Source organism: Aquarana catesbeiana, linkage group LG03 (assembly GCF_042186555.1).
Source record: "Aquarana catesbeiana isolate 2022-GZ linkage group LG03, ASM4218655v1, whole genome shotgun sequence".
Taxonomy (NCBI): Eukaryota; Metazoa; Chordata; class Amphibia; order Anura; family Ranidae; genus Aquarana; species Aquarana catesbeiana.
This window is the reverse complement of record NC_133326.1, coordinates 118,189,970-118,334,148: the sequence shown is the minus strand read 5'-3', so window position 1 is coordinate 118,334,148 and position 144,179 is coordinate 118,189,970. Positions and strand designations below refer to the sequence as shown.

Below are 144,179 nucleotides of genomic sequence, written 5' to 3'. Positions count from 1 at the left end.
ACCATTGAATTGATAGTCTCGGACCAGTTCTTCACAGTTGGGGGGGGGTGTGCCTGCCATTTCTGTGCTATTAGTCTCCTCGCTTGGTACAGACATCTTAGCACCGCTACAACAGTACCAGACGGGACTCCAAGATCCCTAATAGGCATGTCTTGGCCTCGGGTTCCAGTGTAGTCCTGAAGGTTTTATTTATCCTATCAACTATCTCCACCCAGTATCTAAATAGCTTTGGGCACTTCCTCACCATGTGGATAAGATCTCCTGTCGCCTTACACCTGGGGCACTCATCATTTGGTTTCCATCCAAGTTTAAACATTTTTTTCGGGGTATAATAGACTCTATAGATTAGGAACAGGTGAGAGACTTTCTGCGAGGGGGAAATCGAGACCAGGGATCCTTGTTCTAAAATCTTGTCCCATTCTTTCATAGTTATTGTCCCTACGTCTAGCTCCCACCCCGCGCTGCTCTTAAGAGGGCCCGCTCCATTCAAAATTCTATCCCCCAGGCCATCATATAATTTGGAAATTAAGCCTTTAGTTTGATTAGTTTTAGGAGTCGCGTAATCTGGATCCATTCAATAGTTTGGGAGCTGAAATGGGCTTGTATGGCATGCCTAATCTGAAGTAATTTATAAAACGCTTTATTTGAGATGTTAAATTCCCGTCTTAAATCTAAAAATGTCTTCATGAGGTTGCCTTCATACAATTGGATTAAACGGCTAATGCCCTGCCTTTCCCATTCCCGAGGACTCTCTATACCCCTTATTTCGGCCAGGTTTTTATTGTGCCATAAAGGGGTATATTCAGTTACCCCATTATACCCCATTAGAGACTTTGTTACCTGCCACACTTTATTAACTAGTGCTATCGTCGGGCATCTATGGATAAAAGAGTCTGCTTCTAGTACCTCCACTAGTGTATTGTGTGGGGCCCCTATTATCATCATTTTATTACTGGAATTCACACCCTCTAGGGCTCCACAACCTGCTAAATGTTGGAGATGGGATGACAAAAAATATAGTCTCATATGCGGAATCGCCATACCTCCTTCTTTAATGGGTAGTTGCATAGTTTGCAGGCCAATCCTAGATTGGCCCTTCTTCCAAATTAATTCCCCGAACAGGGATTCAATTCTTTTAAACCACTTCTGGCCGATCCAGGTCGGAGAGTTATGGAGTATATACAATATCTGCGGGAGCCATATTATCTTAATTAGATTACAACGTCCCGCAACAGACAGAGGGAAGCGGCACCAAATGTCTCCCTTTTGCTTTAATTTCAATAGCAATGAGGCTAGATTATCGTTGACATATTGGTTTATATCACTAGTAATCCAAACACCCAAGTATTTCAGCTTGGCCACCACTTTCAGGAGCGGAGTTCTCAGCAGTAACTGGATGCCGAGTGGGTCGACTGGTAACAGAGTCGACTTATCCCAATTAATGACCAGACCAGAAAGTCGCCCAAACTCGACAACCATTTGTATTACTGTATTTAGCGAAGATTCAACATCTCCAAGAAAGAACAGGACATCATCTGCGAACAGAGCAATCCTGTCTTCTTCTAGCTGACGCCTGAACCCCTGCATGTCTAATCTTGATCTAGTCATAATTGCAAGGGGTTCCATTGCCAAAGCAAACAATAGGTCTCATCCCTCTCTCCAGCTGGAGCATTTCTGAAAGTCCGTTATTAATTTTAATTCTTGCTCTAGGTTCATTATAGAGTAGTTTCACCCATCTAATAAAAGAGGCTAGCACCTTCCATAGATAGTCCCATTCTAGACTATCAAAGGCCTTGGCGACATCTAAGGCCAGAATGGCCTTGGGGCCTAAGTTGTCAGTTGAAATCTGCGTATTTAAGAAGACTCTTCTAATGTTGGTGCTAGTTGATCTGCTGGGAATAAAACCCAACTGGTCAGGATGTATCAGCTTGAATATATTTATTTAGGCGATTTGCTAGAGCTTTGGCCAAGATTTTTACATCAGTGCATAATAATAATAATTATTATTATTATTATTATACAGGATTTATATAGCGCCAACAGTTTACGCAGCGCTTTACAACATTAGGGAGGACAGTACAAGTACAATACAATTCAATACAGGAGGAATCAGAGGGCCCTGCTTGTTAGAGCTTACAATCTAGGAGGGAGGGTCAAGTTATACAAAAGGGTAATAGCTGTGGGGGATGAGCTAATGGAGAGGAAAGTTTTCAGGGATCGCCTAAAACTGGATAAATTTGGAGACAGTCTGACAGATTGGGTTAGGGAATTTCAGAGGATGGGCAAGGCTCGGGAGAAGTCCTGGAGGCGGATATGGGAGGAGTTGATGAGGGAGCTAGAGAGCAGGAGGTCCTGGGAGGCACAGAGAGGGCGATTAGGTTGGTATTTTGAGACTAGGCTAGTGATGTAGCTGGGGGCAGAGTTGTGGATGGCTGTGTAACTTATTGTTAGTATTTTGAATTTAATTAATTGGGCGAGTGGCAGCCAATGGAGGGATTGGCAGAGAGGGGTAGCAGACACTGAGCGGTTTGTAAAGTGGATGAGTCTGGCAGCAGCATTCATGATGGACTGAAGGGGGATAGTCTATTTAAAGGTAAGCCAATGAGGAGGGAGTTGCAGTAGTCGAGGCGAGAGATAACCAGGGAGTGAATCAGGAGTTTTGTGGTTTCATTGGTTAGAAAGGGACGTAGTTTAGAGATGTTGTGGAGGTTGAGGCGGCAAGCTTTGGAAAGTCATTGGATGTGGGGCCGAAAGGAGAGTTCAGAATCCAGGATAACACCTAGTACCCTGACATGTGGGGACGGGTGGATGGTTGTGCCATTGCTCTTGACAGACAAGTCAGGGGAAGAGGCACGTGGGGGAGGAAATATTATAAGCTCGGTTATGCTAGAGCTTTGGCCAAGATTTTTACATCAGTGCATAATAATGAAATTGGGCGGTAAGAAGAGACGTCCTGTTGATCTTTCCCCTCCTTATGTATTACAATAATAGTGACTTCTGACATTGAGGTAGGGAGTCCACCATTGTCTAACGCTCATCCCAATGTTTTCAACAGTTCAGGGAGTACTACCTCACTGTAGCGTTTATATATTTCTACCGGAAGCCCATCTGGGCCTGGTGATTTTTGATTAGGCATCCCTGCCACTGCCCGTTTTAACTCCTCTAGAGTCACTGGCGCATCTATAGCTATTTATTCTATTCTTCTCTGACAAAGTCAGGATTGATATTCGCTGAAGGAAGTCGTCTGTTATTACACCCCCTACTTCCCTGTTGGATTTATACAGAGACTTATAATAGTCACTAAATACATGCATTATCTTTAACGCATCAGTAGTGATGTCTCCACTTGCGGTCCTAATCGCTGAAACAGTAGAAGGGGAGGTATTAGATTTAATCAAGAGAGACAGGGTGCGACCGACCCTCTTCCCCTCGCCAAAATGGCACTGCCGCTGAAATTTTCGTCTATTCTCCGCCCTCCTTGTAATTGCTATTTTATAGACTTGTTGCTTATCTAGCCATTGCCTCTGTCTGTCAGGGGTTGGATCTTCCACATATCGCCTCTCCACCTGGATCACCTCGTTCCTAATTTCCCCTTCTCACTTTCTCGAGTTCCCCTTAGTTCTTGCCACTTGTTGAATTAAGAGGCCTCTGAGGTAGGCCTTCAAGGAGTCCCAAACCACTCCAGGCAATGCCATGTCTGTATTGATTAGTACAAATTAATTTAGTCTAGACATCACTTCGCCAGAATTGCCAATCAATTCCAGCCAACAAGGGCTGATTTTCCATTCTCTAGAATGAGCTTTGCCCCCAATATTTATTGTCAGCACCAACGGGGAGTGGTCCGAGACTCCTCTTGGACCATACTTTCTATTACTTACTGACAATATTGCCTCCCTATTACCCAGGGCCATGTCAATTCTAGAGAGAGTGAGGTAAGAGCTTGAGAAGCAAGAATACTGCCTTTCTTGTGGATAACGCATTCGCCAAATGTCACTCAAACCCATTTCCACCAAGAATCGAGATAGCTGACCCTCGCCTGCTATATTGGGTCTATCTCCCGGCGGGAATCTATCTAGACTCTTATCCATTACTTCATTAAAATCACCCACCGCTAATATCGGTGTTCCTGCTTTATCCAGTACAAACTCCAATAGCTTGTGTAAAACCACCAGCTGTCAGGAAAGACTTGCTGGGAGCAACAGTTCCACACAGGCGTGTGCCTCCTAAGTTCTACTAACCAAAGCCCTGCTGCGATTAATGTCTCTTCTCACCTCTCTGTTCCTGTTTTGTTGCAGCTGTCCGGAAGGAGCCTTCAAGTAACCGCTATTATTGATTCTGGGGCATGCAGTTGCTTCATGGACTCCACTTTTGCAGCCAGACACTCTATTCCTCTGTTACCCAAGACTCAAGGACTTCTTATTCACCTTGCTGATGGATCACCTATCAAATCAGGACCTGTCACACAGGAAACAACCCCTCTGTCGGCCACCGTTGCCAGTTGCCATCAGGAGCTATTACATCTTGACATCATCACTTCACCTCTGTTCTCCATCATCTTGAGTATGCCTTGGTTGCAGGCACACAACCCCCACATCAACTGGGCCACCAGAGAAGTTACCTTTTCATCTCCTTACTGCCCCCAATACTGCCTTCCGGAAGTTCCCACCAACTCCTCTTCCTTACTATGCCTGGACTCTGAAATCCGCCAGTCAGTCCCTGAGGAGTTTCACAACTTCTTGGATGTGTTTAGTAAGAAGGGTGCAGAGACATTACAACCACACCAAGTGTACGATTGTCCTATTGAACTCCTCCCTGGGGCGCGAGATCCCCTTTGGGAGAATCTTCCCTCTCACTGAACAAGAGCTAGTTACTCTCAAGGAGTACATCGACATTAACCTGAGGAAGGGATTCATCCGTCCGTCCACCTCCCTGGCAGAAAAAAGATCATTTGCTTCGACCCTGCATAGATTACCACAAACTTAACAAGATTACCATCAAAGATCGCTATGCTCTGCCCTTGGTACCCAAACTCTTCCAGAGGTTAGGGACTGCAACCATTTTTACCAAACTTGACCTTCGAGGAGCCTATAACTTGGTCTGCATCAGAAATGGTGACGAGTGGAAAACGGCCTTCCGCACTCGATTCGGACATTTTGAGTATTTGGTGATGCCGTTCGGCTTGTGCAATGCTCCTGCCACCTTTCAGCACTTTGTTAACGATATTTTCCGGGACTATTTAGATCTGTTCGTTATCAATTATCTGGACGACATTCTAATTTTCTCCTCCTCCATTGACCGTCATCATAAGCATGTTAAATGCGTTCTGAGTCGCCTTCGCCAACACGGCCTATATGCCAAGGCTGAAAAATGCTAATTCAAAAAACAGAGTATACAGTTCCTAGGATCGATTATCTCCATCGAGGGCATCAAGATGGACCCTCAAAAGATCTCAGCTATTTTGGAATGGCCGCCCCACATAAACAAGAAAGAGATCCAGCGGTTCGTTGGATTTGCGAACTTTTACCTTAAATTCATTAAAGGGTTTTCTGCCATTATTGCACCTATCACTCACCAAACAAGGAGCCCGTTTCCACTGGACCCCTGAAGCCCAAGCGGCCTTCGATTCTCTCAAATGTCTGTTCACCTCGGCCTCAGTGTTGAAACATCCTGTTCCCGCTCTGCCATTTGTCTTGGAGGTGGACGCTTCTGAAATTGCCGCCGGTGCCGTGCTCTCACAATGCCAGGGTCATAAGTTCCTTTTGTTTCCCATTGCCTTTTTTTCCCGTAAGTTATCTGCTCCGGAAAGGAACTATGACGCCCGTGGACCGAGAACTTTTGGCAATCAAAGCTGCTCTAGAAGAGTGGTGCTATCTGCTGGAAGGGGCAGCTCACCTGATTCTAGTGTACACAGATCACAAGAATCTAGAGTATCTGAAGACTGCAAAACGTTTGAAACCTCGTCAAGCCAGGTGGGCACTATTCTTCTCTAGATTCTCCTTTCACGTTACATACCGGCCCGGCTCAAAAAACATAAAACCAGATGCCTTGTCCCGCATGTTCAGCGACTCTGGAACAACTGCCTCCCAGGACACCATTCTACCCATGGAAAATTTTCTTCTGGTGCAGGAAGATTTACTTGCCTGGGTCAAACAGGCTTCCGTTAATGTCCCCCTCTCTCTTGAAACAAAGTTGCTTGCAAAGGATGGCTTGTTATGGTTTAACAATAAAATTTTCATACCTTAGATTCTCCAGGTCACCATACTCGTACTTTGCCATGACTATGCCCTAGGTGGGCACTTCGGCACTTCCAAGACTGTTGATTTGGTGCAGCGCACCTTCTGGTGGCCCCAGGTAGCTAAAGACTGTAAAGACTCTGTGGAATCCTGCCCTCTCTGTGCCCACAACAAGTGCAACCGAACCAAGGCTTGGGGTCTGTTCAAACCCTTATCCGTTCCAGACAGGCCCTGGAGATCTATTTCTATGGATTTCATTGTAGAGCTCCCGCCCGCAGAAGGCCACTCCGCTATATTTGTAGTTGTTGACCGGTTATCCAAGATGGCACATTTTATCCCGTTGAAAGGAACACCATCTGCCCCTGAAACGGCACAGGTTTTCATCAGAGAGATTGTCCGGCTTCACGGAGTTCCTGTCAACATTACCTTGGATAGGGGAGTACAGTCTACCTCCAGGTTCTGGAAAGTTTTATGCAAATCCCTTGGCATCGAATTGTCCTTCTCCTCTGCCTACCACCCACAGAGAAATGGGCAGACGGAGAGGACCAACCAGACTCTTGAGCAGTACCTGCGATGCTTCTCTTCGTTCTCCCAGGACAACTGGATGTCCCTATTACCCCTGGCTGAGTTTGCTTACAATAACTCATTCTTGCATAAAACAAACTCCCTTTTCCACCAATTACGGATATCACCCATAATTCTTTCTCAGCCAGCCGCTTCTGAAACTATAAATTTTTTCAAATCAAGTAACAAATTGCTACAGGAAACCATGGCCAAGGTGCAAGAAAGAAATAAGGAAATCTTCGATAGAAAGAGACGGGGAGAACTAGTCCTGAAACCCAGAGATCAGGTTTGGCTATCCACTGTGAACCTAAGGCTTGCCTGCCCCTCTAAGAAACTGGGTCCTAGGTTCGCAGGCCCCTTTTCAGTGAAGAGAAGGATCAATGAGGTGGCCTACGAGCTGGAACTGCCAGAATCCTTTCGGGTACACCCTGTTTTCCATGTCTCCCTACTTAAGCCCGCTGTTGCTAATCCTTTTCCTGGATGAAGTTCTGATCTCCCTGAACCTGTGGTTGTTAATGGGGAAGAAGAGTATGAGGTGGAAGCAATTATGGACTGCTGGAAAAGGAATAACCAGATCCAATTCTTGGTGAAGTGGAAGGGTTACGGCCTGGAAGAAAATTCTTGGGAACCAGAAAATAACATCCAGGTGTCGCCAGGGGGTGGCTATCGAGGTTGGAGCCCCGAATGTGGAGCTCATAGCCCCGAGTCTTAGCGGGTGTGGAGGAGAGACGAGCGGGCGGGTTGCGGCTGTGGCGGGCGGCATTGGAGGTGGAGGAGAGACGAGCAGGCATGCATAGTTGCCATTGTAAAAAAAATTTTAGGGACACTTTTTTGGTTGTAGGCGGAGTTTTTTAATAATTAGGGGTGGGGCATGCGTTTGTGGGCGTGGCACAGGGGAAAAGAAAAAATTGGTGCGCGGGGCGCACCACGGCGAAAGATGGGCGTGGTTTACGCAAAATAGTGGGCGTGTCTTAAATGGGCGTGGCTCAAAAGGGGTGTGGTTAGAGTCTGAGATGAATGAGGGATGGAGAGGGAAAGGGGGGGGAGAGGGATGGAGGGACAGCAGCCCCAGATCCTACACAACAATAGAAATATGTGTATTCTAGAAAGTTTAACAATCAGCAGATAAAGATACTCCAAAGACCTGGTGTTAGCACTTCAATCATCCCGGCACCATGGTTGTTTTGGTGTCAGGATAATTGAAGTGCATTATTTCTATTATTACATTGTAATATAAAATGAAATCATTCAACTCACCATAATGCTGAATCAGTGGGATCCCTGAGCGTGTCACCTGCCACGTCGCCTGCCACCAGCCGTCCGTCCTTGCATCAGGTGCCCCCAGCAGAGTCCGTTCTTGCATCAGGTGTCCCAGCAGAGTCCATCCTTGCATCAGGTGCCCCCAGTAGAGTCCGTCCTTGCATCAGATGTCCCCAGCAGAGCCCCCCCTTGCATCAGGTGCCCCCAGCGATGCCCCCCTTACATCAGATGTCCACAGCAGAGCCCCCCCTCACATCAGATGCCCCCAGCGGAGCCCCTCTTACATCAGATGTCCCCAGCAGAGCCCCCCTCACATCAGATGTCCCCAGCGGAGCCCCCCTCACATGAGGAGTCCCCAGCAGAGCCCCCCTCACACCAGGAGTCCCCAGAGGAGCCCCCCTCACACCAGGAGTCCCCAGCGGAGCCCCCCTCACATCAGGAGTCCCCAGCGGAGCCCCCCTCACATCAGGTGTCCCCAGCGGAGCCCCCCTCACATCAGGAGTCCCCAGCGGAGCCCACTCTCACATCAGGAGTCCACAGTGGAGCCCCCCTCACATCAGGAGTCCCCAGCGGAGCCCCCTCTCACATCAGGAGTCCCCAGCGGAGCCCCCTCTCACATCAGGAGTCCCCAGCGGAGCCCCCCTCACATCAGGAGTCCCCAGCAGAGCCCCCTCTTACATCAGGAGTCCCCAGCGGAGCCCCCCTCACATCAGGAGTCCCCAGGGGAGCCCCCCTCACATCAGGAGTTCTCAGCGGAGCCCCCCTCACATCAAGAGTCCTCAGCGGAGCACCCCCTCACATCAGGAGTCCCCAGCGGAGCCCCCTCTCACATCAGGAGTCCCCAGCAGAGCCCCCCCTCACATCAGGAGTCCCCAGGGGAGCCCCCTCACATCAGGAGTCGTCAGCGGAGCCCCCCTCACATCAGGAGTCCTCAGCGGAGCCCCCCCTCACATCAGGAGTCCCCAGCGGAGCCCCCTCTCACATCAGGGGTCCCCAGCGGAGCCCCCCTCACATCAGGAGTCCCCAGGGGAGCCCCCCTCACATCAGGAGTCCTCAGCGGAGCCCCCCCTCACATTAGGAGTCCTCAGCGGAGCCCCCCTCACATCAGGAGTCCTCAGCGGAGCCCCCTCTCACATCAGGAGTCCTCAGCGGAGCCCCCCCTCACATCAGGAGTCCTCCCTCAGCGGAGCCCCCTCCTACATTAGGAGTCTCCAGGGGAGCCCACCTCACATCAGAAGTCCCCAGCAGAGCCCCCTCTCACATCAGGAGTCCCCAGGGGAGCACCCCCTCACATCAGGAGTCTCCATCGGAGCCCCCTCTCACATCAGGACTCCCCATGGGAGCCCCTCCTCACATCAGGAGTCCCCAGCGGTGAATCCGCCGCCATTACAGAAGGCCAAGGGAGCCGGCCGCGTGGTTACAATAGAACCACCGCCCACCCCCGTCCCTTTCCATAACAGACTGGCAGCAAGGAGGAGTGGGGCGGAGCGGGGATGGGCAGAGCGGGGCGGAGGGTGGGCGGAGCGGGGCGGAGGGTGGGCAGAGTGGGGGTGGCCAGAGCGGGGCGGAGCGCGGGGGGTGGGCGGCGCCACAGCAACTCGGCTTCTATTGAAGCCACCCAGCTCCGCTCCACTTTTGGTCTTCGCAAAAATGGCGGCCAGTGGAGACATTGTCTCCGCCGCCCGCGGACCTCTAGCGGCGGCGAAAAATCGAGAAAAAGTAAATTTCTCGGGACATTAATAAATTAATAAATTAATTTCTCGGGAATTAATCAAATCGGGAAAAGAGTCTAAAACCGGGGAATGTCCTGGGAAATTCGGGACTGTTGGTAAGTATGGGCATGTACTGGCACTGAACTATCGGACCGCCACCCCGCTCCACTCCTCTGACTCCCCGCCCCCCCAGCTCACCTCTTCTCCCTGCTTAGTTATGCAGCATGGCTGCATACAGACATGATCCTTAGGAGTGGACACTGAGAATCTCATCGTACGATCCAGAAGACATGCAGCCGCACACAGCTGTGATATGAATTTCCTCGGCACTCGTTCTCTTGTTCTTTCCTTCCCCCGCTCTCATCTAGATTCTCCGCAGCAGCAGACAGGATGGATAGCGGGGGGAAGGAGAGAACAAGAGAACGAGTGCCGAGGAAGTTCATATCACAGCTGTGTGCGGCTGCATGTCTTCTGGATCGTTTGATGAGTTTCTCAGTGTCCACTCCTAAGGATCATGTCTGTATGCCTGTCTGTGTACTGTCATGTCTGTATGCCGCGCTGCATATTTAAGCAGAGAGAGGAGGTGAGCGCTGGGGGGGGGGGGGTTAGAGCAGCATGGGGGGGATAGAGGAGCACGGGGACCAGCAGAGCACACGTGGGACCAAAACAGCATACGGGGGATCAGCGGAGCATGCAGGGGACCAGCGCAGCACACAGCACATGGGGGACCAGCGCAGCACATGGGGGACCGGAGCAGCACATGGGGGACCAGCGCAGCACATGGGGGACCAGCGCAGCACATGGGGGACTAGCGCAGCACGCGGGGGACCAGAGTAGCACGCGGGGGACCAGAGCAGCACATGGGGGACCAGCGCAGCACATGGGGGACCAGAGCAGCACTTGGGGAACAAGAGCAGCATGCAGGGGACCAGCGCAGCACGCGGGGGACCAGAGCAGCACGCGGGGGACCAGAGGAGTACAGAGGGAGCACAGGGGGACCACAGGAGCAAGGGGGACCAGAAGATCAGGAGAGGAATGCAGAAGCATGTGGTGGAACAGAGAAGCAGGGGGGACCAGAGCAGCAGGCGGGGGGACCAGAGGCGCACAGGGGGTCCAGAGGAGCACAGGGGGACCAGTGCAGCACATGGGGGACCAGCACAGCACACGGGGGACCAGAGCAGCACAGGGGGACCAGAGGAGCACAGGGGGACCAGAGGAGCACAGGGGGACCAGAGGAGCAAGGGGGACCAGAAGATCAGGAGAGGAATGCAGAAGCAGGTGGGGGAACAGAGAAGCAGGGGGCAGAGAAACACGAGGGTACAGAGGAGCATGGGGGGATCAGACGAGCATGGGGGGGAACAGAGGAGCAGGAGAGGAACGCATAAGCATGTGGGGGAACAGAAAAACAGGGGGGAGGACCAGAGGAGCATGGGGGGGGGACAGAGGAGCATGGAAGGGACCAGAAGGAGCACGGGGGAGGGGACAGACAGTTGACTCAACAGCTATGGCCTGGGAGTTCTCACTTCTGCCTAGACTTCTTGTCCCATTATGGGGAGGGCACCGAACTGATTCTTTGCCCCGGGTGAAATAATGTCTAGCTTCCCCACTGGTACTGCCTATAAGAGCACCAGTACTAGCCGTTCTAAGCTAATAAAGTAGAACGGCTAATGGCTAGTGAAGGGGGGGGGCTTGGGTGGCCATCGGGGTTGGCCGGCCGGGGCTGGGGGGCGGTTTCGGCCGGCATGGGTGAGGCCTGTCAAAGTTAGCTGGTCTGGATGAAGTCCAGGGCCAAATTTTTGTCCCAGTCCAGCCCTGGAGACGAGCGGGCGGACGAGCAGAGATGACATCATCTCCCTCCGCCCACCCGTCACCACTCTTCGGCCCTCACAGCCGGGACTTCAACATGGGAGCGATGTGCGGCGGGGAGCAGAGAGATGACGTCATCTCTCACTGCCTGCCACACATCAGCGCTCTTCTGCCCTCACAGCACAGGCCTTTTAAATGTCGGAGGTGCGGCGGGGAGCAGAGAGATTACATCATCTCTCACTGCCCGCCCCGAATCTCCGCTCTCCTGCCCTCACTAAATGGGCCAGTGTTGCCAGCCTGCCACCAATGCAGCGAGAATGCACATTTGGTGGCACTGGCTGGCATGGCAAGTGACAATCTGCAAATGGTGGCAGATGACGTGGCAAGGGACAATCTGCAAATGGTGGCAGGTAACGTGGCAAGTGACAATCTGCAAATCGTGGCAAGTGACAATCTGCAAATGGTGGCAGGTGATGTGGCAAGTGACAAACTGCAAATGGTGGCAAGTGACGTGGCAAGTGACAATCTGCAAATGGTGGCAAGTGACGTGGCAAGTGACAATCTGCTAATGGTGGCAGGTGACGTGGCAAGTGACAATCTGCAAATGGTGGCATGTGACGTGGCAAGTGACAATCTGCAAATGGTGGCAAGTGATGTGGCTAGTGACAATCTGCTAATGGGGGCAGGTGACGTGGCAAGTGAGAATCTGCAAATGGTGGCAGGTGACGTGGCAAGTGACAATCTGCAAATGGTGGCAAGTGATGTGGCAAGTGACAATCTGCTAATGGTGGTAGGTGACATGGCAAATGACAATCTGCAAATGGTGGCAGGTGACGTGGCAAGTGACAATCTGCAAATGGTGGCAAGTGACGTGGCAAGAGACAATCTGCAAATAGTGGCAAGAGACAATCTGCAAATGGTGGCAAGTGACAATCTGCAAATGGTGGCAGGTGACATGGCAAGTGACACGCCCAGGGCTCCCACTGATTCTGCATTATGGTGAATTGAACCACTTCATTATATATTACAATATAACAATAGAAACATTGCGCTTCGATCACCCTGACACCATATCGACCATGGTGCCAGGATGATTGAAATGCCAACACCAGCCTTCCTTGCCCCCCCCCCCCCCAGGCTGGTGACCGCTGCTATGGGCTCTAGCCCCAGATCTTTTGCAGACCTAGCAACGCCCCTGGCTGCATCCCACCTGCTGTTCCAGTGTCTCAGCTGCATCCGGAGCATCAGTCCTGCCTATCAGCTGTTGATCCTGCCAGGCACTCGTGCTGTCCTGTACTCCTGTGCCTCCTGTCAGCTCTACCAGGGGCCGCAAGTCAGGATCATAAGGGAGGCCTCCCTCTGCATATCGGACTCAATAACCAGGTACGTGACACCAGCTTAAAGGGAGGGGGGATATAGATATTTGCCAACACAAAAAGTTTGTTTTCAATTAAGCAAAGCAAGAAAATATACCGGCCTTGCTAATTGTTACAACTCTCTCTCTGCAGGTAAACGTCACTCCTCTCCCAACTAGAATACTCACCCCTCCTTGAATAGGAGGAGTGAATTGAATGGTATTGAGCTTGGAACTTCCGATTAGGGAACTGTGCCACAGTATTATTAGTTAAATGCGTTTCCTGCAGACAGAGTAGTCCGGGCCCACTCCCCTCAAATGTCGATAGAACCATAGCTCTCTTAATTGGGTCCCCCAGGCCCCGAACATTCCATGAGGTTATATTAAAATTCCTTTCTTGCATGGTAAAGTAACAGAAGATAAATCAACACTGAAAACCTGTAAAAAATTAAATAAAAAAAGGGTCAACCTGATAAACTCACAAACCCCTCTCCATCTCAAGTGATTTCTCTAAACTAAATATGCCTCCTTCTCTCCATATCTTCCCCCTCTCACTATTTGTGCATTCCAACATGTTAGTATTTGTGAGGTGTGGTTCTTAGCTCTCAACCTGGACCAACCCTCACCACCCACAACCTCCCTCCCACCCAACCCTCCCTTAACCCCCCCCCCCCCCCATGCCCATCAGGGCCCACCCTAAGGGCTTCACCTGCGACCTTACCATACACTTTCTCACCCCTACTTTTATACATACATACCAAAAGACTGCCCCCCCTCCACCCTCTCCATATTGGACAAACAATCTTATAGCCGTGATATTTCAGTGAAGTTACAGTGATATTACAATAATGGTGATATTCAAGCCAAAAGCAAGACAAAGCGGATTAAAAGAAAAAAAAAGGGGGGGAGGGGGAGGAAAGCAGGGCCAACAAGCCCAAAAAGGTACAGTACACCTCAATTAAGCCACCCCCCCACATATTCAAAATGGTTCCATGCTCAAAGTTTTCTACAAATCCTCCTTATTTTCCTCCAGCCATTTCCTGTTGGAACCTTAGTGTGAATCCATCTCCAGCTGGCCGGCCGCTCACTTCTTGTTTTACTTCCGGTTTCCACAATTTTCACTTCCTGTTTGTCATGAATGGACGTGGGCAACCAGATGGTAGATCGCCTGGGCATGGTTGGATAGACGGGAGTGCGTGGGGCGCTTACACCCTCTGCTGGTCCTGAATCCTTATTTGTCCTTATTGGTGAACTCCATCCTTGCGTTGGATGAGTCAAAACTCCTACTATTGACCTGAGCAGTTGACACTCTGGCCAAAGGTCCATGCCCTTTCTCTTATCCCCTTCCCTTTTTGATTCTCCAACTGAATATTGACCCTTACCGACTAAGACTGAGATGCCATTAAAGTTCATGTGCGTGTAAAGGCAGGCGTACCAATACTTTTGACAATATAGTGTACTTACAACGCTTGCATGAAAAAATATAAGTTTAATGATGTATTGATGAATAAGAGAATTGCATTAATTTGTGCAATGGAGTTCAGCTTTAAGCTTCACAATATACCCCACAACCATTTCACATTAAAAATACATACATGCTGCTTCTTTCTGGACATAGTCATTTCAAATGATTTAGAGCAAAGTAAAAGGCAGTATGATCATATGGAAAAACTGATGCTGGGTTCATGATGTTCAGGTAGTAGAACGCATTCTTCATCAGTCCTGGCTATTCCTTGAACTGGCACCAGGCAAAACAACATCCTCTTGTTGTGGCTCTGGTTTATCAATGGAGGTAAGTGATTTTATATATTTCAGTTGTTATATAGTATACCAGTGTCAACAGGTATATGATCAGCAAAGCCTTGATGATATAGCCATGAGACTGCCACGAGGATTGGTAATACATGGTATCAGTTACTTACGCAGAGAAAAATATACCCTGACACCTCTGAATATTGGACTACAATTATTTATCTAATCTAAGCTGAACAACATTTGACAAAACAGATTCCAACAACATACTACTTATGATGTCCTGGTACATTGAACCGTCTGGTCTGCACTGATAAATGTGATGTTTTGCATTGGTTTATGGCCACTACTGTTTTAACAGCATATCGCAACCAATTGGGTCTGCATTAGAAAAAAAAAAGTCTCAGGTCCCATAATGTACTGAACATTTGGTGCATTGGGGTTTACTAAAGGCAAATAGACTGGAGGGAGGTTTAGCACTACCCAACTTCAAGAAATATTACTGGGCGGCGGTCTTGGTCTCAGTGAGGTGGTGGTTCACACAAGATTGGTCCAACCCCACGGTAAACCTCGAGGCGGCAATATTAGGATCATATACAGAACTCAGCAACTTATTGTACCGAGGGCCCCGGTCCAACATACACATTACCACCCCTATGAGAACCACTGTAGGAGTGTGAAGGCGAGTTTCGGGGTCTCTGGCGGGGCCCCAGACCTATTCTCCCTATACTCCCCTATGGGGTAACCCAGAGCTGCCCCATTTGAGGACTGTGCCTGACCCGCAAATATGGGCCAGACATGGAGTAAAAACTCTCCGGGACATAATGCCTGGAGGTCGTCTTCTCCCCTTTAGCGAACTAAAGAGTAGATTCTCACTTCCTCCATGGATGTATTTCAGGTTTATGCAGCTTCGACAGGGCACAGTTTCCAGATCCGGTCACCTTAGCCCTACACTCGGTTGAACAACTTCTCACAGCATGCAATATAGACAGAACGCTATCCTCCATATACTTTAGACTCCCATGTTCCGGTAGTAATGGGGCTGGCAGAGCATTCACTGCTTGGCAGAGAGATATACCGAGCCTGACAGAGGAAGATTGGTCCAAGAGCCTCCAACAATATATCCCTCTTATGATAGCAGCCAAAGATCACTTCATACAGATAAAATTTCTCCATAGAGTATACTAAACGCCACAAAGTCTATCAGTTATCTATCGCACTGCTGATGACCGATGTCCACTCTGCGGAGGGGGAATAGGCAACTACATACACATGGTCTGGGAGTGCCCCCTAATACAGACATTCTGGCAGGCGGTGGTTGCTGACATCAGCTCGATTATTGGGATACCCCTCAAACTTGATCCTCTGATCCTTCTTTTAGCAGTGACCGATAATATACCTACCAACACGCACACCAAAATGTTTATCTTTTATTGCGCATACTATGCCAGGAAAACTATTTTTATTTTGATCTAAACTACAATAAACTCCCCCCTCAGGTGGGTGGGCGTATGGGTAATTTTGGTATTGCTATTTACACATACTCATTGCGTGGGTTAAATGGTCATATCCTATGACTGATAATAAGTGATGCTATACCTCTTGTATGCAAGATAACCTAGCCAATACCAGTTAGATGAAACACCACATTCTCCTGTAATGTCTACAGCTATTCACATGTAAACTGATGTTTTTTTTTAATAAAGATTCCTTCTGTTAAATAAAAAGGCAAATAGACTGTGCACTTTGCTCCAGAGCTTAGTAAAAGAGCAGAAGCTCTGCTGACTCCAATAATGTGAAAGCAAAAATGCTGCTTTTTTTTAATTTTCCTTGCATGTGATTGGCTATTCTTTGCAAAGTGAAGCTTTACCTAATTTACTAAGCTCTGGAGCAACTGCACTTGCAGTGCACAGTATATTTGCCTTAGTAAATCAGCCCTATTGTTTTATTTGATACTACTATAAGTTGACCAGATTTTTAAAATGAAATCCGGGGACACATTTTTTTTTTTTTTATTGGCAAATGGTAAACTTTTTTATAAGCATATTTTCCTCAAATTATATATGCAGTGTATGTGGTATGTGTTTATGGAATGATTGTATGATATATGGATTACCGTATTTCTCACATTTCGTCCATAAATAAAGATTAAAAAAAAGATACTTCTTAGAATTTTTTGAGATATGACTACCAAATGTTATGAAGATAGAGAAAAAACAAAGTGCAGAGTTCAAGAGTGTGTTACATAAAAAATTCAGGGCTAAGTATCATTCAAGGGTATGTTACATAAAGAATGCAGGGCTCAGGAGTGCGCTACATAAAGAATGCAGGGCTCAGGAGTGCGCTACATAAAGAATACAGGGCTCAGGAGTGCGCTACATAAAGAATGCAGGGCTCAGGAGTGCGCTACATAGAGAATGCAGGGCTCAGGAGTGCACTACATAAAGAATGCAGGGCTCAGGAGTGCGCTACACAAAGAATGCAGGGCTCAGGAGTGCGCTACATAAAGAATGCAGGGCTCAGGAGTGTGCTACATAAAGAATGCAGGGCTCAGCTGTGCCAATCTATGCAGCCTCACCAGTGGCCATCAATGCAGCCTCACCAGTGCCCATCTATGCTGCCTGACAAATGCCCATCTATGCTGCCTGACAAATGCCCAGCAATGCAGCCTCCCCAGTGCCCATCTATGGAGCCTTACCAGTGCCCAGCAATGCAGCCTCACCAGTGCCCAGCAATGCAGCCTCACCAGTGCCCAGCAATGCAGCCTCAAAGGTGCCCATGTATGCAGCCTCACCTGTGCTCAGCAATTCAGCCTCACCTGTGCAGGCAATGCAGCCTCACCTGCGCCCAGGAATGCAGCCTCACCAGTTCCCAGGAATGCAGTCTCATCTGTGCCCAGCATTGCAGCCTCACCAGTGCCTATCAATGCAACCTCACCAGTGCCCAGGAATGCAGCCTCACCAGTGCCCATAAATGCAGCCTCGCCAGTGCCCAGGAATACAGCTTTTCCAGTGCCCAGCAATGCAGCCTCACCTGTGCCCATGAATGCAGCCTCACCAGTGCAGGGGATTAGAGAGGAGAGCCGGGTGGATCATCACACAGGCCGGCGTCTCCAGCTGTGTCAGTTTTAATTTAAATTGCCAGGAGCCTGCCATCACACAAGTCCCGCCTCCTGGATCGGCTCCCACCTATGATAGACAGCACATGTCCTGGCATTGGACAAGTGTGCTGTCAAAAGAGCCTTACCAGGAGGCAGGAATTTGTGTGATGGCAGGCACCCGCCGATTCAAATTAAATCTAACACAGTGGGAGACGACAGCCTGCACCCCCCCCCCCCCCCAGTGTGTGGCACCCGGAGCGGACCGCCCCCTTCTGCCTCAGCACCCGTTTTGCAATCTGGGGACAAATCCGGGGACAGACAGGCTCCAGGGATAGTGTCCTCAATCCGTGGACATCTGGTCACCCTATACTACAAGCACAAAGTATTAGGTTCACATCTGTGCATCTATGCGTTCTTTATGTGTTTTGCCTTTTTTTGGGAAGTGTTGATGTTGCTAGAAGGCGGTGGCTATTGTCATGCAGGTAAACGCACAAAAAATGCATGTACATGCATTTTTGATGCACTTCCATTGAAGTCTATTGGGCAAAAAAACGCACTATGCTGCATGTAAAAAAGTCCCTGCATCTTTTAAAAAAACACATTGCAGGAAACTGCATAGATGTAAACAGGAACCATAGGAAACAAGGTAAAATGGATTGTAGTCTGTTTCTATGGATCTGCAAACGCACTAAAAATGCATAGATGTGAACCTAGACTTAGAGGGTGTTGGGTCCTAGACTGCAAGGGTGCTGTTCGTCCAATGTAAGCAGAGAAGGTTAACATGTTAACTGCTGATATTTGGTCATTTCAGTTACTCCTCACTTTATTACAATATTCTTATTATCAAAAAGACTAAGAATTCTTATTTAGAAGAAAACCAAAGACAATAATGTATGATAAGCATAATACTACAAAAGCAGCTTTTATACACATTATCATGGGCTCCTTGCTAATGTTCAGTAACTTAAAGTCACGGACTGTATTGTGTTGCATGGCTGGTTGGATCCACATGTCACAAAGGGGGACATTTATTAAACAAAGGGACTTGGTTAGAAGTAAATCTGGCAGCCTCTTATTTAGGGCTCATTCACACTATCAGTGGTGACCAGGGGCGTAACTACCACCATAGCGACCCATGCGGGCGCTATGGGGCCCGCAGCCGAGTGGGGCCCAGTGAGGATAAGAGCACCGCCGGCACAGTCTCCCAGCCAGGGGAAGAGAGAGGAAAGGAAGAGGCGAGCTGTCCGTATCAGCAGAGAGCTGAATTGCCCGATGGAAGAGCTTTCATTAGAGCTTCCAGTGTTCCCGGGGCTCACGTCACATAGCTCCACCTTTTGGCCCGGTGCCTTTGATAGACAGAACGCTGATCCAATACGGGACGTGTGACGTCATCAAAGGCGTCGGGCCAAGAGGTGGGGCTATGTGATGATGAGCCCCGGGAAGACAGGAAATTCAAATGAAAGCTATTACAGCGGGCAATCCCGCTCTCTGCTGATCCGGGTGGCTTGCCTCTTCCTCTGCATAGGTGGGGCTGTATGGGGCACAGGCAGACCAGGCTGTATTGGGCACAGGTCACGCTGTATTGGGCACAGGTCACGCTGTATGGGGCACAGGTCACGCTGTATTGGGCACAGGTCACGCTGTATTGGGCACAGGTCACGCTGCATTGGGCACAGGTCACGCTGTATGTGGCACAGGTCATGCTGCATTGACACTAGGGCAGCTGTGGGGGGGGGCTGTTTGCAGGGGGGCCCCATACAACATTTTGCTATTTCTAGTTACGCCCCTGGTGGTGACCTGCATTTTTCTGCACTGGATAAACACAGGTCACTACTAGGGTGCATAAGAAACAATTGTTTTCTATGTGCCCCGTCCACAATGCAACGCTGGTGTGATGTGCGATGTACTGGATAGCACAAATTACCACTACACATTTGAGCAACACACCACACTGCGGTGTAGTGACATGAAGGAAGCATCACTATGTGACACTTCAAATTAAATAGAATTTAAAAAAAGATATGCAGTGCAGTGAAATGCTCATCACCCTGCTCCTCTGCAGCGGGCACAGCACTAGCCTGCATGATAAAATCTTGTGTTTAAGGGATTAAGACAGAGGGGTGAGAGAGAAGGGGATGAGAGAGGGGGGCTATCACCCCCATACTACACCAGGAGGTTCCCCCCCCCCCAAAAAAAACTAGACTGGACTCTCACCTTCCCGCAGCCCGCCGGCTCCTTTTCACCAGCTTTGCGTAGCAAGGCTAGCGAGGCCAGATCACAGCTTGGGACTTCAACCTCCTGCTTCCGCTTTGCTCCCTTGTCACTGAACGGTCAGTCCACGGCCACCCCTGGTGTCACCTGGGTCTGGACCGCACCCCTGCAACCCCATAGCAACACCACTGCTTGTAGTGACCCTTCTGCCTGGGGGTGGTGCTGCCACCCTGAAAAATGCTACCCAAGGCAAACGCCTTGTTTGCCTCACGGTAGATATGCCCCTGCACGTAGCTGCCAAACTGGGAGCAGCGGCTGTTTCTGGCAGCCCCAGCCACCTTCTGCCATCTCATCCCAAGCCCCCTCCTCTCTCAAAATTGCAGACTGCTTTTTAATTTTTAGTTCTTTAATCTTTTTTGGAGAATCCTTCTTGCACTCCCTACAGCCATTCAAAGTGCAGAATTTACACAGGATTTCTCAACTCAGAAAATCAGGGGGTAGAGAGCTGAAGTTACATCAGTGAGGAGAGCTCTGAGAGCTGATTGGAGGAGAGGGACACTCCCCTCCCCCTTCCCACAACACACAGGAACAGAGCTGAGGCTGTCAATCAGCTGGAGCTCCCTCCCCGGTCACCATTTTTCTCTTGGTGTCAGGAAAACTTGTCAGAAGTGACTCTTAGTGCACACCAGGATATGCTTAGTTCATATTTCATGTCTGAGGTTTACAACCACTTTGAGTAAACTGATCTCACAATCTATCTCACTGTAAAATAATGCATTTGGGTGGCAAAAATATGAATGCAATCATATACAATATATATGCAATATACACTGGGGGGAGAACCTCTGGGGGAATCTAGGCTGTAAAAGGACCTGGGTGTCCTAGTAGATGATAGACTCAGCAATGGCATGCAAAGCAAACAGAATATTGGCATGCATTAAAAAGGGGATTAACTCCAGAGATAAAACAATAATTCTCCCGCTCTACAAGACTCTGGTCTAGCCGCACCTGGAGTATGCTGTCCAATTCTAGGCACCAGTCCTCAGGAAGGATGTACTGGAAATGGAGAGAGTACAAAGAAGGGAAACTAAGCTAATAAAGGGTCTGGAGGATATTAGTTATGAGGAAAGGTTGTGAGCACTGAAGTTAGATCCCTTTCACACTCGGGCTCTTTGCAGGCCCTACAGCGCTAAAAATAGCGCCTGCAAAGCGCCCTGAAAGAGCCGCTCCTGTCTCTTCCTTTCACACTGGAGTGGTGTGCTGGCAGGACAGTAAAAAAAGTCCTGCTAGCAGCATCTTTGGATCGGTGTGTATACCGCTCCTCCACCACTCCTGCCCATTGAAATCAATGTGGCAGCGCGGCTATACCGCTGGCATAGCGCTGCTGCAGCAGTGCTTTGCGGTGGTTTTAACCCTTTCTCGGCCGCTAGCGGGGGGGGGGTTAAAAGCACCCCGCTAGCAGCCGAATACCTCTGCAAATACGACAGTAAAGCGCCGCTAAAAATTGTGGTGCTTTACCGCCGACGCCGCCCCCGCCCCAGTGTGAAAGGGGCCTTATTCTCTCTGGAGAAGAGACGCTTGAGAGTGGATATGATTTCAATTTATAAATACCATACTGGTGACCCCACAATAGGGATAAAACTTTTTCGCAGAAGGGAGTTTAACAAGACATGTGGCCACTCATTAAGATTAGAAGAAAAGAGGTTTAACCTTAAACTACGTAGAGTGTTCTTTACTGTAAGAGCGGCAAGGATGTGGAATTCCCTTCCACAGGCGGTGGTCTCAGCGGGGAGCATCGATAGTTTCAAAAAACTATTAGATAATCACCTGAATGACCACAACATACAGGGATATTCATGGTAATACTGACATATAATCACACACATAGGTTGGACTTGATGGACTTTTTTCAACCTCACCTATTATGTAACAATGTAACTATGCTTAGCATTGACTTTCTATTTGACATCATTGATAAATGTCCTGCATTGGGTGAATGGTGACACATACAGACTAAGCTTTCTGTCTGGGCCAAAGCCACAAAGAACACACGGTTGAACGGCTATTACAATAGAAGAATGGCCATCAATTCACGCACTTTTTCACAGTTATTCTTTAAGATATAGGCAGGGAAATCAGTGGTCCTATACAAATGTATAAGTCCAGTTTTTTTCAGCTATGTCTGGACTTGGGTATGAATTGCTTTTATTTATTGAATATTCCAACCTGTAATGAATGGTGAGTAGAACATAAGTACATCATAGTTCACATTCCTTAGATTGATACAGTGCTGGATCTTATATCGCCAGCTGCAATATTCAGTGCACTGACAGCTGTCTGTGGAGTTTATAGAGGAAACACTGAGCTGTTAATCCCGGGACAGAATAGGAAAAGACGAAAAACGTTTCTGCACGGAGAACTGTGTTTTACACAAGAATTATAAGAGATGATGCTAAAATACAAAATAACTTGAGACCAAAATTTAGACCAAACAGAATTTTGACATGTGGCTTTATTTACTAAACTTATATACGCTAATCTAAGGACAGCAATTAGAAATCGACGTCCATCATCCTTATTACACAAGCCCCCAAGAATGATAATGAACTTACCTTGGGCCTTTCTCTCTTTGTTGGTGCTTCTGGACCCATGCCACCACGTTCTTCATCTTCATTCTGCTTGCGTTCTACATTAGACATAAACAGGGAGGTTTTATTATCCCGTCCCCTAATTTTGCCATTGAACGGCGAAAAAACAGGGGGTGGGGTAACGATCCCCCCTCTTCTACAATCAGCCAGGCAGGCCAACTAGAGGTTAAGGAAGCGTGGGACTGGCATCTGCAAGGGAATATAAGCGTAGGGTGTTAGTTAGAGGTCTTCTTTAAACAATTGAAACCTGATCTGAGATTGATTGCGATGGGGCGCTTCGCTGCTTTTTGAGTTGTTCGTAAAGCTCAATGATTTTCTCCTAACTGAACCATAACTGAGTTATATACACTTCTTCATATCCTTCGATCATAAGAGTAGTTATATACACTTCTTCATATCCTTCGATCATTAAAGTAGTTATATACACCTCTTTATAGCCTTCTATCATTAGAGTAGTTATATACACTTCTTCATATCCTTCGATCATTAAAGTAGTTATATACACCTCTTTATAGCCTTCGATCATTAGAGTAGTTATATACAATTCTTTATATCCTTCGATCATTAGAGCAGTTATATACAATTCTTTATATCCTTCGATCATTAGAGTAGTTATACACACTTCTTCATATCTTTCGATCATTAAAGTAGTTATATACAATTCTTTATATCCTTCGATCATTAGAGTAGTTATATACAATTCTTTATATCCTTCAATCATTAGAGTAGTTATACACACTTCTTCATATCCTTCGATCATAAGAGAACTTATATACAATTCTTCATATCCTTCGATCATTAGAGTAATTATATACACCTCTTTCTATCCTTCGATCATTAGAGTGACATCCACATTCAGGTGTACTCTACAATGGTTGAGGGATCTAAAAAGAAGCAGATGAGACTGGAGGTATGTCAGGAAGTTGGTAATGCTGCTGATGTAGTGTTCTTAGTCCTACCACCACCCACACCCCCCTTTCCTTGGATAATATCCACTACCTCCTTGCTGCGCGGGGTGTAAAGTTCTACCCCCTCCCACTGAACTTTGCCTGCTCTGTCTGGGCACTCTCCCCCACCTCCTCATCTCAGATAAAGCACCCCCCTCCATAACTTCCAGTCTAGAGGAGTGAATAGAGCCTGCTCACATTTTCACGATTCAGATCACAGGTGTTTCTGCTGCTCTGCATTGTCCGGGAGGGCCACAGCTTCCAGCAGTCAAGGTTGGTCTTTGCATGGGGGGGACTGACAGGTGGATTTCTATTCTAGGCAGGCTGGGTTCATCCTGTGCTGCAGTGTACAGTGGGGTAAGGGGGATGTCTGTAGTATAGGGATCAGCGGTGACAGGCTGTCAGGATCAGTGCATTCTAGAATCAGGCACAGGTGACAACGTCTAAACGCACACAAAAGTTGTGTTGTTTTGTGTCACTTAGGAAAAATATAATGTAAGATAGTATAGCACTATGTTATGATTCAGAACTATAGACAGGCACATTGGGGGCCATACAATTAGGCACTTGCGACACACTTTTGTGATGTGTATGTAGGCGAACACCCCATGGCATGTACATACAATTTAATTAGTTCTTATTTGCAACACTTTTAGGGCTCATTTAGGCTTGTAGTTCAGATGTGTTTCTGCATATGTGTTTTTATGCGTCTCATGTGATTTTGATGCATTTTCAATGTGTTCCAGTGCGTTTTTCACCTCTTGTTTCCTTTTTGTTTGTCTTTTGTTTTTTGCTATAATGCGTTTTGGTGCGTTTTTGATGCGGTGTCAATGTGTTCTGCATGTAATGTGAACTAGTGCGTTTTTCCCCCCTTGTTCTAAAGTTTCCTCTTTTTTTTTTGCTGTAAGGGCCAGTTCACACCAGATGCAGTTCAGTGCGCTTTTTTCCTGCACTAAAAATGCATGCACAGTGTTTTCCATGTACTCCATGCAGGTGTGAACAAGAGCCATTGGAATACATAGAAAACCCTGTGCATGCATTTTTAGTGCAGAAGAAAAGCGCACGGAATTGCACAAAACTGCATCTGTTGTGAACTGGCCCTTTTTGCATTTTTTATGTGTTCCGGTGCATTTTTGATGCATTTTGCCACATTCCAGTGTAGTTCCTTGCAACAAAAAAAGTTCTACTTTTGTTGATTGTACTGGAATGCACTGCAGTAGTGTGAACATTACTATTGAACTCCATGTAACCTACTGTCCAATCCATGATGCAGCAATGGAATGCACGTGATGTGAACCAGTGCGTTTTTCCCCTCTTGTTTTTTTGTTTTTTTTTAAAAGCTTCCTTTTTTGACTGTAATGCATTCTGGTGCTTTTTTTTAAATGTGCATTCATCGTGCAATACTGCTGGCAAGCGTGATCCATTCAAGCGAAAAAGGAAACTCCGCAACCGCGTGCAATGTATGTGGTTGCGGAGCATTGGTGCAGCATTTACTGGGTTAAGCAGGTAGTGTGGAGGCATCATTATGCCTCCTAACTGCCTGTTAAACGCCTCTGAAAAGCAATCTAAAGGTGTACATTTAAACGCACCCTTACTGTATAACGCTATCGTTGCGCCGCATTCATAAAGAACTACAGACATATCAGTGATGAGCAAAGTGGAGGTAAATACGAGCTTTTCTATGTTGGAGCAAATCTATGATTGTGTCAGATGTGTCACTATTGGGGTTGATTTACTAAAGGCAAATAGACTGTGCACTTTGCAAAGTGCAATTGGTCCAGAGCTTAGTAAATGAGCAGAAGCTCCGCTGACTTCCATCATCCAATCACATGCAAGCAAAAATGTATTTTCTTAGCATGTGATTGGGTATTCTTTGCAAAGGGAAACTTTAACTCATTTACTAAACTCTGGAGCAACTGTTCTTTCAGTGTGCAACAGCACTTTGCAAAGTGCACAGTCTATTTGCCTTTAGTAAATCAACCTCAATATGTTGAATATTTGCAGCAAAAATTGTTATGTTCCTCTGAAACTGATATTTGATGTTTCTATCACTCTCCCAATTTCTCAAAAATAGCTTCTCTGCCTGTAAAGCTCGGCCACTTCGCAGGAGAAATGCACAGGACAGTTCTAGAGATTTGTGACAGATTTCTATACACCTTAGCGACATGTACATGAATAATCTGTCACAAGTTCTGTCATTTGTTGCACTACCGCAAGGCAGACCTCTAAGGAGTATCTACTTGATATCTACTTTATCTAATTGATAAATTCCAGGGATTGTTGGGAATAAATATATTTCCCATGTACTTTTGATTCCACCTGTAGCAGACAAGCCATATGCAATGAAGGTGTCATGTGACCTATAAAGTCTGCTGAGAAATAATGGAGAAACAAAGTCTTTAAAGGGAATCTGTAAACAAACAGGAACGCGGCTGGAGTCGTAGCAATTCATTAATTAGCTAAAGTACATGTTTGTGCTGAGTCTGGAAGAACATGGATTAATAGTTACAATAAACAGGATTCTCCCTGGGTACGGCCATATTGAATAATGAGCTCCTTACTCTTTGAAAATGCCTGGTATTGTGTAGGAGATTTAAAGAAAAAGAGCAAACTGTGATTTTCCACTGCTGGCTACTCGGCAATAGCAGGCACGCTGCAACCGGTTTATTTTATCATTGTTTTTATTGAACAATCAGAAATCTCTGCAGCTTGGTGCAGTGATAACCGAGATGATAGGATTCAAAAGGGATGTCCCCAGACATTGTCGCTATATCCTCATGGAATTCTGGGATCTGGCTTGCCATGGTTTTTAAATGGATGCAAAAAATGTGCTATTTTTTATTGAAGAAGATAGTCTTTTCTCTCTTTTTTTATTTTGCAGGTTCACTTTTTATGAAGTCTAGAGACATCCTCTGGGAAAAGGGGGTCATTTCTGCAGCTAAATTCCAGTATCATATAACACAATGGGGTTATTTACTAAAGGCAAATCCACTTTGCACTACAAGTGCACTTGGAAGTGGAGTCGCTTTAGATCTGAGGGGAAGATCTGAAATAAGGGGAAGCTCTGCTGATTTTATCATCCAATCAGGTACAAGCAAAAATGCTGTTTTTTTTATTTTCCTTGCATGTCCCCCTCAGATCTACAGCGACATTACTTCCAAGTGCACTTGTAGTGCAAAGTGGATATGCCTTTAGTAAATAACCCCCAGAGTTATCCCCATATATTAGAGACTGGCCATAGTCAGGTGATTAGTCAGCCCGGGCTGCTGTGACCGGCCAGATGTGGCAGTGCACCCAAAGAGCCATAGTCACCCCATCCTTTCCTATTCTCCATAGAAGAGGCAAGATTTGGTGCTGTCTCTGAGGGCTCATTCACACTGGGAGGTGCGTTCAATGTTCCTGCGTGTTCCAGGGCATCACAATTTAGGGCAGCCCATTTGTTTAAAAAAAGTGCACACACAATTTTTTCAATCGCGCCGTACCCAAAAGCGTGGTGCGGCAGTACCATGCGTTTTGGCAGGCGCAAACGCATATTTGTTTTCTAGATGCACGGGGATGCCATTAAGATTGAATTACTCCTGCATATGTTTGCAAATAGGGCATGTGTTTTTGTGTGGTGTGGGAAAACACACAATTTTGCACGCATTCCCGCACCGCTCCAGGTGTGAACAAGCCCCATAGAGATTTTTCACGTTGGAAAATATCTGCTTGTGTTAACAAGTACTCCTAATATTTACAGACAGCAAGTTAGAGAAACCCTATATAGCCCGATCTTCATGCATTTCTGATCCCGTTCAATAGATATGAGAACGTGATTAGAACCAGGTCGTGTGCGGCCACGATAATACGCTTGTGTGGTACATTCTGTGATAACAAGGAAACAAAGTGCATTGTAACTTTATTCTGCCGATAACTTTTACAGGTCTTTGCTATTATATTTTTAGCCAGCTGTGTTATTTATTAACCGCTCCAAATTGTCTTGTCTATTAACATGTTATGATGCGTTATCTCTAGTGGTGATGATATCTGCTATTCACAGATAAGTAGAGCATTGGTAGAAACCATGTTGTGTGAGTGGATTACACAACCTCCTACTACCATACAATGAATAGAGGATCCAACTGTTTCCCAAAGATCATACTCCGAAGGGCTTATTCATGCGGAAATATCCAAAATGCGTCCACATAATTGGTATGATCCTATTGGCGGTTTTGGCAGAAAGATCATACTGTTTTTTTGTATGCATGTAACATTTGTGCAATGTTTACATGAGAACAGTGTCCAGTGTACAGGGATTCTATTGGCCGACATATCGATATCAACAATCTGTAAATATAGGGTGGCACTGACTGATCTGAATGAGTCATTGATGCACCAGCACCACTGATTACACATTGTTCATATTGATGTCGGCCTGGAGCAGTAATGGCGGCCAATAGGGTCCATGTACGCTGTAGGCATATAAATGTTAGAATAAATGTTTGTAAGCGTACAGCGTATATTACGGCCAAAATTACGGCTCTGTGCCATGTGTCTTATTTTTTTTTTTAAGCTGCTAAATGCAACTTTGTGAATGGGCCTTAGACTAGTAAACAGATGCAAACACATGCACAAAACTACATACTATGCACAGTGTATATTAGGGATCAACCGATATAGTTTTTTCGGTGCCGATACGATACCGATATTTCGGTCACCTCTCAGGCCGATAGCCAATATTGTGTGCCAATTTGTACGCCTTTTTTTTTTTTGTTTTTTGTTATCACTGTTATTGCTGTCATAAGGAATATAGACATAAATCTCTTTTTTTAACATAATCACATTTTTTAACATAGTCGCATTGTTTGATACATTTATCGCACCATTTTGAATATGCTTTATTTGTTCATGATATGTCCCTCATATGCCTGCTGTGCTTTTCTCTTCCTTTTCTCCATGTGTTTTTAATTGTTTTGATTGCTCTCATTAGGATGCACCCGCCCCATTTGGAGTGCTTACTCTGTTATAAATATCAGTTTTTAAATCAAACATGTATGCTTTGATGAAGGCTTGTTAGCCGAAACGCGTCAGCATAGCCTGTACCCATGTAACCAAATAAAGGACTTTTATTCAAGAGCATCCGAGTCGCCAGCCATTTTCTGAATCAAGTACTGCATTTTGGGGCCTGAACGTCCTGGCTAGATCACCGGTTCGCAGTTCATAGATCACCATATTGACAGTGGAGCTGGGGTATCATTTTACTTCTCCCTTGTGACAGTAACAGGCAGTGACAGGTACTCTTTATGGAGGGGTCGGGGGTCTATAAGACCCCAAACCCCTTCTCTGCACTTGAAAGTATTCAAAACGTCAAGATCGCCATTTTTGAATACTTTATGTTTTTTAAAACTGGCGCCTTTAAGATGCCAGTAATCCAGGAAGTGATGTCATGACGTCGCTTCCGGGTTACTGGATCCGAAACCCGAACGAAGCATCAGCTTTGTTCGGGTCTTCAGCCAGCTGGCGTATGTGCTCAAGGCTTATCTCAAGGCACCCCATTCTAAAATGTAAAAATGTAAAAAATGAAATGAATAGTTTTACATACTGCAAGAACATCCATGCACATAGAACACTCAACGTTTAGGGGGTTTATTTTTCCGAAGCATTTACACCTTTGCAAACTGGTCCTGACTAGGATTGCAATGTTTCTCCCTCAGTTTCTCTCCCTCGTTTAGCTAATGTGACCCCAAGTGCTGATGGAGAAGGGCATGGTAGGGGGCAAACAAGGATGCTGTACAGGTGCCCAACCTCTTCCTTATAAACTGATGAAGTCGTTGGTTGTTAGGGCATTGGCAGCTAGAAAGCTGTAATGGTCCACAATGAAAACTTGTGGCTTTGTGTAACTAAAAGGCATGTTTGATCCAGCCGCTGGCTTGTATGCAACTTTTTTGGGCAATGCTTGCCCTGAAGAAACCTGAAGGCACACCAAAATGCCTGGGCACCCTGGTTGAAAAAGGCTGCTTTAAGCAGTGCTGTTGATTGTGTTATCAGGAGACAAAGTAGACTTGTTGTCTATTGTTATATGCTTAGTCTATATTAGAGGCTAAGATGGTTATTTAATGTGTATTTAAAGCCAAAAAAAAAAAAAAATCAGTTAAAAGAAATCTGTGGTCACAGCATACACTTTCATTTGATAACATTAGCATTGTAACAATACAAACACTAGTGTAGCAATAACTCTCGGTGGAGCTGCTGGTTTAAACGGGCTTGTTACCTTCACTCTCGACACCTCTGTTTCACCGGCACCGGGTCTAGGGTTCCGTTGAGTTTACCTCTGGACGATATAAGCACCAAACACTTGAGTAGATTTTTCAATGCTTTAATAGAAAGATTAAGGGAAGTAGCAGGAAAGAGGCAGTAGGAAAGCTGCAGGGAAGCTCAAATACCTTTCTGTTGTATTTCTTCAAAACATTCTTTGTAATTGAACACTTGTAATTGAATAGTCCCCCTTTCGTAGGATTCAATCTTTGCCCGCCTGGATAGACATCTCTCACTTGCCTAGCAGCCAGCACGTAGCACGATCAAAAGTCTCTGCCACAGACTTATCTGGAATAATACCCGTACGATCCTCTGCCACAGGATGTATTGGTTTGTGGTGAAAGACAGATACAGTACTTGAACCTTTAAGCCAACCCGGCAGTACTATGCAGTAAGATTACTTCGGAATGCGTCCTCCGACCGAGTCACCAGGCCCCTCTCCAGACCAGCACTCTGAATGATCCTTCCTTACTCAGGAAAGACAGCTCAGAACCATTCCTCCGCTGCTGTGGTAGGCCCCAGATAGGCTTCTGGGCCCACCCACACGCCGCAGCGACGCGGGCCTCCGGAACGGAGGACCACAAGGTGGTATTCCTAATGCATCCCTGTCGGCCAGGAGGGCCAGCAGATGGCTGAAAAACGAACCCTAAAACATGGCGTCTGTCCCATAAATACCCTCTCCCAGAATGCAACTCGGAGGACCACCTCCACCGAGTTATCTCCGGGAAAGAGGAACACTCATTCGCTTTAACACGTTGCTTTTCCAACACCTGCCGACAGTGACAACGACACCCACCGGCTCAATGCGGAACTGCATGCAACGTCAGCCAAGCTGGAACAGAGGCAAATCTAACTTCCTATAACAAGCTACCCACTAAATTTACCTATCAGCGGTAGATAAAATCTACCATCGCTACATACTCCCCCCAGTACAATAGACGTTGTCCTCAAGGTCTGTCACAAAACAATAACTCCCAAGCCTGAGAGTAGGTATTTGAGCTTAAAACTTGGATTTAGATAAAGAAGAAAGAAAGACAGTAGAAAGACATTTTAAGATTAACATTTGTAATACATTATGTTCACATCCGCAAACAAAACCATCCTATGACTGTACACAACCTCACTAGCTTGATAGGGGATCAAACAGCTTGATAGGGGATCAAAAGGTTCCTGAAAAAAAACAACCTATTAAACATACACACAACCTATACTGTTTCAGGAGCAAAGTCTCATTTGGAAAAATGAAACTCTCTTCCCATTATCTATATCAGATTAATCTTTAGGAGTCCATCCATATATACACGTAAAAGCCAGTAAATTAGAATATTTTGAAAAACTTGATTTATTTCAGTAATTGCATTCAAAAGGTGTAACTTGTACATTATATTTATTCATTGCACACAGACTGATGCATTCAAATGTTTATTTCATTTAATTTTGATGATTTGAAGTGGCAACAAATGAAAATCCAAAATTCCGTGTGTCACAAAATTAGAATATTGTGTAAGGGTTAAATTTTGAAGACACCTGGTGCCACAAACTAATCAGCTGATTAACTCAAAACACCTGCAAAGGGCTTTAAATGGTCTCTCAGTCCAGTTCTGAAGCCTACACAAACATGGGGAAGACTTCAGATTTGACAGCTGTCCAAAAGGCGACCATCGACACATTGCACAAGGAGGGAAAGACACAAAAGGTTATTGCTGAAGAGGCTGGCTGTTCTCAGAGCTCTGTGTCCAAACACATTAATAGAGAGGCAAAGGGAAGGAAAAACTGTGGTCAGAAAAAGTGTACAAGCGATAGGGATCACCGCGCCCTAGTCAAGATTGTGAAAAAAAACCCATTCAAAAATGTGGGGGAGATTCACAAGGAGTGGACAGCTGCTGGAGTCAGTGCTTCAAGATCCACCACCAAGAGACGCTTGAAAGACATGGGTTTCAACTGCCGCATACCTCGTGTCAAGCCACTGTTGACCAAGAAACAGCGCAAAAACCGTCTCACCTGGGCTAAGGAAAAAAAGAGCTGGACTGCTGCTGAGTGGTCCAAAGTCATGTTTTCTGACGAAAGCAAATTTTGCATTTCCTTTGGTAATCGAGGTCCCAGAGTCTGGAGGAAGACAGGAGAGGCACAGGATCCACGTTGCCTGAAGTCTAGTGTAAAGTTTCCACCATCAGTGATGGTTTGGGGTGCCATGTCATCTGCTGGTGTCGGTCCACTCTGTTTCCTGAGATCCAGGGTCAACGCAGCCGTCTACCAGCAAGTTTTAGAGCACTTCATGCTTCCTGCTGCTGACCTGCTCTATGGAGATTTCAGGTTCCAACAGGACTTGGCGCCTGCACACAGCGCAAAATCTACCCGTGCCTGGTTTACGGACCATGGTATTTCTGTTCTAAATTGGCCAGCCAACTCCCCTGACCTTAGCCCCATAGAAAATCTGTGGGGTATTGTGAAAAGGAAGATGCAGAATGCCAGACCCAACAACGCAGAAGAGTTGAAGGCCACTATCAGAGCAACCTGGGCTCTCATAACACCTGAGCAGTGCCAGAAACTCATCGACTCCATGCCACGCCGCATTAATGCAGTAATTGAGGCAAAAGGAGCTCCAACCAAGTATTGAGTATTGTACATGCTCATATTTTTCATTTTCATACTTTTCAGTTGGCCAACATTTCTAAAAAATCCCTTTTTTGTATTAGCCTTAAGTAATATTCTAATTTTGTGACACACGGAATTTTGGATTTTCATTTGTTGCCACTTCAAATCATCAAAATTAAATGAAATAAACATTTGAATGCATCAGTCTGTGTGCAATGAATAAATATAATGTACAAGTTACACCTTTTGAATGCAATTACTGAAATAAATCAAGTTTTTCAAAATATTCTAATTTACTGGCTTTTACCTGTATATACACAATTTTTTTCTTAAATGAAGAAAATCCGGCTAGCAAAAAGAAGTTCTTGGATTTAAAATACTGAGATAAGTATTCAGATCTTGACCACGTAGATCTCTATGCACTAACACTAACTAACTGACTCAAAGTTCTTTTGTCCATAATTACCAATAAAACCGGGAATCTGGCAATGTCAGTGTCTTTCCCAGTTTATCCACTGTAGTGATGAAATACACAACGTCATCTTTTCCGGGTCTGCAAATGACCACTTTGTCAGCATGAATGTGCCGACCATAATTCCAGTGCATAAAACATCCACTGTAACGTTCATCCATAGCAACAGAACAACCAGTTTTCCGGAAAGGCTTAGGCACAGACAAATAGTTCCAAACAGCTTCACTGTACCAAAGCTCCCGGTTAGCTTCAATCACTTGCATTATGTCCTGAGGGACATATGGGAACTCCAAACCATACTCTGTAGCGACACGCTTGTTTAACATTCTCTGCAAACGTGCAAGTTTCGGTAAGGATCTATTTTTCTCCATACCAGGAGGCACACACGAATCCAATGATTTGCTCACCATAGACCCAGCCGGTGTCTGAAGTGAACTAGTAACTTTTGACAATGTCTCATTTGCAGTGCTGTATGGCTCCACACAGGGTGGCGTTTTCCCAGAACTCAGGGCTGTCCATTCAGGGAAAGTCATGGCAGAGGCGACATCCTCACCTTGGGCCCATAATACCAATTGTGACATAGTCTCAAACAGGTCATCATCACCAGAGAGATCCGACATGGATTCTATCTCCGAATCTCCCAGTTCTTCTGCTGGCAGATATTTATTTACAGTCCCAAATACATTCCCCAACAATTGCTCACCCGTTCCTGACGTGGATTTTTTTGGATCCGGTTCCAGTAGTCTCTGGGATAGGCCTCAACCACGGCCGCGGGAAGCCTTCACATATCCCGACTTCTTCTGGACAGGTACAACAGGGATCGGTGTAGTGGACGCGGAAATCAAAGTAATGTCCACTGATGAATCGGTAACAGCAGTGTCTCTCTCCGCAACACTCTCGGTAGCAACAGGCAAAGTCACGGCCTGCCGTTCTCTCTCAGCAGGAGTAGCAGCTTCTACCATGGCGACACCTGTAGCCCAGTCCATACGATAAGCACGGGGCGACATGGTAGGTTGCTCCACCACAAACAAATATTCTCCACATTGCGGGCAGCGACCAAATGGACGGAGATGCACGGCCAGTCCCTCACATTTGTGGCAAATCATGCCCAGCCCTTCAATATCTCCAATGGTGTAGAGAACAAACCTCCCCTGCGGCTTCAGACGAATACCGGTATCTGTAAGCAGGGTTCCGGTCAACACAGCACTCGACACGGTGCTCGCTGGGAACATTATTGGTCCCACAATTGACTGTATCGCCGAAAAAGACATGGCCGCACTCTGATCTTCTCAGCACGATCACGAGGCCTCTCTTCTTCTCTGCCGCCAAACACACACACGCATCCCACGCGGTATCAAGTAGGGTAGGCTCCTCCCACTTGTTCTTCTGATCATGTAGCTCCCGGGCTTTTACTGGCGCCCGCCGCCTACGCACTCAGAAATAAAGTCCTGCAACTTTTAACCTCTTCCTCTCCTGAGAAAAATGACAAAGTCCAGCTCTCACCGTAAACTCCCGGTAAAACACCTCTCTAGGTTGTGAGAATTGATGGCTAACAAATCCTGGACAATTAAGGGAAGTAGCAGGAAAGAGGCAGTAGGAAAGCTGCAGTGAAGCTCAAATACCTTTCTGTTTTATTTCTTCAGAACATTCTTTGTAATCGAACACTTGTAATTGAATAGTCCCCCTTTCGTAGGATTCAATCTTTGCCCGCCTGGATAGACATCTCTCACTTGCCTAGCAGCCAGCACGTAGCATGAACAAAAGTCTCTGCCACAGAATTATCTGGAATAAAACCCGTACGATCCTCTGCCACAGGATGTATTGGTTTGTGATGAAAGACAGATACAGTACTTAAACCTTTAAGCCAACCCGGCAGTACTATACTGTAAGATTACTTCGGAATGCGTCCTCCGACCGAGTCACCAGGCCCCTCTCCAGACCAGCACTCTGCGTGATCCTTCCATGACGGGTCCTCCCCTGAGATCTTCCCGGTTGTCCAGCTTCTTTACTCAGGAAAGACAGCTCAGAACCATTCCTCCGCTGCTGTGGTAGGCCCCAGACAGGCTTCTGGGCCCACCCACACGCCGCAGCGACGCGGGCCTCCGGAACGGAGGACCACGAGGTGGTATTCCTAATGCATCCCTGTCGGCCAGGAGGGCCAGCAGGTGGCTGAAAAACGAACCCTAAAACATGGCGTCTTTCCCATAAATACCCTCTCCCAGAATGCTACTCGGAGGACAACCTCCACCGAGTTATTTCTGGGAAAGAGGAGCACTCATTCGCTTTAACACGTTGCTTTTCCAACACCTGCCGACAGTGACAACGACACCCACCGGCACAATGCGGAACTGCATGCAACGTCAGCCAAGCTGGAACAGAGGCAAATCTAACTTCCTATAACAAGCGATCCACTAAATTTACCTATCAGCGGTAGATAAAATCTACCAGCGCTACACTAGTTATATCTCATAATTCTATATAAGCTTACTTGAAAAATCTCCTTTCATGTTGTCGTTGCTGCCTGTCTTCTGTCCATTTCTTCTTCCTGGAATCCCTACATGCTTTGCAGCTTCTCCTCTGCTGTTTACGTTCAATTTCTAAGGACTACATATCCCATGGTACCTTGCTGTCTACAAGAAGAGCTTCCTGTACTGACTCCGCCTCCTGAAGCTCCTCCTCTCAGCAACTAGATCAGAAGACAGGCTCTGTGAAACGTGTGACATAGCAATGCCTATTCAAATGCCATAGTGACTACGTGTCACAGCAGTCAAGGAAGTAAATGTATGGGGATCTTCAGAAAGTAAGATTCCTCACTCCCACAGCTGCCTGTTACAAACGGGCAGGGATGCTCATGCCATCATTGACGCCTCCCTCCCAACTTTCTGAGATGGGAATGAGGGACACCTATTAGCAAAAATGTGTAGGCATAGGTCAGATCCTCTGCTACGCCCCCTTAAAGGAGAATTGTCCAAGAAAATTGATTGGTTAAACCCAAAAGTGCTTTTTTTACCACTACTATTACTTTATATTGGCTTTTAGAATTTACAAATGCAGCAATTTACAAATTGGACAAAAGGTTTATCACTGTAAAACACTTTTTAAAAGATAAGTAAAGCATTTTATATGCAACTATATACAGTAGATCAGACCAAAATGAAGGACAAATGAGGAAGGACAGAGGGACTTTGTTGCAAATCAGGGACAGTCCCTCGAAATCAGAGACAGTGGGGAGCTGTGAGTGACCTAATATGGCCACATGTTACGTGCAGCTGCAGGGGGGAATCTCCCGCTCACAGCTCATTGGCCCAGCAATAAAGTTAACTTTGGCTGGGACCCTGTTAAGGAACAGGAATTGAGAGGAAATCTTCCAATGGGTACATTTATTGCAGTAAAAGCAGCCTAATAGGGGATTTCTCTTGCTTCTGTCTTTGAAACAGAAAGGGAAATGAAAACTTTCAAATGAGACAACAGAAAGAAACAAAACTTGCAAGAGGTTTAACCACTTAAGGACCGAGCCTCGTTTTGAGATTTGGTGTTTACAAGTTAAAATCATTTTTTGTTGCTAGAAAAAAACCCCCATACATTATATATATATTTTTTCAGGTACCTTAGAGAATAAAATGGCAGTCGTTGCAATACTTTGTCACACCGTATTTGTTCAGCGGTCTCACAAGCGCAATTGTTTCAGAAAATAAACACTTTTTTTAATTAAAAAATAAGACAGCAGTAAAGGTGGCCCAATTTTTTTTATGTTATGAAAGATAATGTTATACTGAGTAAATTGATACCCAACATGTCATGCTTCAAAATTGCGCCCGCTCGTGGAATGACAAGAAACTTTGACCCTTAAAAATCTCCATAGAGACGTTTTAAAATGTCTACAGGTTACCAGTTTTGAGTTACAGAGGAAGTCTAGGGCTAGAATTATTGCTCTCGCTCTAACGATCGCAGTGATACCCCACATGTGTGGTTTAAACACCATTTTCATATGCCGGCGCAACTTAAGTATGCCGTTCGCTTCTGCACGCGAGCTCGGTGGGACGGGGCACTTTAACATTTTTTTTTTCTTATTTATTTTACTTTTCATTTTTTATTTTTACACTGACTTTTTAAAAAAAAAAATTAGGTCATGTTTATTCCTATTACAAGGAATGTAAAAGGGAAGAAGAGAAGGGGGGGAGAGAAGGAAGGAGGGAGAGGAGGAAGGAGAAAAGGAAAGAAAGAAAAAAAGAAAGAGAAGGAAGGAGAGAAAGAAAGAAGGAGGGGAGAGAAGGAGAGAGAGAAGGAAAGAGAGTAGGAGGGAGGCCAAATCGTGACTGCTGGCAACTATGCAATGTACGGAGGTCAGCAGGTTGTAGGGCAGTGTACGGAGGTCAGCAGGTTGTAGGGCAGTGTACGGAGGTCAGCAGGTTGTAGGGCAGTGTACGGAGGTCAGCAGGTTGTAGGGCAGTGTACGGAGGTCAGCAGGTTGTAGGGCAGTGTACGGAGGTCAGCAGGTTGTAGGGCAGTGTATGGAGGTCAGCAGGTGGTAGGGCAGTGTACGGAGGTCAGCAGGTGGTAGGGCAGTGTATGGAGGTCAGCAGGTTGTAGGGCAGTGTACGGAGGTCAGCAGGTTGTAGGGCAGTGTACGGAGGTCACCAGGTTGTAGGGCAGTGTACGGAGGCCCATGCATCTAAAAACACAGCGCATTTTGCGGATACTGCAGGGAAATCACATGGTGCAAAAGCACCATGCGATTTCAAGGACACTGCGTTTTTAAAATGCTGCATGCACTTTTTTCTGGTTGTAGGGCAGTGTACGGAGGCCAGCAGGTTGCGGGGCAGTGTACGGAGGTCGGCAAATTGGAGGGCAGTGTTTGAAGGACAGCAGGTTGTAGGGCAGTGTACGGAGGCCAGCAGGTTGCGGGGCAGTGTACGAAGGCCAGCAGGTTGCAGGGTAGTGTACGGAGGTCAGCAGGTGGTAGGGCAGTGTACGGAGGTCAGCAGGTTGTAGGGCAGTGTACGGAGGTCAGCAGGTGGTAGGGTAGTGTACGGAGGTCAGCAGGTGGTAGGGCAGTGTACGGAGGTCAGCAGGTTGTAGGGCAGTCTACGGAGGTCAGCAGGTTGTAGGGCAGTGTACAGAGGTCAGCAGGTTGTAGGGCAGTGTACGGAGGTCAGCAGGTTGTAGGGCAGTGTACGGAGGTCAGCAGGTTGTAGGGCAGTGTACGGAGGTCAGCAGGTTGTAGGGCAGTGTACGGAGGTCAGCAGGTTGTAGGGCAGTGTACGGAGGTCAGCAGGTGGTAGGGCAGTGTACGGAGGTCAGCAGGTTGTAGGGCAGTGTACGGAGGTCAGCAGGTTGTAGGGCAGTGTACGGAGGTCAGCAGGTTGTAGGGCAGTGTACGGAGGTCAGCAGGTTGTAGGGCAGTGTACGGAGGTCAGCAGGTGGTAGGGCAGTGTACGGAGGTCAGCAGGTTGTAGGGCAGTGTACGGAGGTCAGCAGGTTGTAGGGCAGTGTACGGAGGTCAGCAGGTTGTAGGGCAGTGTACGGAGGTCAGCAGGTTGTAGGGCAGTGTACGGAGGTCAGCAGGTTGTAGGGCAGTGTACGGAGGTCAGCAGGTGGTAGGGCAGTGTACGGAGGTCAGCAGGTTGTAGGGCAGTGTACGGAGGTCAGCAGGTGGTAGGGCAGTATACGGAGGTCAGCAGGTTGTAGGGCAGTGTACGGAGGTCAGCAGGTTGCAGGGCAGTGTACGGAGGCCCATGCATCTAAAAACACAGCGTATTTTGCGGATACCGCAGGGAAATCACATGGTGCAAAAGCACCATGCGATTTCAAGGACACTGCGTTTTTAAAATGCTGCATGCACTTTTTTCTGCGGGAAACACAGTCATGGCAGCCCATTGGAATGAGCCCTCTCACCACTGACCAATCTTGGAGGAGGTAGGGGGGATGACAGAGTGGCCCGGGACAGAGGCCAATTTTCAGGATTCTTGCCTGGACAATAAGAAAGCGGGACCTGGTTCAGATTTTCGGGACTGTCCCAGCAAATTTGGGACTGTTGGCATGTATGCAGGGCTTAGAGCTCTTGAAATGAGTGATGAGGCAGGCTGCTGTGACATTTTAAGGGAGCTATGTATAGCATCCTGCTGGTCCCTGAACTGCCTGCATTGCATAGGGAAGCGCATAGACCTCTTTTTCGAAACTAAGGTATGTAGTTAAAGGTGTAAATTAAGGTTTTATTTATATTCCATAAGCATGTTGATTGGGAAAGGGGGGGTGGGGATGGAAAGAACCAGGGAAGGCAGAACATAAGCAGATTAAACTTCAGCTTTAACCATTCCAGCACCGTATCCAACACTAAAAAAAAGGTTTATAACTTTAGATACTCTTTAAATGGCTTTGAATAATTCAGCATGTTGAGTTCTTCATAAATAATCATCATGATGTTGGCTTATCTGTATGTAACCAGCAGAGAATTATAGAAATAGGTATAGGAATACAACAAAATATTCCAAAAGTATGAGCTGAAAATATCCTCATTCATTATACATACACACTCAGCTCTGTGCACTGGTGCTCAGACACAGCATACAATCTGACTTACTAAAGTGTCATGTGATGTGAGGTGAACCGTATTAAAGGGCATCCGTGTGCACATCAAACATCCAAACGTGTGCTGGGAAATGCATTAAAACAATCAAGCTGCTTGATATGATTGAAGACTGAAGTGAACACTTTAGTACATCAGGCCTACTGCATGTGAAATCTCTAGTCATGTATGGTCAGTGTCATTTTCATGGAGTTTGCTAGATCTGTGATTGTGGCCATCTGTGCTCTTAATAATAGTGATAAAACATGAACAGCAACAGCAAAAGCAACTTTAATTGTCTTTAAAGTGATTATAAACCCTTAAACCCCGTACACACAGGCCGAATGTCAGGAGACCATGGCCGGTTAAAAAAAAAAAATGGGCGCATGTGTATGTCGGTCTGTCCTACAGAAGCCAGCCGTACAGCCGGCTTCTGTTGGACTTTAATGCTTGAATACCAGCAACCGATCGACCAACTCCCGATCAGCGCTGTCAGCCAATGGCAGAGAGCGCTGATTAGAGTGTTCTGGTGGGGGGGGGGGCATCCCCCTTTCAGAACACAACAGCTCAGCAGGGGACATAACTGAACTAACCTCGCATGGTTAGTACAGCAGCTCCAAACGGAAATGTCAGGTTTTTTTTCGTGCAACCCATTGGATTGAACAAAAAAAATACTGTTGTGTGTACCCGGCTTAACATATACAAACTGAAGTGATTGGCCTCAGATGACACACAAAGATGAAACAAATCCTCCTATTTAAGTTGAACCTGTTTATCTGCAGTGCTCTTCTCTACTCCCCACAGATGGGGCGGTACAGTGGTGTAGTGGGTAGCGCGCTCGCCTAGCAGTAAAAAATGTCGCTGGTGTGAATCCCAACCATGACACTACCAGCCTGGAGTTTGCATGTTCTCCCTGTGCCTGCGTGGGTTTCCTCTGGGTACTCTGGTTTCCTCCCACACTCCAAAGACATGCTGGTAGGTTGTCCAAAATTGGCCCTAGTATATGAATGTGTGTTGGGGACCATGGATTGTGGGCTCCTTGAGGGTAGGGACCGATGTGAGTGTGCGAAGTATGTGTGGGGCGCTGCGTAAATTGACGGCGCTATATGGGTACCTTAAATAAAATAATATATAATAGAGGAGCATCTTAATGAGACACAATGTACAGGGATAGGGACGATTGTAGATGCTCACTCAGGATGGACTGGTGTCTTTATTCAGCCTTACTAACTATGTAGATCAAAACCTTTTTATAAAGCATAGTGAGGAGAGCTGAGTGTAATCTGAGACCTGAGAACTCCTCTACACAATCTCATGGGGGAAAAAAACACAGCAAAGTCTGTCAATGACCTTCTGTGTGCTGGAGGGGACGCAGGGCCATCTCCTAGGATACTGTGGTCGAGGGATATGCTTTGTTCATTTTTCATTTTTGAGGTTTACAAGCACTTCAAAGGTTTACATAGTAATCATTTACTGTCATTTATGTTATGATGAGTCAACAGGTACAAAAACAGTCATCTATTCACCATATAAAAAAAAAATACTTTGGTTTGAATACATAGGAATAAAGTTCTTCAGTGGTTTCGGACTTACAGTCTCTAAATTTAAAACTCTCATTGCATGGTGATGCACAATATGTTTTTGCAAAAGCAGAAAATGACACTGTACACTGCCCCCCTCTGGAGCTGCTGGATTGTTGGGTTTTCCAGCCCTTCCCCATGGTGACCCGTCCTTAACTGGAACCAACACACCATTAACAATACAAATGGTTTCATAAGGCCAAGACAAGCCTTGAAAATAGAACAATGGTAACACAGATCTGATCACAGCAGAATTGACTTGTTATAAGATACCCAAGTAATAAACAGCACAGTAACAAATGTGACCTTTGTTACTTCAAATAGCCTCTGGAGGGCAAACACATTAGGTGAAATAAAGGGAACAACTAGATCACGACAAAATCCTCACATTAATAAAGAACGCCAATCGCAAGGTGGCCTGTTAGCCCCTACTTACACCACTGGCCAGTGTGAGAACAGTCTGCCAGTGAGAGGGCCTCTAGCTGGAGCGCCTACTTTTAACATAATGGATTGGGCATAGCAATATACTAAAAGTGACCCTGGTTGTTCAGAGGCAGGGCCGGTGCAAACATAGGGGCAGCTTGGAGGGGGGGGGGTAAAATCTGAAGCAATGTGCCCCCCATGTGACCCCCTGGTGTTTTATGGGCAGTTTTCAAGCTCCTCAGTGTGAAAGGGCTCTAAGGCCATGTTCACATATGTGCGGCCGCGGTTCCCAGCATGGGGTCCGGAGCGTTCCTGTTCACTGGTTTAGGTGCAAATCAGGTCCGAATTTGCACCTGAACTGGACCCAAGCACGCATAGAACCCTTTTGAAGTGTGGACCGCTGCCATCTCGGACATGTGTGAACCGGCTCCATTGAGACCCGGTCACACTCACATGTCATGCAAATTGAATGTGGGGAGACCCGCATCCAATTTGCACATATGTAAACCCAGCCTAAAACATTTTTCGCACTAATGACATCAGTATTAGCATTAGGACAAACAATAGTTAAATAAATCTGCTTTCCCTGCCAGAGTACTTCTTTTTCTATCCATCCAGTCCTTTAACTTACACAGTTTGGCCAAACAAACAGGCAGATAACACAATTTTCTGTGTTACGGTTTTAGACTGTAAGAAATTAAGGGGTTGATTTACTAAAGCTGGAGAGTGCAAATTCTGCTATATAAATCCTATCTAACCTATTCTAATATATATTTTTATTATGTATGTATGTTAAAAAAAGTATGACGGACAGTACTCAATTGTTTCTGAGGATTCCTTGGAAGTATTCATTATACTTCCTGAAAAGCAGCAATGTCATGATCATAATGTTTTTAAAAACGCATGGAGAAAACATTCTGAACAAAAAGCAAAGCATGGGACACTGATGCCTGCTAAAATACGTGGCTAGGCATAATCCACAAAGATGTTTACGGAAGAACCATCATGGTCAACTGGACTGTTGGTGGTCCCACAGCATTATCACAAGTCTATTAACCTTGCATTGTGCGTGGAGGAAGCAGGAGTGCAACTGTGGCCAGGAGCGCCTTAGAGAGGTGGCTTAATGGGACCAGCTGCACCTCTGGTGAGACCCTACTAGATTAAGCAATAAGGTAAGCATTACTCCTTGTTCCCCTACCCCAGACTGATCAACAAGCTGGAGGGGTCGATGGGTCCCACCACTGCAAGGGTAGATCTAATCTAATTCCTGAAGTTGGGCTTTAATGGCTAGACATAGCAATTAATCGATACACACATGGAACAGATGTCTCCCATTGGAATAAACGACACAAGTAGCATGCAAAAGCATATAGTAGTGATCTATATCACATGATTGAATTATTGTTTAATCACCACCACATGCTACTTGTGTAGTTTACACAGTGGGGAGACACTGCTGCCTCCATCCACTACTAGCAGTTTTAATAGCACGGTTAAGCTACTAAACATCTCCCATGTAGCTCCAGCTTAGTGATTCATATTTTACAAATGATCTTTTGGCTGGCATTTTGTCTGGCACTTCCCACGGACATGAGGTTTTTGAAGACAATCAGATCCGTCTGTTATCTCATGTCTGCCGACACCTTTTGTTTGATTTTCAGTGATTCTATTCTCTGACATACCTGTAAAGAAGAGTTTTATAACTTTTATTAAACTACCTGCTTTTATATTTGCGTTCTCTGTATCATCGTGTTTCCTACTTCAGGGTTCATTTTTGAACTCTAGAAAAAATATAGAGACTACTTTCAGAAAAAAAAAGTTTCACATTTTATGGAAAAGTTAAACAAGAATTCTCTTTGAACTCTATGGGCAACAACTCCAGTTTTGTTCTCATTTTTATTTTATTCAGATTTGATGAATTGGCCCCCTTGTATTAAATATGCATCTTACAGTTATTTATTATGAATCTCCCATCTTTCCCTGCACTGCAACCACAGTTATCACTTTTGCCTGTCCGTGTTTTGCATTTTCTTATCTAGGAAGACTGCAAGCAGTGTTAGTGCATTTGTAGAAAAAAAGTTGTACAGTTGTCTACTTTTTCTTTGCAACATCTGTTTCTTTAAGCGATGCAGATTTCACATCTTCCCCATTCTCCGCCTTTGATGGCCTTTCACCCCAACATTCAGTGTTGGAAAGATATATGACTCATGTTATTAAACACTTTGCACTATTTTCACCCCATGAGTAAGAGGGATCTGAATGGATAGTAAGGGGTGTGCTCTGTGGGTGGTGATAAATGGGGGTAATATAAAGGTTTCACATAAATTCACATACAAGCAACCATTTAGTGTCCCAACAGCTACCAACAAATCACAGGAAATAAAGGATTTGCATGGGGAAGTTTAATAAGGCAACTTAAAATGTGCTACATCAGGCAATTTTGTACCTTTATTTAAAGAAAAAGTAACTGCATACCTGGGAAATCTTCGAAGCAAATCTGTAAAGCCATCTGTAATAAATACTGTGACACCCCACATTTGGCAATATTTTTTATCACTGTAAATAGGTACAAATCTTTAAGACCATTTGCTAAATTTCTAGAATTTACAGAATGACTACTAGTTAAAGAATACATTTCACAATCTTGTGCAAAAATACCAGTTTTTAAATACAGGTGCTAAGTGGTTAGTACTTCCACCTTGCAGCACTAGAGTCTTTGGTTCGAATCCCAGCCATGGCATTACCTGCACAGAGTTTGCATGTTCTCCCTGTGCCTGCGTGGGTTTCTTCCAGGTACTCCAGTTTCTTCCCACACGCCAAAGACATGCTGGTAGATTAACTGGCTCCTGCCTAAATTCGCCCTAGTATGTATGAATGTTGGTTAGGGACTTTAGATTGTAACCTCCTTGAGGGCAGGGACCGATATGAATAGATAATATATATTTATGTAAGGTGCTATGTAAATTGATAGCTCTATATAAGTACCTGAAATAAATTCACAGCTAAATCCATAAGCCCTTTCTTGGAAAAAGAAACTATTAAGAAAGTAATAACTAAATTCCCCTACCCAACACAGGGCATTTAACAATGCTGCCCTTCTAATTACAGTAGTTTACTTAGACTGTCTATAGATCAGTCACCTAAATTTAGTAATGTAAGGAGGAAAGTCAAAAACCTCATGGCAGGTATGACCGGCCGTTCCTTGTCTTGCCATATTGTTTGTGAAAACCTCTGTTAAGTTGCCAAAGATATTAGAGCATAGTCACCCAATTTATCCAACTTTTGCTGGATGTGGTGGCAATCTCATATATGTGGTATCAGGCAAATACTTGCCAGAAATCCGTTCCTAGAGAGACTACTACTGACCGAACAGATTAGAAAATGTATACTGATCACAGTTTTTTAAAGGCCAAATTGAATGAAGCATTTTTTAGCATTTTAGCATTTTTTAGCATTCAGACAGTTTGTTGTTTTTAAGTTGGTCAAATCCAATGACTCTATAATGTCTATGGGAATCCTCTTTGCAAAGAATATGAATTCTGAAAATCGATTTTCGTGAGCTGCTATTAATTTTGATCTGATACCTAGCAATTTTTGCTAACATAAATTAGGTAATGAAGAGGTGTGATTCTGATTGTACCTAGTTAGGTCATTTTAGACCCAACTAATGACCTATGTTGACAGGCTTTGGGCTTGTGGCGATGGCATCAGTTTGAGATGCTCCTGTGGTTATACAGAATTCATTGACAGTTACATTTGATCTGGAGTTGATCTCCTTCTGACAGGCATTTCACCTACTTGAAGTTGGCTTTGCATTCTCATTGATAAGAGAATTCAAAACCCATCTGACGTGAACAAAAGTCTAGCGCCAAAGGCCCTAAAAGTGGTAGTATATGTTCCTTTCTTTGCCTAAATGTGGAACAAGTCAAAAGTTAGGCCTATTGTCTTCAATGCAGATGAGCAGAAGCAACCTAAAAGCTAATGTATAGCTGCAAACAAAACACAGTGGGGACGGAAAGTATTCAGACCCCCTTACATTTTTCACTCTTTGTTATATTGCAGCCATTTGCTAAAATCATTTAAGTTCATTTTTTTCCTCATTAATGTACACACAGCACCCCATATTGACAGAAAAACACAGAATTGTTGACATTTTTGCAGATTTATTAAAAAAGAAAAACTGAAATTTCACATGGTCCTAAGTATTCAGACCCTTTGCTGTGACACTCATATATTTAACTCAGGTGCTGTCCATTTCTTCTGATCATCCTTGAGATGGTACTACACCTTCATTTGAGTCCAGCTGTGTTTGATTATACTGATTTGACTTGATTAGGAAAGCCACACACCTGCCTATATAAGACCTTACAGCTCACAGTGCATGTCAGAGCAAATGACAATCATGAGGTCAAAGGAACTGCCTGAAGAGCTCAGAGACAGAATTGTGGCAAGGCACAGATCTGGCCAAGGTCCCAAAAAAATTTCTGCTGCACTTAAGGTTCCTAAGAGCACAGTGGCCTCCATAATCCTTAAATGGAAGATGTTTGGGATGACCAGAACCCTTCCTAGAGCTGGCTGTCCGGCCAAACTGAGCTATCAGGGGACAAGAGCCTTGGTGAGAGAGGTAAAGAAGAACCCAAAGATCACTGTGGCTGAGCTCCAGAGATGCAGTTGGGAGATGGGAGAAAGTTGTAGAAAGTCAACCATCACTGCAGCCCTCCACCAGTCAGAGCTTTATGGCAGAGTGGCCCGACGGAAGCCTCCCCTCAGTGCAAGACACATGAAAGCCTGCATGGAGTTTGCTAAAAAACACCTGAAGGACTCCAAGATGGTGAGAAATAAGATTCTCTGGTCTGATGAGACCAAGATAGAACTTTTTGGCCTTAATTCTAAGCGGTATGTGCGGAGAAAACCAGGCACTGCTCATCACCTGTCCAATACAGTCTCAACAGTGAAGCATGGTGGTGGCAGCATCATGCTGTGGTAGTGTTTGTAAGCTGCAGGGACAGGACGACTGGTTGCAATCGAGAGAAAGATGAATGCGGCCAAGTACAGGGATATCCTGGACGAAAACCTTCCCCAGAGTGCTCAGGACCTCAGACTGGGCCGAAGGTTTACCTTCCAACAAGACAATGACCCTAAGCACACAGCTAAAATAACGAAGGAGTGGCTTCACAACAATTCTGTGACTGTTCTTGAATGGCCCAGCCAGAGCCCTGATTTAAACCCAATTGAGCATCTCTGGAGAGACCTAAAAATGGCTGTCCACCAACGTTTCACACCAGGTGTGAAAAACTTGTTGCATCTTTCCCAAAAAGACTAATGACTGTATTAGATCAAAAGGGTGCTTCTACTAAATACTGAGAAAAGGGTCTGAATACTTAGGACCATGTGATAGTTCAGTTTTTCTTTTGTAATAAATCTGCAAAAATGTCAACAATTCTGTGTTTTTCTGTCAATATGGGGTGCTGTGTGTACATTAATGAGGAAAAAAATTAACTTAAATGATTTTAGCAAATAGCTGCAATATAACAAAGAGTGAAAAATTTAAGGAGGTCTGAATACTTTCCGTCCCCACTGTACTTATTGGTCACATTCATGTAATTATTTCTTTAGGAAAGTGATTAGAATACACAAAACACATGTGCAAGGAGTTAGGGAAGGCTAATAACTTGAGAACAAAACTGTATGAAGGCGGATCTCAGACTACGTCAGGTTTACCCTGGTATTCCGGATATAGGTCTATCTTTGAGCACTAATGAAGCACCAAGTTGTTGTTGGTGGTTTAATAGGGAAATCTGGAAAGATTTTGGAATATAAATTCATTTTTAGTTTGTCACTCTAATTATCATCACTCACATGGCTACAAGAGCATTATAAATTACTACTCATATTACTAATGAGAGGAACAGCAGTATTTTTGATAGTTAAAATGGGATTAAATGTCCCTCACAATGAGATGATTCAGAGTTAAGATACACTGATAGGAATGAGGTTAATAGAGGACATAATATTGTTCCTAGAGCCTTTTTTAATCTAGATCTGCCTTCTATACTAAGTTCAGAAACTCATTGTCATATTATTCATCTCCCACTGTGCATTCTTGCACCTTGGTGTGCAGTGGGACTCCTAGCCTCTCTATTCTCGCTGTGCTGCACTTGCTGATATATTTCTCCCTTGGCACTTTCTGACCCTAAGGGAATGTCTGTAATCCTCTACATAAAAGGATGCATTGCAATGGTCAGCTGAGTGTGGGTATATAAGAAAGGGTCTTTCTTTTGCTGTACAGGAGCAGTAGGCAGAATTATGGCAACACAAGAGGCAAGTCCAGATCCTGAACAGGATGATCTGTTGTCGTATGATGACTGGTACATTGATGAACCACAAGGACCAGTGATGGCCCCTCATGAGTAAGTGAACACATGTATTAGTAACTTCTAGACTATATGCAAGTAAAGTTTAATATGGTGTTACATTTTTTTTTTTTCATTGTAGGGTCATTGTACCATGTTTCCCAACCATGTCGGATGAACTCTACCACCTCATCATGGCCCCTGTTACAGTGAGTTCTGTTATACCCACAGTGTTTGTAGCCTCCATAATCTGCATTCATAACTAATTAATCAAGGCCATATAACTAATATCTTGTATGTAACTTGAATAAATGACTGGTAATTACTGGTTCCTACCGCTTACATCTCCAAGTATAATCTATTACTAACGTTAGCTTTTTTACATTATACCAATGACCTAAAACTGCTCCTTTTTAATTTGTTAGATCATTTTACCAATGAATACAGCAGGGTCTTGTTGCAATAAAATACATTTGTAAAATACGTGTATAGTTTTAGGCTTATAGAAGGACCTACTTACTTAACATAAACCGAAAAATGTATTAAAACAGAGTAGAACTACTGCATGCATGCACAGTGACCCAGGACTATTCTATTATAACTTCTAACACCATTTGGCTAGATCTTACAAAAGGTTTGGCCTTAGCTGCCAACATGTTAAAATAATTTCCAGGGACTCTGCATATAAAGTGTGGTGTACCTCTGTTAACCACAATTCTCCTTTGTAGCGTCATTGCACTATACAATCCTCACGGCATATTTACTAAACTGAGTAACATAATATGTATTACATCAGGGCCCACCCAAAATGACAAAATGATCTGCACTGGAACTTTTATCTACTTTTCTGATTCAAGTTGCTTTCTTAACTAACAGCAATGCAGATTTTGATTAAAAAAATAGGACTTTTAAAAAAAATGAAAACCTGTACTTAAAGTGAACGTGAACTTTGAATGTATTTTTCAGTATGCTTGGAGACGAGGACCTGAAAAATTCAGACATTTCCAACAATCAAGGATTTTTCAGTGTCAGATAACGTAAATTCGGTCCAGTAAAATCATGCCTTTCTATAAGGTTTTGTTCAAAAATGAGGTATATCTTCCATACACCTCATGTTTTCCACCCTCTGCATTCAAAGCTGATTGGAGAAGGGAGTGGGGAATTCCTAAAAAAGGGGGATGCAGGATTTATCAGCTTTTAATAAGTGGCGGATAACTGAGTTCTTATGAACTTTGAGTGGGATCTGGGAGTTATGTATGAGAAAACCATCAGGGTTTGAAAATCTGTACAATTTTATCCCAGAAGATGTGGGATTTCGATCCTGAAACATTTTGGCATTTCTAACACACGTTTATATTTTTAAATATGTAAGCTATAGAAGGGCCTTGCCACAAAATCCCACTCGTCTCTTCTCAAAATACTAGCTGCGTGGAAACAATACTGATCCAGGAACATCCACACTTTGATCAAGGACCTGGAACATGTGCGGAGCAAGCGTTCAGAGTTTTCTGGCTGCATTTTGTTTTAACTCAGTGAGGTATAAAGCACTGAAGCCGGGTAACAAGCATTTTAGAAGGAAGCCTTCATGTTTTTGTCAGTACAGTAAGTCCCCTACATACAAATCTTCGAGTTGGGAACTTTCAAAGATGTGAACATGTGTTTGCACAGCTTTTCTTCATTCAACCCAGCGGGCTGAATGAAAACAAAACTGACAGATCGCCGTACCAACACAAGCAATGTTGGTGCAGCTATCAGCTGTGCTATTGTATTCTGACAGGGGGACTCCCCTCGTCAGAACACACTAAACAGTGTCGCAGCCTTTGTCTGCAAGCACTGATCTTTGTTGGACTTATGAACAAGTTGGACTTACGAATGAGCTCCTAGGAAAGGAACTCATTAATAAGTAGACAGGTACTGTACAGGTTTCCATTGATTATAAGGGCAGAGGAGAGTTAAGGAGCAGAATATCTGTACCCACAAAAGGCCTGTCTGTGCATTTTAAATACTCTGTACAATTGTTTAATTTTAAGGACACATGTACGTAGGCTTTTGATTGCATCTGTGTTGCTGTTCCTCACCATACAAGTCAACATAAATGCAGATTCAGCTCAGTACAGCTCAGAAGCAGACTGATATAACGCAGATGCAACTTTAAGGAATTTCTTGAACAACTGAAAGGCAAATTAAAGCAACGTAACTGTAAGCAGAACATATCAGAACTGCCTGAAAGCAAACTACATTTGTCACGAATATGAGTCCTTACATAGATGCAAATCAGGGATTTTGTTGAAAGATGATTCAGTTTTATAACATTTCCAGGACCTAAAATCTTCAAAACGTGTAACTGTCCCTGTAAATTAAAGACAGTTGGCAACTGTACATCTCTATACTGTTTCATAAAAACATATCGACCTGCTATTAACTTCTGTACACCATTTGCATATGCCTTTTTTTTCTAGTTGTGCACATTGCTGCTTTTATCTTTTCTGATACGACGGCGAAAACTCTGCATTTCCTGCTGTTGGGGGGTCCCCGGTGTTCTCAGGTATTACATTAACCCAAATGTCTGTCCCTGCTGTTACCCTGCTACTTGCCCATTATTACCTGCACTAACTCACTCAACTCGTATCCCATATTAGCCATCCTCTTCTCACCTGTTACCTTTTCCTCTGCCTGAAATGCAGCCCCTTAAACCTATTGGAGGCTTCAGGGAATAGCTGGGTGCCATGTGCAGTCTTTGGCTTGCTAGTGTCTTCAATCATCCGTTTGTTCCTGGACTCTACAACTCTCAACTTCATTTCAAATAACTGGGGATCTTGTGGAGGTAAATGCTCTTTAATGCTACACATGACCATTTGAAAAAAGAAAGGACAGACTGCAGTCTTAACGTGAAAAAGTGTCACATGTCTAAACCTATACCTACTCAAAGTACAAATTTACCCTAAATCGTGCCCGGTTGTCCCTGAAGCTTGAAGAGCAAGCAGGCGACTCAAAGTTCCTATGGCAGGGCACAAACATACAGCACTGGTCTCTTCAGAGGAAGGGACCACTTGCTGAACAGGGGAGGATTTTGCTGAACAGGGGAGGATTGGGCTGGGAGGAGGGAGGGCATTTGCCCCTTGAGCTAGTCCTAGTAGGATACGTTGGGCTGGTTACCTTGACTGGAGAAACATACTTATTGAGACTTTGATCAGAGGAGGCATCTGCTGAACATTTTATAGCTATATGTTCAGCACCTATGTTTACATCACTCAGCAGCATTGAATTTCTTTGCAGCTCTTAGTTGTACTGAATGCAAAAGAACCTTGGCGATAAATCCAATTTTTACAGCCCAGTGTTAGTTTTCCCCAAGACAGGGCACCCAAAATTGGTAACATAGCATTCCCAAGTACAGTAATGATTTCCAGTCGACTCTGAAGCAAGAAAGTACACAACACTTTTTCAAGTAAACAGTTTCTATTCCTTCAGTAAAGCAATCCCTATGGGTAAACTTTACATATCAATTGTAATTTTACCAATTATAATCCACTGTAATTATTAGAATAAATATTAGAATATTTTTATAGTTTGAAACAGTTTTTTTCCATTATGGTTGTAATTGATAGCCGTATAATGCCTAAACACAAAGGTAATGGTTCTAGGGGTGATATTTGCTATGATACCTATATATTTTTCATTATATTACAGAACTTTGGAGAATCCTCGCCCTCTTCTATTACCCTGCACTGTACTACCCTCTTTTGGCATGTAACAGACTGGAAGGTCCAAAAGCTCAAAAGGCTGTGGGGTACACCGTGGGCACCATCCTCTCCTGGATGCATTGTGGAGCATTAATATGGCAGAAGGTAGAATGTCCACAATCACCACAGGTAAGACAAACACATAGAATTCTACAATTTTCGGTAGATTTGTTTTCTGTTTGTTGGGACATTTGGACTTTGTTCTGCTCTGGACTTTGTTCGGTTTAGGATTCCTCTTTCTTTGATGTTTTGAGAGAAACTTTATAAGAACAGTCTTTTGCAGGGTATATTGTAAATTCCAGGCATATATAAAAATACACGAGTTATACAGTATATTTCTTAAAAATCATCAAATGTATTTTAACACTGTCCATACAAATTGAATTTGTCTTTTTAATTGCTTCCTCTTATTCCTTGCCTAGTAGATGTCATATTGGGAAAAGTAAGGGCAGTAGTGACCAAGACCCAGGTCACATAGACATTAGCAAGTGAACCCTACATTGAAAACTTTATAATTGCCTCTTGTGATCTGCAGAATTCTAGTTTCAAGCTACAGTAAACAATCCCAATAATAGCTGTATTTAATACTGCCAGACTGCAGCTAAATGAAAGCAAATAACTGCAGTAGCTGATAATTACCTTGTACTACAAGCACTTCCGAATAGATGAACATCAAATCTGTGGGTCTTCATAGAACCCTGGGATTCTTAAATACTGTGGCACTTTAATCGGCAAATAAAGACCAGCTTTCATAGTTGCTGTCTAGTACCATTAGTTAGTAAGGATGCCCATGGACCATTGGTGATCTGTAAAATTGACAACCACAGAAGCAAAGCTGCCCTATGCATGAGAGCACCATGCTTTTCAGGGATTACAGTCTTCTTTAGAGTTAGAGTTTGGAAAGCCACTTTAATAGCTTTAAAAAGTGGCGTCAAGCTCTTGTGCTTTGTAAATGTTTGTGGTGCATAAGACTCTTCAATATCATTGTTACCAAATGAATGCCTTTGTGAACAGGGCCTAATACTGACAGCTAGCAGATGAATAGAGAGAGTAGGTTGATGTAGCTTGGGTGGCTAGACCATAAATTGGTTGAACAGAGTTTTATCTCTCATGGCAGGCGAAATGGTTTACACATACTCTATGTATTTGAACCAATTAGAGGAAGATATGCCTGGAATTTGGCTGAACCATTTAGAAAGAGGTTTACCTGGAATTTAATCGTAAAATACTATATTGAGAGCAGCATTAAAGCAAGGCTTGTGCAGTGGTTGCTAAATATTTAAAGTGGTGGCACAATCCATATACATTAAGTGGTGGTGAAGTGTTGGAGAACAGCCCCACTACCTATCTGATAGGTACATAAATATGCTCATCCATGTCTTACAAGCCTGAATATTTGTGTTACCACTGACATTCCCTCACAACAGTCTGGATCATGAAAAATCCATATGTTGCTCACTGCAGAAAATTATATTCTAATTGCCATGCCCAGAGTATTTTAGGAATGACAGCTGGAATCTGATACTTTGGGAAAGATAAATAGGTTTCACATAAATCTGTCCCACTATCAATTACAGGAATCATTCAGCACTGGTCCTCTATATGTTAGGTGGAACTTGGTGTGTTAAACCACAGTCAAATTTGTGACCTACTTTTTGGGTTCCAGTCATTTGCTGAGTATGTTGCTGTTCTATCATCCACTGAACTTTTAGTATCTCTGTATTTCTGTATTTTAACAGATGCATAATGTGGGTGTCAAACTCCAAGTATCTCCATGATATGAAAATTATACCTGCAGAGGGTGGTTTGTGACCACTCTTTGTTGCCCGACCCATTATGTGGTGTGAAATGATGGCCGCTGTTTTAACTCTTAAATCAGATAGCAAGCTCATGGGCTTTCAATACAAACATCAATGTTAGGTGCCGTATATGAAGTGTCAGGCTGTATTGCTGACTGTTTTCATATTACTAGTCATAGTCAGTATCTTTCTTTGATGCTCTGAATTACCTTAGCATCATAAAAGAGAAAAAAACTGATTGGTTACTAGGTTGAAAAGGCCAAAAGTTCTTTAGTCAGACACTGCATATTAGAGATGAGCAGGGGCGGACTGACCATTCGGGCACTGGGGCACTGCCCGAGAGCCCCATGCCACTAAGGGGCCCCATCAGGGTTGCCAGCCTCAATAAAACCAGGGACAGTATGTAAAAATCTGTGTTTTTTTAAAAATCCCAAGATTATAGCTGCCCCACCTCTACAGTACCTTATCAGTGTGTGTATGTGTATTCTGTGTGTGTATACTGTGTGTGTATATTGTGTTTCTGTGTGTGTTTACTGTATGTGTGTGTGTATATGCTGTGTGGCCCCATAATCTCCTATTGCCTGGGGTCCCCATAATCTCCTATTGCCCGGGGGCCCCATAATCTTCTCCTATTGCCCGGGGGGCCCCATAATCTCCTATTGCCCGGGGGCCCCATGAGTTGTCAGTCCGCCCCTGGAGATGAGCTAATCAAATGAACTGCTAAGGTGGTGAAGCAAAACAGTTGCCACTTCAGTCCTGACTTGGCGGCAGTTCCCTAGTGGAGCACACTCTCCGCACCCTCTCAGTAACTTCCAACATCCATTGAGTACTATACTTCTTTATTTGGATAGCATCTAAAAAGGGAAATATACTACTTTGTTATGACTAAAATCACAGCAAGGGGAAGAGAACTAGTAAATTGTTGTCCCATGAACCCCAATAGCCCTAAAATTGGATCCCCAGTGAATCCCATTATGTGACCTGAAGTCAAACTGGGGACAATGAGCCTGTGTTCCTTTGGTGCATGGGCCTCTTAAGCCTCGTACACACGATGAGAATATTGGACGAATGATCGTCAGTTTTTTTGCATGCTAGTCTCATATCTAAAACAAATAGGTTACTAGAGTTAATAAAATTAAAAATACAGCTTCTTGGGTTTGATGTAATGTATTGTATTGTAATGTATTCTTTAATTTCCGAGCATGCACAGTCTTGGTCACTCGATTTGTTACAGATGAATACTGTACTGATTAAATAAAAATTGTTCGTTCTCGTATCGTACGAGAAAAAACGTTGTGCTTGTCTCTTTGGGTCATTTCACATGATCTCGTGATCGGCTCTCGAAAGCTGTGTACTAATGATCAGATTATCAGACGATTGGTTCAAAAGTAGTATTTATCTTCCGGTTTTCTCAACGTGTGTACTGGGCATTATGGGGGGTGGAGTGTGCTATCACTACTGTATTAAAGGGAATGGGTGAGTGATCCTTTGTAGCAATGTTTACCATATTGGCCTAGCAGAGTAACTAACAGGTCCAAGTGGTCAAATCACCAGCATATTGTATGTTTCATGATTTGATCTCTATTCATACTTGAGTCCAAAGGCCTGGTATAATTGGATCCATCTGATCAGTCAGTATGCAGATCAAATCTACTCCTGGGTGGAGTACTTGTAAATGACTTATGATTCATTTTTTTACATAAGTCATTAAAGTTGCCAATCATTTTCCATAGTTAAAATGTGTGACTGGATTTAAAAACAAATGGATTGCAAGGACTTTTTTGATTCAAACAAAATAACATAGAAAGAGATCCTATGTAAAACTTACATCAAGGAAAAAAAAACACCAAGTTCTATCCAACACCAGAGTTTTCGTATTGCTCTAAATTCTGCATAGGCCACAAAGTATAAGGGAAAGTACCGTGCATAGTACCCTGTGCACTGAAGTGTATTGTAGTTGGTCTTAATTTGCATCAAAGCGTATTGACACGCATTATCGTTGATGTGCGTTTTAATTCATGCGTTGAAATGCGTTTTGATTTCAATGTTTATGTTGTTGCTGTGTTATATTTTGTAATGATCCATTTTTACATTTGAGAAAGTATGCAGTTCTACTTAGAATGCATTTTCATTACAAAAATTCCAAAATAAATGGAATGTCAGAATGATTACTCTATACTGATAATGGGAAGCAATTTATTGTAAACAAAGAGAATAATAATACAAGGGAGCTCACAAATCCAATCAAATCTGTATTTTTTTCAGTACAAAGCAAGTGTAATTAATTCAGTGTAACAGTATTAGTATGTACAGTTGTGCTCATATGTTTACATACCCTGGCAGAATTTATGATTTCTTGGCCATTTTCCAGAGAATATGAATGATAACACAAAAACTTTTCTGTCACTCATGGTTAGTGTTTGGCTGAAATCATTTTTACTCTTTGTTTACTCTTTTTAAATCAAAATCACAACAGAAACTACCTAAATAGCCCTGATCAAAAGTTTACATACCCCAGTTCTTAATACCGTGTATTGCCCCCTTTAACATCAAAGACAGCTTCAAGTCTTTTGTGGTATTTGTGGATGAGTCTCTTTATCTTCTCAGATGGTAAAGCTGCCCATTCCTCTCGGCAAAAAGCCTCCAGTCCCTGTAAATTCTTGGGCTGTCTTGTATGAACTGCACGTTTGAGATCTCCCCAGAGTGGCTCAATGATATTGAGGTCAGGAGACTTAGATGGCCACTCCAGAACCTTCACTTTATTCTGCTGTAGCCAATGACAGGTCGACTTGGCCTTGTGTTTTGGATCATTGTCATTTGGATCATTGTCAGGTTTCTGCACAGATGTCAATGTAAATCGCAGCCCAAAATCGCAAAAAGTAGTACAGAAACGGATGCGGCGTTGCACCGATTAGGACGGTGCCATTGACGGCAATTGCTGACGATTTGACATGCGATTTGACATGTCAAATCGCATGTCGAAACGCTCCAGTGTGAACCAGGATCAGTAGGAATGGTGTGCCTTTCATCATAGGCCTTGTTGACTCCTCTCCAAATGAAGTGTTTATGGTTGTGGCCAAAAAGCTCAAATTTGGTCTCATCACTCCAAAAAATTTTGTGCCAGAAGGTTTGAGGCTTGTCTCTGTGCCGTTTGGCGTATTGTAAGCGGGGTACTTTGTGGCATTTGTGTAGTAATGGCTTTCTTCTGGCGACTCGACCATGCAGCCCATGTTTCTTCAAGTGCCTCCTTATTGTGCATCTTGAAACAGCCACACCACATGTTTTCAGAGAGTCCTGTATTTCACCTAAAGTTATTTGTGGGCTTTTCTTTGCATCCCAAACAATTTTCCTGGCAGTTGTGGCTGAAATTTTAGTTGGTCTACCTGACTGCAGCTTGGTTTTACCAGAACCCCTAATTTTCCACTTCTTGATTAGAGTTTGAACACTGCTGATTGCCATTCTCAATTTCTTGGATATCTTTTTATATTCCTTTCCTGTTTTACACAGTTCAACTACCTTTTCCCGCAGATCCTTTGACAATTCTTTTGCTTTCCCCATGACTCAGAATCCAGAAAAGTCAGTGCAGCACTGGATGAAAGATGCAAGCGTCTGTCAGGAGTCCAGAAACTCATTGACCTTTTAGGCCCCTTTCACACGATCGGACCGTTCAGGTCCGCCTGTCAGTTTTGACGGCGGACCTGAACGGGCGATCCATGTTAGCCTATGGAGCGTCGGATGTCAGCGGAGACATGTCCGCTGACATCCGACCCCGTCCGATCCGCTAAAAGCAGACGTATGGCTCTACGTCCAGATCCGTCGCTGGCGGATCGGATCGGGTGAGATCTACGAAAACGGACATGCTGTCCGTTTTCGTCCGATCCCTCCATAGGCGGCAGCGGCGCCTGACAAGCCCCTCCCCGCTCAGTGAGCAGAGAGGGACCTGTAATCCGCCGGCTCAGCGGAGATCAACGGACTGATCTCCCGCTGAGCCGGCAGACCGAGGCGGGCTCCGTAGAAACGGAGCCCGCCTCGTGTGAAAGGGGCCTTATACACACACACTAATTACAAGAAAACAGATCACAGGTGAGGATGGTTACCCTTAATAGCCATTCAAATCTCTTTGTGTCAACTTGTGTGCATGTTATCAGGCCAAAATCACCAGGGTATGTAAACTTTTGATCAGGGTCATTTGGGTAGTTTCTGTTGTGATTATGATTTAAAAAGAGTGAACACAGTTGATTGATAATAAATGGCTTCAGTCAAACACTAACCATGAGTGAAAGAAACATTTTTGTGTTATCATTCATATTCTCTGAAAAATGGCCAAGAAATCATAAATTCTGCCAGGTTATGTAAACTTATGAGCACAACTGTATATGAATTGATTTACAGTATCTATCTATCTATCTATCTATCTATCTATCTATCTATCTATCTATCTATCTATCTATCTATCTATCTATCTATCTATCTATCTATCTATCTATCTATCTATCTATCTGTCATATTATATACTGTATATATTTAACACCCACTACAAATTATACATTAATATTGTCTTTGGCTATCCTCTAGTACTACAGATATTACTCCCTGTTGTCAACCGTGCCGCAAATCTGCTGTCTGCTTGTGCTTAGTTTGATGTACCCTGGGCTGCTGGTACAAGAATGGCGCCGGTCTCCTCGCTCTAAACAGGTAATTTACCCAACTCTGCTAAGATCTCCTGAATACGTAATACAGGCTTATCGCACTTACAATGTGCCATGCTGTGACTAAGAATGACTGACAGCCTGAAAAGATGGCTGGCAAGATTTTCGAGCTCTGTATAAAAATAGATGGTTTAGTGTGTGCTGGCACAGACCAAGTTATGTCCTGCTGTGGGTATTAATGGAGGGATTGAACTGTGTGAGAGCCAGGCATTGTAACTCTAATTCTGCCGTATTTTGTATACTAGACACAGTGGATATACGCTTTATATGGGTGTAAACATGTTTCCGCATAGTTATATTGACTATATGGTGTTTACTATTTAAGGTTTATATATATTTATATATGAATGTGTCTTTTTTATTATGTGATCTTTAAAGGTCAGTACAGAAGATGCAGTCTATACATTTCTTTCACTTTAATTTGATTGATTTTAACCACTTCAGCTCCAAAAGATTTACCCCCTTCATGAACAGGCCATTTTTTCCGATACGGCACTGGGTTACTTTAACTGACAATTTTGTGGCCGTGCGATGCTGTACCCAAATAAAATGTAGGTTCTTTTTTTTCCCCATAAATAGAGCTTTCTTTTGGTGGTATTTGATCACCTCTGCAGTTTTTATTTTTTGTGTTATAAACAAAAAAAGATCAACAATTTTGAAAAAAAAAAAACAATGATAATTTCTTCATCAGTTTAGGCCAATATGTATTCTGCTATATATTTCTGGTAAAAAAATCCCAATAAGCTTATATAGATTGGTTTGCACAAAAGTTATAGCGTCTACAAACTATAGGATATATTTATGGAATTTCTATTTATTTATTTTTTTACCAGTAATGGCGGTGATCAGCGACTTATAGCGGGACTGCGAAATTGTGGCAGACAAATCGGACACTAGCTGACACTTTTTTGGGAACCAGTGACACTAATACAGTGATCATTGCTAAAAATAGGCACTGTCACTGTACTAATGACACTAGCACTAGGACACTAGGAAGGGGTTAACATCAGGGGCGTACAAAGTGTTAACTGTGTGCCTAGCTTGTTTTTTTGTACAGTGTGGGAGGTGCTTTTACTAGCGGAAGGCATGGATCCGTGTCCCTGCTTTGCAGAAACACAGAATCCATGCCTTCCCTACTGACAGAATGGCAATCTGCCTTGTTTACATAGGCAGGCTGGTGTTCTGCCTCTGTACTGAATGATCGGCAGGTGCCAGTGAGCATCAGGAAAGCGGTACCCGCTGATCGGCCCCTGCGTGTGTATAATAAAAGCACCTGCTACGCGGAGGTGCGGGATCACATATATATTTTTCAATATTATGTATTAGTTCATATAAAGAATTAGCATTTACATGTGGAATCTTGTCAGATGTTCCAACTGGAGCACAGGTAACAAATTATGGAAAATACTCATAACAGTCAATGCAGTGTGAAATTCAATACAGATCAGTAAACATATACCTCCATCCGGAGGTATTGGTAGAGGTGGCTCCAGAGGAGGGATCACACATATATATATATATATATATATATATATATATATATATATATATATATATATATATATATATATATGATCTGGAGCACAGCTGTCGCCCTGTAGCAGTAAAGCTGCTATAGGGCAGACGGCGAGTGATAATAGAGTTTACACAGTATCGGTACCAGGTATACAGTATCTTGTTTAAACAAGGGAACTGAATACGTATAATAAATGAAAAGAAAGTAGAATGGAGGAAAAAAAAACAGGAAACAGAAAGATAAAGTAGCAGTCTATACATTTCTAAGGGATATAACAATAGAACTCACGGGTTAATGCATTATTATAGACACAGAAGGGCTTTCATTAGTGTAAAAGCCACATTATAAAGATGTGTTATTAGTGTTTTACTGATATATGTGTCTAGTGGGATAGATTTCTGCTTTGTATGACAGAGAACGTTCGGAAGGGGTGGATAAAATGATCCCATTGCGCCTATTACCATGTATTGTAATCCATTTGAACCATAAAAGAGCGTCAACATTATGGGGGCCTCCTCTCTGCACACACACACAGTGCTTTTATTTGGGGGTATAAAGATGGTGATTTGTTACTTTATCTAGAACGAATTACTGGAAAGCTCAGTGTACATGAGGAGGAAAGCTGGCATTGTTGCAGCCCACTTTAGATGTTACCTAAGTCCTGTCCATGTAAAGGGATTTCAAGTGGGGAGGAAAGTCTCATTGAATAGGCCCATTGTCCCAAAAATCTGTCCCATGTGATTAATCAGCCTGGTCCCCATGGCAACGTGTCCTTATCCAACACAGACTTTATCTGATTAATTATCAGCTGATGTGACTATGGTTGTGCATGTGTGTTTATGTTAAGTAAATTAGAGGTATATGTGTCTTGTGTATCATTCTTTCTCATTCTTTATTTCATACACACACGTGACTCACGCCTGTACAGTAAACATTTGATAAAGGATGGCTTGTCTCCAACACTGAAATCTATATTAAGCTACTTATAGTGAATTGTTAACCTGTCAGTATTGTGAAAATGTTGTTACATCATGTAACAGAATAGGTTTAAAGCAGAACTCCAACTTTATTTAACCTCTTGAGGACCGTTGTGTTACACCTCCTTCCAGGGGTCAAGTCCTGGGAAAAAAGTGTGGGAACTCACCCAAGATTCTCCCTCACCTCAAAAAAAAAAAAAAAGGTGTGTGTGTGTGTGTGTGTGTGTATATATATATATATATATATATATATATATATATATATATATATATATATATATACTCCGTTTTTAACAAATAAAGTGCAACATTTATTGTAAAGTGCCAGTTTATGAGGACTAAAATAAAAAAAATCTAAAATAAATATATAACAGATGTAACAACAAAAATAATTTAGCCTGTACGATATACTAACAAAAAAAAAAAAACATCACAATGTGTGCTAAGGGTTCAGTGCAGACTCACTGTGCCCATTATTGCAGATTCACTTTGCCCATCAACTCAGCCTCACTGTGCCCATGAAATGCAGACTCACCTGTGCCCATGAAATGCAGACTCACCTGTGCCCATCATTACAGCCTCACTGTGCCCATCATTGCAGCCTCACTGTGCCCATCATTGCAGCCTCACTGTGCCCATCATTGCAGCCTCACTGTGCACATCAATGCAGCCTGTGCCCATAAAATGCAGACTCACTTGTGCCAGGATCACACACAGTGTGGCTCTCCTGCTGTGTCATGGAGCTTGGGTCTGCATTGCTAGGTGGCGCTGTAACAAAGTCCCGCCTCCTAGACTGGCTTCTGTGATAGGTGGAACACTGATCCAATGATGGGAAATTGAATCAGTGTTCCGCCTATTACAGGAGCTGGTCTAGGAGGCGGGACTTTGTTACAGTGGCCGGCCGTGTGTGAGGTACAGAAGAGGAGGAGGGAGGGGAGGACTCTGAACCTGAGCCTCCCAAAATCGGGCTTGGGGGCCGCTGCAGCCACAGCGCAAAGGGAATGGCATTCCTGCTGTTGAAAAAGCCACTGTGCTGGCTTAGGCTGCTGACCTAAGCCAGCATTCACACCTGAGTGTTCTGTAGTGTGTTTCCCTATACCTGACTACTCTAAAAAGAATCCCATTATCTGTAATTGTGCCTGTTCACATTTCAAAGCTTGGATGCTTCTAGCTCTATGCCCTGTGAAAGGTGTGCATGCTGGCTTAGGCTACTGTAGGTTCACTAATGTCCAGGACTGCATGTAAATCACATGCATTCCCACAGCCAAAACATGCTGCTGCTTAGCAGACACGTTCAAATGAATAGGTAGCTGTGCCTGCACAATAGCAAGCCGCACTAACTGCAATAGTGTGAACCTAGCCTTAAGGTGTTACTAAACCCACAACAGTAAAATCAGTCTGTGTATGCAGTAAAACATGCTTGTTATACTCACTGTGGAACCTAAGGGGTTAATCCTCCACTTTCTGTAAAAAAGGCTGTTTGCTCTTGTATGCACAGATCCTCCCCTCCTTCCACTGTCCCCTGATAATTTCCTGATAACACAGAGCCTACAGAGTCAGGCTGCACATGCTCAGTTTGGTGTGTATTGCTAGAGAGTTTTTTTCTTTATTGGGAGAGTGCATGTGATCAACACAGGGCCAATCAGCACTGTCCAGACAGAGGGTTGGGGTCCTGGATCCTGATAGGATAACTCAGTGCCGTATGAAAACTCCTCCTACAAGCTTTAACTAGTGCTTGGCTGGACACTGCTAGAAGTCACAAGACTGCTCTAACTGCTGATGAGAAAAGGTATTTAGCCATTTATATTTACTCAAATTATTGCATTTCCATTTTCTGTGTACTGTGGGAGACCAGATATAGTGAATGCGGGGTCCTGGGTTTACACTTTAAGGCAACCATACAGTAAATGGATTTAAATTTGGATGGTTCAGCTGGGACGGGCTGAATTTCAATCCATGTATGGGCAGGCTGCTAGTGCAGAAGTTCTAGTGCTGGTTGAATGAAAAAAAGTGACCAATGTATGGCCGGCCTTAAAAGGATGGTTCACCTTTACAATAAACATGCCTACCTTTACAATAAACCTGCCTATGTAGAAAAAGTAGAAAGTAGAATGTAGAAAGTTGAATAAAGCCCTTGCTATAGTTGTAGGCCATTTACACACCTTATGAAGCCTGACAGGAATACTCTCAGGACATAGCTAAGTACTCCCAGGACTTTGCTAAGTGAGGCCTAGTCATCACTGCTCACCTCCACCATCACAGGAGTAAGCTCTTCCCTGATGCCATAGCTCTGAGCTCAGCATTTGAGAGCTCACTCCTGTGATGGTGGAGGTGAGCAGTGATGACTAGACCTGGGAGTATTCCAGTCAAGTTTCATAAGGTATGTAAATGGCCTACACCTATAACAAGGACATTATTTAACTTTAGCAGATGCCCCTTATCTGCATAGACAGTTTTGTGGTAAAGGTGAACCATCCTTTTAAGGTCAGCTTCTGTCAACGGGGCATGACAGAAAAAGGTCTGCCGATGGGCATCCAATCAGCTCTCTCAGCCAATGGCTGAGAATGCTGACTGGTGTGTTCTGGTGGGGGGGGGGGTACATCCCTCTGTCAGAACACAAGAGCTCAGAGGGGAAGGTTGCTATACTAACATCGGATCATTAGTACAGCAGCTCCTCCAGAGCTCTTCACTTTTTTATCATTCAGCATGCTGGGTTGAACGAAAAAAACTGTTATGCCGCATACACACGAGCGGAATTTTCAATTGGACTGGTCCAATGGACTTTCTGACGGACTTCCGACGGACTTTTGAACAAACGGACTTGCCTACACACGATCACACCAAACTCCGACGGATTCATATGTGATGAATGTACGACTGGACTAAAATAAGGAAGTTGATAGCCAGTAGCCAATAGCTGACCTAGCGTGGGTTTTCGTCCGTCGGACTAGCATACAGACGAGCGGATTTTTCGACCGGACTCGAGTCCATCGGAAAGATTTGAAGCATGTTTCAGATCTAAAGTCCGTCAGATTTTCGACTGGAAAAGTCCGCTGAAGGTCCGGTGAAGCCCACACATGATCGGATTGTCCACCGGACTCGGTCCGTCGGACCAGTCCGATAGAAAAGTCCACTCGTGTGTACGCTGCATGAGCGTGTACCAGGATTTAGGCTCAAGATAAACTGGTGGCTTTATTTTTAAACAATTGATAGAATTATCTATTCTTTAAAATGTTATTTCATTAGCATCACATTGATTTTGGTATGCTGCAAATTAGATAACTGCAAAAAAGTGGTAAAATATCTCAGCACCAAAGGGATTGAATCGACTGTGTAGCCCTATACGATGCGGTCTTTTGATCAATAACAGCATTTTTTTTCTGAGCCCCCTGTAAAACAGTTTTACTACCTTTGGTCCTGCCACTAGCATAAGAGCCATTGATTGTCCACTTCCTGTAACAGAGCAAGCTGTCCATCAAAAGTGGTAGGTACCGTTGGTTGGAACAAACCATATAACACTGATAGGGGTACTTAGAATGATCAGTTTTTTTATTCATATGGTTATAACTTTTCTCTCCCCCCCCCCTCCCAAAAAAAAAAAAAACTTTCCAACATGTTCCTTTGACAGAAGGCGATTAAACAATTGACAGAAGGACGGCGCCCTCTAAGTGCAGCATGTATGTTAAAAATATTTATTACAATAGATAAAAACACTCCACTCACATTTGAGTTGCTAAAAACCAGCATATAAAGTAGTTTCATTCGTGTGGATGTCACGGGCCAGTGGGGGGGTTCCTGGGATGTGAGTCCTGTGACCTGGGTCCTGGTAGCTGTTCCAGTGGTGCCGAGGGTCCCCAGAGCCTCCGGGTGGCCAAGATGTCGGTCATGGATCCTCCGTGGAGCGCCGTGCTGACCTGCGTCTTCACTTCCGGGAGCGGGGTGAGGCGGGCGGTGCTTCGCGTTCGGAGCATGCGTGCTCCTTCATCAGGCTATGCTGGTAGCCATATTCAGTGTGGGAATTTATACCATAGGCACTGGGAGGGGTGGAGATGTGATTGAGAGGAGGGCGGGACTATGTATAATGATTGGGCGCATAGGTAACCATGGAGATGGGGTGTACATAATGTGGAAGGGGAGCGAAGGGAGACGGGGAGTGGGCGGGGCGGGGAGTGAGGAGGGGGGAGGGGAGGAAAAGGAGATATGCAAATGAGTATGTTGTGGTAAGAACATATATGTGTGTATATGGATCGTGGGGTAAGGAGAAGGCGGTCTATATGAAGAGGAATGTTGTATTGATCATAGTGGACGGGAACAAAATATATATGTATTATATATATATATATATATATATATATATATATATATATATATATATATACACGTAAATATATATGAGAAGGGAATACAAAAAATGCAGAAAACGGTATATAATTAAAGAGGTATGTAATTATAGGGAGAGATGGGTGGTATATATGAGAAGAAATTACGCAATGATGGAAAAGGAATAAAACATGTACAATGTATATATGTGTGTAAACATAAAGAACCATTTAGACAGGATCCTTTCGCACACATATACACATATATACACATTTAAATGACGCAAAAGATTGGGACAAAAGGAGGGGGGGAGTGTGTTTCCAGACGGGTATTTGGGAATGAGAGGAATGTTATGGGGAATACTGGGAAATAAATAAAAATAAAAATAATAATAAAAATAAAAATAAATATAAATATAAAAATAAAAATAAAGATAAATATAAAAATAATACAAATACAAATACAAAAAAAAATAATAATAAAATAAAAAAATATAAAAATAAAAATAAAGAAATGAAAAATAAAAATAAAAATAAAGAAATTAAAAATAAAAATAAAGAAATTAAAAATATAAATAAAAATAAAGAAATTAAAAATAAAAAATAAAAATAAAAATGGTATGTGTTATACACTAGGGCTTTGTGGATAGGGGTAATGGGTGGGATACAGGTATACACTCACACTAGTGTACGGGAATACCCATACACGTGTTCCACGTGGACAGTAAGTTAATGGTACAGTGACTAGATGATGGATAAAACAATGAGTGAGACAAAAGGTAGGACAATGGATGAAACAATACGTGGTGGATTGAGATGAGATGATGTGATGAGGCAGGGATATGGTTGGGGTCACAGCAAAATGTTAATTTCGATGCCTTCATTGAGGCCTCCTGGCGATAAAGTGTCTAGTGTGTATATCCAGTAGTTTTCTCTTTCACACAACCTTTTGTAGCATTCAGCGGTAGGTAGGGTGGGTGGAATAGACTCAAAAACCCACACGCGTAGCCCTAAAGATGTTTGTCCAAGATGTTCTTTAAAATGTCTCGGTACGCTATGCTTGTCAATGCCCTTCTCTACAAGGTTACGATGCTCACCAAACCTTTTGCGGAGCAGGCGTATAGTGCGGCCTACGTATAGTAGGCCGCAGGGGCATGTGAGGCAATAGACCACATAATCTGAACCACAAGTGAAGAAGTCGGGGATGACATATAGTTTACCCTTATGATGGAAGTCTTTTTGCCTATGTGTAACATGAGCGCATGTGAGGCAGAGGGGCTTCCTACATTGATACATGCCTTTGATGTTAAAGAAGGTTAACGGGGCACTGGCGGTGGGGCGCGCTGTTTTCACTTTGCTTGGTGCTATTTGGGCCTTTATATTCTTAGCCCATCTGTAGGTGACCAGTGGTAGGTGAGGACCCTCTGCACCACCGGAACAGCTACCAGGACCCAGGTCACAGGACTCACATTCCAGGAACCCCCCCACTGGCCCGTGACACCCACATCCCCTGAGAGCACACAGATGAAACTACTTTACATGCTGGTTTTTAGCAACTCAAATGTGAGTGTTTTTATCTATTGTAATACATTTTTTTAACATACATGCTGCACTTAGAGGGCGCTGTCCTTCTTTCTTTTTTATTGTTCCAGAGCTTCTTCTAGCTTTTATAGACTGGCTGCCTTCTATTTATTCAGCATCATTTTATCCTTACATGGACTATTATTATTATTATTATTATACAGGATTTATATAGCGCCGACAGTTTACGCAGCACTTTACAACATTAGGGCAGACAGTACAAGTACAATTCAATACAGGAGGAATCAGAGGGCCCTGCTCGTTAGAGCTTACAATCTAGGAGACTAATACCTGAACTTGTTGTGAAACATTAACCACCACCACCAAGTTCCCCCTCTCAGGAACCCCCAACCTACCCCCTTCCCCCCACCATTTTTAGTTATATGTACTCGACTACATCCATTGTGCGCCATATTAACCCCTTGATCGTTTATTTATTTCCGATTAAACAATTGACTCCTGTCCAGCGGGAAGCCCAGACACTGAAATTTGGATGGCCCCTCCTTGTGTATGACCAGCTTTAATTTGTATAGCTCTTGGAAATGTTTCTAATGGATTTATGGCCTGTATCTTCTTCCATGTTAGTTTTGAACCCATAGGAATGAAGATTTATGAATGTCCTGTCAAACTTTCTTTTTGGAAAACAACGCTTGCAGGATTTCACATTCAGTTACATTTTGTGACTGTGAATACATCACACAAGGGGATCATTTCCGCAATTCAGATGATGAGCTGCTTTTGCAGATTTGTCTACTGAGTGCAGAATAATGAATGGAATCAATAATCAGGATTGGCTGATATGTCCCCTGTTTGTTTTTTGCTCCGTTTTCCATAAATCAGCCTTATTGTCCTATCTCCTTACATTCCCTGTACAGATCTCTCACAAGCATAGATATATGATGCTTAGGAATGCATGCATCAGTAGCTATCAACTATGCAGTGCATAACGTGTGTTGCAGACTTCTATGGTGCTTCTCTTTTGACCCATAGATTTGCTAATGGGTCTGCTAGCATAATGTATGCACCATTTGCTGCATTATACCTATCCCCAAATAATTGTGGGTGACAGGCTGTGCTGAGTGAGGCATGAAAATTGCTTTGGCAGCTATTTCAAGAGTGCTAATGCTCTCTTACAGCATAATGCACAGCTTGTGCTAGGCAAACATTTTAAATGTTACAATGTGTAGAGATGAATAATGTTGTTTCACGATTAGATGTCAAGTACAAAGAGTATGCCTTATTCTTTAAAAATGGCTCAGTTTCTTGGTGTGGGTTATATAACAAGGTACTGTATATGAGGACATGGGGAAAAAATAAATGCTAATGCTTTAACCAAACAGCTAAATGCACAGATGAAATATATAAATGTGATCTATTTCATCTGTCAAAATATTTAAATTCTATCCAGCACTCTTGTAGCTCATGCAGACCAGTCTGACTATATAGCCACTAGGTGACATCACTACTCAAAGCTTTCTATGTTACCCCCTGTCTAGCCTGCCCAATCAATGAGTGTGACTACATTATTATTATTATTATTATTATTATTATTATTATTATTATACAGGATTTATATAGCACCAACAGTTTGCGCAACTCTTTACAAGATGAGGGCAGACAGTACAGTTACAATACAATTCAATACAGGAGGTATCAGAGGGCCCTGCTCGTTAGAGCTTACAATCTAGAAGGGAGGTCAAGTGGAACAAAAGGTAATAACTGTGGGGGATGAACTGATGGAGAAAATTAAAATACAGTTGTTAGGTGTGGGTAGGATAGGCTTCTCTGAAGAGGAGGGTTTTCAGGGATCGTCTAAAAGCTAATAGAGTAGGAGATAATTGGACAGATTGGGGTAAGGAGTTCCATAAGATTGGAGAGGCTCTGGAAAAGTCCTGGAGACGAGCATCGGAGGAGATGACGAGGGAGCCAGAGAGCAGGATGTCTTGAGAGGAATGAAGAGAACGATTAAGTTGCTATTTTGAGACTAGGTTAGTGATGTAGCTGGGGACTAAGTTGTGGATGGCTTTGTAAGTAGTTGTTATTATTTTCAATTTAATTTGTTGGGTGAGCAGAAGCCAGTGGAGGGATTGACAGAGATGAGTAGCAGATACAGAACGACTGGTAAGGTGGATGAGTCTGACAGCAGCATTCATGATGGATTGAAGGGGGGATAGACTGTCTAATGGTAAGCCAATGAGAAGGGAGTTGCAATAGTCGAGGCGAGAGATGATCAGGGAGTGAATTGGGAGCATTGTTGTTGCATTGGTTAGAAAGGGGCATATTTTGGAGATGTTGCGGAGGTTGAGGAAGCAAGATTTGGGCAGTGATTGGATGTGGGGCTTAAAGAAGAGTTCAGAGTCCAGGACTACACCTAGGACCTCGGCATGCGGGGATTGGCTTATAGTTGTGCCACTGATTTTGACAGAGAGATCAGGGGAAGGGGCATGTTGGGGAGGAAAAATTATAAGTTTGGTTTGGGATAGATTGAGTTTGAGGAAGTGGTGTGACATCCAGACTGATAAATCTGTTAGTAAATTAGTGATACATGAGGAGACGGAGGGAGTGAGCTGAGGGGTAGAGAAATAGATTTGGGTGTTGTCAGCATAGAGGGGGTATTGGAAGCCAAGGGAGGCTATAAGCTGACCCAGGGAGGAGGTGTAGATTGAAAATAGGAGAGATCCAATAACAGAACCTTCGGGGACCCCAACAGAGAAAGGAAGAGGAGAGGAGGAAGTAGAATTGTAAGTAACGCTAAAGGTGCAGTTGGATAAGTAGGAAGAGAACAAGCGAAGAGTACAGTCACGGAGACCAAAGGCGTGGAGTTTTTTGAGGAGGAGGGGCTGGTCAACCATATCGGGTACAGGAGTAGGAGTACAGAATAGTGTCCATTGGTTTTGGCCGTTAGTAGGTCGTTTGTAAGTTTTAGGAGAGCAGTTTCTGTGGAGTGTTGTGGACGAAATACAGACTGAAGGGGATTAGCAGCAAGGTGGACGCTCAGTCGGTTGTAGACCAGACTGTGACAGAACGTCCCTCACTCCGCTTGAGTGTTTCCATCAGTATACCACTTCCTCCCAGTCTGGATACAGTAATCAGATATTCCAACCGCTCACAAAGCACAAAACAAGGCTAGACTTGTTCACTGCTAACATGGACTGTTTTATTAGAAAAAACACAAAGTTTCCGCGCTCAAGCAAAGAACCGGTATGCAGCCTCCCCTGGATCACACCTCCTAAAAGGAGGGTGAAATATGATAACCGTGAAAAGAGGGGTAGGGGTTTATGACGCTCCCTATGACGGGGTATCCTGTAGGGTGTGTGTGTTAAACACCTAAAGAAATAATACTAAAACCATGTGAAACCTTCACCTCATAATGTAATATAATGAAGCATAATAAGGCAAAACTAGTGAACATATATGTGTCTCAATACCTGTTCAAAAGAGCATAGTATTGCTACCATATAAAGTGACATAAAGGTCTAATTGCAGTGAGAGAAAATGTGACCATCAAAATCTTCCCCTGCTAACCCACAGTAGATAAACAGGAAGAATAATAAACAATATTAATATCTGAGCGTGTAATAATAAAACACTTGATAAGTGTCCACTCCAGTGAATATAAACTGCAAATAGGAAGTGAGAACATATAAAATGTGAGCAACAGTCCCATAAAAAAGTAAAAAATAAATGTAAAAAAATGAAAAAAATGTGAAGCTCCAGAATGGCAAAATGTTCATAAAAATTGTGACTCTTGTGCTGAAATTAATATCCGGTGACTTCCGTGATCCCCCTCAAGGGTCCTCACTCACCAGCTCCTCATACCCCTGCAGGGATAATAGGCATGTAGCGGCAAAAGAAGAAGGGCTTCCCAGATCCAATGCAGGCGTCCACACGTGTCTCCTATGCGACCCAGCTCCAAACAGTGGATGGCACACCAACTTCTTGCTTCACAGCCTCATAGGAAAAAACAGGGCTCCCATAGTGTAGTATTTATGAAAGGACTTTATTAAAAAGGCTACCAATAAAAACAATCATGACTCCCCATGCAGGGGCGGCCAAAAACTCACACTATACGTGGGATAGATCGCATGGAATGAGGGAGCTAAGATGAAACACACCAGCTGATCGGCGTTAATAATAAGGTTTTGCCTTATTATGCTTCATTAAATTACATTATGAGGTGTAGGTTTCACATGGTTTTAGTATTATTTCTTTATGTGTTTAGCACACACACCCTACAGGATACCCCGTCATAGGGAGCGCCATATACCCCTACCCCTCTTTTCATGGACTGTTTTATTAACACACATGGACACAACAGATAAAATAACTCAGAGACTCCCCCCCCCCCACGCTTGGATAAGAGGGCGGGTTAAACTGTCCAAAGACAATGGACACACAGGTCAGGTGTGTTCAAACTTCTCCTCAGTAAACAGTCTAAGCAGGGGGCTGCTGGAGGAATCCCCCCTCCCCCCATAGAGATACACATCCCAAATGACCACATACAATATATACATATATACGCTTGAGTGTTTCCGTCAGTATACCACTTCCTCCCAGTCTGGATACAGATATCAGATATTCCAACCGCTCACAAAGCACAAAACAAGGCGGAACTTGTTTCACTGCTAACATGGACTGTTTTATTATCACACATGGACACAACAGATAAAATAACTCAGAGACTCTCCCCCCCCCCCCCCCACGCTTGGATAAGAGGGCGGGTTAAACTGTCCAAAGACAATGGACACACAGGTCAGGTGTGTTCAAACTTCTCCTCAGTAAACAGTCTTAGCAGGGGGCTGCTGGAGGAATCCCCCCTCCCCCCATAGAGATACACATCCCAAATAATCACAGCAAAGAGTCCACAACAGAATGAGACATCATACAATATATACATATATACAAGATTGAGTCCGATTAGTACAGATCAGACTGGATTTCTCATTCACCTCGCAAAGAGTATTATTCCCTTGAAAATCCAGGGCCCATAATCAAAAGGCAAGAGGCTTGCATTCAGTCCTCTCCAAAAGCCTCTGTCCCGGCTAGGTCTGTCACATTAGTTCAAGGAGTTTGGGTAAAAAGGGGAGCAAGGAGATGGAGCATAGAATGTTAAGATTGGATGGGTCCAGTGAGGGCTTTTTAAGTATGTGTCTGACAAGTGCATGTTTTAGAGAGTTGGGGAAGATGCCAGAAGAGAGGGAGAGATTGAAGATGTGGGTTAGAGAGTGTAGAATAGACCCAGAGGGTGAACATAGCATTTGCGAGGGAACAGGATCCAGAGGGCAGGTGGTAAGCTCAACGCTAACAAGTAGTTTAGCAACCTCGTCTATAGTGGTGGGGTTAAAAGAGGGAAGTAATGACTGTACCTGTGGGCATGAAGTTTAAACAGCAGAGATCTCCTTGCGAATAGTATCAATCTTCTCTTTGAAGTGATTGGTGATCACCTGGGTAGTAAGTGAGTTAGAAGGTGGAGGCAGTGGAGAACGAAGTAGAGAGTTGAAGGTAGAGAGGAGTTAACGGGGACATGATAAGTTGTTAATGAGAGTGATAAAATAGGTCTGCTTGGCAGTGAGGAGGCTGGAATTTTATTTTTGGAGGGCAGATTTGTATTGGTTGAATTGGTAACAATAGCTTCACTATTCAAAGCTTTCTATGCTACCTCTCTGGCTCCAGCCTACCCAATTATTGAGTGTGACTACATTGGTGAGATTCTCCCAGTGCTCTCCCCTTCTAGAAGCCTGAATGAACACAGTTGGCTCAATTAAAGGGAAATACACTATATTACCAAAAGTATTGGGACCCCTGCCTTTACACGCACATGAACTTTAATGTTTAACAGTCTTAGTCTATACGGTTCAACATTGAGTTGGCCCACCCTTTGCAGCTTTAACAGCTTCAACTCTTCTGGGAAGGCTGTCCACAAGGTTTAGGAGTGTATCTAAGGGAATGTTTGACCATTCTTCCACAAGCGCATTTGTGAGGTCAGGCACTGATGTGGATGAGAAGGCCTGGCTCGCAGTCTCCTCTTTAATTCATCCCAGAGGTGTTCTATCGGGTTGACGTCAAGACTCGGGTCAGTCAAATTCCTTCACCCCAAATTCCCTCATCTATGTCTTTATGGGCCTTGCTTTGTGCACTGGTCCAAATCATTTGGTAGAGGGAGGATTATAGTATGGGGTTGTTTTCCTGGGGTTGGGCTTGGCCCCTTAGTTCCAGTGAAGGGAACTCTTAAGGCGTCAGCATACCAAGACATTTTGGACAATTTCATGCTCCCAACTTTGTGGGAACAGTTTGGGAATGGCCCCAAGAGTCCTGACCTCAACCCAATAGAAAACCATTAGGATGAATTAGAGCGGAGACTGCAAGACAGGTCTTCTCGTTCACATCAGTGCCTGACCTCACAACTGCGATTCTGGAAGAATGGTCAAACATTCCCATAGACACACTCCTAAACCTTGTGGACAGCCTTCCCAGAAGAGCTAAAGCTGTTATAACTGCAAAGAATGGGCCAACTCAACGTTGAACCCTACGGACTAAAACTGGGATGCCACTAAAGTTCATGTGCATGTAAAGGCAGGTGTCACAATACTTTTGGTAATATAGTGTATCTAACAAAGGACAGGCATGCTCATAGCACACTAATACCTCCAGCCTTATTTCTAGTAGACTAGTGTAGCAAGGTCCCAGGCCTCCTTTAGTCTAAAGAGAACCTCTAGGGCCAAAGATAGCTGACATACTTCTGTATATTGTGGGTTGTGAGGCATAGTGGGTGCAAAGTAGTTAAAGCCATTGGACACCAGACACTTCTTGAATGCAAAAGACATTTTTATTTCCTCTTTACCGAACTTTGGGAGAAAGGGTTAGGGCCAGGACACCCTTAGGTAGTTGCAAGGTTAATTGGCAGACTCTGAGACTTCAGAAGGACAGCAATGTAGGGAAAGGCATCCAGCCAGACGCCACATCTGCATGTGTAGGAATGCTGTCTCCTATGGCGACAGTCTTTAACAGTTCCTAACACAAAGTGTAACGGTTCAGTCACTTCTACTACAATCACTTCTTGTAGTTCTTCAGCTCACTGAGCTCCCATTCTCTCCCACTAAACTAGAAGATTCTCTGCCACAGAATCCCTTGAGCTCCTCCGATATTCACCGTAGTATCTTCCTCAAGCATCACCCCCGCTTCTCTGCTGGGTCCCTAACTTGGCACTCAAGATACTTCTCAAGCTTCGCCCTATTGGCCTGCTCGGTCCCTGGCTTGACACACAAGGCTGCTCTGCAACCCTCACCTCCGCTGCCTGGGTCCCTGGGTTGATACCCACTGAAGTCTCCCGATTCTCCACCTTCACAGGTTGGTGAGAATACTGTTCTGGTACTGGCTTCAGCTACTCACTGTGGTCATTGGTAATAAGGTGATTGGTCCCTTAGTGTCAACAGCTTCCCCTCTACCTCCGACCACGACAGGTTCTCCAGCTGGCAGAACCGTCACTTTTGGTTGGACTGCAACACGCAGTCCCAACCCTGCGCTGCTCCCCCGAACAGACTAGCAGCCATATGTGCCCAGGATAGGCCCAATCTCCGGCCTAGCAGCCTGGGCAATACAACACACGTCCACCCAGACAGCCATCTAGGTAGCACAGAACACCGATCACCTGACTCCATCCAAATATATAGGCTCTCTCATTAGGCCAAGGGATCCAAGAAAACCCCTGCCCTTTGGCTGAGATACCCCATATATCCATATTCTGACCTTGCATTGCTCTTCTCTTATCTAATGCCACCAGGTACCTGGCCACCTAGTGGCAGAAGAGAAAAGTGCAGCAGTGCCAGACTTAGGAAGAAATCAGATGATCCCTAACAATTACCCAAGGTAGCTACTCCTGGCAGGTAAATTTAGGAGCAACCCTTCCTAAACTCCAGGGTGCTACATCAGTATACTGCACATCTCAATATTTTTGAATGCGTACATAAGAATACCAGAATAAAGGTTAATTAAAGCTAACCTTGAATGAAAAATTAATATTCTAGCCCCCTCTATAATGTAACTAAAAAGTGAAAAAATATTGTCTTCAAAAAACCTGGTGTCACCCATTTTGCTTTGGCATCTACAATGTTAAACTGAAAAGACCCCATTCAATAGGGCTGACAGAATTCCTGGTAGGTTGGTCATGTGATGTATGATTTTACTTACCTCTCTCTTTACTGAAAACATCCCTCTTTCTTCAGAGGCAGTGACAGCAATAGGAAGTGCTCAATAAATGGCCTCTACTCTGAGCATAATAAAACATGGCAGCTCCAGAATATCATTTACATAGGAAGCCCAAGTCATATTTGGACTAGAAAATGTATTAGTCAGTTCTGTCATATTATTATATTCACTTGAAACACTTGATTTAATGATTGTGTTCCTAATGTAATAATGATGCTAATAAAAACACTTGACATTAGATGAGTTTAAAGTTTGTTCTTCTAAGAACAATTGTGGAAAAAGCAATCATACAAAAGATTTTTAGATTAGATTTATAGAAGGCCAGCACAAGAAAAAAATATCTGCATATGTGGAGTATTTTGCTCGTTTTCATTGTTGAACCATTCATTTTTTTCGATCAAGTGCTTGGATCAGTATTTTTTTTTTTTTTATCTCAAAAGAAAGATTTTATTAAGCAGTAAAAAATAAATTGGATCAATATATAAAATCTAATGTTTGACTATCTGACAGGGATTTATTGGCACAACATGACAGAGCAAGTCAATAAAAAAACATACCTTTAGGCCTGATTCACACCTATGCAGATGGCAGTTTGCATATTCCAGGTGCATTTTGCGTTTTTCAATACACATTTTTGATCCATTGCAGTCTATGGAACAAAAAAACAGAAAAAAGTCCCTGGCCCTTTCCAATAAAATGCACAAATGTGAACGTGACCCATAGGAAACTATTTTGAAAGGACTGTAGTGTGTTTCTGCAAAACTGAAAATGCACTAAAAAATGCATAGGTGTGAACCAGGCCTTAGGCTAGCCATACATTATACAATTATACATATATATATGTATATTATACAACCTACCTGATTACATACAAATTGAGAGTGTTTAGGTTTGACCTCGTATTATATGGTTTTGGTAAGTCTAAAAGAAAATTGTATAATGTGTGGCCAGCCTTAGCATATCATTGCTTGGCTGACATACCATGCCCACCTGGGTCTGTACAATGGATGTACCACAAAATGCATGTGCAATTTCTCTACCTAAAATAATCATTTGATATTACCTGGAACAGCCATTCTCATCATTTTCAACAAAGGGGAACTCTTGAAATAACTTTCTCAGGGAACCCCTGCTAAAAATGACTATATCCACAACTCATGATGCATTAGTGTGATGGTCAGTGGGAAGAATGCTCCTTACATTGGTGGTCATTGGAAAGAATTACTCCCTTATAAATAGCTGAAAAGATCCATAGTGTCGGTGGGAACTTATCCGAGAGGCAGAAATTGCTCATTGCTCGAGGAACCCCTAACAACCTCTGGATGAACCCTGGGGATCCACGGAACCCTGGTTGAGAAACCCTGATCTGGAATCTGATATTATCCCATGCATATTTTGTGAACCATTCAACAAATTAAACAAAGGATTTTGCTCTTCCTCCTCCCCCCCCTCCTCTGCAAGTAATAAAAACACTTTTTTTTTGAGGGCGGGTTGTTGCTAGTTTTGACAGGTACCTGCTCCCTAATTCCACTGGGATTGCCCAGTTCGATCCCTCCCTCCTTGCCCGCAGACTCCTGGGGCACGTCACAGGTCCCAAGAGGTTGTGGGACCATTCACAGAGCGCAGCTTCCCACAATGAACATGGTGGTGCTGGGGGACCAGCGAAAAACTGGCCTGGGTGAGGACAGCGCTGGATCCCCATATTGGTAAGTGTCCTTTTGTTAAAAGTCAGAAGCTACAGTATTTGTAGCTGCTGACTTTTAATTGTTTTAAAAGTGACTGAATAAACTCTTTAAGACCTCAAGGGAAACCATAAAGTAGTATTAGGTCTTCAGCATTTTTTAGCTTACTACATTGAGCACAATAAAATGTTCTCAGAAAAATGTGTTAAAATTCTTACCTCAGCCATTGCAGCTTACAACATTCAATGCTGCTGGCCCCTGCTCTGTCGGTGCTGCTTTCCCTTAGCTTACAGTCTCCACAAGAAAGAGTTAACAGTTGACAGTGCAGTCTTGGACCAGTCTGTTGGTTTGGAAAAATGGGGGGGGGGAATGCTGCAAGACAAAGGAGCCACCCTGAAACAGGAAACCTAGGGCAATGGTCTTGGCACTAGTGTAAACGGGAACAAGGATTAATGAATCTGCACACTCAGTAAGTGATTAACCCAGCTGCTGAAAATGCTTAAAAAAACTTGTGGTTTAATAAAGGACAGTTACACAGAGAAGCAACATGTATGTAAGCATTATGTGCATCTTCGCCTTTAGGTTATGTAAGATGGATAATAGGTTGTTTGCTGCAGTGAGCTGACTTTTTGAAAATGTAACACACTTCAAGTTATGAAAAATGTAACTGTTCCCAATCTGTTATTGTTTCATTTGAGCTGCCCTATTCTTAATCTTAACCCCTTAACGCCGACCATACACAAAAATGTAGCCCCACTGGACAGGGCTTTTTTCCTGCGGGGCCGCATATTTGCGTATCTCCCTTTGTGCTGGGAGCGTGCTGCACGGCGCGCTCCCAGAACAGAGATCAGGGTCTCACCGAGACTAATGATCGGGACCTGGAACTCCTGACTCCGGGTCACCTGATCGCTGTGATAGCCACTGATTGGCTATCACAGTGATCAGTCACTCCGAAGCCCGCCCCCGTGTTTTCTCTTTCTGTGGAATGGACGAGACAGATTCATTGTATCTTCCTCTGTCCTTGCAGAGATAGAAAGAAAAAGTGTGTGTAAAATAGAATAAAATAAATAATAATTATAAAATACCTAGATCAAGGTTTGATCTAGGTCAGCCCTAGGGTTAGTGTTTGGGTCAAGGTCAAAAATGCGCACTATTGTTTCTGGGCTGTGCTATAGTATCGCTGCGATCGTCAGGAGCTGGAGAATTTATTTTTGGCTGTTCTTTGATAGTAGCAAGAAATATACAGTTACAATGTTTTTTTTTTTTTTTTTTTTTTACTATCTTGGGCCAGTTTTTCTTAGATAATAAAAAGGAATCAGGAGATGTCATTACCATTTACTACCAAATGAAAGCCCAGTTTGTACCACCTGGATGCACAAAGTAGTTGTGATGATATGTACGGTTTTACTAGCACATGTCAAAGTTGCAAAATTGCTTTGAGGCATTAAGATTTGTTTTACTCTTAGGTGTGAAGGGGTTAAACATTAAAATAACTGAAAGGAAAATCTTTTTCTGTTAGAAGAGACTAGGTTAAATGACATGGAAACCGGTCTATGAAGGTGCATTGAGTCACAGGATTTGGCTATAATATTAATGATACAACTGAAATGTTATCTAGACAAAAAAATATTTGCCAACAAGCCAGGCAGAAACCAAGATTTTCCTTTTCATAGCATCATTGATTATGAAACCCACTGATTTGAGTTTAAAAAAAAACATTAATGCCAAACTACGGATGAATCAATTAAACTGCATAATGAGTAAGTGCCTGTTTAGTTGTATTCAGGGAATACTGTTCATGTGCTATACTGATAGTCATATAAATGAGCAATAAAACTATGAACTTGTGGTTTAAGATGACCAAAATTATTATTATTTTTTTTTCTTTTTCTTTTTTACTCTTTTTAGCTGTACACAATTTTTCAGTTTTTTTGCCTTAGTTAAATTTTCTGTGAAGTTAAAGACAGCTGGATGGGGTAATACAGTCATCACCATAAAGTCTCCCTACTCTAACAATCAGCCAGATGAAATGAATAGTGAAACAGGTCAACTGCTGACTGATTACCGCTTATGGGTGGGATGACTGATATCAACGGGAAAAGCTTTTAAAGCACACAATTGATTTTTTTGAAGGTGTCTTAATCACGGCACATATACCATCGATTTTATTAAATGCCTCTACGTTAAGGCAAAATTTGGTGACCTGTTAAAGGCTATGCATGCCCTGACATCTCACCAAAATAAATCTTTTAATAATCACTACATTTTAATCACATAAAAACTGGGAAACCTGTTTTTAGCCATTACAGGAAGGTCAACAGCATAATATAATTATCAGAGCTATTTCTCTAAAGGAAAAGGATTATCTATTAAGATAACAACACTAAGCAACACTGTATATACAGTATTGTGCCAGAGAAATCTTCACATTGTCTGCATTTGCAGGAAAATGTAGAATGCTACATTCTAGGCTGAAAGCATGAGCAACTTGGAAACACTAAGGATAGGAAACAGCAGTGATTCTCCATTTTTTGGCCACAAATTCCTAAAATATATAGGTTGTTAGAGGACTTTTTAAGACTATCATTATTACCTATATTTCTGCAACATACTGACATCTTGTCTTCTCTGGAAAGTTCAACTTCCATAGTAAGAGATGCAGGATACAGGCAGGGTTTTTTATGCGTTTTTGCATGCAGGTTTCATGCATTTTGCGTTTTGTTTTTTCTCTTTAAACGCACTGTAAAACACACTGTATAAAGCTGGTTGCTAAGGAGGGGTACGGGAAGCTGGCCCCTGTGTCCCTAACAGCCGATGAGTCATCAGCTGTCAGCGGGCTTCCCTGCTGAAAGCTGAATGTAAAAAAAAAAATTTGCGTAAAAAAACGCATGGGGTTCCCCCCCAGGTCCGTACAAGGCCCTTCGGGTTTAGTATGGATTCGGAGGGGACTCCCCCACGCCAAAACGTTTTTTTTTTAAATGGCGTGGGGTCCCCCCCCCCAAAATCCATACCAGACACTTGTCTGAGCGTGCCGCCCGGCAGGTCAGGAAAGGGAGGGTACGAGCGACCCCCCTCCTGAACCATACCAGACAACATGCCCAGGTCATGGTCAGTTTGTTGCCATTCCATGAGCGGGTGCAATTTTGAAGCATGACATGTTGGGTATCAATTTACTCGGCGTAACATTATCTTTCACAATATTTAAAAAAATGGGCTAACTTTACTGCTGTCTTGTCAAAAATGTGTATTTTTTCCCAAAAAATTGCGCTTGTAAGACCGCTGCGCAAATACAGTGTGACATAAAGTATTGCAACACCCGCCATTTTCTTCTCTAGGGTGTCTGAAATATATATATATATATATATATATATATATATATATATATATATAATGTTTGGGGGTTCTATGTAATTTTCCAGAAAAAAAAGTGGTTAAGTGGACTTACAAATACAATTTTGCATTGGCACCTAGGGAAATAATCAGAAAATGCTAAAATTATTTTTATTCTTATCAAATGAAAAATGCCAACAAACATCATTAGTAATTCTATCCTATTCATTTTCTTCGTTTGTGACAAGTAAATGTGCTGCTATGGTTATGGATTGTGCTATGATGGCTTCCCTGCTCTGCATCGTTTTTGCATCAAGGTCTTAGCTATTCAGGACATTTCTACAAAGAATTCTCCTTGGAAACACAGCTAGCCTAGCTCTATATTACACTTGTTCCTAGCAATCAGCTGTCTCCATGTGGCGTGGCAATGCACTGTGGCCTTGGTCTTTTAATTATTGGGTCTAACAATCAAACGGCAATATGCTGTCAAGCTGCAGTACCATGTGAAAGGCAATTATTTTAGTCACAACCCACTTAAGCCATTATGAAAGATAGTGTATAACTCTGTATTCACATATTATTATTATTATTATTATTATAACAAGAAGCGTATACTGTATAGTACCACTGTACAAAAAGAACATGTGCTAAGTCACAATGTGGAAATAGGTATTATAGTTGTTCATGATGATAATAATAATAATGAACTTGTATGTTATATAGCACCTTTAACCACTTCAGCCCTGGAAGGATTTGCCCCCTTAATGACCAGGCCATTTTTTGCGATACGGCACTGAGTCGATTTAACTGACAATTGCGTGGTCATTCTATGCTGTACCCAAACAAAACTGACATCCTTTTTTCCCCATAAATAGAGCTTTCTGTTGGTGGTATTTGATCACCTGTGCGGTTTTTACAAAAACACATTTATTCACCAGTTTATGCCAATATATACTCTTCTACATATTTTTGGTAAAAAAAATCACAATAGACCTATATATAGATTTGTTTGCACAAAAGTTATTGCGTCTACAAACTATGGGATAGATTTAGGGCCTTTTTTTATTATTGTTTTTACTAGTAATGGCGGCAATCTGCAATTTTTAGTGGGATTGCGACATTGCGGCAGACAAATCTGACCCCAAATGACACTTTTTGGGGTCCAGTGACATTATTACATTAATCAGTGCTGTAAAAATGCACCGATCAATGTAAAAATGACACTGGCAGGGAAGGGGTTAACACTAGGGGGCGATCAAGGGGTTAAGTGTGTTCCCTAGGTGTGTTCTAACTGTGGGGGGGGTGGGCTCACTGGGACATGACAGAGATCACTGTTCCCGGTCACCGGGAACAGAAGATCTCTGACATGTCCCTTGTCAGAACGGGGATCTGCTTGTTTACACTGGCAGATCCCTGTTCTGCCTCTGACTAGGCGATCACAGGTCACAATGAGTCCGCCTGACCCACGGGCACGGTCCCGCAGCCTGAAGCGGGAGCGAGAGCGTGCCGGCGGTGGTGCACGCCCACCTGCAACTGCATGAGCCACTGTACAGGTACATCAATTTGCGCAGTGCTGGCAATCTGCCGCAGTATATGTATGTGAGCTGGTCGGCAAATGGTTAAAGGTAGCTTCTCAAAGCACTTTACAAAGAAAACACAAGAAATACACAGGATAACACAAAAGGAAAAAAGGGATGATTATGTGAAAGCTTGTCTAAAGAAAAAAGTTTTTCACAGTGCCTTATGTACTGTTTATGAACTGGTTAGTTATGTAATGTAAGCATTATGCTTACTGGTTTCTTGAAGATGATTAGAGCGGTTGCACAAAATACATAAATCCAAGACAGAGCCAGGGCTGGTGTAAGGATTTTTGACACCCTGGGCTAAACCTCATTTTGCTGCCCCCATTGGCTCAACCCCTGACCCCACCCCCTTTGCCCTGCCCATGTGACAGGAGGCGGCAATATGCCGGAAGCATCCGCTCTGCTTCCTCTATAGCTGGCTCCAGTGCTGCGCCTCTAATTACACTACCGGTCAGACAAAGCAGCTGCCTGAGACTGAGTTAGTTACAAGCTGCAGCCTGCAGACGTGGAGGGAAACCAGCAGCCAGGCGCCTCTAGGCAGCAGTGCGCCCTAGGCGGCTGCCTAGTTTGCCTAGTGGTTGCACCAGCTCTGGACAGAGCGCACCATATTTAACTCTCCCCACTTTATCAGCTTTGGATAAAGTGGGAAGAGGTTGGGACATCTTCTGGTTTATCTTATCTGTGTGAAAGTAGAAAAGACCTAAACAGGGTTTTCCTCTTATTCAATTCTATGGAGTAAAAAAAAGATTGTTGTCTGAGTTGAAGAGATTCGGCTCACTCTCCGTCCCAGTAAACACACCAAAAACTTATAGTAAATTTACTGAACAGCGGTAGAGGCAACAACCAAACAGATTTCAACCTGTCCCCACAAAACCTAACACTTGCTGGGCCTTAAACAGATTTATTTCAATTCATTGACTGGATGTGACTTTGTGTTTCACTTGCTTTGTCTTTGACTAGTATAACAAATTGACTCATTTTATTCTGATTAAGTAATAGAAACAAGAACAGATTTGTAGAATAGAAATAAAAGATAGCCACAAACACTGCTTTTGGGCATGCAGGCACAATTCAATGGCCAAAAGAGCTTTGTAAATGATCTTGAAGGTCATTCCATTGACATACATGCTTGAGTCTGCTAAGCACTCAAATATGTGCCTATGGAAGAGTGAGGGCTTAAAGCAGAAGGATAACCATAGAACCAGTAGCAATCAGCGCAGAATATCCAACCTGACTGATCAATTTTTAGTCTGAGAGCATCTGGAGAACTCGGAGGGTGCCTAAGGACATATGATAATTTCCTGCTCTGAATGTAACTGTTCATATCAGCTGGAGATCATCTTATGCCAGTTGGCATGTTTAGCCCAGCCATACATGTAAAACAGTATCTGTTCCTCTGCACTTAGCCCTCTCACTCTGGTCAGGCTCAACCAAGCCTTTCCACCTGTCACGTCAGTAGTTTTTCTTGCCTTGTAATGGCCACATTACATACCAAGATTACTGCAAATCAATTCTTCCAAAAACTGAGATTGCTAAATCTGGATACATTGACAGCCGATTCACAAATGATGTTCCCTTTTTGCCTGTATGCCAAAATTTGACATTTTCTTAATGACCCCAGTAGGAGGTCTTTCTTTGCCCGCAAGCTTACCCCCTTTGAATCTCTATGTACAAAGACTGTGCCTAAGAGGCACGTAATATCCTCCATCTACTGTATCTTTATCAGTTTGGTGACTACTCGGCTAAATCAGGGACGACATGTGTGCCATGGGAAAGAGATCTGGGACTGGACTTATCAGACAATGATTGGGAAGCTATCCACACCTTAATTCACAAAAGTTCCTTAAACGTTACTGTACAAGAGAACGGATATCCCAGTCCAATACCTTCTAAAAGAGTGGCTTCTGGGAATTACATGCATTGTGGAGACAGAAGACCTCATTCATATATTGCAGTATAGGATTTCTAAATTTATCACCACATGGGCATATTGGTTACATTTCCAAACGACTTCTACATACAAAAACCTATTTTCTAGCACTGTGTAACTAGAGCCTTGGAGGATGGAGGATTCACCAGGCTCCCTAAATAATTGTTGTGACTTATATTACATTTACTATAGCCCCTTTGCTTTTCTTGAACGGGGTTGGGGAAGTTGGGGCTTGAGGGGCGGCACACCTCAGTGTTTTTGGACCTCTCCCTGTTTTCTTTTTTTTATTTATCCTTGCATTTTCCCCTCTTCTCTTTTTTCCCCTCATACTGCTCTTTCATTACGTTATTCTTCCATACTTTTCCCCACAGGTTCAGGAATGTGATTTATGTGTGCCCTGCCTTCTATTGATACTGTATTATTCTCCCTGAAATGGAAATTGCTCCCCTTCTAGTTCCCTTTGGGCGTGATCTGCCCTTATCAGGGAAAACTGGCTTTTGAAGCTAGTCTTTTCGAAACATCTGGGACTAGACTGTTGCCTACATGAACTAGACTGTTGCCTACATTTGGCTAATGAGCCCACAAACTAGAGGTTTGTGGGCTCATTAGCTAAATTTCCTGGAGCTTGAAGCCTGTTTTCTGCATTGTCTCTCTCTCACACTTGAATTTACATAGTTACCATTCTTTATTGCTGGTCTACTTCTTTCTGTCTACAAATACATCAATTGATTGGAGCTGTATTTAATTGACACATCCAAAGAACTGGCTGTAATTTGTGCCTGTACTTGATTCTATCTGCCAGTTTGATGGATGTTATCATTGTAAAGTGTGAATCAATCCTATTAGATACTGGTTACTCTGTTTTCTGTTGTATTGGTCCACATTGATTGTATATATTTTTACATACGGCTATTTTCATTGCATGCTCCTTGCTCAGCTCTTAACAAAAGGTACTTCTCATAGGCCAGCTCCTTACTCCCTCTTTAGTTTGAACCGTGAGAGTCGGTCCTCATGTGGAAAAAAGTGAGGTCAACACAGTTAAACAGGTAGTTTTTACCCCCTATTCGCTATTATACCCTCAGCTTGTTTTCACCTTATCCTTGTTACTCAGCTGGGAGGAACGGTATCAGCCAGGAGGCTCAATGTTACCTCTCTATACCATGGAAACCCTAGTACGCTTAAAACCTCCTCGATCATCTCTCAGGAATACTTCTTGCCAGTATTACACCTTTTCCATTATCAACAACTTCTCAGTTATATATGAACTTGTTCTGGGTCCCAGGTTGATTCTCTCCAAAAGTCATTCATTGATTTACTCTCATCTCATTATGCACCAGTCGGATAAATACTATCTGGCCCATTTCAGAAGTGGTCCTCCATATTCAACAATGCTGACCTTTCAGAGAAAATCTTAAAGAGCTACCGATATGTCCATTGTCAATCTCATTGTGTCAGAGACTTGGCATTAAAATTAAATTTAAAATAATACACAGAGCATACTTCCCCTTCTGTATTAACCCTGAGGACTCTACACAGGTGCAGTGCCCCTGGTGTTCTTCACCGCGCCCCACACTACTCCACCGGCTATGGGAATGCTCGACTATCTCTGTCTACTGAGACTCTAGTCTCACATATATAACCAAAGTCGCTAAGATCAAGCTACCCAAGAATCCTCTACTATGTCTCTTTGGATGTGAACCACCAGCCTCCTCACCATCATCGACGTCTGCATTTAACCTCACACAATGGGCTCATCTATGTTTGCTGGCAGCTCGCAGAGCAATAATGAACAACTGGATTACTACTTCTCCACCATGCCTCTCAGCCGTGAAAAGAACTTTACTGTCATTGTTCAACCTGGAAAAACTCGATACTATCATATCGAACTTTAAATCAACTCAACGTTTCGTTACCAGATGGAGAAAATTCATGGAATGTACATTTCCACAAGAAGAACTCGCAACAAATATGCACCCTTTACATTACTCTGATTGGTACTTGAAAGGTGATCTGACCAATTCCTTAGGCAAGCTCAAATTACCAGATGTGAATGAGTGACCCCGCCCGCCCTAAGTTCCAGAGTTCTCAGGGCTCTCTGGGCCCCCTAAAACCCTCATACGCTTACATACAGATCACTGGTCTATAACAGCTGCTTGTATCCCGCTGGGTTGAGTCCATCACTGGGTTGCACTGTGTTAGGCCTCCACTCCTGAGGGCACCACACTATACTATAATTTGAATCATTTGTTACTGTTCTTTGTTTCTCTTTGCAGGTATGATAATATGCCAGTTTATCACACATGGGTAAAATTTCTTTCCTTCCCACATCCCTTCCCTTTTATTTCACCTTTTCTCTCCACTCGCACCCCCCCCTTCCTCACCTTTGACCCTGTTAGGGTCCCTATATCTGATAAATGCCTGCATTGTAACTCAGGTTTACAACTTTGGGTCCTCTGACCCTGTACACTGTATCTGTCCTTTGTATTTTGTTACTTGGAAAACCTAATAAATATTTAAAAAATAATAATTATAATAATAAAAAAATTGAGCAGGGTATTTATTAAAACATTGCACCAAATGAAAGCCTTAATTCAGTGTTAAATACAGTTGTTGTAATATAATGGATGTTAGCTGATGTTGCTAAATTCAGTCTAGACATCTAGGCATCAATGACCTCTGGTCATAAAAGGGGTTAAAGACCTGAATTGCCAACAATCATTTACATAAAATTCAGGTAATATGTAGGGAATTTATTTTTCTTCTGCACTGGTTTGTGGGTTACCCATTTTCATAATTAGAGCTATGCAAGAGGAAGGTGTTGTAATTGAGTTTAGAGTCACTGACAGAAATTCGGTTACTTTGTGCAGCAGAGTTTAAATAATGTGTAGAAAACATTTGCCAGGTTTGACTGACTAATGCTTGAGCAGCCAAATAGACTGTGCATCCTTCCACGTTACATTACCATGAACACCGAAGACACATCTGCCGCATGACTATCTAGTGTTGCTGGGTAGAAAGTGGCTCTTCTGCACTAATCACTATTTTAGCATTTAAATACAAGTCCTGGTGTCAAGCAAGATAAGCTTCCGTGATTTCATTGTGCATATATACAGCCAAAAATGTCGCTTCACAAAAATGTATGTATATCAATTTTGTTGTCTCCACGATCAGATAAATATATACTTCAAAAAGGACAAAAGCCCAGAAAAATTGTTTGATTTACAATACCATGATTAAGGGATTATTTTTTTGCTTATCAACGAATCTCAGATCTATGATACACTACGCTTTATAGTTTATGTTTGTGTGATTCTCTTTTGTAGATGTCCAACAGAAATTACTATCTCAAATATCTGAAAAGTCTTTTGAAGCATAAAAGATCAAAACGCAGGTTTGTGCTGAAGATTATTTTTTTGTTAATGCTTTGTTTTAACTATTATTTTGTTTAGATTGTAGTCATTTTCACAAACTTTTGTTTCTTTTTCAATTTCATTACATTTTGATTTTATTAAGAAAGAGGTAAGAAATGACTGGGTGGATGTACAAACATTGGAATAACTGTCACATGTCAGTATGCATTCATTTTGAAAGCAAAATATTGGAATGAAACAAGAATTAAGAAAGAAAATGTATGCATTGTATACCGAATGTGTGGAGAAACAAGTTCACAAAATCATCAGTCGTAGGGCCCATTTATACTGTTGGGTTTTAAGCCATACGTTGCAACTCAGTTAAATGCATGTGTCCAACTTCCCCATAATAAAAATGGGGGTTATTTACGAAAGGCAAATCCACTTTGCACTACAAGTGCAAACTACAAGTGCAAAGTGCACTTGAAATTGCACTGAAAGTGCACTTGGAAGTTCAGTCGCTGTAAATCTGAGGGGTAGATCTGAAATGAGGGGAAGCTCTGCTGATTTTATCATCCAATCATGTGCAAGCTAAAATGCTGTTTTTTTATTTTCCTTTCATGTCCCCCTTGGATCTACAGCGACTGCACTTCCAAGTGCACTTTCAGTGCAATTTCAAGTGCACTTTGCACTTGCAGTTTGCACTTGTAGTGCAAAGTGGATTTGCCTTTCGTAAATAATCCCCATGGTGTCAGTACCATCTCAGCGCTGTGGTTCAATTCCTTTTTAAGTATACTACACACCTGTTTTTTTCTTTGTTTGTATGCATTAGGAGGCCCATAGAAGTCAACAGAAATGCATCAAAGCACATGTTACATGAGTTTTGATATTTTAGCAATGGATAAGCGCTGGTCAATGGCTGTGTCCACTCTAAAAATTTAAAAACACATTGAAAATGGACATCAATGCACATCAATAACCCATGTCAATGCACAAAGGAAATATGTTGATGTATGACAAAGCAACACTTATGTACACTACGTGTAGACCTAATTGGGCCCTTATTGGTTGTGTTTTAAATGTTCCTAATTATCTAGATATGTAAACATAGTTTTGAATTATTGTCATTTTGATAATGCTTCCCTGTACTTAAAATGGAATAGCAAAAGAAAAATCATCTATAATATCTGTAAAAAATGTAATTAAAGTGGCTGTGTGTTATTTAAATTGATTTTACAATTGTCTGCAATATTGTTTTTCTTGATTGTATTTATAGCAAGGATTCTGTCAGTATTGGATCCCAGGTGACACTCAACCTCTGCTCCTATCTATGCCCTCCCAATAAAGGTAGGTCTTTACTGATACTCTGCCAAAACTCTTAATGCATCACAAAAATACAAAGAAGCTCCTCTGATTGGTACAATGAAGCCATGTATGTTGAAAATGTCTTGTCTCTTTCCAGGTTTAAACTTTCCGCTAAGATCCATCCTTGCCGTCACAGTGTCTGTACTGTCTGCATATCAGGTAATAAAGGGTAAATGTATTAATATGGGTATAATCATAGTCCATAGCTCATGTTTCTCCATCCCTATAGGTAGCTCTCCTCCTGCTGGTTGTATTCCTACCTACAGTGCAGAAGATTCGAGGAGCCATTGATACAGAAATTTTACTCATGATAGCAGGCTTTGGAATGACAGTGGATGACGATAAACACAAAGCAGTGGAATACATTGTGTATTATATCTGGGCAGTGGAAGGTGAGAAAGAATATTTTAAGGTGCACTATACGAGGCAGTTTTGAAAATTAAAGAAGTGAAAAGGTCTGTCCATCCAAAAGCGTTTTCTTTCTTCTTTTTATAGACTGGGCCTACTGATCTTCTTATACAGTATCTCACAAAAGTGAGTACACCCCTCACATTTTTGTAAATATTTTATTATATCTTTTCATGTGACAACACTGAAGGAATGACACTTTGCTACAATGTAAAGTAGTGAGTGTACAGCTTGTATAACAGTGTAAATTTACTGTCCCCTCAAAATAACTCAACACACAGCCATTATTGTCTAAACCGTTGGCAACAAAAGTGAGTACACCCCTAAGTGAAAATGTCCAAATTGGGACTAATTATCCATTTTCCCTCCCCAGTGTCATGTGACTTGTTTGTGTTACCAGGTCTCAGGTGTGAATGGGGAGCAGGTGTGTTAAACTTGGTGTTATCTCTATCACTCTCTTATACTGGTCACTGAAAGTTCAACATGGCACCTCATGGCAAAGAACTCTCTGAGGATCTGAAAAAAAGAATTCTTGCTCTTCACAAAGATGGCCTAGGCTATAAGAAGATTGCAAAGACCCTGAAACTGAGCTGTAGCAAGGTGGCCAAGACCATACAGCGGTTTAACAGGACAGGTTCCACTCAGAACAGGCCTCGCCATGGTCGACCAAAGAAGTTGAGTGCAGGTGCTCAGCATCATATCCAGAGGTTGTCTTTGGGAAATACAGTAGACGTATTAGTGCTGCCAGCATTGCTGCAGAGGTTGAAGGGGTAGGGAGTCAGCCTGTCAGTGCTCAGACCATACGCCGCAAACTGCATCAAATTGGTCTGCATGGCTGTCATCCCAGAAGGAAGCCTCTTCTAAAGATGATGCACAAAAACCCCGCAAACAGTTTGCTGAAGACAAGCAGACTAAGGACATGGATTACTGGAACCATGTCCTGTGGTCTGTTGAGACCAGGATAAACTTATTTGGCTATAGTCAAGCATGGTGGTGGGAGTGTCATGGTCTGGGGCGGCATGAGTGCTGCTGGCACTGGGAAGCTACAGTTCATTGTGAGGGAACCATGAATGCCAACATGTACTGTGACATACTGAAGCAGAGCATGATCCCCTCCCTTCGGAGCCTGGGCTGCAGGGCAGTATTCCAACTTGATAACGACCCCAAACACACCTGCTCAGTCTGAGGCTGTGGAACTTAGTCCAAGTGGAACTGGTCTAAGTGGTGAGTTAAAAACCAGAGTTAGAGTGAACAAGTCTTGCTTTTTGTTTGCTGGGTTGCATTTTTGGGGCTTTTCCTTTTAGTTTTTCAATCACCTTTTTCTGTCACTTTTTAAATAGCTTTTTTTTTTTCTCTGGTTCCTTCATGCTATCAATTAAGGGGGATGGTTAATTGCTCACAGGTGCCTATATAACTGTGTGTAGGACTCATTCTGAGCGTGCTCAGTCTGAGGCTGTGGAACTTAGTCCAAGTGGAACTGGTCTAAGTGGTGAGTTAAAAACCAGAGTTAGAGTGAACCAGTCTTGCTTTTTGTTTGCTGGGTTGCATTTTTGGGGCTTTTCCTTTTAGTTTTTCAATCACCTTTTTCTGTCACTTTTTAAATAGCTTTTTTTTTTTTTTTTTTTTCTCTGGTTTCTTCAGGCTATCAATTAAGGGGGGTGGTTAATTGCTCACAGGTGCCTATATAACTGTGTATAGGACTCATCCTGAGCCTGCTCAGTGTGAGGCTGTGGAACTTAGTCCAAGTGGAACTGGTCTAAGTGGTGAGTTAAAAACCAGAGTTTAAAACAGGAGGTTATAACAGGGGTCATAGTACCTGTGTAGTGTGAGTACCTGAGTGTTTTCTGAGTAGTGTGTGTGGATCGTTAGTACTTGTGTATTGTGTACTGTATACTTGAGTATTGCGAGTGCACGTAGGTCTGCGACTGTTCTGCGATTGCACGTAGGTCTGTGAGTACCTGGGTATTGTCTTGTTGTGTACCTGTGTATTGTCTTAAGTATTAGTGCCAGGAAGTTAGCTGTTAGGTAATTTGGACAGGGTAAAATCCCCAAATCCTCACTAAATTTAATAGGTACGATGCCCAGCGGGTGTGGAGAGGCGACTCTTTGTACATCTTGCTGCATCTATGCGTTCCTTGATCATCCGATCGAGGGCGAATACTGCTGTGCAAAATGTAAGCACATTGTTTCCCTGGAAGCCCAGGTTCTGAATCTGGGGAAGCAACTGTCAGCACTGAGAAGTCCCTCCATACTAAAGGAGAGCCAGGAATGTACACGGCAGGTGCCGGCAGGGGCCAGCACAGAGGCAGGTGGAGACAAAGAGGTGCAGGCACTAGCAAAGAGTAGATGGGTGACAGTCAGGAGGGGTAGAGGGGGAAGTGCCAGGGAGGCCGATCCAGGACTGGAGCATCCCAATAAGTACGCTCCATTGAGTGACATTGGTGAAACCAGTCAGGGACCAGCACTGCTGGAGCTGAGGGACTCTCCTAGCTGCCGGGGAAAGAACTCCTGCAGTGAGAGTGGGGGGGCAGCAAAAGGAAAGGAAAGACAGATTCTGGTGGTAGGGGACTCAATTCTTAGAAGGACAGAGAGGGCAATCTGTAACCAAGACCTGAAGCGCCGAACAGTATGTTGTCTACCGGGCGCTCAGGTTCGGCACATCACGGATCTTGTGGACAGATTACTGGGAGGGGCTGGGGAAGACCCGGCTGTCATGGTGCACGTTGGCACCAATGACAAAGTCAGAGGCAGATGGAGTGTCCTAAAGAACGATTTTAGGGACTTAGGAGCTAAATTGAGGAAAAGGACCTCCAAGGTAGTATTCTCAGGAATACTACCGGTACATCGAGCCACACCAGAAAGGCAGAGGGAGATTAGGGAAGTAAACAAGTGGCTGAAGAGCTGGTGTAGTAAGGAGGGGTTTGGGTTCCTGGAGGACTGGGCTGACTTCTCAGTCGGTAACCGGTACTATAGAAGGGACGGACTGCACCTAAATGAGGAGGGTGCAGATCTGCTGGGAATGAAGATGGCCAAAAAGTTAGAGGGGTTTTTAAACTAGGCGATGGGGGGGAGGGTCCAGAGACAGAGATAGCCAGCGCGGAAGATATTCCAGAGGGTAGTATGGGGGCATTAGTGGTAGGTTAACCAAAGCACAAAAACACAAGGTGAGTATAGTAGCAAGTCCTAGTTGCAATCTTGAAACACCCAATATGAGGACAATATGCGACCGGTCTAAACTATGTGGCATGTTCACCAATGCCAAGAGCATGGCGGACAAGATGGGTGAACTAGAGATACTGTTGTACGAGGAGGATTTGGATTTTGTGGGAATTTCAGAGACCTGGTTCAACAGCTCTCATGATTGGCTGGCAAACATTCAAGGGTATACCCTATACCGCAAGGATAGAGAGGGTAAAAAAGGGGGAGGGGTATGCCTATATATCAAGAATAATGTACAAGCAAATGTGAGAGATGACATCACTGAGGGAGCTAGAGAGGAGGTGGAATCCTTATGGGTAGAGCTCCAAAGGGATGAAGCTAAGGGGAAAATAATACTGGGAGTATGCTATAGGCCCCCTAACCTGAGGGAGGGAGTGGAGATGAATCTCCTATCACAAATTGGATTAGCAGCAAGGATGGGAAGTGTTATCATAATGGGGGATTTTAATTATCCAGACATAGACTGGGCGGAGGGAACCGCGCATTCATTTAAGGCTCGCCAGTTCCTTAATGTCTTGCAGGACAATTTTATGGGTCAGATGGTAGACGCACCAACTAGAAATAAAACATTACTGGATCTACTGATTACCAACAATACAGACCTGATCACGGATGTGGAAATACGGGGCAATTTAGGTAACAGCGATCACAGGTCAATTAGTTTCAGTATAAATCACACAAATAGGAAACATAAGGGGAATACAAAGACACTGAATTTCAAAAGAGCCAACTTCCCTAAACTACAAACCTTGCTAAAAGGCATAAATTGGGATAAAATATTAGGAACAAAGAATACGGAGGAGAGATGGGTTTGCTTTAAGAGCATATTAAATAAGGGCATTAGCCAATGTATCCCATTGGGTAATAAATTTAAAAGAGCAAACAAAAATCCTGGATGGCTTAACTCCAATGTAAAAATGCATATAAAAGCAAAGGAGAAGGCCTTCAAAAAATACAAGGTTGAGGGATCACCCTCAGCATTCAGACTTTATAAAGAATGCGACAAGAAATGTAAGGGTGCAATTAGGACGGCTAAGATAGAACATGAAAGACACATAGCGGAGGAGAGCAAAAAAAATCCCAAGAAATTCTTTAAGTATGTAAACAGTAAAAAAGGGAGGACAGACCATATTGGCCCCATAAAGAATGAGGAAGGACATCTGGTTACAAAGGATGGCGAAGGTATTGAATTTATTCTTCTCCTCAGTCTTTACGAGTGAATCGGGGGGCTTCAGTAACCAAAACTGCAGTGTTTATCCTCATGACACAACACAGGAAGTACCTCCATGGTTAACAGAGGACAGAATTAAAATTAGACTTGAGAAACTTAACATTAATAAATCACCGGGACCAGATGGCTTGCATCCGAGGGTACTTAGGGAACTCAGTCAAGTGATTGCCAGACCGTTGTTCCTAATTTTTACAGTCTACTGACTGGAATGGTACCAGCTGATTGGAGAAAAGCTAATGTAGCACCAATATTTAAAAAGGGCCCAAAATACATCCCTGGGAATTACAGACCAGTTAGCCTAACATCAATAGTATGTAAACTCTTGGAGGGGATGATAAGGGACTATATACAAGATTTTAGTAATAAGAACGGTATCATTAGCAGTAATCAGCATGGATTCATGAAGAATCGTTCTTGCCAAACCAATCTATTAACCTTCTATGAGGAGGTGAGTTGCCATCTAGATAAAGGAAGGACCGTAGACGTGGTGTATCTGGATTTTGCAAAAGCATTTGACACAGTTCCCCATAAACGTTTACTGTACAAAATAAGGTCCGTTGGCATGGATCATAGGGTGAGTACATGGATTGAAAACTGGCTACAAGGGTGAGTTCAGAGGGTGGTGATAAATGGGGAGTACTCGGAATGGTCAGGGGTGGGTAGTGGGGTTCCCCAGGGTTCTGTGCTGGGACCAATCCTATTTAATTTGTTTATAAACGACCTGGAGGATGGGATAAACAGTTCAATCACTGTATTTGCAGACGATATTCAGCTAAGCAGGGCAATAACTTCTCTGCAGGATTTGGAAACCTTGCAAAAAGACCTGAACAAATTAATGGGGTGGGCGACTACATGGCAAATGACGTTCAATGTAGAAAAATGTAAAATAATGCATTTGGGTGGCAAAAATATGAATGCAATCTATACACTGGGGGGAGAACCTCTGGGGGAATCTAGGATGGAAAAGGACCTGGGGGTCCTAGTAGATGATAGGCTCAGCAATGGCATGCAATGCCAAGCTGCTGCTAACAAAGCAAACAGAATATTGGCATGCATTAAAAGGGGGATCAATGCCAGAGATAAAACGATAATTCTCCCGCTCTACAAGACTCTGGTCCGGCCGCACCTAGAGTATGCTGTCCAGTTCTGGGCACCAGTCCTCAGGAAGGATGTACTGGAAATGGAGCGAGTACAAAGAAGGGCAACAAAGCTAATAAAGGGTCTGGAGGATCTTAGTTATGAGGAAAGGTTGCGAGCACTGAACTTATTCTCTCTGGAGAAGAGACGCTTGAGAGGGGATATGATTTCAATTTACAAATACTGTACCGGTGACCCCACAATAGGGATAAAACTTTTTCGCAGAAGAGAGTTTAATAAGACTCGTGGCCACTCATTACAATTAGAAGAAAAGAGGTTTAACCTTAAACTACGTAGAGGGTTCTTTACTGTAAGAGAGGCAAGGATGTGGAATTCCCTTCCACAGGCGGTGGTCTCAGCGGGGAGCATTGATAGCTTCAAGAAACTATTAGATAATCACCTGAATGACCGCAACATACAGGGATATACAATGTAATACTGACATATAACCACACACATAGGTTGGACTTGATGGACTTGTGTCTTTTTTCAACCTCACCTACTATGTAACTATGTAACTATGTAACCTCCAAGATGACCACTGCCTTGCTAAAGAAGCTGAGGTTAAAGGTGATGAACTGGCCAAGCATGTCTCCAGACCTAAACCCTATTGAGCATCTGTGGGGCATTCTCAAACGGAAGGTGGGAGGAGCGCAAGGTCTCTAACATCCACCAGCTCCGTGATGTCGTCATCGAGTAGTGGAAGAGGACTCCTGTGGCAACCTGTGAAGCTCTGGTGAACTCCATGCCCAAGAGGGTTAAGGCAGTGCTGGAAAATAATAGTGGCCACACAAAATATTTACACTTTGGGCACGGCGGTTTAGACATTAATGACTGTGAGTTGAGTTATTTTGAGGGGACATCAAATTTACACTGTTATACAAGCTGTACACTCACTACTTTACATTGTAGAAAAGTGTAATTTCTTCAGTGTTGTCACATGAAAAGATATAATAAAATATTTACAAAAATGTGAAGGGTGTACTCACTTTTGTGAGATACTGTATATCTTAGATATATCTACATTGAGTTCTCCCTGATATAATTCCTGACTCTCTTCCTGTCCACTTGAGAGTTTGGATGTTCCCAGCCATGTTTATGTGATCCAGCACTTCCTGTTGCATTCTTTATCATATAAAATAAATGAAAAGAAAACAGGGAGAATGGGACCCCCTGATCAGGGCCATAGCAAATCAAGAAACTCAAGTGCAGATATCTCACCAACACAGTCATTGAGAGGTGGAGAATTTTTACCAAAACTGAAGTGTCAGCTTTGGGCCCCTTTAACATCTTTAAAATATGATCTATGTATTTACGAAAAAGGCATGTTTTTCTCAGCTATGCTAGCTTGACAGGCAAAGTAATTTCCTGCTTGTAGGATAATTGCCATAAGAATCACATATCCTTTGGGGATTACTGTCTTGTAGCAGCAAATTACCTAACTCTGCAAGTAGAAGAAAAAAACACAGATTGTTAAGGGATATGTGAATGTTAAACTACAACAAAAACTCTCATGGAGTAAGGCTGGATTCATATGTTGCATGAATGTATTGGTTGCAATAAGTTACAACACTTTGCACATTATCCAGTAACCCTTTATTTTACAATAAAAAGTGCAGTACCTGTTATCAGCTAAGCAGAAATAATATTTTTTCCCCGACTTCGATAAACAATTCAAAATAATAATCGAAATCTTTGTTTGATATTGCTGCACATCATTGATCTTTACACTCTTACTCACAAGTAATCTTCAATATCTTCAATATAATTTTGATGACAATGTTCATTTTTTTTAATCTGCAGTTTGTTACATTGCTGCACTGGTCCTTTCCTGCACTGTGACAGTTACGATGCTCCTGAGATCACTAGTCAAGCATAGGTAAAGTAAAAAGTGTAAATTGATAATGCTGGGCTTGATGAATGCTCCCTAGACCTTGTGCACACGGGACTTTTACTATCTCTCCTACACTGGAAAGACAAATAGAACTCTTAAAACCAGCACAAATAACTCCAGTCGAGATACTAAATGGTGTTATTACTATTTTCAGTGGTAGGCCAAGGCAGCAAATTTGTTTAACCGATTCAGCCCCGGAAGATTTGGCTGCTGAATGAACGGGCCATTTTTTGCAATTCGGCACTATGTTGCTTTAATTAACAATTGCGCGGTTGTGCGACGCTGTACCCAAACACAGTTGACATCCTTTTTTTCCTACAAATAGAGCTTTCTTTTGGTGGTATTTGATCGCCTCTGCGATTTTTATTTTTTGTGCTACAAACAAAAAAAGAGCGACAATTTTGAAAAAAACACAATATTTTGTACTTTTTGCCATATTAAATATCCCCATTTTTTTTTTAAAAGCAACTTTTTTCTCGGTTTAGGTTGATATGTATTCTTCTACATATTTTTGGTAATAAAAATCACAATAAGCGTATATTGATTGGTTTGCGCAGAAGTTATAGCGTCTACAAAATAGGGTATAGATTTATAGCATTTTTATTAATTTTTTTTTTTTTTTTACTAGTAATGGCAGCGATCTGCAATTTTTATCGGGACTGTGACATTATGGCAGACACATCGGACAATTTTGACACATTTTCGGGACCATTGTCATTTATACAGCGATCAGTGCTATAAAAATGCATTGATTACTGTAAAAATGTCACTGGCAGTGAAGGGGTTAACACTAAGGGGCGATCAAGGGGTTAACTGTGTTCGCTAGTGTGCGTTCTAACTGAAGGGGGGATGGCACTGACTAGGGGAAATGACAGATCGCTGTTCATACTTTGTATAAACAGACGATCTGTCTCTTCTCCCCTCAGGGAACCGGGATCTCTGTGTTTACACAGAGATCCCGGTTCTCGCCATGCCACGAGCGGTCGCAGGAGCCCGGCGGTCTCTATGACTCACATTGGCTCCGAGGGCAAGTAGCAGGCGCACGCGCACCTCAGTGGCCACAAGAAGAAGCAACGTAACATAACGGCGATTCGCGCAGCCGGGCCATGTTGCCGCAGTACAACTGCGGCAGCTGGTCGGCAAGCATTTAAGGATGTACTGGAAATGGAGCGAGTACAAAGAAGGGCAACAAAGCTAATAAAGGGTCTGGAGGATCTTAGTTATAAGGAAAGGTTGCGAGCACTGAACTTATTCTCTCTGGAGAAGAGACCCTTGAGAGGGGATATAATTTCAATTTATAAATACCGTACTGGTGACCTCACAATAGGGATAAAATGTTTTCGCAGAAGGGAGTTTAACAAGACATGTGGCCACTCATTAAAATTAGAAGAAAAGAGGTTTAACCTTAAACTACGTAGAGGGTTCTTTACTGTAAGAGTGGCAAGGATGTGGAATTCCCTTCCACAGGCGGTGGTCTCAGCAGGGAGCATCAATAGTTTTAAAAAACTATTATATAAGCACCTGAATGACCGCAACATACAGGGATATACAATGTAATACTGACATATAACCACACACATAGGTTGGACTTGATGGTCTTGTGTCTTTTTTCAACCTCACCTACTATGTAACTATGTAATATGTTGCAGATCATCACTGGTGGTTGCATTGGTTTTCATTTGTTAAGCTAAGAACATTTTCAGCAAGTACAGAGAATACCAGTTGATCTTGTTAAAAATGAAGTGTAGAAAAAGTAGAAAAATATTATCTTTCCCTGTAGGCAATATCTGCATGGAGTTTGCATGTCCTCTCTGTGCTTGGGTGGGTTTACTTCAGGTACTCTGGTTTCCTAACACGCTCCACAAACAAGCTGGTAGGTTAATTGGTTCCTGTCTAAATTAGCCCGTGCGTGTGTTTGTGTGTGTGTGTGTGTTGGTGAGGCCTAAGGAGTGTATTCAGTTCTGGAGGAACCACAGTACAGATTTAGAGAACACAATATTTAATTGGTCACTTGGAATGGAATTCAGAAGAAGATATAGAGATGCATTGATATGAGATACATGCAGAGTGGTTGGAAATGAATGTCCAATACAGTATTGACTGACTTACAATTACAGACACCAGAGGAGCACTTCCATAGAGGGCTGGTGGCACTGTGATATGACACTAATTCATGGATCTGGTTCCAGGTACCACGGTGTCGTAGGAACCCTATTCTGTCCCTTCTCTTCTGGAACCTCTCCCTAAACTACACATATTCTGTCCCTTCTCTTCTGGAACCTCTCCCTAAACTAAACATATTCCGTCCCTAGCCAGCAGGGTTCTCTCCCTCCCTGTCCTTACACACACTGCAGGCATACTGCAATGGTGTAGGGATCCTCTGTTTATAAGGTCCTCTATCAAGATGGCTGCTTGAGATCTCGCAAGACTTCTGCGCCAAATGAGGAAACCATCCACCCTAAGATAGCTGCTAGAGACCACAAGAAGAGACAATTTCCCTAACGAACTCCTTCTAGACTGAAGGAGCTGCACACGGTCCCCTTCATGTTGGAAGAAGATGCAGCCTGTACCTGCCTAGACTTGTATGTTTGCATGTTAGATAGGTAAATCTGTAAATAAACAACAGATAATCCACCATATAATATAAGGGACTTTGAAGATGTCCAGTTATATGTACAATATACATTCCATACATTTATTTAAATTCATATAAAATAGTAAAAATACTACATGATCATGACCAAACACGACTATCTTTATATTCTATATATTTGCTTGTATCCTTTGTGATATTCAAGCTGAGTAATTTACAAAATTATGGATGGTGATGGCAGGGGTGATTTCACCAATCATTACACAACATGGTTTGTGGTTCCCAAATATCCCACCCCTCTAGGTTCCGTGAAACTACATAATAAAAACACCATACACCATACCAAAGTATATTCATTGTATTGTCAGTACAATATAATCATACCCTGTTTTCCATCCCCTTTTTTGCTCTACCCCTCCCCCCCACCCCCTTTTTTTCCTTGACTATCTGTTCCTCCTCCCAGGGGGAGGTTTGGTGTGGTGGTGGTTCCTAAGTTCCTGATCCCTGTGTTTGTGACAATACAATAAATATACTTTGTGCTATATATACCTTAAATACATGTACAGTGGAACCTTGGTAAACAAGTAACGCGGTTAACGAGTGTTGGCCATCCCAAGGAAGACGGCCAACACAGATTTTCCCCCGATGCGCGCCCGCGGCAGTGTGCGGAACAAGTAAACAGGAGGATGTCCAAGAACGCCCTCCCGTCAATTGAGTACCGCGCTGTAGCCGTCTTTTGGCTATAGTGTGGGTGCCGAGTGGTTAATAAATAGGTTTCCAGTTCAGCTCAGAGAAGAAAAAAACAATTAAGTAATCTGTCAAATCTTTTCATTCCCAACTAGTTGGAAAACCAAACTCATCTGACATCTGACAACTGTAAAATAAGTGATGTAGTAACTTCATACATTGTAATACTCCTTTACTGAACTGCCTTTGCACAAGTGATCCCTTTTCATTCTGGAGGAGCTGCGTTCTGGACCTTTGTCCCTGAACGCACAGGGTCCTAAAAACCTGTACAGGGTTCAGCCCCATCCAGCCTTGGCCTGCCATACAGTCTGCCTGCAGTGGGGTTGGACATAGCAACTATGGCGCACTAAAACGCCAGGAAGGAAGCACTGCAGCTGAACGGTCCCCGGATGCAGGGGCCTTAATGTTTATTCATTAATTAGACTGTTTACACAGTCTGCACACTGCCACATCTAACACTCTCATTTTCTGGTTTTTGTATACCTGAATATGGGTAGGAGGTAGACAGAGGTGGCAGTGACTTATTACTGTAGTGTGCTAGGCTTATTACAAACTATGGAGGCACCGGAGATGCAACAGGGTTGATTTACTAAAGACAAATAGGCTATTAACTACATTGTAAGTGAAAATTCACTTTTCAAAAAACACCCAATCACAAGCAAGGAAAAAAAATGTTTATTTTTGCTTGCATATGGTTGGTTGATGTAAATCTGCCAAGCGTCACCTCATTCTCTAATTTAAGGGAAAATTCTACTGAAAAGTTAAGTCTATTTGCATTTAGTAAATCAACCCCATTTATGTCTGTCACATGGTGTCTGTCCAATCTGTCAGTCTGTGGCTATCCATGGATAATAGGAGGGTGGTTGGAAGAGCACTGCAGAGAATTCCATAGGTTGGCTTTACCTTTCTTAAGAAGTTGGAGAGGGAGGAGGAGAGCGATACAGGTAGAAATTACCAAAACTGCTTACCTCAGGGTTTTCTAACCTACCTGAATAGCAATTCTCTCTGAGTTTCTAGTCTGCAGGTATCTGTGCTTCACCAGAAACATTGGGATTGGGAGGTTGTCATCTTAAGTCTATGGGCTGCTATCGACCCCCCCCCCCAACACGTCCCATTTATCTGAATAAGGCTGTGCCACAACCACACAGTTTTGGTGCAGTAGTGTGGGATTTTTGGAGTTAAAACAGGCAGCGTCACCGCCTGTCAAACCCTGTGGTGAAGAGTGATCCACCATGGATCTCTTTTCAGAGGGTCATTTTTTCCTTTTAAAGAAATACATATTTCCCTGAAATGAATAGTTGAAGGTATAAGGCTCACCTCAGAGTTCATTGGCTGTAAAGAATGTCTCATATATTTGCTTGTCAGCCATTTGGCACTTAGAGCCCCAAGGAATCTCAGGGATGTCCTTTTTCCACCAAAGCAACCAGTTTCCTTCTATTTTGCTAGCTAATATAGGGAAGAAATTTAGCAATAGATACATACACATCAGTTCTTATTTCAAACACATTTATACATGAGGTCTGTTGTTTGACGGAAGTTTTCTGTATGCTTATTTACTTTTTTGTTTCCTAGGTGGGCACTGCAGTCCCTATTTGCTGGTCAGGCCTCAAAGGTGTTTTTGGACTCTCGATCTCTTCAGAAAACATCTCCAACTATTGCTAGCTGGATGAGCCATATCAGTTACCAAGCTTCAGTGACTTGTATAGGTAGTTTGCAGACTGACAGCTCTACGTAATATCTGTGGCCCAACAGAAACAGCTAATTGTTCTAACCAGAGGAATTCGGCTGTTTATTAAGAATGATTTGTGTTTTGTTTCCTTTTATAGGCCTTATCCTTCAGCATTTGCTATTGTTTCTTTTTCACTTAATCGTCACTTTTCTTGTAATCATTCCAATTGCATATGGAAAGTTCCAATTCTTACGCAAGTTCTTTGAAAATACATGGTACGTGTAATGGAGTCTTTGTTTAAAACCAGAGCATAGTAGTTGGAAAAAGGTGTGAATTAATAAAAAAAAGCAGTATTTTTTTTTCAAGTTAACACTATATAATGTTTAATTATAAGCAGTGTTCCTCATCAGTGATAAGCAAAATGTTTGGCTTTACATATGCTTTAAGCTGTCATTGCTAGGTCAATGAGCTGTGTAAGGAGATTCCACAATTTGTGGCTGATGTATACAAAAGGGCAGGGATGCTTGTGACATCCTTGACCTAATATGGGCACATGGCCTGTATTAGGTCAATGTCATTGATCCAATATGTCCATGTGGCCACCAGAGCCGTCTTTAATATTGACTGGACCTTGGGCAAACATTTTCTTGGGCCCCCTCTTCCATGCAATTTTACTCTCCACATGCTTTGAGACATACAATAAATAGCAGCTAGACTCAAAATCAGTTTACTGAATCAGATCAGGCAGCGATTGCGATTGGTTGCCAGAGGTTACAGTGTATCATTACCGCTCACTGACTGGCTGCAAGAGGTTACAGCACACATTATGGCTCACTGTTATTTTCTAGAGGTTACAGCACATGACTTCTGCTTGTTGATTGGTTGCTAGAGATTACTGTACATCAATACTGCTCACTGATTGAATGCTAGAGGTTACTGAACATGTATACCACTCACTAATTGATTGTTAAAGGTTACTGCACATTATTACTGCTCATTGATTGGTTGCAAGAGGTTAGTGCACCGCATTACTGCTCACTGATTGGTTGCTAAAGGTTACAGCACGTCATCTCCTCACTGCCTGCCTGCATATTCACATGCGCCAAAATTCAGGGTGCTGTGGCACCATGTTATTTTGAAGAAGGGTTCCACCTCCAATTTGCTTACTTTTGCAGAACATGATGTTAGGCTTAATGACCACAATTATAGGCAGGAATTTCAAGCATGCTCCTTTACCCCCCCAGTGGGCAGCATTCAGCAGAAGTGATGGTGGATGTGACCTCAGGGGGACATGATATACATATGAATGCCGCCTCTATTTAAATATCAATGCCGAAATGGAAGGCGCGCACACCTAGTACATTACCAAAGATAATTTAATAATAAAAATGTTTTATATAAAAGTGGGTACTCACAAAATGCAACTGACAAAAGGCCATAAAAACAATGCACGAACATGCATAGAACACGGGGTACAGCTATCGCGTTTTGGGGGCGCACCCCCTTCCTTAGAGCTAGGCATGTTAATGCCGCCATTATTTATATATTGATGCAGGTTATTTACATGTAAATACAGAGTCTGCAGGTGAGTCATCTGTACATGGCAATAGGGCAGAGCTGGGCAGCAGCAGAAGTTTACACTGAGATATCGGGACACAGCACAGGACTAAAACTTCAAGCGATAAGGGAATTTAAACTGGGATAGTTGGCAAGTATGAGGCAGCTGCTTTGGGCCCCACTACAATGATGATTCAGCAGTGACAGTAAGGCTCGGTTCACACTGGGGCGACTTGGGATCCGACTTGTACGCCCTCAAGTCGCCCCAAGTCGCCCCAGAAATAGTTTTCATGGGAGTTAACGCTAGTGTCTTAATAGACACTACTGAAGTCGCTCCGACTTCAGAGCGTACTCCCTGTACTACTTTGATCCGACTTGGTAGGCGACCTGTACCATAGAAATCAATGGAAGTCGCCTCCAAGTCGGATCTCTCTGTAAAGTCAAGCGACTTTGCAGAGAAAACCCCTCCCTCCCCCCCTCCCTCCCAGAGAGCTGATTGCCCCGTGATTGGCCACAGGCGAAGTCGCCTGTCATGGAGGCGACTTCAAGTCGCCTCGTAATTTGCAGAAGTCGCGCTGAAGTCGCGCTAAAGTCGCGCTGAAGCCGCGTTGAAGTCGCGGTACAAAGTCGCGCTAAAGTCGTGTTGCCCATGTGTGAACCGACCCTTAGGTTCCGCATTTGGACTAAACCCAGTTTGGACAGGTTTTCTTAAAGCTTATGTAAAGCCAAATATATTTTTCATTTTAGAAAAAGCTTCTGTATGGTTTTTATAGTTGTCTGTGGCTCTTCTGGAGAGATTCACTCTCACTATTGGTGCTTGTGATCATGATCTCCAATAGAGAGAGTGATGGGAAATCCAAAATGTTTGAGTTGTCTCAGGAACAGGAGGTGAGGGAAAAGATCCTGCTAAGGAAACCTGTTTTGCTGACAACTGTCTGACAGGCAATAACACTCACATTGAAGAAATTGCCTTTTAGTTCCTGCTGTGTCTCTGGGAAAAGAAGTGAAGGGAAATTTCCCCAACAGGACAGCAACAGTAAAAAACTGCCATGGGTTTTTAAGTATTCCCCAATCTATCCAAACTGAAAACACTTTTGATTTAGCCAGTAAGGCCTAGATATTGTGAGCATATTGTGTAAATCTACAGTGATTTTTTTTTTCAATTTTTGATAAATTAGGGTATGGCAAAAGGCTCAGTATGTTTCTTTTTTACTGTTTGTATCTGTTTGAGTAGGTCTCCCTTCACTTCCTGTCCTAGAGACACGTTCATGCATAATATATGGGCTGCCTTAGATTTCTCCTGTTCAGCCAAGAGGCTGAAAATCAGTAGATTGCTGAACAGCGTGGATGGAGAAATCTGCACTGCTGGCAATTGTATTAAAGCAGCCACAGCACCCACAACTGATTGAATCCCTAGACAGTGACTGCATCTGATCGGATTCAATAACTGTCGACAATTTTCTACCAAGCTCCTTTAATTTGTCAATCAAGTTTTGTCAAGCCGGGAATGTCGACAAGATCATCCACAGCTGAAACTGGAATCAGACTTTGAGTTGTTCTATGGCCAACTTATATCATTCAGATATCCATCAGGAGTTTCCGTTAGTGTTCACATCAAACATTAAAATAGGGGAAAAGCATAATTTTAGGGACTTTGACCATGTTATGATTGGTGGTGCCAGACTTGCACAGACTGGAAGTGAGTGGAGAACTCCTCAAAGTTAGTGGATATCCACTTAACTTCAGTGACAACAGTAACATTTTGGGTCTCCATTATTTTCAGTACCAGTGGCAATTGTCACTAGGACTACATGCCCTTTGGATGTATTGATGTCTACGTATAAAAAGGGTATTTAGACAGCAATAAAAAAAAAAAACGAACTACGGCTCTCACACTTTCTCACTCTATTCAAATGTAAGAAAAAAGTTTGGGCTATAGAAACTCAGAAGTAAGCTTGTTGAATGATGAGGACAAACTGGGGTTGATTTACTAAAACTGGAGAGTGCAAAATCTGGTGCAGCTTCCATGTTTTTTTTTTTGTCAAGGCTTAATTGAACAAGCTGAAGTTAGAAGCTGATTGGCTACCATGCACAGCTGTACCCAGTTTTACACTCCAGTTTTAGTAAATCTACCCCACTGTCTGCTTTGGCAATATACATGAACAATATATGCTTTCAATGTACTAGAAACGGTTGATTTACAAATTGTTTAGCTCAGATATGAAGAACTTAGAATGTGGACTTGTGAACCGACTTGCATATATGGATCATGCTGCATTAGGCAACCGTGTATTATGATGACCTATTATATAGGCTTCACCCTTTTTGTTGTTAGACATCAGAGGATAATTCTAAGATCTAAAAAATGAACACAAAACGCATTCCTAGAACCAAAATGTCTTCTGTTCTCTGTATACACCATACATGTAACTCCAGTCTGCCGGAGGCTTAAAGAAAAAGAAGAGGTTAAAATCCACCTACCTTCAAAAGGTTTTGTAATCCTTCTAAGAAGACCCCCTCCTTCCCCCCCTACACAACTTAGTACAGGCATACCCCACTTTTAAGTACACGATGGGGTTTATTTACTAAAGCTGGAAAGTGCAAAATCAGGCTCACTTCTTCATAGAAACCAAAGAGCTTCTAACCCCAGCTTGTGCAATTAAGCTTTGGTAATAAAACCTGTTAGCTCATTGGTTTCTATGCAGAAGTGAGCCTGATTTTGCACTTTCCTGCTTTAGTAAATAAACCCCATTGTGTACTCAAAAGTGGGGTATGCCTGTACTGTTGCTGGATTTACCCCACTTCCCCACTGGTATCCAGAGATAGCCAAAAGAGACAAACTAAAAGACTAATAAAAAATTGTATATGTTGTGCTTTGATAAAGCCCACCTCACCTTGCTGTCCAAAGCAATGACCCGCACACAAGCAATGGCCCACATACGTTATAAGGAAAATCTGGCCTTACCCTTTCTGTGAACTGAGTAGATATAGCTGTCAGTTTTTTTTCTGACAAAGTTCTTTGAACTGCACAAGCAATAGATCCTTATAAATGCACCAATGACAGGTGAAGAATATCAATAGGCAAGCTGTAACCACTTCTGATGTACAATGTACAATGCAGTTTGTATTGTAGCACTCTCATTATTTTCAGAATTGAAAGAGATAAATTGGCTTGTAAGCAAATTTTTTTTGTGTGTGCTTTGTCAGAGTGATTTGTAAGAACCCTAGCTATCAAATTATATGTAGCATCTGATATTTATGATGGGAAGCCTTCCAGAAGCATGAGTTCCCTGTTAAATATCCGCACTTAATGATAGGTGCCATGACAGAGAAATGCCTAAAGATTATATTCTGTTATTACTCATCTGGAATTTTGTGTATTAATAATCGAACTGTGAATTTATTCTATCGTGTTATATAATATAACTTTTTATTCTGAGTTGCACAAGGTTGCACTGTCTTAAGTGGCTATTATTAGAGAAGCAATGTCGATAGAGGAGAACAGTCCTGTGGGGTTAAAGAAAGCATTTCTAATTAGGTCAGACATGATAAATCAAATTCTGATTTTCTTTCTTTTTTTTTTTTTTTTTTGTATTAAGGCCATTCTGGTTACTTCTGATCCTGGTAACTGTAATTCACCAGCTATGTGCACGATTCCTCTTTCTGAAAGGAAATCCACCGCAGATTGTCCAAAGGTAATTATCATGCATATATATTTACTATAAGGGCAGTCCTCAAACATGTTATTGGAGGATTGCCATATAAAAATATACAGTTAGGAAGCGCTTTATCAGGAACACCTATACACCTGTTTATTTATGCAATTATATAATCAGCCAATCATGTGCTAGCAGTGCAGTGCATATATAGTTAGGCCCGGCCATACATGAATCAAAATTTGGCCAGTTCAGCAGGGAGTGGCTGAGTTTCAATCCATGTTTGGGCAGGCTGGTTGTACACAACTGGCTATAGCCAGCAACACTGATCATTGTATTCTGATGGCAGGGAAGGCTCCCCACTGTCAGAATTACAATACCGCAGTGGAAGGGATACCCCATTCCACCTCTAATGTGTGGACGGGGGAATCAAGGCATTTTCTTTCATTTAATCCACTGGCTGAACAAACAAATTGCATAATAATGGGCTGCCTTCGATTTCTCTTGTCAACAGGCTGAACAAAAGAAAATCAGTAGATTCCTGAACAACGCGATGGAGAAATTTGCACTGCTGGCAATTGTATTCAGGCAGCCACAGCACCCACAGCTGCTTGAATGCCCAGACAGTGACTGCATCTGATCAGATGCAGTTACTGTTTGGTCAACGATTTTCTACCCAGCTCCTTCAATTTGTCAATCAAGTTTTGTCCAGCCGGGGGTGCCGACAAGATCATCCACAGCCGAAACTGGAATCAGAATTTGAGCCGTTTATGGCCAGCTTTTATCATTCAGATATCTATCAGAAGTTTTCGTTAGTGTTCACAGGGGAAAATGATCATTTCAGGGACTTTGACCATTTCATGATTAGTGGTGCCAGACTGGCTGGTTTGAGGGCCCATTCACACAGGTGTGGTGGGACTGCACTGGGCAGCTATTTCAGTGCAGTTCCACTGCAATACAATACATATATTCACCAGCAGGCATGGGACGAAGGGGTCCTGCGCAGCTCTGAAACATTGCACTTGTACCTTTGTGATGTGATCTCTCTATAATAAAAGTTTTGGACAACATTTGATGATCCATGGTGTGCTGGCGAATATGCGTATTGATCTGTGGTGAGGCCAGTATCCAGCTGGTAGTCGCTGCAGCTCCCGCTACTGACAAGCCTTGTCTCCAGGAAAGTGTGCAATGAGAATATAGACAAGGTCACTGCAATACAAGGCAAAATGTATTATCTTCTCCCAGGCCAGCTCATACCAGATGCATTGCGTTGCATTGTGATAGTGTGTGTGGAAAAAAGTACTGCATATATAGTTACATAGTTAGTCAGGTTGAAAAAAGATACAAGTCCATCTAGTTCAACCATAAAAATAAATAAATAAATAAAAAATAATATCTAACAATCTCATATACCCAATCCTATACCCGTAGTTGATCCAGAGGAAGGTGAAAAACCCCAGTAAAGCATGATCCAATTTGCTACAGCAGGGGAAAAGATTCCTTCCTAAATCCTGAGTGGCCATCGGATTTTTCCTGGATCAACTTTACCTATAAATGTTAGTACCCAGTTATATTATGTACATTTAGAAAATAATTCAGGCCTTTCTTAAAGCAATCTACTGATTTGGCCATAACCACCTCTGGCGGGAGTCTATTTCACATTTTCACAGCTCTTACTGTGAAGAAACCTTTCTGTATTTGGAGATGAAATCTCTTTTCCTCTAGACGTAAAGAGTGCCCCCTTGTCCTCTGTGTTGACCGTATAGTGAATGACTCCACACCAAGTTCACTATATGGACCACTTATGTATTTGTACATGTTGATCATAGCCCTCCTTAATCTCCTCTTCTCAAGAGAGAATAAATTCAGTTCCTCTAATCTTTCCTCATGCATGCATTACTTTTTTTTTTAGCACAGCACAGTGGAAGGAAATCCATTTCCTTACACCATGCCGCGGATAATAGAACCTAATGAAATGTCACTTTGTGACACTTCAATAAAGTTTGTTAAAAAAAATAAAATAAACATTGCTATGCTTCGAGATCGGTGCATCAGTTCTGCTGTCACCCTGCGGTACACCAGTGGCTGAATTCTAGGATCCTGAGTATCTCTGTAACTTCTCTGCTGGGATTTTCACTTACAACAATCTGCAGAGTTTACATAGAATGGTGGAAAAATAAAAAATAAAATCAAGTGAGCTGCAGTTCTGATTGATGATTATTATGTAGCTCCATTTGCTACCAGCAACCTTAGGAAGAATATGTGATCTGCTGCTATAATGATTATGGCTGTCAAAGATTGCTGAGATGTATAGGCATTTGCCTCTTGAAAGCCCATACCATGGAACTTCTTATATTCCTGAACATGAGCAAAGGCCATTAATGTCACACACAGCATTATCAAGACAAGCTAATACAATGTATTACATTGAACATTTTAGGCTATTAGTGAATACTCTGCTGCATTTCCAAATGTTTCCTTGGTACTCTGGGTTTGAAAGTGGAACTACACTGCATCTGCACACCACAAACCAAAACACTATTTAAACTGTTACTAAACCCACAACAGTAAAATCAGTCTGTATATGCAGTAAAGCATGCTTGTTATACTCATTGTGGAACCTAAGGGGTTAATCCTTTGCATTGGGTATTAAAGAGGACCTGCAGTCTGCTCACAGAATTTAATTTGTAATAAAAAACATCTTTGCCATTCTGAAGCTTCCCTCCAACCACTTTGCATATTATTTTATATATACTGTGATTCTGTACTTGCCAAATATGCTGCAGAAATCTCCCTCCACCGAGTCTGGCTGCAATCATTTTACCTGTGGGCAGCTGAAGCTGCTGCCTGTTCACTTCCTGGATTTACACAGACACACAGAGGCACACCTCCAGCTCTGTAGCTCTCATTGGCCCTCTTATGACTCAACCCTTCTACTTTCCTGGCAAACTCTCACAAGAGTGAGACAGAGTTGTGCATGATGTCATAAGCCTAGGTTTCTTTACCAGACAAGAAACAGGAAGTGGGCTGTATAAGAAATTTACTGGCAGAAAAAAACTGTTTTACTATCCAAAGTTAAAACAACAAGGGCAGAAGATTTATTAGATGGAAAGATGAAAAAAATTACTTAAGTTACGCTTTAAGGCTGTTTGATTCTGTCTCTCTGATCCTTCTCTTCTTCCACTGTCTCCAAAAAATAACCTGATATTTACAGAGCCAGGGGACGGACTGCACATGCTCAGTTTGGTATGTATTGCTAGAGAGTTTTTTTTTTCTTGGGAGGGTGCATGTGATCAGTACTGTTCAGACACGTCCAGAGAGAGGATCAGAGGAGAATGATAACTTCTCCTACAAGTTTTACTAGGAACTGATAGAAGTCACAAGGCTAATATATACTGCTGATGAGAAAAGGTATTTATCAGTTTATATTTATTAAAATAACTGCATTTCTGTGTTCTGTTTACTGTGGGAGACCAGATATAGTGAATGCAGGTTCTGGGTTTAGTAACACTTTAAATCACTTTTAGTATTCAAAGCTAACTCACCCACACATCCATGTCTCCACGCTTTATTTTGCTGAGAAATCACTTTGAAAAACATCCCCTAGCATTTCTGTTCGTGGCCATCTTTAATAAGGGCAGATGATTCATGTAGCATTTACTTCTTGGAATTCATCTGCCCTTAGCTAAGGCATGCGTGCAGGAGGGTGTGCTTAACTGAGAAAGCCCCTCCTTTCCTTCTGAAGATTTCTGGGATGTATGACATCATTGGCCTAGGCCTGGAAACCAGAAATGAACTGAACAGATGTAAAAAAAAAAGTTTAAAACAATAAGTATGATATGCTATCCTAATTATTTACCAATACTAGCAGGATAATGATTAAAAATAGGCAATATTGATTGAGAAGGTGAAGTTCCGCTTTAAACATGCCTTGCTGTTTTATTTCAGCTTGCCTTGCTGCGTAAACTACATATTATTAAAAGTCTACTCAGAATTAAATGAAATTTGATCTATATGAAACATAAATTAGAAGACATTAATAAATACAAATTGAATACATTAAAAAAAAATTCCAGGTATAATATATTTCTATATAGTTACATTGATCCGGCTTGGACAAATGTAATTCTGTACATACCATACCTGGCCAATGCCCCTGGAAGCTGAATATCATTGAAGTAGACACCACTGCACAGCTCACAACTGTCCCTGATTTCGAGGGACTGTCCCTGATTTGGAGCAATGTCCCTCTGTTCCTCTTTCCCCCTCATTTGTCCCTCATTTTGGTCTGATCTATATAGTTGTATATAAAATGCACTTTTTATCTTTCAAAAAGTGTTTCCCAGTGCTAAACATTTCATCCAAATTCAAAATTTGCAGCATTTATAAATTGTGTATTTGATTAACCTTTTTTTTTTTTTTTTGGTTAATTTTCCTTTAAGGGGGTGTGGCAGGAGGCGTGTCCTATGCCTACATACGTTTGCTAGTAGGTGTCCCTCATTCCCATCTCAAAATGTTGCCAGTGCTCTCCACTTGCTTCTGGGTATCGCGCGAGTGGCCAGTCTGATGCATTTGGTACCCAGGAGGTCGGTTGCTCTGCACAGGCACCATTCAGAGAATGCTTTGCATTTTCTCAATGAAAGCAAAGCATTTTTTGATTGGACAAGGTGTATAGTGTGACATGTCCACCTCATCCAATCAGAAAGCCTTGCAATGAAAGGTGCCCCTAATGAGCATCTGACCTCCTATGTTTACAATGCATTATGCCAGCCAATCAGAACAGGACCCGGAAACAAGTGGAGATTACTGGAGTAGTAGTGCCTGCTTAAATGATTTCCAGCTTCTGCAAGTATCAGGCAGGTATGGTATATATACAGTATATACTTACATTGGTCCAAGCTGGAACAATGTAACTATATAAAAATATAACATACCCAGAATTTTTCTTTAACTCCAAATAGTACGGGAAATATGAAAAGCAAAAATGTGGAAGACCCCAAGATATGATCAATTACCTCTATAAAGTTCTCAGTGTTTGTGGCCATTTACCTCACTAACTGAAGATATAAAGATGGGGTGACCATGTCTGCATTTACTTCATATAAAGAGTGGTTCTTTCTTTTTTTTTTATGAAGCAAAACCTGGATTTCTCAGTAAATCAGTATTCTATATCAACGATTAATGCCCATTGGTAGAGAACTCAAACACTTATGGAATTTCTAGTGGAAAGTTTTTCAAAAGGTCTAATGTTGTTATTGCCACTTTAGGATGTGGATGTGTGATTATATTCTGGTCACCCTATTTTTAATGTTTTTTTTAGGAGAAGTCTCTTCATGCTGACGTACCTCATGTTCCCAGTGAATTTTTTGCGGGGTGAGCTACTCTGTCTTGCCCGTCTTGGGGTCTCAGTTATTTTTAATGTCATCCACTTCTGCCGTCTGGACCTGAGCCTGCTACAACACAGTGCACAGGGCTGGGACCCAGGTAAGCTAAGAACAATTTCCTTCAGCTACATGACTGGGAAACAAAACAATTCCTTGGTCAGGCATCCTCAAACTGTTCCATTTCCATTGCACTGGCATCCTTAGGGTTTAATGGCTTTTTGTTTTTGTTTTTGTTTCAAGCTTTATTTTTACATTCCCATACAAGTTTATGGGCATGCAAAACCCACTTAAAAAGGTTGTAAACTTCCATTGGTAAGTTGTACCTAAAAGTAAGCCTATAATAAGGCTTACCTTTAGGTACTGTAAATCTCTCCTAAACGTGTGCCGTTTAGAAGATATTTGCTGTACACTGCGCCGATGATGTCATCGGCGCATGCGCTGTGAAGACGTTTCTTCAATAGCGAGCGACGGTGAGCGGTGAGTCCCACGCGCGTGAGTCTGCGGCCCCCGGAAGGAAGAGGAGCGAAGATGGATGCGGCCTGCAGTGGGGACGGTGCGGGGTTCGTTTGCAGGTAAGTGTCACATAATGTGTGTGCTAGTATGTGATGCATACTAGCACATTATGCTTTTACTTTGCAGGGGGGAAAAAAGGAAGTAAAACCCATCAGGGTTAAATTCCTCTTTAAAGCAGGTATAGCAATCACACTTGAATCAGGTCTACAATGCTGGTCAGTAGAGGTCAACTGCAGGCCAAATACACCTGTCAATGAATTCTGAATGATCCCAGAAGCAAAAGAGACCCCATTGACACTGATGTTTTTTTCATTGCTACTAGCATGGAAAACATATATAGGTTTATACCTTCTTGGCTAAACATGGTACAAACTTATTTAATAAAGCTGTACAGAAGAGAACATATAAGCAATGGCTAGATTGCTACCTGCCAAAAAAATAAAAGAGAAGATCCAATTTAATTTGTAATAAATGTTTAAAGCTATTGTTCTGTGACATAAATGACAACAGAGAGATGTGCCTAGCAAACTAAGGCATAGCAGGTAATATTCTTGACTGCAGTGTCTTGTGTTGTGACATATGTTAGAGAAAATATCTCTGATGACTGATGGATACTTGTTTAAAACAGACCCTTTTGTTGGCAATAAACATATAAATATTGCTGCTTGAGATTACCCCCTGTCCCTCTCTGCCAACCACTTATCTGACTTCTACTCACTCAAAAAATAAAATTAAAAATACTGATAACAATAGACACAGCCATTCACAACTCTGCCCTAAACTACAACACCAACCTCATCTCAAAATATCATCTAACCCATCTTCTTTGCTCCTTCCAAGACCTCCTGCTCTCTAGCTCCCTTATCACCTTGTCCCATGCCTGCCAGGACATCTGTAGAGTTTCTCCCATCTTCTGGAACTCCCTACCCCAATCTCTCCAGCTACCCCCTACTCTGTCAACCTTTAGGGGATCCTTGAAAACTCTTCTTTTCAGGGAACCCTACCCTGCTCTGCCCTAAGCTACAACACCAACCTCATCTCAAAATGTCATCTAACCCATCTTCTTTGCTCCTTCCAAGACCTCCTGCTCTCTAGCTCCCTTATCACCTTGTCCCATGCCTGCCAGGACATCTGTAGAGTTTCTCCCATCTTCTGGAACTCCCTACCCCAATCTCTCCAGCTACCCCCTACTCTGTCAACCTTTAGGGGATCCTTGAAAACTCTTCTTTTCAGGGAACCCTACCATGCTCTGCCCTAAGCTACAACACCAACCTCATCTCAAAATATCATCTAACCCATCTTCTTTGCTCCTTCCAAGACCTCCTGCTCTCTAGCTCCCTTATCACCTTGTCCTATGCCTGCCAGGACTTCTGTAGAGTCTCTCCCATCTTCTGGAACTCCCTACCCCAATCTCTCTAGCTACCGCCTACTCTGTCAACCTTTAGGGGATCCTTGAAAACTCTTCTTTTCAGGGAACCCTACCCTGCCTCTACATAAAAAACTGGACTTTTGCTTTCTCCTTCAACTCGTCCAACCACAAGTACTACTCTTTGTATCCTTCTCATTGCCCGTATTATGCTGTGATACATATTATCATATATATATATATATATGTATATATATATATATATATATATATATATATATATATATATATATATCTATATATGTATATAGATATATATATGTAGATATAGATATAGATATATACAGTATATCTATCTATCTATCTATCTATATACAGTATCTCACAAAAGTGAGTACACCCCTCACATTTTTTTGTAAATATTTTATTATATCTTTTCATGTGACAACATTGAAGAAACTACACTTTGCTACAATGTAAAGTAGTGAGTGTACAGTTTGTATAACAGTGTAAATTTGCTGTTCCCTCAAAATAACTCAACACACAGCCATTAATGGCTAAACCGCCCAATTAGCCATTTTCCCTCCCCGGTGTCTTGTGACTCGTTAGTGTTACAAGGTCTCAGGTGTGAATGGGGAGCAGGTGTGTTAAAAGTGGTGTTATCACTCTCACTCTCTCATACTGGTCACTGGAAGTTCAACATGGCATCTCATGGCAAAGAACTCTGTGAGGATCTGAAAGAAAGAATTGTTGCTCTACATAGAGATGGCCTAGGCCAGTGATGGCGAACCTTGGCACCCCAGATGTTTTGGAACTACATTTCCCAAGATGCTCAGCTACACTGCAGAGTGTATGAGCATTGTGGGAAATGTAGTTCCAAAACAGCTGGGGTGTCAAGGTTCGCCATCACTAGCCTAGGCTATAAGAAGGTTGCCAAGACCCTGAAACTGAGCTGCAGCACGGTGGCCAAGACCATAGACGTATGAGTGCTGCCGGCATGGGGAGCTACAATTCATTGAGGGAATCATGAATGCCAACATGTACTGTGACATACTGACATACATGATCCCCCCCTTCAGAGACTGGGCCGCAGGGCAGTATTTCAACATGATAACGACCTAAAACACACCTCCAACCACTGCCTTGCTAAAGAAACTGAGGGTAAAGGTGATGGACTGGCCAAGCATGTCTCCAGACCTAAACCCTATTAAGCATCCGTGGGGCATCCTCAAACAGAAGGTGGAGGAGCGCAAAATCTGTAACATCCACCAGCTTCATGACGTCGTCATGGAGGAGTGGAAGAGGACTCCAGTGGCAACCTGTGAAGCTCTGGTGAACTCCATGCCCAAGAGGGTTACTGCAGTGCTGGAAAATAATGGTGGCCACACAAAATATTGACACTTTGGGACCAATTTGGACATTTTTACTTAGGGGTGTACTCATTTTTGTTGCCAGCGGTTTAGACATTAATGGCTGTGTGTTGAGTTATTTTGAGGGGGCAGCAAATTGACACTGTTATACAAGCTGTACACTCACTACTTTACATTGTAGCAAAGTGTAATTTCTTCAGTGTTGTCACATGAAAAGATATAATTAAATATTTACAAAAATGTGAGGGGTGTACTCACTTTTGTGAGATGCTGTGTGTGTATATATATATATATATATATATATATATATATATATATATATATATATACAGAAGCGCATTTGTGAGGTCAGGCACTGATGTTGGACGAGATGACTTGGCTCGCAGTCTCCGATCGAATTCATCCCGAAGGTGTTCTATGCAGGCCAGTCAAGTTCCTCCACCCCAAACTCGCTCATCCATATCTTTATGGACCTTGCTTTGTGCACAGGTCCACATCACTTGTTGGAGGGGGATTATGGTGTGGGTTTGTTTTGCAGGGGTTGGGCCTGGCCCCTTAGAGAGGCTGCGTTGGTGGACACAGTTGAAGCAGCATTGTTCGGCACGGATAAAGTTGTTCATATTTGTTTTTAGAACTTAATTCTGCATAAAACATTTAGGTGTCATTTCATGAGATAATTTATTAAGGAGCGTGTTTAGGGGTGGAATTAGGGGCGGGGCAGGGTAGGGGTTGGGTGGAGCAACTGGTGGCGAGTAACCCTTGAGGCCTGGCTAGTAGCTCAGGACTTGAAATTTTGAGCCCTGTTATAGTGTATATATATATATATATATATATATATATATATATATATATATATATATATATATATAGCTTTATATTGTTCATGTTCTTTCCAGCTTTTTTAAATCAGCTAACGCTTGAACAGTTTTATGTAAAGCAGACAAGAGTTTGAATCTCTAACATTTTTTATTTGCTGTCTATGTACCAGTTAGGGAGATGTCCCCTTATTTCCTTTCCTGCTGTATCAATATACTCAGTCCTCCCAGAATGACTTGCCCAGAACAGATATACAAATAAAGATTTCTTACTTCACTACATGCTTGTTTAGGGTCAGTGAATGTATTAAAGACACAGATCCCAGAAATTAGTTTCGCTTGAAGGAGGATATCAAAATTTCCCCCTTGAAAATAGGGGCCAGTCCTGTAAAATCTGGACTGGTGTCACTCCATCCCACCTGTTCCCCCTGACTGCACCCAAAACAACTGCTCTCTGAAGCCAGCAGGATCTTCACACAATATGCTTTTTATACTAAAGTGAGAAGTAAGATTGAAGTGCAGTGAAGTGAAACTATGTCAGCTTTGTTCTTTTTTTAAATTTGATTTTTAAAAATTTAAAATTATAATAATATTTACCTCCCTGGCGGTATTCCCGAGTCTGGCTCGGGGTGGATTTTTCATACCAAAAGCGGTATCCCCGAGCCAGACTCGGGCTTGCATCGCAGGATCCAGGAAGAGTTTACTTACCTTGTCCCCTGGTTCCTGCGATGCCTCTCCGCTGTGATTGGCGAGCCGCTGTGTCTCGCTCGATTCACAGTGCCGAGCTCCGTTCCCTGCGAGCGTTGCGACGCACGGGGACGGAGTTCGGCGGTAAATTCAAAAGTGAAACACACAGTATAGATACAGCATACTGTAATCTTACTGATTACAGTACTGTATCAAATAATGACACATCCCCTTTGTCCCTAGTGGTCTGCCCAGTGTCCTGCATGCAGTTTTATATATATAAAAACTGTTCTTTCTGCCAGAAAACTGGAGATTGTCCATAGCAACCAAAACTGTCTCTTTACATCAAAAGTGGTTTTAGACCAGCTAGAAAAAAGCGATAATAAATTATAATCACTTGCAGAATTGAACGATAGTGATTTGTGAGGAGATCCGTCATCAAACACTAAAAGTAACAAAAGCTACAATTCTGCAACTGAGCAAATTTCAGTGTTTTTGATTTGATTACATTATTATATATTTTTTATTATTATTATATTATTATTTGTTATAATTATTTATAGTTATTTATTATATTATAATTTTTTATTTCGTTTTTCAAACTTTATCATACCCGGGATGTCTACTAGACTCTTGTTTGGACAGATTTAAGTGAACTATTCCTAAGAGTTACAGGCCTACAATATAAAACGCCAAATGTCCGTGCAAAATAATGGTACCGCTTTCAGCACCTAAAATCTGAAATAATCATACCGCCAGGGAGGTTAAGAAACTTTATTTTATATAGCGTCTTCAAAGGTAGCTTCTCAAAGCGCTTTACAAGGAAAACACAAAGAACACACAGGATAACATAAAGGAAAGAAGGGCCAATTAAGTGGAAGCTTATCTAAAGAAAAACGTTTTTAGATTTGATCTGAATTTAGAGAAGACAACCTCTGATGTTCTTTGGAAGTGAGTTCCAGAGTTTTGGAGCATAGCAGGAGAAGGCTTTGTCTCCCATCAGGTGTAGGTAAGTAGGGGACACACAGAAGACCAAAATTTGACAAACAGAGGTTATGAAGGGGGGGGGCATGAAGAGCCTTATAGATGAGCGAGAGGATGTGAAACCTGACAGGTAGCCAGTGCAGGAACTCCAGGATAGGGGTAATACGATCAATTGTACCAGACCTAGTCAGGATTCTGGTTGCAGAATTTTGAACATATTGAAGTTGATTAATAGTGGATTAAGGCTCGGTTCACACTGGGGCGACTTGGGATCCGACTTGTACGCCCTCAAGTCGCCCCAAGTCGCCCCAGAAATAGTTTCAATGGGAGTGAACGCTAGCGTCTTAATAGACGCTACTGAAGTCGCTCCGACTTCAGAGCGTACTCCCTGTACTACTTTGATCCGACTTGGTAGGCGACCTGTACCATAGAAATCAATGGAAGTCGCCTCCAAGTCGGATCTCTCTGTAAAGTCAAGCGACTTTGCAGGGAAAACCCCTCCCTCCCCCCCTCCCTCCCAGAGAGCTGATTGGCCACAGGCGAAGTCGCCTGTCATGGAGGCGACTTCAAGTCGCCTTGTAATTTGCTGAAGTCGCGCTGAAGTCGCGCTGAAGTCGCGCTGAAGCCGCGTTGAAGTCGCGGTACAAAGTCGCGCTGAAGTCGTGTTGCCCCAGTGTGAATCGACCCTTAGGTACACCAGTGAGTAGAGCATTGCAGTAGTCAAGTCAGGAGAACACAAATGTATGGATCAGCTTTTCAGCTACAGTGTATGATAGCATAAAATGCAGCCGAGCAATGTTTCTCAAGTGGAAAAAAGATGTTCTGACAACATTTTGTACATGTGGATCAAAGGTTAAATTAGCAACAAATATCACCCCTAGTTTTTTCAATTTAGATTGAAGCTCAAGTACAGGACCATCTATAGATAAGCTACCAAGACTGGCCTTACATACGGTAATTGATGGGGAGTGCTAATAAGCATGACTTCAGTCTTGTCATAGTTTAATTGAAGGAAATTATGGGCCATCCAAGTTTTTATAAACTAGAATTTTTTATTAACGTAACATCGCTGCATTTCACACTTTAGTAAATAAGACTTACGGGCAGGGGCGTTGCTAGGTCTACAAAAGAACTGGGGCTAGAGCCCATAGCAGAGTAGTAAAGAAAGTAATGAAAGTCATACGCTTGGGCGAGCATACACATGTATATACAGTAATATACGTGTGTGTGTATATATATCCCCAAAGAGCCCCCTTACATCAGGGTCCCCAGAGAGCCCGCCACTTACATCAGGGTTCCCAGAGAGTCCGCCACTTACATCAGGGTTCCCAGAGAGCCTCCCCTCCCCTTGGGGACCCCTGCAGAGACTCGGGGCTATTGGCCCCAGATTCGGGGCTATAGCCCCAAAAGCCACCCCCTAGCGACGCCCCTGCTTACGGTTATATTTAAAAAGCAGTAAATGTGACATTGACCAAACAATCACTACAGGTACATCTCCCTGGAGGATGTGTTTTAAATGACACTGATTGATTCACCTGCACTGAATGTTTGGTGGGTGTCACAATCACTGCTTTATAAATTTGTTTCTTAGTTCTATCTTGATTCAGTCTGAAGGATTTTTTTTTCATACACAGTTTTCACTTTTTTTACACTCTAGCACCATTAAAATGTAAATGTCATCCAGAATTCTGTTTGATAGATCTCACTAAATATTCTTCTTCAACTTTTTTTTATTTGTACCTTTAATATGTTTGAACTGCAGGGTATCGGAATTATTGTAATTTTCTAATTGTGGAAGCCACCGAGTGTCACCCAGTGGTTAGAGCATTTTGTCTGCTCATGAAACCTCCTAAGTGGAAACAACCAGATTTGGAAGAAGGTGAGTCAGTTCTTCCTCAACTGTCTTCTTCCATATGTACATGAGACAGTTTTCCCTACAATGCCTAATACTTAAAGTATAACTAAACGTAAAACTTTTTTTGTTTTGGATAGAGTGGAGAGGGATTGGAACATTTGTCGGTTTTTATTGCGGCTTGTGCCCCCTTTAAGGAGATGCACCCTCTCCATTGGTCTTGCTTACCATTATCATTGAAAGTGAACGTAAAAGATATGACCCAAATGTTGGGTTGTCCCCAGAAAAGTAATAGAGAGGAAATCTTCAAATGGGTACACTAGTTCTGGTGATCTGGGGGTCCCCAAGAAATGTCCTTGATTTACAGGGATTTCCTCTCATTTCCTGTTTGGCTATGGGACAGGAAGTGAAGGGAAATCTCTGCAATGGGACACAGATGGTGAGAAAAAATTTGGCAGGAGTTATAACCCTCCCTTGCTCTATCCAAAATGAAAAAAAAGTTTTGCCTATAGTTCTACTTTAAGACACCATGTCGTCCTTGCCACATCATATTATACAAAATGCTCTACAATATGATTTATTGTTAGAGTATAAATAGAATCAGTGCTATGGTCCTATTACTCAGTGCTGACATTATGCTCCATAATCTGATACAGAAAACTGATGGACCATTTATAAAACACTCACTCTATGTACCAAAGAGAAACTCTATTTAATATTTTCTCTGCCATCTCAGCTAGATATGGAGCACGCAATAATTTACATGATTAGTAATATCATGTAAAGGCAAATTGAAGGAGGAAGTAATACAAATTTTCAGGTTATCAATTGGGGTGACGTACATTTACATGCATTTCCTGAGTGTTATTATGAATGCATTTAAATAACTTTTATGTGTTTTGTTGTATGTAAAAATGTTAATATGCATTTTGTATGAAGCACAGAATCACATTATACACATGGACACAACTTTGTTAATGACTGCAACATTTATTTGAGTTCATTACACAATAAAGTGTATGTAAAATGCAAATGTAATGCATAATGAATAAGTCCTATACTGTTGCTGTCTCTGAAATCTAAAGCTGAACTCCAGGAAAACAGCTAAATACACAGGATATAAATCCACTTTGTGGGCACCAAATGCCTTTACAAACAGAGATATTACTTAAAGTGTAAGTCCACCCTAACACTAAAATCCCTGTATCTACAGACATTCATGATCTAACACTAACCTATCTAGCCCTGTAAAGAAGAAATCAGTATACATGCTTTTTTGCTGCACCTAGCCTGAACAGAGCTTTTGGAGGGACCCAGCAGGTCCACACACTAGAAGCATGTAACAGGGTGTTGGAACCGTATTCTATACATCTAGGAGGATGTCTGTAGTTTCTGTCACTGTTCGTCCTAGTTTTGTTCTCGTGCAATTATGACAGGTTCATTTTATGGCTAGCCCAGGGGTTGCTAGGTAGCCTATATGTCTTTCAACTGTGCCCCCTTAGTAGGAGATAAAATTACCTGGTGAAAAGAGTCAAGGGGTCCTAGGAAGAGGGAAGTTCAAATACCCTTTCCCCTCAGGAAAGCATTGGAGAGTGAGACCCCCTAGGACAGGATAGAATGGAAACAGCAGTGATGTGACTATGGTCACCTGTATCTTATGAGAACTGTTGTATGTGAGTACTGCCACTTTTCCCCTTTTTGCATTGCCAGCACCGCAAAGATTAATGTACTGACATTTTTTTTAGGAGTGTTTTTGTGCTATTATTATAACTTTGGATTTACTTACCATATCTTTTAGGCCTGTAAAATAAAAGGTTTGTTGTCGCTAAGAAGTTTAGTAAACACCATGGAAGAATGAAAACGGGACTTCCTGTTTTACTTAGGCTACATGTGCAAAATAGCCTATACCTGGGGAAGTAAAAATACGAGGGGTCTTCAAAAAGTTTCTGCACTATTATATTTTCACTGGAACCTGTGAGGGCGGGAGGAGTAGTAAGTAGTGGTGTTTGAAAGTGTCATGTGACTAGTCTGTCTGGCAAGCTGGCTGACCTTGCAGTTCAGTATAAGAGTTGTTATGCTGTGGTGAAGATGGCTGCGAAACTTATAAGTCACACCAAAGAGGAACAGCGTTCTGTCATAGGTGTGCCAAGAACACAAATTCATCTCCAAATGTGTATCAGTATGGGGATAAAGTTCTCTCTCATAGAGTAATTTATGAGTGGAAGGTTATGGTACACCCAGCTTATAGTTTCAAGTTTAGCCTATAGTTAAAGATTTAGTGCCATCTGGTTTCCACTTCTTTGTACCGCTCAAAGAAGCTGTAAGGGGAGGAAGATTTTCATGTAATGATGATGTGAATGCTGAAGTGCATCAGTGGCTATGCGCTCAACCAAAAACATGTTTTGCTGATGGCAAATAAAAAGTTGGTACGATGCTGGGAAAAATGCATCGCAAAGGAAGGTGAATATGTAGAAAAGAGATGTACTTTGTTTTTGAAATTCTTAATAAATAATATAATAATAAAATAAAAAAAGTGTGGAAACTTTTTGACGAACCTTCGTATTAAAATCAGTTCTGGTTGGGAATGAGTGGTGGCTTAGTGCAGGAGGGTCCACTTGCTTGGAGATGGTAGGAAAGGTTCTCCTGGGTACACATGCCTGGCAATCTGGGCCCCCATGTCTCTGCACCTCAGGTTTTCAGTAGGACCCCCTGCAGACTAGACCTGGAATCATGGTAGACAGAGAGGCCTCTTACAGGTAAGTGAACAATTGTTACCTAATATGGTCTTAGGGCCAGGGTGAGTGAGAAACCTGAAAAAGTGGCAAACCGAAGGGATGGTTACAGGGGTCTCAGACCAGCCATCACTGAAAATTAAACTGTAGGCTTCAGCAAGAATGGGCTTAACAAGCTGCCGCAAGGGGAACTACTGCCTGCAGAAAACTACAGGAGAGGGGATGGATACTAGACCAGTCATTCTTCACAGGGAGAGAGCAGCAATAAGAGGTAATTTTTGCAAATTTTGCAAGCTTCTGCACAGAGACAACATTTCATACTATATTACTGCACAGATGTGGAAGAAATACACAAAGGATACCAAGATTCAAATAAGAATACACATGCCTCTTGTTTTAGACAATATTTGCTTATCAGCTTAAAGCCAGTCTTGTGATCCAGCCACCCCATACCACAGCTAGAATAATGACCTATTTTCTTCTCAGCTGCTGTGCAACAATACAGCTTGGTCATCAATGTGCCCCAGCCTGGGATTGGGCAATGAGGAGCAGCATACTCATGAGGTCATCCCTCTCCTTCTATAAGCATGTTCAAAGTATTGAATGACAACAATGGGCAGTAGCTCTGACTGTCTCATCCTACAGAAATTTTGCCTCTAAAAAAATTTTTTTTTGTATCTGTCTGAATATTATTTGGATAATAAAGGCATGTAGATAACATTTTGCTTGCATACTTGATTAACATATAAAGGATTTATACTTTTATCACCTGGCCCTTAAAGTAGAATTCCAGCCCGAACCTAACTAGCCTTAACATTTTTCCCACCCCCTCCTAACACCTATGCTGGCTAACCTGAGTAAAAAAGATGCATATACTTACCTATTTTCAGCTTGCTTGGTCCAGTCATGTGATCTGGCTACCCTGTGTCAGCCAGCGGCAGCTGCAAGGGAGAGGAGGGAGCGTCAACAATGGCTGGAACATGGGAACATATGGGCGATGTCATCTCTCTTGGAATTCCCAGCCGTTGTTGAGCGTTGTCTCCTCTACAGTGCAGCCGCCACTGGCTGACACAGAGGATGACGTAAATGCACCAGGCTGAAAATTGTAAGTATATACATCTTTTTTTTACACAGGTTAGCCAGCATAGGTGTTAGGTGGGGGTGGGAAAAATGTTAAGACTAATTAGGTTTAGGCTGAAATTCTATTTAAATTATTGAACTATCAGACTTAGTCAGTGATACCTCACATCACCCAATCTAATCCATTCGTAGTGGAAATTTATATTTGGAGAATGAAAGCTTTAATCTGAATATTGCAGGTCAGCACAGTCTGTTATAGAACATTAATGTCTTCCGCTTTGGTATATAAGACCAATGAAATGCCCATAATGTCTATATCATCTGACTCCATTCTGCTAGTAGGATAAACCTGCATCATTGTATAAACATCTACATCTAACTCTGTACCTGTTTTCTTTCTTTATTTCTCCTTTATAGTAATTCATCTGATGCCTGCAGATGGCCGAATGATGAAGGGTGCACGCTCTCAACTTGCTCGGGCCCGCTGGGGTCTAGCATATACGCTCATTCACAATCCATCTCTGCTGTGCCACCGAGGATCCAAAAGCATCAATGGAGGATCTCCCATGCGTCCTACATAGCACCTGGCATAAACCAGGGACATTCCAGTGACATAGTCTACCTCCCACCTCCCTATCCTCCTATCCCCTAGATGCTCTGCTGGGCAGGGTGGGTTTTTTTAGGGGAATGGTGGCCCTGTGATTTTGTAGTTTTAATAAAGTATTTGTCTCCTTAGGTTGTTCTTTTCAAATAAATCTGCTGTATGTGTATGTTGTGAATAGTTTTAAATGTGTTTCCTTTATAAAAACTTAACATCTCAGACTTTTGTTATCTCACTTATTACATACAATTCAGTATTCACATATACAGTATATACCATTTACATTTCTTCCATATGTAGAATAATTCTATCATTTTATGGTTACATAGATAATGTGATTAAAGGAAAACTGCACTAAGAGCAATGTAAAGGTTGCCATTTCTGGTCTCCTAAAAACTTCTAATTGTCTGCTAGCATTTGGCTTCAAAATTTTCTGACTCACTGGCCTGGAACAAGGATAAAGATTGGGAAAGTCAGGGTAAAAGCTGAATTCCAGGCAAAAAAACAAAAACAAAAAACAAACACACAAATACATTTATATATGACAACTGTTTTACCTGCCAAGGGATTTGTGATTCTGTTCATTCATTTCTAATGCTGCGTACACACGGCCGGACTTCCCGACAGAAAAAGTCCGATGGGAGCTTTTGGTCGGACATCGGACATTCCGACCGTGTGTATGCCCCAATGGATTTTTTCTGTCGGCATTTCCGACGGACTCAGATATAGAACATGTTCTAAATCTTTCTGTCGGAAATACCGAAGGAGTTTAGCCCGTTGGCAAGTCCACTCGTGTGTACACGGTATAAGACTTACACAGTCCTGCCAGACAGCATAGTCATAGCTTGGAGAGATAGATTTTCTCTACTGCTGTCAAGTAATACAACTGGGTATTTTACTGTATTTGTGATTGATCAATTATTTAGGAGAAGCAACAGACTGATGAGCTCCTCCCTCTTTCATTTCCTCTCTCTTCCCCTACAGGGGGTCCCCGACTTACGAACATCCGACTTACGAACGACCCCTACTTACGAACGGGGCCCGAATGACGTCACTGCTGGCCGAATCTTCCTCTCCTGAGCCTTTCCTCCGTTCCTGTCTTGGCTGCGGGTCCCCTTCGTCCTCCTGCCTGCCCATCCACAGGCCTGGTATGGTCCGGTGGCTTGCCAGGCCGCTGAAACTGCCCGTCGTGGCCGAGGCCTTGTGCGGCCTACGAAGCCTCCACGATCCCCGGTCTTTCCTACGCCGCTGCCCCGCGATGGTGCACCGCGGCCGGCCGCCCGGCCGGCCGGCCTGCCTGGCCTCTGATGGCTGCTTTCACCATCCATCTCCCTGCTGTGCCATACAGTGTACCTCTCTGCAGTCTCCTGTTGCTGCTGCCATGAAAATAGTGAGAGGGGAGAGCTGTGCTCAGCTGCGATCCTGGACTCCTGTTTTGGAAGTGACAGGGTCAATAAAGAGAACCTGTCACCTCCAATTGCTATCACACAGGGAATTGTTTCCTCCTGTGTGATAGCAATAAAGTTAAGTGAAAAAAAAATTGATAAAAAAAATAAAAATAAGAAATACAGTAATAATTAAATTAATAAAATAAAAAAAAAAATTAAAAAATGTAAAGAATAAGAAAAATAATATTAAAAATAAGAAAATTATACAAAAATAAAAAAAAGTAAACGACAAGCTACAAATAAATACAAATAAAAAAAAGTGATTAAAAAGTAAAAAAATAAAAGAAACAAAACATATTTGAACTAACCATGCCACCCCAGCCATCCGGTTGCCTTTCTCTGTTGATTTGGGTTTACATCCTGTCTCTGAGACTAGATTTGCACTTAAAAAAGGTACTGTTCCGACTTACAAACAAATTCGACTTAAGAACAAACCTACAGTCCCTATCCTGTTCGTAACCCGGGGACCCCCTGTAGTAGCATGTTCTTTGTTAGCACATGAGCATTGCAGCACAGCTGATTGGCTCCCTGTACTGCTTCTCTCTCTCCAGCTCTGCTGTACAGAGAATTACTAGAGGCTTATATTAGGTCGATTTCAAGTACAGTACTTACACTATTGCTTTTAATTATTTTTAATGAACACTTAAGCCCCATACACACTATCAGATTTTCTGCTGATTTTTGTCTTCAGATTTACCAAAACCATGTAGTGCAAGGGCCTGCCTGATTGCATACAAATTGAAACTCCTAGGGTTTGACCTGTTATTATATGGTTTTGGTAAATCTGAAGGAAAAAATCAACAGAAAATCTGATAGTGTATATGGGGCTTTACATGCATGACTTAAAGTGATTGTAAACGATCACCCTGTAAAACAATCCATTCCGTTTAACCACTTCAGCCCCGGAAGATTTGGCTGCTCAATGACCAGGCCATTTTTTGCGATTCGGTACTGCGTCGCTTTAACTGACAATTGCGCGGTCGTGCGACGCTGCACCCAAACTAAATCGACGTCCTTTTGTTCCCACAAATAGAGCTTTCTTTTGGTGGGATTTGATCATCTCTGCTGTTTTTATTTTTTGTGCTATAAACAAAAAAAGCGACAAATAGTTTTTTGAGGTTTTTTTTTTTTTAAAAACACAATATTTTTTACTGTTTGCTATAATAAATATCCCCAGTGTTAAAAAAAAAAAAAGCAAATTTTTTCCTCAGTTTAGGCCGATGTGTATTCTTCTACATATTTTTTGGTAATAAAAATCGCAATAAGCATATATAGATTGGTTTGCGCAAAAGTTATAGCGTCTACAAAATAGGGGATAGATTTATGGCATTTATCATTTTTTTTTTACTAGTAATGGTGGCGATCTGCGATTTTTATCGGGACTGAGACATTATGGCGGACACATCGGACACTTTTGACACATTTTTTAAACCACTGACAATTATACAGCAATCAGTGCTATAAAAATGCACTGATTACTGTGTAAATGTCACTGGTAGGGAATGGGTTAACACTAGGGGGCGATCAAAGGGTTATCTGTGTTCCCTGATTGTGTGTTCTAACTGTGGGGGGGGGACTGACTATAGGAGATGACAGATCGTGGTTCCTAGCTATTAGGAACTCACGATCTGCCTCTCCTCGGCTTACAGAACAGGGATTTGTGTGTTTATACACACACGTCCCTCGCGACCGCCGGCCACGAGCATCGGCACCACCCTCCGGCGGTGCATGTGCGCTTGCTATCCCGCTTAAAGGAGCCAATGTATAGCTACGTCATTTCGCCCACCCGTGCCATTCTGCCGCAGTAAAACTGTGGCGGCTGGTCGGGAAGTGGTTAAAATAGAAATGAAAGGCAAAACTTTTTTTATAGATATAAAAAATACATTATAAATACTGTACCTTGTTTTTCCTCTTTTTTTATAAGTGATCACATTTCCTCTGTTCTCAGCTGCATAAGAGCTGGGGAGGTGGGGAGGAGAAACAGCAGCACACTGATCTTCCCAGTAAATGGCTATGCCGTGGGGGGGGGTGTCAGGGCAAGTCTGATCATTGGAGGTGAGTATACTGAGTTCCCAGCATAACTAGAGAACTGTTTAGTGTGGTCAGTTTTTAATAGTAAAGCAGAGGGACTGGCAGGAACACCAGTTATTACACACAATGCAAAGAGAGCAGGATACTTTCTCATACAGGTACATGGTACTGCAGGCACATATCAGGAATATGAAGTTTTGGGTAACAAATGCTTTACTCACTTGACCTCCAAAAGGTTTTAGCCCCTTCATGACCAGACCATTTTTTGCTATCCAGTACTGTACATGTACATGATCCAGCCTGCCTGTGCCACCCACCTGCAGTAAAGGAACTGTGGGTTGGCGGGAAGTAGTTAAGCTTGCCATACACTCTGCAATATTCCTCCAGTTCCTAATAAAATGGCTGAAATTTTTTTTCATGGGTTACCCTGATAACTTTCCCCTGCTCAAAGTCCTTTGATCCAAAAATCAAAGGAGCCGGGTAGAAAATTGTCAACCGAACAGACGTTCGGTTATTCTAACAGCCACCAGTGCCAGTTGTTAAAATACAATAGCTTGGCAGGGAAGATTCTTTCATCCTCGCTATTTTCCTGGATAGAGAAGGAAGTTGGATATTTTCTTTCAGCCTACAGGCTGAACGAGAAAAATAAATCTGTCAGTGTACGCCCAGCTTTAGTCAAAGCTCCTAACCTGTATATGACTCCAGGTCGGTGACTTAGAAAACACTGAAGAGTGTTTAAATCATCATGAAAACCAGAGAACTAGTATTTTTAGGAATGGTCAATGATGGTAGCTTTCTAAGTCTCTACGTGCATTTCCCTTAGTATATGCCACATGTGAGGAAGACACAAGTTTATACAGTACTTTGCTTGCATATGATCTTGAATACGATTTTCTCTGTGATATATGAGATTCAGATCGCTGTGAAGACAATGTTTAGAAATACATATTACCGTGTATTCATGGAATGATGTACGACAACAGCAAAAGTAACATATGCCAAGGTATCCTGCAAATTGTCACTACATGTGAAGCTTCATTCACCAGTGACCCTACTCTTCCAGACACCATAAAGAGTAGTAACTTCTCCCCTGGCTCATTAGGCCATCCTGAGATTTTGTCATGAAAAAGAGATACAGAAATGTCCCCAGTTTTTACAGTTTGATTGGACACATGACATAAGTAGGTAATGCCTTGTTTCTCAGGGCTTAATATAACACTTCCATTGGCAAATCTTTTAATGGCTACCCCAAAGCTTTCTTGTGTTTTGTCTTTTTTGTGGATCATCATATATGGAACTCCAACCTCTTTGCAAAGCAGCAAAGTATTGCCCAGTTCAGGGTCATCACTTATAACTTCAATAGGCTTTCTGCACTTTAGAAGATCAGGCACCTTTTCCAATGAAACTCCCTTTAGCTCACTAGGACTTAGACAGTTGATATCACCTCTTCTATCAATAGTAGCTTGAACTTTTTTAATCCAATCCATTAGCCATGACAAAGAACATGAGCAGTGGAAGTCGTTATGATGTAGCTGAAGGTGTGACAGAGTTGTCAATGGATCAAAAACTCCTTCAGGCAGAGAAAATAAATGATTGTTACTGAGCTGTAGGGATCTTAAACTTCTGGAGTTTTTGAATGCTCCTGATAGGACTGTAGCTAGTTTGTTGTTGTTGAGGTTTAGAAGCTGAAGATCTTTGAGGGCTGATAGATCTTGCCATGGGAAGTCCAGGAGTTGGTTATGACTCAAGTCCAGATTCGTCAGGTTTGTCAGATTTTGAAATGTGCCAGGCTGTATAGTGGTGATTTTGTTATAAGCTATCCACAGAAATTTCACTTTTAAAATATTGGCAAAGGAGGCGGAATTGAGGTCACTTATGTCGTTGACAGAGAGGCTAAGATGTCTAAGGTCAAAAGGAAGACCTGTTGGTACATTTATTAGTTTACGGTAGGAGCAATCAACAGTGGGTTGGGTAGCGTTAGTGCACCAGCAGGTCTCTGGGCAACATGTGCTTGGAACCAGGAACAGATAACCAATAATGCCAAATAACTGGATGTAGATATCCATGATGCATAAGAACCAGAAATGGAATGGGATAATGCAGAGAGAAAAACGATGATGATAATTTTTTTAATGATAATTACATTCCAACAGCTGTGGTGAGCTTTTTATGATGCTTAAGGAGGACAGACAAGGTAACTTAGCATTACCTTTTTGCCTTTGTCATACCTGTGTGGGGAGATCATTGTTAGTAAAGAGTATGTGTAGGCGTTACCAAACCTCCCCTCCCCCTCTAGAGCAGATCCCAGCATTATTTTTTTTACCTTGTTTCTGTAATAAGAAATGTTATTTCTCCATGTGCCATCACCATTAGACTTGTTAAATTTGTGCAAGGGCAGCTTCTGGGAGCTCAATTTCCACAAATTATGGCACCACCCATCCCAGAACTACATTTTCCAAGAGCTCTTTCCTTAAAGCATAACTCCACTTTTGTTGAGAAAAAAAACATTCCCCTCTGGGCGATCTATGTACATTACATGGATTTTAACAAACTTTGTTGCAGATTCCTACCTTTTGTTATTCTGAAGAAATCCCTGTGTGTTTGTCTGTATCAATGTGGGAAAGTGAGTCTAAGGCTACTTTCACACTGGGGCGGGGGTGCATTAGCTTTTAACCCCCGCTAGAGGCCAAAAGAAAGGGTTAAAAGCGTCCATGTTGCGGAGCTGCCGAGGCGATTTGCAGGCGTTTTGGCAGCGCTGCCTATTCATTTCAATGGGCAGGGCGTTTTGGGAGCAGTGTATACACCACTCCCTCCCAAACAGCCCCAAAGATGCTGCTTGCAGGACTTTTTTCCCCGTCCCGCAAGCGCACTGCCCCAGTGTGAAAGCACTCAGGCTTTCACACTGGGGAGGCATGAGAGGCGCTTTTCAGGTGCTTTACAGGCACTATTTTTAGCGCTAAAATGCCTGAAAAGCGTCTCAGTGTGAAAGGAGTCTTATGGGAGTGGTTTTATAATTATCAGTCAGTTGTGCACCTGCAGGGCACTAATGAGGAAAATTGCAGGGTCTGCATCCCTTTAGACATTATTTCCTATTGGGAGTATTTCATCAAAAATGAGATTTTTGTTGCAGCGGATGCCTAATTCTGACTTGTATCTTAGTGCAGACTTCTGGGAAAACTGGTGAGCCGATCACACAAACAAAAATTTATGTTTTTGGGGGACGTTCTGTACACATTCTGTGTACAGAACACTTCCAGATATTGTATTTCATTTTCAGAAAATTAGAGACCTGCAGATTGAAAAGAAAAGGTCTTTTTTAATAACATTCAATTACAATATGACTTGTGTCACAATTGTATACGCTATATTATTTTTTCTTTAGTTTCTGTTTTTTTCCCCATGAAAGTGGAGTTACCCTTTAAGCCTAGTACACACGATCAGAAAATTGTCAGAAAAATACTGCCTTCCAATCGATCGGATGATAATTTCATTTTCGATATAGAGACTAGCATGCAAAAAAAAAAAAAAACGTACGATCATTCGTCCAATATTCTCATCGTGTGTACGACCTTTTACACACAGTGCACAGGCAGACTGTCAAGAGTCAAGACAGCATTGCTGTTTTGCTAGATAGAAATTAACGTACGTTTTTGATATGGGATAAAAAGGAGTGGAGCTCTGTAGTAAAGCCAGCAGAACTGACAGTTTTGGTTTGGAGTTCAGTGCACCAGAGTCACTGGGGTTGATTTACTAAAACTGGAGAGTGCAAACTCTGGTGCAGCTGTGTATGGTAGCCAATCAGCTTCTAACTTCAGCTTGTTCAATTAAAGTGTTTGTTAAGTCTAAATTCCAATTCACTGCCAGCCCCTCTATTAGAGCCTGGCATACCACATTATGTAAGTCATTTCTAAAAACGAGCATTGTAAATACCTATTTAGATCTTCAGACCCGTCACGTGACTCGCGGCCGCTTTACAGCTCCGATACATGGCTTCTGCGGGAGGGGCCGAGATCTCACTCTGACATCAGCCAGGGAGATCACGTGGCCTCCCGCAGAAGCCCTGTCTCGGATCTGTAAAGTGGCCGCGAGTCACGTGACGGGCCTGAAGATAGCTCTAAATAGGTATTTACAACGCTCATTTTTAGAAATGACTTACATAGTCTGGTTTGCCAGGCTCTAAAAAGGGGCTGACAGTGAACATTGTAGATTTTTTTATTTTTAACCACTTTTTTTATTTTTAACCACTTCACGCCGATGTATGTCGGCAGAATGGCACGGCTGGGCAAATGGACTTACAGGTATGTCCATTTGAATTCCCTGCCATGCCATTGCGTGCGCACCACCGGCGGCGCGCGCATGCGCCGGCCGGGAGCTCCATGAGTCGGGTCGCGGCTCCCGCGGACTCGATTGCCGCGGGGATACCCGCGATTGCCTCACGGAGAGGACGAACAGGGAGATGCTAATGTAAACAGCATCTCCCCGCATCTCCCAGCATCTCCCCGTTCTGCCTAGTGACAAGTGTCACTGATCACAGCTCCCTGTCATTGGGAGCTATGATCAGCATAGTGACACACACAGCCCATCCCCCCTACAGTTAGAAACACTCCCCTAGGACATACTTAACCCCTCCCCGCCCCCTAGTGGTTAACCCCTTCACTGCCAGTGTCATTTACACAGCAATCAGTGCATTTTTAATCGCACTGATCGCTGTATAAATGACAATGATCCCAAAAATGTGTCAAAAATGTTCGATATGTCCGCCATAACGTCGCAGTCACAATAAAAATCGCTGATCGCCGCCATTACTAGTAAAAAAAAAAAATATTGATAAAAATGCCATAAAACTATCCCATATTTTGTAAACGCTATAACTTTTGAGCAAACCAATCAATAAACGCTTATTGCGATATTTTTTTACCAAAAATATGTAGAAGAAGAATATAATCGGCCTAAACTGAGGAAAAAAAATGTTTTTTTATATATTTTTGGGGGATATTTATTATAGCAAAATGTAAAAAATAATGTGTTTTTTTCAAAATTGTCGCTTTTATTTTGTTTATAGCGCAAAAAATAAAAATCGCAGAGGTGATCAAATACCACCAAAAGAAAGCTCTATTTGTGGGAAAAAAAGGATGTCAATTTTGTTTGAGAGCCACGTTGCACGACCGCACAATTGTCAGTTAAAACGACGCAGTGCCGAATCGTAAAAAGTGCTCTGATCAGGAAGGGGGTAAAATCTTCCGGAGCTGAAGCGGTTAATAATAGCGGCAGTGGGGGGGGGGGGGTGACAGAGACACTGAGAGGGAGCTGACAGGCAAGGAGGATGGGGTGAGGGGGAGAGAGGAGAGCAGAGAGGACAGCTGCGTATGACAGTGGGACGCACTCTGACCACGGTGGTCAGGGCTCAGCAGCCCTGATTTTCGTGGTCAGTACAGATAGAGGATATAGGAAGTGGCAGGTTCAGGGATGTTTTTCTTTACAGTTTAGAGGGGGGCAGATTACACAGTACAAGCACAGTACAAGCACTGTGCTGTTTAAGGGACCAGGATTTGAATTATTCATTTTTTGGGGGTTAACAAACACTTTTTAAGCTTTGACAAAAAACTTGAAGCTGATTGGTTTCCATGTGGAGCTGCACCAGACTTTGCACTCTCCAGTTTTAGTAAATCAATCCCACCGTGTGTGTTGTCCCAAACAAGTGAGAAATATACTGGATTTCTAGCAGATCAGTAGGTATCTTTCTGTACTTATCGCATCTTTAATAGGATACAACCTGGGAAATGTGCATGTATTGCAGACTTTCTGAATACGTTTTATTTATTTTTCGGAATTTTCCCTGACATACACCGTGAAGGAAGGATTTTATTATTTGGAATTCCAGTCTGATGACATGTAAGGCATCACATCTGCCTTTTATTCTGGACTTTATAATACATTCTCTCCCTATCTCTCTATCAGTCTCTGTAATCTTCTTGTGTTGTTTGATATCACCCTCCCTCCATTCTGTCTCTGTCTGGAAACGGAGCTGTAGGATTTCTGCCAGGCCCTGTTCACACACTTTCCTCTCACATGACTAAGCCAAATGTTCTGCATGCATAACATGTGAAAACGTTCCTTTCCACTGTTGTAGCAGTGACCCGTCTATGACTTGTTTTTTTGACTTTTTCAGCATAATTATAGGTTAATATGTTCATTGTATTCTACAAACGCTTAGTTTTACCCTCCTCAGTGCTTTTTTGGGACATGTTCTGTGATCATCTCCGTGACATCAGCTCCTATTTATGTAACCAGATATCTCTATTGCCCCTTTCAGTCAGTTTCCTGGACTTCTCTGATGTTCCTTTTCATCTTTCACAAATGCCTTTTTCCCAGATTAATATAGTGTGCTTTCCTTACCTGATTGTCCCCTTTTCTTCTCTGGTAACCGGATGAATTAAATAAACACATTCCCTCTTTTTCTCCTCCTTCCCAGGCTGGACACAACCCCAAAACAGTATAAGGAGCCAAACTCCATCCCAGCCAGAGTCAGGATTCTCATAATCTGTTCCTCCTTCACCGTCTGCTATGTGTCAGGATTTGTAAAACAGAATGAGGCAATCGAATGGAGGTATTGTGAGAAATTGCCTTTAATGCACAAGACAAGAGGTTTGACCCTGCAAGTGGCGCGGCAATATGGTGCATGTACTATAACCATAATACGCATGCCATAAGAAGGGTCAACGTGCTTGCTGATTTTTGTATGCATTATTTAGCTGTGCCCTGAAAGCATAGACAAGAGCATTTTACAATCTTTACTGAGTTGTGCTTACTATGATTCGTGTCCATAATGAATCAAATAAATATAAAAAAATGAAATAAGACAAAATAAAATAAAATCCACGTGATGAATTAGTAGGTCCTTGACTGAAAGTCATCACCATCCCCAGTAAAAAATATGATCCTCAGTGACACCACCAAAAGCAGAAATGCTTGCTTAACCAGCTCATATTGACCTCATATTACAGGAGGGGTCCTCCTACGGTTCGCACATAAATCTCCATGGAGCCACACAAACATAATCATCCAAGGTGACATCTGAAGATCTCTTCTTTCAGCTCAATATGTGATTGGATTTTCGGCAATTGGTAACTTGGTGGTGTAAGTGTCTATAAGGCTATGTTAGGATTTAATTTTGTTATTTTGTGTTGTTAACCTCCCTGGCGGTATGATTATTTAGGATTTTAGGTGCTGAAAGCGGTACAATTATTTTGCATGGAAATTTGGCGTTTTATATTGTAGGCCTGTAATTCTTAACAATTACACACTTTAATCTGTCCAAACAAGAGTCTAGTAGATATCCCGGGTATGATGAAGTTTGAAACATAAAAACATAAATTATAATATAATAAATAAATATAAATAATTAAAAAAAATAATAATATAATAAACATATAATACATTTCCCCACGATTCACTATTGCTCAATTCTGCAAGTGTTCTAATTTACTATCGCTGTTTTCTAGCTGGTCTAAAGCCACTTTTGACGTAAAGGGACACTTTTTGGTTGCTATGGACAATCTCCAGTTTCCAGGCAGAAAGAACAGTATATATAACATAAAACTGCATGCAGGGCATTGGACAAAGCACTGGGGACAAAAGGGATGTGAAATAATTTCATACAGTACTGTAATCTGTAAGATTACAGTACTGTATGTGTTATGATTTTTAAATTTTTTTGAATTTGCCGCCAGGCTCCGCCCCCGTGCGTCGCAACGCTCACAGGGAACAGAGCCTGGCACGGAGAGGCTTCGGAGCCCGCAGACACAGCGGGGGGACATCGCAGGATCCTGGGGACAAGGTAAGTAAAGCCGCACAAGGATCCTGCAATGTAATCCCGAGTGTGGCTCGGGGTTACCGCTAATGGGACTGAAATTTAACCCCGAGCCACACTCGGGAAAACCGTCAGGGAGGCTACAGTGGTTTTAAACTTCCATCGATTATTTGTACCTATAAGTAAGCCTATAGGTACAAATATACTATACCTATACTGTAAGTACTGTAAATCTCTCATAAACGGGCACCATTTTTGAGATATTTACTGTATATGAAGCAGATGACGTCATTGGTGCATGCACTCTGAAGGAATGGCCACCCGTGCCGTTTCTTCAGAGCCCTGTGCCCTGACCGGCAGCTCCCGCATGCATGCACTGGGGGTGACGTCACACAGCTCGAGTCCGCATACCCGGAAGAAAGACGGGTGAAGATGGATGCGGCCTCCAGCGATGACAAGGCATTAATGGAGAGCTACTAGCACATTCTGCCTTAACTTTGCAGGTCAAAAAAAAAAGAGGCAGCGCTTTACTTCATCTTTAAAATTGGGGTTACCCCTCTTTATTTGTTTGTTGTTATTGGTCCTTTGTACTATCTCATGGAGAGGGGAAGTTCAAAACAAGGTTTGTTTTTAACTTTAGTGACAAGAAAGTTTGAAAAAAGGATGCAAAATTTTTCTCGAACAAACAAAATTACAACAATGAATGTGGTTTTTAGATGGGAAAATTTAAACTTTTATTGAAACCTGTTTAATAGCAGGTCTGGATGACATTTTAAAGGCTTTCGAACAAAACTAGTTGATTTATTGATGGCAAGAAAGAATGTTTTGATGAATGATTTTTCTATGAGGCTGGGTTCACACTGGAGAATGCAGCGGCTCACAGCAGGAGTCCGATGCGTCTCCATTCACAGTTTCAGGTCCGATTTTAGCCTGAATTTTCGGGTGAAATCGGACCAGAAACAGACCAGAAGACGCACAGGGCTCCTGTGCAATTTGCACCGGAGCCGCTGCGGAGATGTGTGAACTGGCTCCATAGAGAGCCGGCCACAATCTCCTGCTATGCGAATTGAAAACCGCATGCAATTCGTAATAGTGGGAACCCGGCCTAAATGTTCAAGAGAAGATCTAACCATGTATGGCCAGCTTTAGGCCACATGGTTCTTTACAGGATGCCCAACTGCAAGTCGTCAGTTTACACCCGAGTGCAAGTTGTCATTTTACACCCGAGTGCAAGTTGTCATTTTACTTCCTGTAATATGTAGCATGAAATGGGGAAATAGATTGTAGCTTGTCCAGTGCAAGGCATAAGTGGAAATGCACAGTAAAGCTCAGTTTTCATCAGTAATTTAATTTGCATCCACAAGGAATCTTTGTACAAAGGCCTTCTGCCCTATACAAAATGACCTGACAGCGAACAACAAAAACTATAGATTTTATTTAGCTTCAGTAATTGCACAGTTTTTTTTGCTAATTATTTGCCTCCTTGGTTTTTCATCCATGCAATTAATTTTTTTTTTCCTAGCACAGAGTATTCTAGCTGTGTCCTGTTTAACCCCTGCCTGGCTTCTATCATTACCCCCCCTCCTCATTTCATCACTACCCTGCTGCAGCTGTCAGATTGGGGTCAGATAATAATCACACCTCTGATAAAAGCTTTTCCAAGTATCACAGCCTGGGGGATTCAAAAAAAGAGTGGTGGGGAGAGCTTGATATGCAATGAGAGACCAAGATGTGTGCAATGACATGGGGAGAGACGCTTCACATAACTGGAACTCACAGGAAGGGAGTGATGCATGAAAAAGGACGATGAAAAAAAAATACGGTAAGACTGTGACTAAGACTCTTTCCCGAATTACAAACACAATGTGACTCAGACTGCCCAGCACATCATAAACGTCTACAAGATTTGGGAGGCAGACTAATAGAAAAAGTATGAAAGGGATTTACAAATACTTAGAAGCAAAGTGTGGGAAAACGGAAATATATTTAACCAGGTGAATTTCCCTGCGGTTTTAAACAAATGTAAAAAATTAACTCTATGAACACTTTTAGCATTGTAGATTTTAGATATTGTAGAATATTTATACAGTATATATAAGTACTGTACACACATATATATATTTTTATTTAGACAGCGATACAACTCTTACATGTCTGCATAAATTTTGATTTTCACTCTTTAGCACTTTGTTATAAGTTGTCCTGTGCTGCAGATGGTGCTATGTGATATGTCCTTATACAAGAATATAGCATATCCATTTAGGCTGGAGCTTAGATGAACACATGCTGTTTCGGAAGGGAAAGCTCGAGAGGTTTACGTAGAATTATGTGCAAGAAGAGAAAGCTGGAAGTACATGATAAATTTAGTGGCATCGCCAGCAAAGCCTATTTTTTTACCTTTGGGGTTAATTACACAAATTACAAATATACTCCATTACATTAAAAAAATATTAAATTTTCTATATTCTGTCCTTGATTTATCATTGAAGACAAAAATAAATTCATCAAACCGGCTTGGCTAGAAGTCCATGACTCGGTGGCCTTCCAATTTGATATTTTTGATCAGGCTGATTATCAGTAATATTATGTAAAAGAAAGTCTTATGTGTTTCAGAAATACCGTATGTATCATTTTTACTTTACTGTGACACTGTGGGGTTGATTTACCAAAGGCAAATAGATTGTGCACTCTGCAAGTGCAATTGCTCCAGAGCTTAGTAAATGAGGTAAAGCTTCACTTTGCAAAAAGTACCCAATCACATGCAAGGAAAAGCTGAATTTTTGCTTGCATCTGATTGGATGATGGAAGTCAGCAGAGCTTCTGCTCATTTACTAAGCTCTGGAGCAACTGTTCTTGCAGAGTGCAACTTTATCTGCCTTTAGTAAGTCAACCCCTGTGCATTCAAAGGCCAAATCTCATATCTATATATATATATATATATATAGAGAGATAGATAGATAGATATCTATCTATATATATTTTTTTTTTCTATAAATAGAGAGCCAAAATATATTATTCATAAAATCATATAATCCTCAGTTAGTAATACAATAAAGAACATGAATGTATATCCTGTGTAGTGATGTCTACCACAGGTCACCTTACCCATAACGTGACCATGTGCATGACCCATAGAGGAGATGGTACCACACAGAGATGGTATCTTTCTTTGTTCTTGAAGTAAGGGAGGAAATTGGGACCAGTGTATACTCCAACGTGAGACTCTCTGGATTGAGAGTCTCATTGCCATGACCCCCCTGGTTTAAATGAGGTTAATTCATATAGACCATTTTTATAACAATTTTAGGGTCATGACTCAAAATATCCCTCTCATTTCACTTTTTCCCTGTTTTTTTTTCCCCCTTTCTTCTCTTTTTTCTTTTTTTTTCTTCCTTTTATATTCTTCTCCTTTCTTACAGTTCTTCTACTTTTCCTTCCCCTCGTGATGCATTGGTTTAGGAATAACAATGGTGGCCCATTATGAGCAGGGGTATATTAGTATATTTTGTGTAAGTATATTGTATTAGTATATATTTTTGCATGATTTTGTTATATTAATTGTTTCCTGTGTGATGTTTGTCCCTGCAGGTCTTTGTTATAGTTTCTGGCCGCACAGGGCTGGCGTGCTTCTCCCTGTGGTCTGCTGGGGGGCACACATCTTGCCCTGTTCCATCATGACTGTTTATGGGCTTTGATGTGCTTTCACTTGTGGCTCACTGGGGGGCGCACTTCCTGCCGTGTTTCATCATGGCCGTCTTGGGCTTTGCCCACTCATGGCGTGGCTTTTTGTACGGCGGCCTGGTCCTGTTTTTTTCTGGCTGGTATGCAGCTCTGAAGGGGGGGGCCGTAGTGAGCCACATCCCTCTGCTCTGGTCTTTTTGGGGCGTTGCATCTTCGGATGGAAACGTCCGCGGTATTTAAGTGCCCGAATTGAGACATTGCGCATGCACGAGCCTCGCGCATGTGCACGTCGAGCCTGGGCCCAGTGACATCACATGCCATTGCGGCAGTGTGAATGCCGCCGGGCAGGAGCCCCACACGTGTGTACAGATATAAATAGAGGGGCTGAGTGACACAGCCGCTCTGCCTGCTATTGATCCTGCATTCACTTGATGGTATGTGTAAATGGGGGGTCTGCTTCAACCATGCAAATATATTTTTATATTTTAAACTTACTGCACGCCCTCTGCTTCTACTTTAGGGGTGGATTGTAGTGGATGTCTGTTTCCATTGACCTAGGATTCCATCCTAGGTGTATTCATGTGCATATTACCTTCAAGGTAAGCACTAGAATTATGTGTTTGATTTGGTTTTACTTTGTAATGACAGTGCAGCTTCTTTATAACACTATAAAGGCTTTCTATTGTTACGATACCTATTCTTATTTTTAGATATCTTTGATGATATAAATATTTCAAAGCAATCTTGCACATCCCATCATACCTTTATATGCAGCTTTGCGAGTCATTTATTTTAATAGGTAAAGTTTTCTGCATGACACAACAGCGTTTCTTTGTAACCCCTTGCGTGCATGTATATATTTAAAATAACAGCAAACTACTTATCTATTTTTTAAGTGTGCTGTGGTCATGCTTGAAAATATTCTTGAGGTCCCCTGAGTAGATCTATACATAGACTGCTACGGTATGTCAGATACAAAACTTTTAGCCTTACTAAACACTCTTGCTAACTTAGTTTGACAGCATCCTTATGAGCCCTTTTTGATTTACCTTTTGATTAGATCTAAAAGCTGTGCTTTTTGCGCGTGGGGCTCCCATGCCCGCCGGAACAGACCTCCTCTATGGGGCACGCACATGGTCACGTTATGGGTAAGGTGACCTGTGGGAGACATCACTACACAGAATAGACATTACTGTTCTATATTGTGTTACTAAATGAGGATTATATGATGTTATGACTAATATGTTTCTTTTCTCTCTATTTATAGCAGACAGACTTGTAAAGTGAATGAACTGAGGGTGCACTGATCAGCATGCCTGTAATTCATTCACATTGCCTACAGCTCTGAAAGTAACAACCCATACAAAGATACAGGCACAAAGCTGTAGGCAGCATGTGCAGAAACCTGTCATTGAACCCTTGATCTGCAGATCACGGGTGCAATTCTTTCCAGGTTCCTGTTTTTTTTTTAAAAAATAAATGCACATATATTTACCTTATTTTTACATATTTTAATGAAAGGTGAACTTAGCCTTTAACACCTTCCTGCCCAGCCATCATAAGCCGCTGACAGGGCGTCAGTAGAAGAGAGCCAATAAATGGCTCTCCAGACAGGGGGGTTCTGTGCTGGTAATCAGTGCATTGATTATCAGTGCAGCCCCATCAGCGATGCCTGCCAGATCCCCCCAGTGATGGCCACCTGTGCCAACCAGTGATGCCAATCAGTGCCTATCATTGATGCCAAACAGTGGCCATCAGTGCCGCCTTTCAGTGCCCATCAGTGATGCCTATCAGTGCCATCTATCAGTGCCCATCAGTGCTTCTCATTGGTGCCGCCCATCAGTGCCCATAAAGGCTGCCCATCAGTGCCACCTATCAGTGCCACCTCATCAGTGCCCTTCAGTGCAGCCTCATCAGCGCACATCAGTGAAGGAGAAAAACTACTTATTTACAAAATGTTGTAACAGAAAATAAGAAAAACTTTTTTTTTTCAAAATTGTATTTTTTCATTTGTTTAGAAACAAATGAAAAACCCAGTGATGAATAAATATCACCAAAAGAAAGCTCTATCTGTCTCAAAAAAATGATAAAAATTTAATTTGAGCACAGTGTTGCATGACCGCACAATTGTCATTCAAAGCGTGACAGCACTGAAAGCTGAAAATGGACCTGGGCAGGAAAGGGGTGAAAGCTGGATGGAAGAAGATCCCCTGTTGGCTATTTTATTTTGACATCCAGCACCCATGGCTGACTGAATACCCAAGCAGTGGCTTCATCTGATTGGATACAGCTGCTGTTCATCCAACAATTTTTCTCCGGGCTACTTTGATTTTCAGAACAAAGGATGTCGAGCAGGAGGGTGCTGACAGAGATGCCCATGGCTCAAATTTTGGCCATTTCAGCAGGAACCAACCAAAATTCACTCCGCACATGGTCAGCTTAAGTATTGGATAAAATAGTGTTTATATGCTACCTTTGTCCCTACAGGATAGATTTTCCCCACAATTGCCATCCTGGTGACGAGAAAACTCTCCCCAAGGGAGGAACAAACAGCAATGAAACCCCCTTTTAATAGAGCTAGGGAGTGCTGGGGACTCTGTTGGGGTATTATTGCTGTCTGTGTTCCCATAGTGGGAATTGCTATTCCGCATAGGAATGCCTGTGTGATTCAGTGCGGTGTGATTTGCAGCCTATTCATTTGAATGGGCTGCAAATTGCACAAGTTCACCCAAAATGTAGTGTATGCACTACTTTTAAAAATGCCCCACACCGCAGTACCATTCGGTCTGGTATAGGCAAACACACTGCGTTTGTGATCTGCTTTTGGGGTACAGTTAATGCACCCGCAGCAGATCACAAAGGCAGTACGTTCTGAACATGATGCAGGAAATGCACACAGAACGTACCTCTGGTGTGATCCGGCCCTTAAAGAGGAACTGAACTCTTGAGGCTGTGTGCAAAACGGTTAGACACAGGGCAAAGGACTAGTCACCAGTTTTGTTTGTGGTCTCCCTGCAGCTGAGTTTTTCCCCATTACTGACTTACCATGCTATCTTCTGCGCCGTGTCTCTGTGTGGAGGCGGCCATCTTGATAGAAGCAGGGCTTTGCTTCCTCATTTCAGAGCTTTATATCGATGCAGAACAGTGAGCAGCATAGTAGTGATATCACCAAATTTCACTCCATATCTCTTCAGACTATCAGTCAGAGGCAGCAGTGCCTTAGACCCCATACACACTTTTAGATTTTCTGCAGATTTCTATCTTCAGGTTTACCAAAACCATGTAATATGAGGTCAAACCTTAATAGTTTCAATTTGAATGCAATCAGGCAGGCCCTTGCACTACATGGTTTTGGTAAACCTGAAGAAAAAAATCTGCAGACAATCTAAAAGTGTATATGGGGCCTTAGATCTCCCACTGCAGATATACAGCTATGAGGCTGTGGGCACAGGAGTGCCCAGGCACACTCAAATATAAGAAAGTGCAATGCTATTTTTCAGAAGGTAAACATACACTTTTTAGGATACTGCACAATTAAAGTGATTGTAAAGTCTTGTTTTTTTTTCTATAAAAATAACAAACCCCTTATACTTGCCTGCTCTGCTGCAGTGGATTTGCACAGGGCAGCTCAGATCCTCCTCTTTTCAGGTCCCTCTTCTGTGCTCCTGGCCCCTCCCTCCTGTTCAGTGCCCCCACAGCAAGCAGCTTGCTATGGGGGCACCCGAGCCAAGCCCTGTGTCCATTCAGACACGAAGCCCTGACCTCTCGGACAGCTGAGACACTTGTGGACATCGCTGGACCTGACAGCGGGGGGTGGGGGGGTTTACACCCAGGATTGTGTGTAAAACTGACAGGCCTTTTAGACCCTGCATATCTCATTAAAGAGAACCCGACACCTAAAAATTATCACATAGGGGACATTTTGTTCCCTGTGTGATGAAAAGGAAAAAGTCAAGCAATAAAAAAAGTTATATCCAAGCACATATACATTTTTTGAGGCCCCTCATCTCCTCATATACGCACATACGAAAGTAAACGCACACGTCAGGGGTGCCTACATGTGAAAGCATCAATTGATCTTCTCTGTAACACTAAATGATAACCTATAGAGGGCCTTTGAAGCATCGCCTATAGAAAACACAGGGTACTGAAGTTTGGCGCCATTTCACAGGCACACACTAATTTAAGGTTTGACATGTTGGGTATCTATTTACTCGGTGCTAGAGCTGCACGATTCTGGCTAAAATCACGATTTTTTTGCTTAGAGGATAGATCACGATTCTCTCACGATTCTCGCGGCGTAACATCATCTTTCACATTAAAACAAAAAAAATTGTGCTAACTTTACTGTTTCATTTTTTTATTTATTGAAGTGTATTTTTTCCCAAAAAATTGCATTTGAAAGCTGGGCAAATACAGTGTGACATAAAATATTGCAGCAATTGCCATTTTATTCCCTAGGGTAAAAAAAAAAATATATATATATATATATATATATATATATATATATATATAATATTTGGGGGTTCCAAGTAATTTTTTTTAGCAAAAAATATTGATTTTAACTTGAGAAAGTAGTGTCAGAAAAGATTTAGACTTTAAGTGGTTAAACTTCCTGCATTTACAGGTTGTTTAAAACTTGGCAGATTGCCCAGGTTATTTGTTTACACAGAGAAGTTTATCCCTTTGATCTAAGAAGGAAGTTAGTTACAATGTTTCAAGTTCTAAACTTGGCAGACTGCCCTGATGTTTTCTTTTGACAGCTGAGTGAGCAGATAATCTCTCCACTTGTTTATATGAAAGAATCGGCAAACTCAGCAGGAGAGATCGTCAGGGAGGTGAATCGAGATCACGATTTTTTAATGATTAATTGTGCAGCTCTATTCGGTGCAACCTAGTCTTTTATATTTTACCAAAAATGTGGGTAATTTATTGCATTTCTTTGCCCCATAATTCACTTTAGTGCAGAGGTCTCAAACTGGCGGCCCTCCAGCTGTTGCAAAACTACGAGTCCCATCATCCCTCTGCCTATGGAAGTCATGCATGTTACTGTCAGCCTTGCAATGCCTCATGTAGTTTTGCAACAGCTGAGGGGCCACCAGTTTGAGAATCCCTGCTTTAGTGTGTTATTTACTGAAAGTTTACGTTTTCTAGACCTTTATGGTAATCGTGTGACATAAAAAATTTAGCAACCGCTATTTTATTCTCTAGAGCAGTGATGGCGAACCTTGGCACCCCAGATGTTTTGGAACTACATTTCCCATGATGCTCACCTACACTGCAGAGTGCATGAGCATCATGGGAAATGTAGTTTTAAAACATCTGGGGTGCCAAGGTTCGGCATCACTGCCCTAGAGTATCTGCTTTCAGAAAATATATCAAGTTTGGGGATTTTATGTAATCTTCAGGCCTAAAATGATTTTTTAAACATGTGTGCAAACAAAATGAAAAAACGGCTCCAGCAGCGAATTGGTAAAATCTGATTGGTGAAACTTTTTAATATGGACTTCTTAATATAGGCTTAGTGTAATAATAAAGGCATTGTTAGTGATACATTCTGTACATTGTCCAGGCACAGAATTGTGTGGAGCGGTTTGACTCCATGCTGCTTTGATACAACTGATTGGCTGCTCTCTGTAAATGATTTAGACATTTACATAATATGTTCCAAACTGCTGATTATTTGGCAATGGCCGCATGAGTTAAAAGCAATCTTGGTAATGCCTGATTGTGCTCTGCGGTGCTGGATCTTCTCTCCC

At 42.7% G+C, this 144,179-nt stretch overlaps 2 protein-coding genes across 3 annotated transcripts; one reads left to right on the top strand and one right to left on the bottom strand.

Moving 5' to 3' along the window:
* The first annotated feature begins 23,697 nt into the window (after nucleotides 1-23,697).
* STRA6 (signaling receptor and transporter of retinol STRA6) lies at nucleotides 23,698-123,669 on the top strand. Of its 2 annotated transcripts, XM_073619069.1 has the most exons (18): nucleotides 23,698-23,860; nucleotides 47,806-47,926; nucleotides 48,012-48,078; nucleotides 50,329-50,414; nucleotides 50,554-50,693; nucleotides 51,557-51,738; nucleotides 57,984-58,103; nucleotides 86,564-86,631; nucleotides 87,867-87,937; nucleotides 88,053-88,114; nucleotides 88,185-88,347; nucleotides 95,754-95,829; nucleotides 100,757-100,890; nucleotides 101,011-101,128; nucleotides 106,010-106,105; nucleotides 111,387-111,550; nucleotides 118,948-119,064; nucleotides 123,267-123,669. In XM_073619069.1, exons 2-18 carry the CDS (start codon nucleotides 47,823-47,825, stop codon nucleotides 123,428-123,430), a joined length of 1,932 nt encoding a protein of 643 aa, XP_073475170.1. In that variant the 5' UTR covers nucleotides 23,698-23,860; nucleotides 47,806-47,822; the 3' UTR covers nucleotides 123,431-123,669. The 2 variants fall into 2 exon arrangements, with proteins under 2 accessions (XP_073475170.1, XP_073475171.1); XM_073619070.1 differs by lacking the exons at nucleotides 23,698-23,860; nucleotides 50,329-50,414 and having other exon boundaries at nucleotides 47,804-47,926.
* On the bottom strand, nucleotides 119,998-133,477 carry LOC141131602 (immunoglobulin superfamily containing leucine-rich repeat protein 2-like). The gene is made up of 2 exons (XM_073619071.1): nucleotides 133,326-133,477; nucleotides 119,998-129,157 (listed from the first exon to the last, which is right to left on the bottom strand). Exon 2 carries the CDS (start codon nucleotides 128,993-128,995, stop codon nucleotides 127,889-127,891), a length of 1,107 nt encoding a protein of 368 aa, XP_073475172.1. The 5' UTR covers nucleotides 128,996-129,157; nucleotides 133,326-133,477; the 3' UTR covers nucleotides 119,998-127,888.
* Between the last annotated feature and the right edge of the window lie 10,702 nt (nucleotides 133,478-144,179).

Excerpts from the sequence above, each read along its gene's own strand:
- STRA6 (XM_073619069.1), top strand. The coding sequence starts at position 47,823 with ATGGCAACACAAGAGGCAAGTCCAGATCCTGAACAGGATGATCTGTTG. Across the intron at positions 87,938-88,052 it reads TCTATGCCCTCCCAATAAAG|GTTTAAACTTTCCGCTAAGA; the intron begins GTAGGTCTTTAC and ends GTCTCTTTCCAG. Across the intron at positions 100,891-101,010 it reads AGCTTCAGTGACTTGTATAG|GCCTTATCCTTCAGCATTTG; the intron begins GTAGTTTGCAGA and ends TTCCTTTTATAG.
- LOC141131602 (XM_073619071.1), bottom strand. The coding sequence starts at position 128,995 with ATGGATATCTACATCCAGTTATTTGGCATTATTGGTTATCTGTTCCTG.